This window comes from Pungitius pungitius, chromosome 11 (assembly GCF_949316345.1).
Source record: "Pungitius pungitius chromosome 11, fPunPun2.1, whole genome shotgun sequence".
In the NCBI taxonomy this organism is placed as follows: Eukaryota; Metazoa; Chordata; class Actinopteri; order Perciformes; family Gasterosteidae; genus Pungitius; species Pungitius pungitius.
The window spans coordinates 5,468,806-5,573,754 of record NC_084910.1 but is presented as its reverse complement, the minus strand read 5'-3'; the positions used below and the strand labels follow the sequence as shown (position 1 = coordinate 5,573,754).

The following is a 104,949-nucleotide window of genomic DNA, read 5'->3' as shown; positions in this document are numbered from 1 at the left end:
GCCAAATAGGATGCATCTGATTGACACAGAGAGAGCGACATACATGTGTAAGTTTGCCTCCTCTGGGAATATATTTGATGCACAGAGAAGGGCATGTCCTGCAATGTGGTAAATCACCTCTTTGTGTGAAGCTGCTCCATTTTTATTTCAATCCGGAGAGACTTGTTGAAGTTTGAAAACTGCTTTATTATAACATGCATGAATATTGATATTTCAATGCGTTTGGGGCTTGGACTCCATCCTGCCGTAGGATAGACCAGGGGCCGGGATGCTGAGCCGAGCTATATCCCCCCCCTTCGGGAGTCCAGACACTGGTGATGGTGGTAGAGAACAAGTTGCCCCAATTTCTTGATGTGCCAGTTACCGCTGTAGATTGGAGGTGTCAGGGGTGGTGGCGGGTCGCCACCGGTGCGCACTGAAATGACAACGGACTCTCTCTCTGATGCAATTGGTTTACGGTAACATCACCCACATCTGGTTGGCTGGTACTACCTGACCCCGCCCCTAATCAGCTGGCCATGTGCCCCCATGGAGAGAGGAAGCCTACTGGGAATGGCAACGCCTAAGCCTAAGCCTCATTTTGTGTATTGTACACACGTCTCGCTTACACAATAGCGCACCACTGTCACCATCAATTTAAACTGAAGCATCTCAGAGGAAACACATTAGCCTTCTTCCTGTTTGTACTTGCTTCCATTAGTGTTCATACATCTCCCAAACATGCTCAAAACACAATTTATTCTGTGTGTGAGTGTGTGTGTGTGTGTGTGTGTGTGTGTGTGTGTGTGTGTGTGTGTGTGTGTGTGTGTGTGTGTGTGTGTGTGTGTGTGTGACAGAGAGAGGGACAAACGCAGCGTTGTGAAGGTAAACTGCTGGTCACCCATTACTCATGATAGTGAAGGTCATTATGGGAGCGATAAAGATGGACCAGGCAGAGCCGTTGCTTCCTTGAGGCCCAAGACGTGGACGTGTGAGTCATAGTCCTGCTCTCTGGGGGAAGGAGGACAAACAGGAAACTAGAACATATTAGGGATTAATTAGATTTTAAATTAGCTAACCGCATGTAATAATGTTTTTGATACCTTAATTGATACCTACAACATATTTTAACCAGCCGCCACTGGTTGAGACCATGAACTGATGTTTACAATGTTTACTCAGGGATCAAGTCCAGAGAGAAATAGAGTACCGGATGGTGAGTAGAGAGGACGCATTGTCAAAACACACATTTTGTTTGGAGGCAAATGTTGTAATTCCATCATGTGCCACTACAGTTGCCAGGCTCCATCAGCCGGCTACCATGAGGTTACGAGAAAATGGGATTTTTTAAATCGAATGGGTAAAAAAAATCAGAGAAAGTGTACTCAGTATGTACAGTATGAAACTATTACGACAACCATGTAAAAGACGAGGTTGACTCGGCCCTCTTCTGCCTCATTGTCGCTGCAGGCTGCCAGCAATTACAAAAGTATTTACACATTTTCTGCTGATAATGATGTTTTCAAAGCAGTTGACAGCGGGCCACATATTAGGGAAGTGGATGCGAGACATCTCAAGGCCTCCAGCCTGCCCTGCTCATTTTTCTTCTGTTTTTTTTTAGACCCAGATTCCTGCTCCTCTTTTCTTCTCTCTTTTTGGCATTGTATATTTCAGGATTCAAAGGATTCGGGGGTTACATGCGTATTTAAATAATTATGCCTTGAAGCATTAATAATGTATCTTTTCTATTCAAGATTCAAGATATTTATTGTGCACTTTAGCAGGTTACGCTGTACAATGCTCTGCCCTTCCTCCACATAGCTGCAGATGTAAAAACACAAATAAAAAGAAAGGCAACTTTTCTTCCACTGGTTGGAACATTCTCTTTGTTCAGAGATGTCGACGGACTCAAGATAGATTGAACAGGTTGTCTCAGTAGTTAACATGTAGTCCACCATAACCCACTCGTAGCATCTGCTTCTTCGGTACTCAATTTTACAAAATAGGATCTGGTCAGCCTCCAACCAGGAGCCTCTAGGAACCGTGTGCACCGCATTACCAGCTGTAGCCTAAAAAATACTTGTGCTCATCCCTCTGTATAGTTTTTAAAATACAATACGTCGTGCCTTATTCTTTCATGCAGCCTGCGTTCACTCGGAAACAGCCGGATTTTGACTTGTGCTCCAACATGGATTCCTTCCCTCTCCCTGTAGCGCCCTGTCAGGTGGTGTCAGCTGAGCGATGGGACGGGGGCGGACACGTCAGACAGCCTGGACCCCAGAGATGCAGCAACAAGGCTCACAGAGTATCGGACCTCATCGCTTGCATAGGCTTCAAAACGAAGGGAATACTGTTCCAAGACTGGTGTTGGTGTGACATTAATGTTGTAGTCAAGGTCATTTAAGCTGTGTGACACTACATGACACATTTATGAACTATGGAACATGCCACCTAGAGGCTCTCCCTTAAACCCTGGTAGGGTCTTGGTCTGTACTTGTGTGTGTGTCTGTGTGTATAATGACAAATATCAGAGGTACATTTAATGTGTGGGACTTCCAGAAGGAATTACAGTAATATCATTCGCAGTCAAGTGTCAAGTCTCCAGGTCAAAGCATCTCTGCTACGAGGTCTGTGAAAGGTTCCTCGGCTCCTGCTATGAGATACTTTGGTGGAAAGAGATCACAGGCCTGCTGTGAATAATGAACGTTGTCTCTTCCATGTGGAAAGCAGACCAGTAGGTGACATGAGATCCCCCTTCGCTGGTCTGGTTCGGTTCCAGAGTTCTGGCTGTCGTTGCCTGAGGCTGATGCTCCCGACTCCTGCAAGGAGCCGGTTAGTAGGTGTGGATATGTTCAGCAAAGGACTCACCTGAGAAGATGAAAAAACAAATGAACCTGCAGAACACCTTTGAGCCACAGTAGCCTACTTCTAACATACAAGGATAGCTTAAATTCTGCTTGTGTAACTGATTACACAACACACAAACAATGAGATGAGCTTCATAGCTCTGCCTAAATGTTTTGATCCTCTTTATTTATCTCTTTTAGTGAGACATGCATGAAACAAAGTTATGATTCATTACAAGAGTATTGCTTTTAAAAGGCTAGTTTAGCTGTACAAGACAATACGTGTCACAAGGGGTGGGTGGAAGCTGGTTGCAGGAAGGAAGGGAGGGAGGACTCAAACGCAGGGGTTTCCGAAACGAAGTGCTCTTTATTCCAAAAACCAAAACCTCGACATGCTCCAACGACGAGTAACGTAAGACAATGACGCGACAAAGGACAACAGGCACACAGGGCTTAAATACACAAGGGAGGTGCAGGTGAATGGACACAGGTGGAAACAATCACGCAATCACAAGACAAGGCAGGAAGTGTAGTCACCCAGGAACACAAGAGACATGAAAACTACAAAATAAGACAGAGCAGACCCAAACCGTGACAATACGGTGATGAGGAAATATCAGTTAAATGATTCAGGCCGTCTGTGATTGGGTCCAACATTGTTTTTATTTCATCTTTTAAAGTTTGGCCTTGGAAATGAAGTTTGTAAAGACAAAACATTTCTGTGTATGATGAGGAAATGATCTCTGTACCGCTATTACTTACACGACTACATTGTAATACTAATGGACAGTGGTTATAAACAGGGCTAGCCTTGTCCTTGAAGGTTCAGCCAGTCTTAATTAAGGGTCACAAGCTTTGAAGGTGTTGGATGTGTAGATGTTTCACTCTCAAGGCACGTCTCCAAGTCCCCCATCCCAATTCATGCCATGTTCACTCTCACCTTTCTCAGGACTCCTTTACCACCTGCTCACCTGTCACGCTCTCCTCGTCAGTCACCCACATCCACCGTCCTGTCCTGTCCTGTCAGTAGGTCCGTGCTGCCTTGTAAGCCATCTTGTTGTGTGCTTTTGTGTTTGAAGGACGGCTATTTAAAGGCTACCTGGGACCTAATCACGAATATGAAATGCATGCCAGCATAAGTATTTATCCCTACTGAGAGAGTAATTAGTAGATGCACGTCTGAGTCCACGTGGACCTCTCTCTAATTAGCTTTGCACATCTGTGCTGCGTTTGTGTTTCCCCTCCGTCTTCTTAGCTTTCAGTCAGATGAAAGCTTTCTCCTCATGGGACCATTGCACCTTCTCCACTGCGATTCCTTTTGTTTCAAACCGACAGGTTTCCTCGTGGGGGATGCTATCCCATTGCTACAGTGTTTTGAATGCTAAGTTATAAATGGACAGTTTACAGACGAAAAAACCCACTGGAAACCAATTACTGTTTGGAGGTAAACATGTTTGCAGCGCTCGTTACGGCCCTAACTTCAAATATTTTCTCTGGCTGAAGACAAAGCGTGAGAGCGGTCGGCTGGGTCCCGACTCTCAGACGGACTGAGCAAAGCACCAATCTCAGTGCCTGACCTTTGTCTGCAGTCTCAGCATCCTTAATCTCCACCCACTTGTCCATCACGTGTCAGCTGACTGGGGCCGCACTCACACCTTCACACCTACGGGACGATAACCAAGGCCTGTGAGAGGAAACCAGAGAAACTAAAAGGAACCCTTCCTTATTTCAACGGCTTTGTTTCATATTGAGAAGGAAAATGAGGCAGTGAGACGTCTCCGCTTCTTTTATCTCGGGTCAAAACATCAAGCACGTCAGGGTGTTCGAGTTAGGCATTCCATCTTTCAGAGAGTTACAACAGAGAGTGGTTTAGATCCATTTTCGTTAAATATTCACACAGTTCAGGCCTTTCTCCTCCAGGCGTTCATTACGGTGAAATATTCATCGCTGCCTATTTATTCAAATATTAATACCGAGACACCTAATTTTCCTTTTCTCATTTATAGCCATGTGTTATAAAGGGGTAATAAAGATGTATCCACCATCTGCACGTTCTACTCACAACTGTGTCCATTCCGCTTTCAATTCATTCGCTGTCGTATCAATTGTTTTTCAGGGCTTCTTGGCGTCTTCCTCCTTTAAGGGAAACATGAACATCCTCCCCAGGGAACCGCTCCCCTGTACTCCTCTGTACTCCCCCCCCCCCCCTGAGCGTGGGGATGCCACTGGTGCGTGTATGTGTGTGTGTCTTTGGGTATGTGGTAATACTACACCGCCTCATACGTTATTTATGCTGATGTCTCTGCACTGGCTCCTCCGGGTCACGTAGGGATGGATGGAGATGGCTCAGACCGGATGGATGAGGCGAAAAATAGGCCAGAGAAGGGAATTACAGGGGAGGAAAAGCGGTGGCTCAATGACGTTTGGAAGAAACAACGGGAACCCAACGGACCGAGAGACTGCGGCAGCAGAAATAAAACAATGGGAAGAGGTGAAAAAGGATCAGCAGAGCGACCATCCGTTGCCATGGCGAGGGGATGGCGAAAAGCCGTCTTGTTAACCACACTGCACACACGTCCCCCCCCCCCCCCTGATTCGCACCGCTATAACAACCATGAGCAGTGCATCACTCTCCACATGATCGGTGTGTTCTCTAGTTCCCACGCAGGGGTTTGAGAGGAAATGACAAACCGTCTCCATCTGCCACGCGCCGACGTCACAAAGACAAGCCCACTTTACACTCCCACTCAAACTGAAAAGCCTCTACGTGTTGTTTCTCCACATTCAGCAAAGCAAGGGACGTTTGCCCGAAGCATCGGGGGGGCCACAGGCTTCCTGTTGAGTCCTCGTTGAGATGCTGTCAGGGCCTCCTCTGAAGAGGGGAAGCGCCATGAGACAACCGCTCATGACCAGGAGATGATGGGACTCCATGGCGGTGGCGTGACGCCCTGCCTCCGAGGCGCCGTGCTTCGCCTCCAGTTCCATTAGACGGGAACGCCAGAGAACCAACCACCTTCACCTTTGTGTGCTACGTGTGCACCATCATCATCCGAGGTGAAAACCTTGATGAAAAGTGAACTTCATGCAGTCTCCCTGCCCTGCCCAATCCCCCGCAGTCACCTTAACCTTTTAACACGGATCACAGAGGGGAAAAGAAAAAAAACCTGAGAGACGCAGAGAAAGCTTTAGTCACAGTTCAAAGCACCGACTCTGTGTGTGTGTGTGTGTGCAATAGAGACGGAGCCAAGGGAAGGTGAAGAATGTCAATGAGGCACAGACCTTACTTCAAACACATACAGATTAACCTCACGTTGTCTCTGAGAGAAGAAAACCCCAGAATCCCATTAGTGAGTCCAAACTCCTTTCATCAGAATACCAAGGTGCTGGAATGATCCACCTGGAAGCTCACCCCCTCCGACCTGCTGCGTGCAGTCTGCTGCTATCAGCTGGTCAGCTCAAAACGAGACCGTGGAGTAGGAGGCGAGGACTATGGGGGATAGGAACGAATGCACGTGCCGCAGGACATTTCAATTGTGCGTCCTGATTACCAGCAGCCTCTACTTTTTGCACACGGCTCTTTTTTGTATTCTCACTACCAGGGTCGATGAGAAAAGGACTCGTTCTCTTGGTCTATTCCCTCAGTAAACAATTGTATGAAACAATTTAAATTTGAATTGACATATTATTGGAAAACAGACAAGGTGGACACTCTTTTGCAATGTGTTGGCATAAGTGATGCTTTTCAATTTCATCACTTGGGTGAGCTAGTGCCTTTAGTTTAGCTGGAGGACTGTGTTTGTCTTTGACTATTCAAAGACACATGGAAGGGATAATAAGTAAAACTGTTTTCCTCCACTACAGTGAGTGACGATATGAATTCAATTGAATTCATTTTAATTTGTAAAGCCCAAAATCGCAAATTATAAACTTGCCACAGAGGGCTTTACAGTCTGTACACATGTGACATCCTCTGCCCCCCAAACCCCCACCTCGGCATGAAAAACCCTTCAATGGAGAAAAAGGGAAGAAACCTCAGGGAGGGAGCCCAGGTCAGCGGAGTTGCGGACCCCCCGCAACCCCGCTGACCCACTCCCACCCGCGGACCCCCCCCACACACACACACACACATGCCACTGTGTGCCAGGAGTTGCCACTCTCTTGCCATTGGTTGCCAGTGCCACCAGGCCCTGCTGGGACGTAGTGCAGTCAGTGAGATGTTTCCTCTTCTCACAAGTTACTGCCATCTTTTGGTTAACAGACAATCCTCTATTTGGGTAAAATACAATTAGCTGAGACGGTAGTAATTAAAGGTTTGAATGTGTTGTTCTTTGTTTTTAATCAGCTCCATAACAGAGAGCCAACTCTGGAAGCTGTGACTCAGATCAAATAAAATTGAATAATCTGATTTATGTTTTCTGTTTTTTTGGGGGTTATTTATATTTTGGTTATAAAAGAAACACTAGTCCTATTGCTGCCATTTGATGACAATTGCATGTACAGTATATTAAGTATATTTATTATTTCACAAGTTTCAAAAAATGCCCCAGATTTCTTATGAAATGCACCTGGTTTTCAGTCAGTGGGGGCAAAGATTCCCCTCTACATGATATGTAAATGTCCTACGCAGCACTGCAGGGACAACCACCATCAGATAGAATGAAGTAGTCCTGATCTGATGACAGGGAGGATGTTAGCATCGAGTCGCCTCCATATCAAAGGAGGAGAGGGGCTTAAGTGTGGCTTTAAATCTTCAGGTATTGTTGCACTCATCTCTTCGTTTTAAAGCGAAGCTAAACTTGTTGTTGCACAGTGTTTTTATTTTTTTTTTATTTGTTTCTCTCCTCTGGCCCATAGAAAGCCTGCAGGGTCAGAAGTGTCATGAAGGTCTGATGTGTGGAACCCAACTCACGCTCCATGAAAGCCCGATGAAAGGAGATTCCATCCAGGGATTCAGCAACCTCACTCGGAAAATGCACAGATATTCACAGAAAATCCTGCGGGATTGAAAGTGTCTCTCTGTGAATTACACACTATCCTCTATATTAAAATATCCCTTTTGCTGGCTCTGTTCGCCCCAGTGTGCACAAAAGACTGATTCGGTGTGTGTTATCTTTGTTATTGCCTCTGTTTGCGTGTAGAATCCACAGCCTGTCACGGCTCCTGCTGAGGTAACACTGAGGCAAATAAAACACTGATGGCTGATTTAATGTAATGATGATGAATCTACTCCGGGGAGTTATTCAGAAACTCAGTGTCCGCAATGGGAAAGGAGGGGCTTTCTCGTTCCGTGGGCTGGCGAGGAGGCGCCATCATTTCTTGTTTAGTGTCAGATGAGATGGATTTAACCTCTTCCTCACTGCGTGTGGCTATTTTATGACCCTCATCACACGCACGCAGTGCATTACACAGCAGTGCCTCTCCAGGGGGCTGCTGTGGGATCCCTCTCCTCCCGCTGTGGGGGGGGGGAAATCCACGGTCACTTAACGTTAGCCCATCTTCACCTGCCAGGTGCCGTCGCGCCTTTGCCCTTAAACCGGTGGGAAATAGCCCTGAGAACAGCGAGCACCATGGGAACCGAGGAGAGGAGCTAGTGATAATCACCGGCTGTGATTATTGGCTCTCTGACTAAACGCTGCCTCATCATTGGATGGGTTCGCTAGAAGCAGTACTTGTGCAGTACACTTCTAGCAGTTTAAACTCTTTAGTGGTTCTTATCACATTTCCATGTTGTAGAACTCTCACATCTTAGGACTCAAAACATTTGTGTGACAGCCTCAATACCTTGAGAGATTAGTTGTACTAAACCAGATATAAAAAATAAGTGAGATTCCTGCCTCATCGTTTGCATGTCATCCATGGGCCTGTGAGAGTCTACTGGGATTGGCTCCAGCCCAATATGTGGTTAGGCAGAGTGAATTATTAAAAGATTATGACTGTTTCCCTCTCACTCCAGTGGAAAATCTCTCTCCTCAAGTGTCATGTAGTAAGACAGCACTGTCCATATTTGGTCTTGGGTAAAGCATTGTTAAAATGAAAAGTGTTCATAAAGAAATCACTAAAAACAAAGCAGATACTGTAGGAAAAGAGCTTCTTTATTCAATCACAGTTACTGAACAAGAAACTTTTTGCTAAAGTAGAAAACAGGCTTGTACTCTCTCCTTTAACTTAGCAAACACAGTACAACATCTCCACACACTAATCTAAGTAACAATCTAATCCATCACATCCTGCTCACACAACAATGGCTTCAAATGATCTTCTAAAACATGCATTGGGAAACACAACTGCATTTGAGAACTTCAAAAAAATAAAAAGTAAGATGTCAGGTAGAGGCACACAGTCAAACATGACGAGAGGAAGTGTGAGGTAGACGATTGGTTCATAGCAACACGTTCTCACCCCCGACTCGTCCCTGTGTCCCTTTTGGGGTTTTAATAAGTACTTCACCCATAAAATAAGTTTAAATAAGCCAATGCTGATTTCACGCAGGACGAGAACAGGCGTCTCCTGGGTGGAGGTCGCTTATGGGTTTGACATAAGGTCACTGCCGTCTGACATGCGTCTTCATCCCGTATGTGGGACTTACTGGAGCACATGCTTCCGGACCAATCTACCCACCACAGTCTCACGATAACCCCCCACCCCCAATATTCACTGAGTTGGGAGTGAGAACACACTGGTTATATAGCAACCTCAGTAAAAACACAACACCTCTGTATCAATGGCATAATATCACACATCATGTTGGTGGCAGGGTTTTGTTTAACTTCACTTGCAGCCCCCCCCACCACCACTAACTAACACCTCCTATTCAAGTGTCATCACAAAGAGAAATCAGTCCAGCTACCAACAAGCAGCACTTCATTAGAACACATGACACCAAAAAACTACTTTGGATGTCTGTTGTTTAAATCTCAAAAGTTCAACTTTCTTCTCAGCAGCTACCAGAACCTTTTGAGGAGAGTGAAGCAAAACTGGGCTGGGAATTTCATTTGAATTCTTATGGAATGGAAGCAACACACTTTGTTATCTGAATGAAGCTGCCGTGCAATCCGAGTGTCCAGCAGCACACTGATGCTACACTAATTACAGCTGGCGTAATACGTTCACTACCCACACTAATTAGAATTACAACACTTGGAATTACTTCCAATTAGAGAAAAATAATTGATATATGAAGTATAATGGAGGTTAATTATTCGTGGCTGGGCCCTGTGGAAACAAACACTTGTGCTGTTATATTTACGAAAAGACGGCCCTTTTGAAAACAAGGTTTTTTACCAACTGCTCCATGAAATAAAACTGCCCATCGCTTTGCTTTCAGGGTCAATAACAAGGGTCATTGTCTTGAGTTGCGAAGCAACACAGAATTTTACTACTGTTTAAATTTTAGTAAACATTAGAAGTATAAGCAATCTACAACAAAGTAATGAAGGTCATGAATGACAGAAGAATGTAACTTTGGTTTGGGCTAGATTCTGCAAATAATGGAGAAGTGTGAGGTGAACTCAGCCACATGGGGTCACACACACACTATTCTAGAATCCTTCCTACTCTCCACAGGAACATTATATTGCATTGTGTAAAAAAAGACAAAGAAACAGTCTTTTGACCAATACTAAAAATCAAGTTATATAGAATTTGCACATAAATAAATCTGCAGATTTGTTTTTTTTTCCGGACGTGGTTAAGCACTTTCTTTCATGGGTACAATGTACTTTCCATTCATTAGGGGCCGAGGTCGGACCCGGTGGTCTAGGCCCTCGCCGCTGGTCTCTGCGTCGCCTGTCGTCGTCCGAGGAGCATTATTCCTGCAGAGTATGCCAGTATGTCCCAGCTTGATTGTCAACTGGTGTGGGGTTTGCATTAGGTCCTACACATGAGAACGTCTGCAAAGGGGCCCAGGAGGCTCTTGTTGAAGATACACCTGACCCACACCAGGTAGGTGGTGAAGGGCTTAATGTTTTCTGAGAAGGTGTAGTTCTGCTGGGGAAGGATATAAGGCATGTAGGTGTTCTCTCCCTGCTCCTGAATCCACACCTCGTACTTCACCTCTCTCACCTTTAAGTATTTCAGATTCCACGGGATCTGCCAGGAAACTGTGAGTTTAGCCTCGTTGGTGGTTTGTACCGAGGTCTGACACTGCGGCTCCCTCACCCGGCCCGGGTGGACTGTGCTGGCCGGCTTCGACTTCTTCCCGCTGGGCTTTGTCTTCATGCCCTCTCTAAGGGTCTCCAGGAAGGAGGGGATGTCCACCAAAGTGTCCTGGTAGATACGGAAGAGCCACTCTGGGTTGCGGCAGCACAGGTGCCTGGGGACATCTCCGCTTGCCAGTATGCGCTCTTGCTCCTCCTTCTCCAAGTGAGCGATGCCCCCCTGCTCCCAGGCTCTGTCTGGGTGGGTGATGGTGTTCTCCTCCTTAGTGTTCCTCCAGGAGATATAGTGAAGGTCCATTCCTGGAAGGGTGGCGAGGGTTTTATAGGGCGTGTACTGCTCTGGGTTCACAGCAAAGGGGAACAGCTCCACCACGGTCGCCCCTCTGGGGAGGAAGAGCGACGCGATGAGCTGAGCGCCGTGCATACTGACCAGCGCCGAGGCGCCGCTGATCACCTGCACGATAGCGGGGAAGGGCTGGTCCTCCAGGGACACCGTGACCACTCTCATCTGGAACTCCTGGGCCAGCGCCAGGATCAGCTCAGCTTCGTTCAGAATCAGCCTCGTTGCCGAGCGGCTGAACACGACGACGTAATCCTCCTTCCTCTCCTTCTCATCCTCGGCGCTCCCTCTGTCCTTCTCCACCTCCTCCACCCTCGTGATGTTCATTTTCTCCATCAGGGCCATCGCAAACTGTCGGATCTCATTTCCAGAGACCAGCATGTTGGCCTTGGGCCCCTGCGGTTGAACAAAACCGTACTGGTACCAGGTGGTCATCTTGGACAGACCCACGTAAGATTTGGTGAAACAAATGAGCTTCCCAAAGTTCCTCAGCTGCTCTTTGAGCAGTGGCTGCTTGCTGCTGAGAAGCCGGTAGAGGTCAAAGTGAGGGCCCTCGCTCCACCCCTCCATAAAAACCAACCGCGCTTCGTCGCCCAAGTCCGAGTACTGCTTCATAGTGTAGAAGGCCGGGATCAGGTCATCGTGGAACACGTGCATTAGGTTGTCTGGATTAAACCGGTTCAGGATCAGAGTCACATCCGGTACGAACACAGGCTTAGGCATGAACTTCAAAGCAGCGGCCGGGAGCTCTAAGAAGTTGAAGTACTGGGTGTTGTGATCCTCTACTGACGACAAGTCCAAAAGGGCCGGCTGGAAGCGCCTCGAGCCCAGGTTTGGCAACATGACCGAGGAGTTGGAGTGGAAGAACACAAACTCCTCCGCCTCGGAGCAGTAGCAGAGGTAGTCAAAGCGGCAGACGCGGTCGGTGTGCATCTTGCCCGTGCAGACCATGCGGGTGCCGTGTTCCTGCAGGGCCTGCAGGGCGACGTGGTAGTCGATGTGGGCCTGCGACAGCTCCTGGGTCTGCCGCGTCATGTGCAGCTCTTCCTCCAGCAGGGCGGCGTGCTCACTCAGCTTGGAATACTTCCAAAGCAGAGCGGCGACCACGGAGACCAGCAGCCCGTTGAGGAGCGCACCCACGCTCATCCTGCAGCCGGCCAGCGAAGCCCGCATCACTGCTGGCACCGACCCGACTCCCGTCTCCAGCTGGCCTCCAACCCGCGAGGGAGGCGCCGAGACATCCGCCGCCGCACAGCAACTTGGGAAAAAGGAAGCCAGAGGAGGCAAAAGAGGTGGGGGGGTAAAGACACACGGTTAAGAAGCAACCAATCTCAAAAAACACAACTAAAAACAATTGTGATTATGTAATTATCTGATAAAAAAGCAGAAGACAGCCGAGCGCACTGATATCAGTACCAACCCTACAATGCTCAAGTGCTCATGTCACGCCGGCGGAAACAATGCAGCGGTGCTTTCAGCCCTCACCGTTGGGGTGTAGTGGTTGTTTATTTTCCTAACCTTCTATCCACCTGTCAGCCTCCCTGGATGTGTCAAGTCGAATTACGCTGCAAGGATGCGCGGGGAAAAGAGCCGCGGCATTGCTTTCAACGCGGCGGCTCATTTGCATACGGAGGGAACAAATGAGTCATTGAGACTCTAAATGAAACCAACAGCTAACGGGCAGCAGCTGCCTGTGAGCGCGGGGCCAGTGGCATGCTAAGTACCCGTCTGAGCGCAGCGAGTCAATACTCTGCCATTTCCTCCCTCCGATCGGGGTTTTCTTTCCCAATACCAGACTTCCAACACTTACAGCTGGCTGATGAATGCCTCACTAATATCCAATTGATACTGCTGTGAAAACATTTCCTCATCAGGAACATTCACAAACCCCAACAAGGAAAAGGACGACCTACAGTCTGACATCCAATGAGTGACTGTCCCTCTGTGAACTACACCGGGTCACACTAAACCAGAGCATGCGACTAGACGTGAACAACGTGCTGACACAAGCCCAAAGCGCTCGGGTCAGTACTATTCCATAACTCCCTCAGCTGACCTTTTCCCAGTGCTCCCATTCATTGTGCACCACGACTGACTCCCCAGTTACTGCTCAGGGAGATTTACACGTTCTTTCCCCCTCTTTTACTCCTCCGGCTCTGGCATCCGAAAAAGTACAATATGTCGCGGTGCAACAGGGTCACCCGGGCCCAATACCCACAATTCATTCCGAAGGCCGATCCTCAAACGCAGCAGCCGCCGGCGGCGGTAAGTCCTCGTGCCCAACACGGGGCCGTGCAGCGACCTGCCGCGTGCGTCAGGCAGAAAAACATTACGCCGGTTCCTAAGGTCACGCGATCTGAAGAGAAGCGGCGTGTTATTGCCCATGACAAAATGTCACAGGGAGGCGACGCGAATGTGCCCGAGCTGAGGAAATGAAGTGTGAAGAAGAGGCAGACATCAGGCGGGCTTTTCCTGCGAGCTCCTTCAGCCCACAAGGACGAAAGGGCCGCAGGGGGCTCAGGGCGCCTGCCGTGCGTGCAGCGATGCCCTCTGCAGTGTGCCCCCCCCCCACGTGCCGAGGGACCAAAGCCCAGCGAGATGTCAAAGACGGCGCACTGCTCACATTTGCATTGGCTACAAGAAGATTAAAACGAGCCTGAGGAAGCTTACAGCGCTTCCCTGCATCTGCCCGCCGTGTAGCAATTTAAAAGTGACCTTGGATCCAAATGCATCTCGTCAGCAGCGTAAGGGAGCGAGCGAGGCCCTGCCCGGGAAGAAAAGATGAGCAAATTAGTGAAAGGTCGCAGCGGTTCCAAATACAATCAAATGTTAGATGAGAGCCATCTCCTGAGCGACACCCACACTGGGGACCGGTCTCATATCCATATTCTCCCTCAGTGTGTGTGTGTGTGTGTGTGTCATTAAGGAAGCCCCTGCTTGTGTGTCTACATCTCTCCAGTCTGCTCCTCCATCAGCACCCACAGCCGGCATCAGAGACTGCTGCTACCAGCTCATCTCCTCCTATTATCACCATCCGTTGCTTCAGAACCAAACCGATAATACCCAAATAGGTTTTGACTTTTTCACTGCAGAGCAATACAGTATGTTTGAACGCAGTAATCTGATATTTAGAGACGCAGCAACTGGAATCATCTCGTATTTCTGATGTTATTTTTAAAAGGTCTGACCCGACGGTACTTTCAGACTTGTGATTGAATTCCCGGCTCCGGGCTGAGTCTTAATGAACAGTTATTTTGGCCATTGTGAAGTCTGAACAATGGCCAAAAAAAAGGCTCCGTTTTATAACGAGTCAAACTTTTGTTAAAACTAAAAGAAGCTCCATAGAGCTGGATATAATCATTCGGAGTCCTTTAATTCAACATCACCAGGGTTTAAGAGCGACAATACTTAAAAGCACCAAAGTAAACGTGTCAAGTAAGGATCCAGATGTGCCATTTCTTCAGATACACAACCTAGTTGCATCAACATTTTCCATTGTCATCTTCCACAGGAAACTTGTTACATGTTGTTGTCAACATTTGTTGTTTTTTGTCATTTCTGAAGCAGAGCTGCAAGCCAGCGTGCTCACACACACACACACACACACACAGACAGATTTATGCTAGAGGTGTGGCAAATGACTCCTAGAAAAAAATGCAAACAGTTTGGCAAAGAGGCCAAAGTCCTTGGAATGAAAAGAAAAACTGAGTTACAGGCTGCCACAATTCCATTTTCGGACCAATTCGTTAGACTTCTGCTGCTGCATCCTGTAGGAGACCCGAGCAGCACCGCTGTCCTCACTCAGCAGCAGGCCGAGCACAAACACAGACCTCCAGCAGTCCCCATTTCTCTTCTGCGCTCATATAATCCTCCTCGGAGGTTAAGCCAACCGTAGAAGGTTGGCTCGGCAGAGGACACACTGCATGTCCTTGTGTCTATAAAAGCGCAGTGCACGCTGACCCTCGGAGCTGCTGTCAGATACAGAAGCGCGTGTTCTCCTTCCTCTTTGGAGTTGATTTTCCCTTTTCCTGCGTCTCTTTCCTTTTCCTTTTCACCTTGGTGAAAAGAGGCAAATAACCGCTTTTAATTATTCCCACAGACAAAAGTAGGAATTAGGGCTGAATGCAGAAGTACCTGCTGGCTGCCGTGAGAGCACGAGGTGTAAACAGTTCACGGTTGGTCTCTGAGGAAAGATGCAGCCGGGAGTAAAAGTTATTCCCAGGACACCTAAAACCCGACAAAGACTATTATAAACAGCCATAAAAATCAACCCGAGGGGAGTTCTCGAGTAGGTTATGAAACACGAACTGACACTTTCTTGACCGTGGCAGTCTGCCCCTTTGAAAATATTCCAAGGTTCTCGTGCAGCGATGTACGTGTGTTTCCAATTCCCAAACTGGATAAACACAATTACCACAAAATAACCATTGACATGTTTACAGGTAAATCAAAATAGATCGTTGTGTTCTTCTTCCTCGTGACGCCTCACGGCGACCAAACATGGAGCCAGTCATTCTTCAGACGCTGCCCAAAGGGTTGCAAACATTGTTATCCTTTTATAAAGAAAAATTGGTTTTGACTTTTCTTTCAGAACCAATACAAAAAGAGCCGTGGCTCGTTTTAAGGGTAGTCCGCCTGTTTGAAAGTCTTAAAACATTTCAGATGAAGAATAACATGCATTTTGTTGTCGCTTGTCCCAGTGCAGCATCTTCTTCGCTCTGTCCACCATCTTCTGGCTAAGGAGCCAGAAAGTAAGAACTATGCTCCATCAGAGTTTCTATGCAACATGTTTTAGCGTTCACAAGAAATGTGACTTGGGAAGAGGAGCCGGCATCCGGGTTGACCTGCTCCAGTCAAAGAGCAGAGCTCCTATGGGCACCACGCTGTGGATAAGACGGCTGAAAACGATGCCCTTCAATTTCAAAGGTGACAAACCCCACTGTGCAACAAAGAAACAAAGAAACGTGACGCACGGATGCACTCTTCCACATGGAGGTCATTTTGAAAGACTGCGATATATTTGTCAGACGTTCATGCTCACTTCTGCAATACGTGATCACTTTTTTTAAAAGGACTAATAAAGAGTGTGAGCGCATCGCTGTGACACGTTTAAAAATCCATGCAAGTGAGTTGTGAAAATAGGTGAATATCAGAGACGAGACTGCAACCACGTTTCCCCCCATGAAAACACAACCGTACTCAAATGGGGGATAAAACGCTTCACCTTGGTGAAAAGAGGCAAATAACCGCTTTTAATTATTCCCACAGACAAAAGTAGGAATTAGGGCTGACCAATTCATGAAAAATGCAACATGCCCAACATGTAATTTACAAACTGCAGGGGCGCATTATTTGTTAGAAAAGCAAATTGGGTGTCAGAATATATTGCTGTGGTGCTGCGGAGATGTCCTGGCCTAAATGTGATGCTGTGTAGATTTAAGAAAATTGTTCTATTTGAAACAATAACTGAACCAGTGCAGCCAATACACTGAATTCCATGCAGCAAAATGCAGATGCAATATGTAAAAAACAGCCCGTAAACTATCTTTGCATTTTAGTGAGCAGCTTTAAATAAACCCCAGCAGTTTGAAATTAAATATGATCAAGTTTTTTCATGTCTGGGAGGTGGTGCACCAGAATGATCACACAAGCAGCATTGTGCAACTCTTTACATTTTCACAGCACTGAAATTCTGGCATAAACAAGGAGAACTAAAGATAAACCTCTCAGCCAGTGACTGCTTCACCAAACGGTGCAGTTTCAGTTCGATATGTGCCCGTGAACCTCTCCATGACCATGACGAGTTGCTGCTGCGCACTGGGAACAGGTGCATCCACTGCAACGGTTACTCATCTCTTTAATTCCGTGTTGGAGTTTAAACGTTTAAAAGATCAAAGATCCACCAGCTACATGGGAGTCACAACTTTAGTAAATTAAAAGAAGGGGTTATCGCATTGGGAAATGTGGTTTGATGAAAATAGATTGCTTATTTTCTCCAAAAAAAATACTTTTTCCTTACATGATAACGACTAGAAGTCAACATCAACACCTGTGGCGCAAACGTACTGTATTGGTAAAGTATTGTTTGGTGGAAGGCACCCACCCAACCTGCTCAGTCCCAATACTAATATATATATATATATATATATATATATATATATATATATACGTATATATATATATATACATATATATATATATATATACGTATATATATATATATATATATATATATACATATATATATATACATATATATATATATATATATATATAAATAAGGCGTTAAAAACTAGAAAAGGGAAACAGACAATAATAACAACATTTCTATTAAGATGTTTTTTATAATTTACCTTCTCCCAATAGTAGCTCTTTGGAATTGTTGTTTGACTCCAAACCAAAATGTAACTATCAATTACAAAGATATATATTTCGTTTTATTCTTTCTTTGAAATAAAACAAAATTATACAACGGCAACGTGGTTAAAAAATGTCTTAAAAAGGAACAGGAATTATAACTGCATTGTAAATATAGAATTAAATTGAATAGATCGATCCCATTGGCTTGTGGGGTTATATCTGTATACATTATCCGGACGGAACTACAAATCAAATTAAAACAAGAACGTATTCGTATTCATTCAAAATGTGGGCACTGGACACAGGTTATTTCTGGCTACACTGACATCACTCCTATGATAAATTCCGTTCTAGATTAGAAGTGAATAAAGAGGACATGTGCCTGTAGTAACGTTAGATAACGTTACTTAATCGGGGATTTCTGTACACACGCACTTCTACGAGCGTATTTAAGTAGAGCTGCGGATCAGCTGGAGCTCAGCGGGACGATCAACACCTGCAAAGGGCAAAAGCCCGGTGACCGTCCGCCGAACCGCGTCGCGTGCCGACGAACACGGTGACACAGACACGAGCCGTTATCGGTCCGGCGAGTCTTACCTTCGGTCTCAGTGAAAAACGTTGCTTTCTGTCTTTGAAGTCAGTTGAGGGGCTAGCTCACTGCCCCCTCTCCCCCTCCCCCGTAGGGACGACTATGCGCGTGAACGCGAGGAGAACGGAGGCGGACACTCCGAGTCCAACGGAGCCGCGGCGCGTCCCGTCGCTTGCGTACCGAGACCCGGGCGGCGCTGTGAGGCGTAGCCGTCAGAGGGAGAGAGAGACACGGCACGCAGACACCTGGACACCGACTCCTCTCCGCTGTGACCAGTCTCCGCCCACCGACGGGAAATCCCGCACCCTTACATCTCGCGATGAAACGCGAGACTCGGTCACAGCCACATTATCGCCACTGAATAGTTTTTTGTTGCTGTGCATATTAATCTTCTACAAGCTGGACAAGATCATTTATTTGAGCAAAACCTAGTTTTTCATGCACTGATCATTTTTGAGATATTGAGATATTTTGTTACACCCACGTGTAAGAAAAAATAAAAACATGTTGTAGGTGTATAATGTCTATTTACTTTCTTGTTTTTTTTACTTAATTTGCATATTCAAACGTCAGAAGACATTTAATACAAATTCCCATGTTAATTTCATCATGAGATCTCTAAGTTTTCTATAGTGTTGGCCCATATTTCATGTAATAAAAAAAGAAAGTCTTTGGGTTAAGGAAAGCGAATATCTGGACGTAGGAGGAGGATGAGATGAAAGAGAAAGGAGCAGGGGATGTAAAATAATTAATAATTATTATTATTAATTATGAAGAAGAAGATTATTTTGTGAGATTTAAGGAAAAACGTACAATATTATATACTTTGTGATCAACATAAAGAGGCTGTCTTTAGAGAACTATGTAAACCTATAAGGCTGATATTCGTCCAGGTCAAACCCGACATCGAGAGCAAAACACTCGGCAAGATCACAACTCTTTGCTGTTCTGGCTCCTAAATGGTGGAACGAGCTTTCTGATGACATCAGGACTGCAGAGAGCCTTTATATACTTTCAAACTAGTGGATGTATAAAAACACAAATTCTAACATTTAAATTGTACTTGTAATGGTTCTTATCTATAGCAAGTTGTAAACTGGTCTATTTGATGAAATTGCACTTGTTTCTTGTTCTTTGAGTTTGTATCCCTATGGTTGAAATGTACTTATTGTAAGTCGCTTTGGATAAAAGCGTCAGCTAAATGACACGTAATGTAAATACCGGTCGACTAAGGACTTTTCAAGTTTACCAGAACCTTAGTGGCCGGTGTATGCTTGGAGCCAAGTAGGTGCATGAGCACGTGGCATCTCACTCTTTAAACATTACGGGGCCCTCACATTGTACCCGAGTGGCCTCAGAGGCCTCAGAGGCCTTGATGGTTGGCTCATGCTACAGGGACAACAAACTATGTGCACAGAGAGCCATGGCCTTGAACTTCAGCAAAATTGAATGTGGCAGACGCCTGAGGCTTGAAGGCCACCTGATAGTCTGAGGCCCTGGTGCTCTGGACCTGGTATCCCGGTCCATTATTCAGTCGTGCTCATGCACTCCGACCAAGGTTAAAGGTCAAACCACGTAACTAACAAAGCTGCAGCCCACCCTTACTTCTGTAACATGTGGTAAATGTGGGAGACATGAAAGCTATCAAGGCTGAGAAAGAACCATAGTGCCCCCTTTGCAAAGGGGGTCATGCAGCATGGGAGGCTAACTGTCAAAATAGAGAACGGAAAAATAAATAATCAGGAATGGATATAAGCAAAGAATCATGCATGACAAAATTCACAAGAACCTGTATGTATGTACAAGAAGCCAAGGAAACTAGTCAGGAAGCGGAAGGATTTTGCTTTTGTACGCGTAACGTTTTTGCCCTCTTGGCCATGGTAATTAGCTGTTCTCCTGGAGCAGAAGGAAAGTATCTGTGAAAACTGACTTAATAATAGATTCAGCAACGAGATTTATGGGTGTTTTCTGTTGGTTTGCTGCAGTAGCTGAGAGAAGGTTTCAGGCTGTCTCAAAAACCTGGGTAAACTTTAGAGCAGAGGGAAGTGGTTATTATTTTGTAATTCTGAAGGTTTATCTATTGTCGTTGTTTAACAGGGTTGGGCAATGAAATACGGTGTTGTTGTCTTAATTGGCTACATATGACAATGTGGGTATTGTCTTTTAATATCCTTCACTTGCTCCCCATCCACCCCGTGCGGCCCATGATCTCTGTAGAGCCAACGGGTGCAATGTAAAGGTATGGGTCCCAGAATGGAATGAGCCGTGCTGCATACATATATATATATATATATGTATGCAGCACGGCCTGCAGATATATTAAGCCGATATTTTTTCTATCATACGAAAACATTTCAAACATATTTATTCTATCCATCTCTTGTGAAATAAAAAAGGATTTGGGGAACCGTGTATCAGTGGCCACATTGCAGTGTGGGGATGAGTCAAATAAGAGAATACACTCCCATCTAGAGGCTAATTCCGGGAATGTTTTACGAAAATCATAACCAAATCATTTGCTTCTTTGAAAAGTTGCGAAGTAGATACATGGTTGTTTATAACCATATTATGATATAATATAATATTAAAAAGATACATGGCTTTGTATCCTTATGGTTGAAATGCACCTATTGTAAGTCGCTTTGGATAAAAACATCAGCTAAATGACATGTAATGTAATAAATAAAATAACACTTAAGACATGGCCTATTTGACTGACTGCTCATTTCACATTGTCTTTGACTTTCCCACTGCGTTTAAAACCCAAAGTAAAACAATGATATAAGGTAGGCCATGAGGTGTTACATTCTGCCTGCCTCAAGTCCACACACTGTAATAACACATCTGCCAGCTGACCTCTGACCGTAGAACTTCTTTTGGGACTAAAGCTCCATTGCTCAGCATTTTTAAGGTGTCAAAGAGATAGAATACGCCTTTTAAATGTCACTTCGCCAGTTGATTGTTTAGAATAAAGCAGTTCCAGTTTGTGGAAATGTTATGTTAACTAAAAAGATCAGGCATTATCCAGTGCAAACCTCAATAGGCAGAAGAAGTAAAAACAATGTTTTTGACTATATCGTCTCTTCTTTATTGCATCTTCAAATACAACACAATAAAAGCACCTACATCCTCATTGATTTTACTTTTAAACTGGAAAAGCACTAAGTCAATGACAACTTGTGGCTGCATTGCAATTATAAGAAAGTTGATGGATTCTGGTGTTCAAAGTAAACAAATTTTCCGCCACTAGATGGCCCTCCACGCCATTTATTGGAAATGCATATGTAATGTAATGTAATGGTAATGGATAAACGCAGGCCATTTACAACCATGTTGCCCACTATGATACACAAATATAGTGTGATCACAATTTCAAGTGTGGTTGCCTGGCATTAAATTATAACCTATTTGATTTTATATTGGACGTACTAATCATCTCAAAACAGACCGTCTAAAACCACTCTTTTCATTGGGGCAAAACTATCATGCATTTATCAATAATATCGCACCGACATTCATTGTTAAATACAACATTGCTTCAGAAACCTTTCCCATTCAAAAGACATCCTTTGACGTCAGAGTTGAATGCGGCTGGCGATGCTCTCGTGCTGCCTTTCCGTGGTCCTCGTACCAAACCCTGAGCGTGGAGTGGGTTCCTCAAATAGTGAATGACCGCCGAACGAACTTGACCAACGGGAAGACGAGCATTGATTATAACAATACTAAAAACGTAAAATGAAAACGGAGAAAGTTACATTTTCTTTAAAAATGGACATAATCGCCAAATAGGTGTGCAACGAGTCCCGATGGTTATCATGGCCAAATCGGATGGTTTTAAAAATATCGAAATTTCTATTCAGCACTTGAAGGCAACATCACAAACCCCACCGCCGCGGCTGGGAGGAAACAACGATACCGACTAGTGCAGCCGTTACCACCGATGCAATGCCTCGTTTCACAGATGAACCCAGGGCATAGGCACCCTCTGAGTGCCGTGGTCACCTCCCACTCTTCCGTGACAGTTTGCGATAAGCTTCGATAGAGGGCACCCGTAGGAGCCAATGCACCCGGTCGGCACCGGACCCGTGTGCTTTATGTTTACCGGAGCGAAGCTGGAGAGGTAAGCTGAGCGAGCCGTACAGTAACTTTAGCCTGCTACATGCTAACTACGGCTAACCGTGTGTTACGCGAAGCCCCCCCCCCCGCCAGCGTGCTGTTACACCGCTCAAATGTATTCTCGAGGAGATTACTCCTCAGCTCGGTCTGTGAATTAGCGGGTGACATTTTAACGCGGAAGAACGGAAGGGTTTCACGCCAGTCGGCTAGCAAGCTAACGTGTATTAATCAATGAACAACGAGCTAGCCCCCGGTAACGTTAGCCTGACGCTAAGTTGTCGGTGCGACCGCCGGGCCCTTTACGCAGCGGACTGTCAAACTCCGCCGCGGTAGCGAAACACCTGCAAATGCATGCGACTATAGAGAGGATATTATTACGATTTTGAAACTTTATTGGTTTATTGTTGCGGCGTGAGGCAGTACGTCAGGATACGTTAGCCTCCTTTAGGGCAGCAGCCGTCCTGTCAAAACAAGCCCCGCTGCTCTGTCTATGCAGGAGGTATGGAGCTTTGATGCGCTAACGTACATTTGAAAAAAATATTTCCAAGCACTATTCTGGGTGCATACATATTATTATTGTTCAAATATTGCATTGAGCTGAACCCATAGAAACGTTTGTTTTATTGGTATATATTTAGAAAGTTGTGTGAGTCAGTCAGTGTTTGTTGATCATAGTACGTGTTTCCCACATCATCTAGGAAGCTGGAACCATGGGATTCTCCCCCTGCCTTCGATGAACTGATCTAAGCTGGACCCACACGACTCAGCCAACCCGCCCCTGCCTGCAGTGGGGGCTCCCCTCTCCCTGTCGCCCTCTCCAGCCATGGCAGGCTTCAAGCGGGGCTACGACGGCAAGATCGCCGGCCTGTACGACCTGGACAAGACGCTGGGCCGCGGCCACTTCGCCGTGGTCAAGCTGGCGCGCCACGTCTTCACCGGCGAGAAAGTGGCAGTGAAGGTCATCGACAAGACCAAGCTTGACACCGTGGCCACAGGCCACCTGTTCCAGGAGGTCCGCTGCATGAAGCTGGTCCAGCACCCCAACATTGTGCGCCTGTATGAGGTGATCGACACCCAGACCAAGCTTTACCTCATCCTGGAGCTAGGCGACGGGGGGGATATGTTCGACTACATCATGAAACATGAGGAGGGTCTGAACGAGGAGCTCGCTAAGAAATACTTTGCTCAGATTGTCCACGCTATCTCCTACTGCCATCGGCTGCATGTGGTGCACAGGGACCTCAAGCCGGAGAACGTGGTGTTCTTTGAGAAGCAAGGGCTTGTCAAGCTCACTGACTTTGGATTCAGCAACAAGTTTCAGCCGGGGAAGAAGCTGACGACCAGTTGTGGATCTCTGGCGTACTCCGCACCGGAAATCCTGCTGGGCGATGAGTATGATGCTCCAGCCGTAGGTATGCAAAACATGTAGGCTGGTGAATGATGCTAAAGGATGCAATGAGTCACACTGTTAATTAGGACATGGCAGAGAGATGTAGCACATCAGCTCTTTGAATTCTTCCCCTTTCCGAAAGCCTGGTGCCTTCCCGCTTTGTGATCCATCGATTGTTTTAAGTTGGATACCCCGGGCTTGCTGTTTGTGGCACTAACTCGGTGTCCAGTCCACCCATTTAATTCTTCACCTCCTGAAAAAGCACATCCTTGTGTCAGACCACAGGCTTCTGGCATCAAACTACAGAGAACATATCCTATTAAAGCCCAGATTGTCTTTTTTAGCACTGGTATAATGAGGATGGCAGTGTGGCTAACACCTGTTTTTGTCGCACCTTGCTGTAACTCGAGGGCTGGGGCGGCGAACAGTGTGTTCCATTAGCATTATGCCGCTAACAGTACTTGACACTGATCATTTTTTGCAAGCCGCCGTGGGCCATGTGCTACAAGGTCAGCTCTTCTAGCACTGATGTCAGCGGGTGTCCCATTGCACTGAATTAACTGGCTCATTGATTTTCTGCGAGGCTTGACAGAGCGCAGACAAACAGATTGTGTGTCTGTCCACTAATATGATATCTCTCTCAGGTAGCTTAAATGACAGCAGGAACACGGGTCTAAGTCCAGCTCTCAAATTGGGTAACGAGATGTGCCCAGTTAAGCTTGTTTTTCAGCCGGTGTGGTTGCTCATGGGGCGTTAATGCTGAAGGGATTCTGAAATCAGTCTCATGATGTGTTTGTGTACAATGCTGTCTAATTCACTCAACCAAGCATTACTTTTTCTCCGGTTTCTGTCCCGGTTCCCACCAACTTAATAGGTGCGGCACACAGGCAATGAGGAAACTTTTCTCATTGACCTTTACACACACACACACCCACCTATCCTAAGTACCTTGCTATGCTATGTTAGGGCGTGGGAATTGGGTATATTGCCTCCACTCACCCCCGAGGAGTGAATGGAAGCAACTTGGAGCTCTTTGATGGATTAGTCGGGAAACAGGACAGCCTGAAAGAACAGCTGTCTAACAATACCATGTGGCGCGTAGGGACTCGAGGGTGAAGACATCCTGGTAGGATGAGATGTGATATGTAGAACTAGATGTTTCAGTGGTACCTTTCTTGACTGTTTAGGACTCAAGTCTATGCACTCTTTAGTTTGGTTGGGGAGAGTCTCGTACTGTGTTGATGGCTGAGACGCGTCTGTGTTTCTATGGTCACTACGTCTCTGACGACAGTGCTCTCCAATGCCTGCCTATTTGGGATGATTAGATATTGCGGTTAGGGTCAGAACCTGAATCCGACAAGGCTGCATGTGCGCTGGTTTTATTGTTGAGTAAAAAGTGTCCCTTTAACCTAAAAAAAAGATTTCATGAAACTGACGCAAATGCTGGGACCAACATTCCAAGCTGACTGCAAAGACAGTTTGCTGCTCTCTGGGGACCACGCCATGGGTTGGGCTAAAAGGCTACTTTGCCCTCGGCGCTACCCTGTGTTGTCGGCCCCTGCATGTATGCAGCTCCTGTTTGTGGGGGGCGACTGGCTGTGCTCTGGGCCGGGCAGTCGTTGTGCATGGAATGCACTCGGGAGAAAGGGGCTACTTTCTGGCTGTGCAGTTGTGGTGCTGAGAGGGCTTGAAGCCCCCGATGGCCGCTGTTGTCTGTGCTCCCACGGTACTGGACCATCTGGGTTCCATGCAGAGCCTCTAAAAAATAAATACAGATTTCTGATACCAAAGGAAAAAGTTGTGTGTGTGCTCTCCTATTTGAGTATTCTAGTGATCCCATTGAGTGATTGGATCACATACTTTTGCCTTAAATGGAACTGTGATTATTTGTCCAGATTAAAAGTGTATGTGGATTTTTCGGAGCAGCTCGTCTCTCCGTTGTACCGCTACTAAGCGTTTCACCTTGTGGTGGGTGTAGCATTTTTAGATACATTGATCTAGTGAACTTTGTCAGTAAAATGTATTAATAAAGATGTTTTGAAGAGCTGTCTGTTCTGGTAAACAATGTAATCACAAACAGGCTTGTCGACTGCTCTTTTGAAGCAATACATTTGGATGTTTTGCTAGATCTTATTTTTCTTACAACAAGTGAATGGATGTAACCACATTTGAGGAGTGACACAGAGCTGTGGTATTTTGCAGCCGTAGGACTTGTCAATTGCAGTAATCCCGCCTTAAAGCATACTGTGCTTCACTGGCTATTTTACTCTAAATGGACCATCATTTACTAAATAAACTTCATGCTGTTTTGATTTCACTTGATCTACATTAAATGTTATTTAGCTGATGCTTTTATCCAAAGCGACTTAGAATGGCTTACATTTTGCCTGGGGAGCAATTAGGGGTTACGTGTCTTGCTCAGGGACATCATCACACTACTCCAATGCCCCACCAACTTTTTTGCCTCAATGATTTGAACTGTAGCAGTTAACATTGCATTTGGTTAAAGTGTAGACTTTCAGCTTTAATTCAATGGTTCTAACAAAATTGCAGCCGTTTTTACATAGCTATCCCTCATCAGAATATTAATTTGACAAACTAATATGATATGACTAATACTTATAAGGATTATAAGAATATAAGAAATATTTTAAATACTTTGAGTGGAAATCTTTTGCAGTTAGTGGTGACACATTTTGTAAAATTGTGGTGCAGTCCTAATGAGGGCTGCAAAAACAAATAGATAAAATTTGATTATTAAAAGGGTTGGTAACAAATATCCTTATTGAGTCGAGTCGACTATTACGCCACTCAATAAGTCACTATGTTTGAGTATTAACTAATTGAGTTGAGTGCAAAGCAGAGCATCCGATTCATTTTAATTTTAAAAAATAATGGACAAATGAATTGATTATTAAAATAATCGTTTGTTGCAGCCCTAGTCCTAATAAATGCGCCTGACTAGATCCCAGTCATATGACGCTCTGGTCCTCTTGACTCCGATGTGTTGGATGGTCAGGCTCTCAGAAGGCTTTGTATGGCTCTGCTGGCTTCAGTGTCGCCAGCCAATGGAAACCAGAAGAGGCCGAGTATGACACCCGTGAGTGTTATCTGGCTGAGCCTCAAGGTTTATGCCTGTATATCTGGCCCGGTGGGTCTGCGTGATGTTGCATGTTCAAAGGGAACCCGGTGCACCTCAGTGCTTCTGCCCCTGTGAATGGAATGAATGGATGAATGGACCTGTACGCTGCAGTGGAATGAAGAGCTGCGTCCTCCTGCATGACTCTCTAGGTTGGGCTGTGGGTGCAGCACAAGGCCGCTCCCACACCTGCGGCTGCCTTTATTTATCGTTGAGTGCATTTTGCTTGGTGCCCGGGTTTTTTGGTTGTGAGTTTTCAGGATGAAAAGATGCGCGTGCACGTTTACATGCACCTTCTCGTTAAACAGCGTTCCACTATTTTCCATCCAAGTAAGCACGTGCGGCATAAATCAGCATGTCAGACTGACTGGAAGGTTTGTGGGAGAAGCGGGTTGAAACCTTTCGTCACTCAGGGCCTTTGTTTCAGTACACTGACTGCAGAAGAACCTATTGACAACATAAGATCTATAATCAAATGTTGGTCATGTATCTCCTTTCCCCGAGTCCAGTCCTGCTGCACGGTGATCCTCATCCTCGGTTCTCTCTCCTGTCACCTTCTTAGGGGCTGAGGACGTCTGCAACCACGGTTCCATAAATAGTTGTTGCAATTCCCTTCATTGGACACGATGGAAGTGCAGTGAAACTGTGATTAGAATTACTGAATAGTGTTCCAGTCTTAATTAAGTGGCTGAGAAACTGTGGGCCTGTAAAGTTGGTTAAGCTGCAGAGCGATGTAAAAGTGTGTGTCTCCTCAGGAGAAGAAGCCCTGTTGGATGTGGGAACGCCCGATCACATTCAAACCGACGTCATCAACAACCCACTTTGTACTGGCTCCTAGATGCAGCTCAAAGTCACACAACATTATGGTGCCAAATCCAACTGGTTTGACATTAGTAACTTAAACGGCTCTTATAGCAACCAAGGCGCCCCCCGATATAATGGGCTCTTCATAGATGCCTCTGACTGGATTTGATAAGAAAGAGTAAACGTACAAAGCAGACAGTTGGGGAGTCGCCCCTGGTATGTTTAAGGCAAGCCAAGTAAACGCTTATATCACGTGTGTTTCTGGTGACACATCCAGAGGCCCAACATGGCTAAACGTGTGTCCTGACGTGTTGTAACAAACGAAAGTGTGTGTGTGTGTGTGTGTGTGTGATTTCTAGGGCCGACGAAGGATGAGGCCTACTTAGGAGCGGTTGCTAAGAAGAGAGCAAATGGCCAGCTGTCAGTCAGTTTGCTGGGGATTAGACAAAGCTGAGCATGCTCTAGAGGGACAGACAGAGACACGGACGAGTGGGGTGACAGGTGGTGAATTTTGGAAACTCACTGCACTCGGTCTGGAGACATGAGGACTTTCTCTGTCCCAGCTGCTGGACCTCATTTCACATTCTCCTTGCAATATTTCCTGAATTGGAGTCAGAAGTGCTCTTTTTCATGTGTGTTTTAACTGTTTTTTTGTTTGTTCATAACACGTATTACATATTCGGCTGTAAATGAACTTCAAAGTCTGGGTGAATTAAAAAAAAATCCCAATATATATAAAATGCTATACAATTGAGACATTTTATTTAAAAACCTTATATATCTGAATGACTCGATTTGGCACTGCTACACTTACTGTTACATACTGTTGTGTTGCGACTGACACGGACTGACCCTACAGTCGGTATCCCGTGGACAGGTTGGACCCACCTGCTCAGCCAATCCCAGGCTCCCAATGAGCCGGTCTTTAGCTGTCGTAGTGCCATCCCTCAGAATCTTTGAAGCTCCGGTGCTACTTCAAAGTTGTAGACGCGTGCTGGTGAAAAAGGCCCTCAAGGCCGCGGCGGAGCTGTGCGTGGTTGTGAGGGGCAACATGTGTGCACCGCTGTGTGCTACAGTCAGGATTCACTTGAGGCCGGGCTGCGTCTCTGCTTTAAGGTTAGCCTCCCTGAGAATGCAGGTCAACCGGTTTAGAATCCAAACACTACAGCGTGTGAAAAGTTAGTGGAGGTACAACTTCAATGTTAATAAGATATGGCCGGATTGTTTCGCTTTCCGTTTGTTTTAACAGTTGTGACTATGGAACGCCTATTGTTGTGTCAGGATGTGTAGATAATGTTTATATCTGAGTATCTTTCTTTTCCTGAGAAAGGCGTATAGGGTATAAATGGGCCCTGCCTCTAGCTCACGACAAAACGGACTGGTGTCTTCATGGAAGACATTTTTTAGCCAGTGTTGCGCTTGCTGGGTTTCTGTTTTTGGGGACTTTATTGATGGCGTTGATGTGGCACTGTGTTGTTACAACAACCCCGGAGAGGTGCTGTCATAAGTACGACTTGGATGATAAATGCCAAGCTGCTTGTTCCTCCCTCTCTGAGAGAAAAGCACTCTTTGCTGTCCTGGATCCTCCTACTGAAACTGCTTATCTGATGAAAATTGTACTTTCTTGTTACTTGTATCTCTGCGATTGAAATGCACTTATTGTAAGTCGCTTTGGATAAAAGCATCAGCTAAAATCCATTTTTTTATGTTCTCAGTCTGAAAAAAATGCACTAGGGTGCTATTAATCTTTAATTAATCTTAAGTGTCATATTTGCATTCTTAATATCACCGCCTCTCATTTCTACTTTGTTGGGAACCACACAACGCATACGCAGGTCACTTGGCCCTGTCACAGGTACTTAGTGGATCAGCCTGAATGAGCCTGATCTGCAGCGTGCACCGAGCATTCGTCTCTCTGTGGCTTTCCGTTTCCTGTCCTCCCTCCCTGACAACGTTCTAGTTTTCCGCCCACTCAGTGCTTTCAACCCCCATTTCATCATTCACCCATCCAGACAAGGTTCTCCCTCCCCATCATGGCTGTAAACAGCATTCACACGGTAGCTACAGGAACCACATGAGGATTAAGTGACCCATCAACCTGCACTGGGGACATGGTGGATGAATGACTGCAGTGTCACTTTTCCACCAGGAGAACCGTAGAACCCAGGTGTCTCTCAGTGGTGTCCTGGAGCGGCCTGCTGGTTTATAAGAGCGGAGCGACCGCATGCAGAGCAGGAGGCCGGGTTTTCAACGTTCAAATGAATTGATTGAACGTATTTATCATGGAGCCGTAGCAGCAAGCAACGCTTTTGAGACAAATAAGTTGACGGCACAAATGACGAGCTGGATGCTACCCAGGAATCGTCCAGCTCGTCATGTGTGCATGCTGCAGGACACGGACGAGTCAAACATGTTGACGAGAGCAGGCCTAAAGCGCCAGTCTATGCAGCCGGAGCATAAGCTGTAAATCAGCTCTCTCGTAACCTGCAGCTTGTGGTACGTCTCGTCGGCTCGCTCTGCTGCATTGCTCGCCAGAACGCCCGTTGGTTTCTGGCTGTCGGACAGGACTCGAGGACGAACTTATGAGTAATTATGCGCTCATTGGTTAATTAGATGTGCAACGAAGAAATGATGACTGATCGGCTTGGAGTCATTTTCTTAATGGCGTGTCCTAGTTTACTGTTACCAGAGGGCTAATGGGAATAGCGTTTTCATCCAAACGTTAGCCAAGCTAAAAATAGATGTTGATGAGACACCACTTGGGTCTGTGAATAACTTGACTATTGGGTGAACAACCGCGATTTCCGTTGCTTCTTGACAAACTCTGTAACCCTGGTTACTGAACAGCCCGACAGCTTGAGATCATCAGCACATGAACATGTCAGCGGCACTTTAAAGCAAAGGCTGGGGGCTTTCATCAAACTACCTTTTGGTCATACAGCTTGATAGTGCTACATGACACAGGCCATTGGTAGGATTTCAGAGCCTAAAGGCAGGCAGCCAATCAGAGCGGGGGGAGTGTGTAACGCAGCTGTCAGTCACTGATCAGATATGGATCAAATGTCGTTACACTACTGCCCATTTCCTGATTTCACATGTTTTCAGAAACGCATATTTTGGTTTGTGTTTATTATTGTCTATGTAGGTATAAGCCGGTAAAGCCTGGCTCCACTTTTACAGAAGAAATGAACATGTTGACAACCTGGCCCAAGGCATCTAATAATGTCCCATTCACAGCAACGGACCGGGAGGGGAATTCCTGATACTTGTTTGATTATGTCAGGGCTTTAACGTTGAGCATAATTAAAAGCCGGTGCCATCTCTATACCAAGGGATCCAGCCTATGGCCCATTCACGGTGTTGGATATTTGGTTTGTGTTTAGGCTCTGGCCAGTGGGCGGGGCTTGTTTTCAGCTAAAGAGGAAAAAAGCTATTTTGCAATCGGCCAATAATTAGTTTGAAAATATAATAGTATTAGTCATATTCAAAACACATGTTTTTATGAGATCAATAGGGAAATACACTGCTAGTAATTATTTTTATGTTTGTGAAGGGTGGGGCGTTGAATCGGAATGCCATACTGTTGCTACATGCTGTTCGGAGATCAGTTCATGCCGTTCTGAAAAAGGAAGCTGCTACATTTCCGGTCTCAGCGCTACTGCACGTTTTCTGTAATTATTGGCTGCAAAATGGCTTTATCCTGCCTACTCGCAGCTTTAATTCAATTAGATGTCCAGATCCAATGGTGACAGGGTTTGCCCATTTATTTTTAGTCAAAAAGAGCGCAATAAAAACATTGTGAGGGACTTTAGCTTGCGATTGTTTGATTTGTGCACAGAGCTCCTTTGCGCTCTTGAATTTTGACATTGAACTTTCATAACAATGTCACATTAACTAAACCATTTGTACCTACACTCTGATTTGAGTTGGCCTGGGCTTCACCAGGTGTCCTTGGCAATCTCTGAGATGTCCACACGACCACTTTGGTCCCTGTTCTACCCATCTCTTCACGTGTCTTGTTTGGACTGCAAGAAGCAGCATAAGCAGCGCGTTGAATGAAGAGAAAGTGAGGCATTGAGTGAGAAAGAAGTGATTCTAACTGCAGAATGGAGGCTGAGAGATGGGCCCCTGCTGTCCTTTGAAAATCGGATTAAAGGCGGGGATTTTGTTCCCTCCGAATTCCTGGTGACGGTCACACGCCGACAAACGCAGGCTGTACTCCTGTTTACACGGGCTGTAGCACAGTTAGCACATTGAGATGCAACGTTTTGTCTCTTCCAAACACCCAGCTGCTCTCTGTCTTCTTGGGTTATTTGTTCCAGGTATTTGCTGCCATCACTAATTGAGGATGGGCAAAACCGTTTGTGTATAACCATGTTTTTGTTTAACCGTGTTCAGCTCCATGGTTTCCTCTGCTGCTTCTCAGACAGAAAAAGCGATCTTAGAATGCCAAATTGGATTTTGTCGTCACTGTGACAACAATTGGGGCGAGCAAGCAATTAGGAAAAAAACTGTCAACAGATTAATTGATAATGAAACTGATCTCGGCTGCAGAACCGGTAGACCACCATTCCACACACACACACACACACCACTGATGAGGACTGGGTGATACAATTGACTCATTGATGGTGACAGTGTGTGTGTGTGTGTGTGTGTGTAAACCTTCTGCGGCTCCATGTGCAGGAGACATAAAGCCGCAGCAGGTCTGTCAGTGACAGCACATCTACAGCTGTCCCCCTGAGGGCTCTCTGCACTCTCATCCACCTGCCAGTGACATTAGTGTGTGTGTGTGTGTGTGTGTTAATAAGTAATACTGGTAAGAAATGGCCAGTGGTTAATTAATTGTGCTGCTTTCCCAACTCACTGAAACATTTCATTCCACTCCTATGTAGAAGATAGCTGTAAATAGGTCTTTTAGTAACTTACTTTGTTCTGCAGAAGCAATCACCTGACTGTCGCAATGTAACCATGACAATACCTTAGTCTGGTGGATTTAATTCTGATGCACAGTCATGTGGAAAGTGCAAATGAGCTTTGACTTTATCATTGGGATGTGGGTTTTAAAAGGTCCCAGTTGTCTCTGTAGGTATAAGCCGGTAAACTCTGGTGTTGAGGTTGGCTCCACTTTTACAGAAGAAATGAACATGTTGACAACCTGGCCCAAGGCATCTAATAATGCCCCATTCACAGCAACGGACCGGGAGGGGAATTCCTGATACTTGTTTGATTATGTCAGGGCTTTAACGTTGAGCATAATTAAAGGCCGGTGCCATCTCTATACCAAGGGATACAGCCCACGGCCCATTCACGGAGTTGGGCTGCAGCCACTGCCGCTCCTCAGAGGCCCATCCGAGCCGACCTGTTCTAGAAGTCCCTAAGCTATGAACGGCTACTTTGCGTTTTAGTCTCTTTTTTTGGTCCCTTGTGCTTTTGTGCGAGCCACCATCTGCTGCTTTCTTCCTATTTCCACTTGTTTTCTGTTTTTGCCAGAAGCGCTGAAGTCTGTGTGGGAATACACTTCTTTGAGTTAGAACTGTGCCGTCGCAGAACAAAGACCTAGAGCACCTCTGAGTATTTTTCAATATTTTCAGTTTATTTAAAGACCAAAAAGGTAATAGCAACAACTTGATCAATCACAGCCCTTGATCTGAACTACAAGCACATCTATCAGCGCTTTTCAGGAGTATTTTTTTCAGGTTATGTTCATCATATTAAGGTATAACTTGTATTCTTTGCATGTGAGCACTGTGGTTTAGTCACATGGTAGCACATGCATCATTTCACAATGATGCTTTACCTTTGTCGTTGTGTCATTAATGGTTGAATGACCTTAAATCAGTCAGCAGGAGTTTTTTGGTTAAACGGTTGACGGCCCACCATTCAACTCCTGCCTAGAGCAAGGGTTTCAAATGTGTACTGGGCATTGTTGAGAGAGCAAGACAGCGAAACATCACCTCTATATTTATTTTTCTTTCTGTGAGGGCAGGAGGAGCACGCAGCAGCACGTTGCAGCAGTCTTCTGGGAACCCGTTCCTTTTTAGGTATGCATTTCTCTCCTGCCCTCCGTTCAGCGCAGCCCGACAGCCACGAACATCAGGAACAAAACGGATGTTCACGACAGGCAGATGAGAGTGGCCAATGAGAAGAGTATTCATTCAAAACCAAAAGAATTCAAACAGTTCATGACATTTACACTTAATTGGTTATCCGTGCTTAAGTTGGAATATTTACAGGCAGGGAAAACCAGAAAAAAAAACCTTTTGGTTAATTGAACTTTGTTGGAGAACAAGTGTTTGGAGCCTTCTTCTGAACTGGCTGTGTTTCTAATCAACCTGTCCCGCACATCATCCTGCTGAGCACGTGCACATCATTCCACAGTTTGGGTTTCAAGTCATGGTTGCCATGTCTGCACACTGGCTGACACTGTGAGGGTAATGGGACAGAAAGGCTGCCAAAATAAAGTGATCAAAGAGTTCTTAATGTATGTATCTCATTGTAGCACAACATGAATTGATTGCTTGACATGCTGGGAGAAATTATCATTGCATCTGTAGCTTGATTAACTTGTTGTTGTGAATACATATTATGTTTTTTGTTCATTGTAGCTTCATAAGCCAATTTGGAAGTGTCTCATCTGCTTTCTCTAAACTGACCAGTTGGAGGCGACTTCTCGGTTTGTACCATAGTAGTCAATGAAAAGATGGCTCTACTTCTCTCTGGGTTTCTTCCCTCAGTAAACATTGTTCCACAGGTGCTTGTGAGTGCTGTAGGTGACTGGTAGACTTGGGCCGGCCTGTTGGAGGGAACACAACAGGCGCGGCTCTCAATGTGAGAGTCGGTACTCAGCTGTCCAGCCATAACTTGTGTGCTGAGTGGTTTTATTGGCTGTGCCAAGACAAGCGATGCCATGCTGGTTTGAATGTGCCTGCTTGTTCTGAGTCAGGCCCGAGATGGACCAGCGACTGACCCGTCCCCCACATGGGTTGCACGGATGTTTGCCGACGCGTAGCGGCCATCGCTCTCCCCCTCACACTAAGGTGTGTTGTGAGACGCTAGGTGTGCTGTGAGGTGACTGTGGAGGGCAGACGAGGCACGGACGCTGTCACCTCTCAGTACCTTTTGTAGCTTCCATCTGAATCTGGTTTGAAGTTGGACTGGTTTCTTGCTTTCAGGTGTGAAGGAGTCACAGTAAATGTGATATTTCCCCAGGAGGTGCGTGCAGCTACAGTGGGTTATGCACTACAGCGTAGCTTTGACAGTCTGTTGTTGCTCGGAGGAGCTGAGCTAACCCATGCCTACACTGTCTCTATGGCAACAGGCAAGCCAGCGTCCGCACAGGTTGGAGGACAGCTGGTAGGGGTCTAAACATGTTGCACCGGTTGTTCCATCAACCTGCATTCAGAGGACTTTTGGGTCCATTAGCTTGAGTTTTATTTAAACGGATATATCTCTTGTCCTGTTCACATGGCCATTTGTGGAGCTTAGGCAGGGGCTCGCTGTGGCTAATGCCTTTTCTCCCATTATCCCCAATGCCAAGTGAGCGTCAAGCAGAGAACAGGAACTCTGTAAACACACAGCGCCTGCGTTTAGCTCACAGAGACAGCTGGACCACTTCCTGGTGCACTCTGCATCCAGTGCTTATACCGCCGCAAGAACACCGGTACATGGGATAAACGCGCCTCAGGGACAACTCCTCTCCCGGGGAGACCTCGCGCCTGGTGGCTGTGACAAAGCGCCATGGAGTGGTGGTCGCTCGTGATGGTGGCACAGAGGTGTGGAATCCAAACCAATCACAATTCGGTCAACACAGCGAGGCTTTTTGTTAGAAACAAATGCTCATTGCGCACCACTCTCACTTATTGGAATCAAATTTTGAGAGCTCTGACCCGCAGCGCTGAGGCCGGGCCTGAGGCCGGGCCAGCACAATTCAGAATGCGTTGGATAGCCAAGCCTGTGACTGAAAGCAGTTCACTCTCTGCAACTAAACGTTTAGTTTGTCACTTTTTGAGGGAGTTTGTGCTTCACCATTTCTGCCAACCCCATTGATTGGTTGAGGGTATTGTTTGCATGTGACCCGGGAGGTTTGTTTAGAAGTAGTACTCAAGTACATGCCTATGTGTCCACTGACACTACCTACTATAAGTAGTGACAAGAAGGTGTTTGCCGTCAGAGCTCCATGCCGGAGGCTCTTTCTCACCTTCCTGTCTGCTGGAACAAGGTGTGTGTGTGCGTGTGTGCAAGTCTCTATGCCCCAGTGCTTCTGCATGTTGACAGTTTGCTTTTTTAGGGTGCAACTGGCCCTGCGTATACGCACACTTGAATTAGGCTCAGATTTGCGCAGGAGAATCGATTTGACATTCATCACACTGTTGGCACACCCGCGTTAGCGTGACAGCGTCGCACATGAGAACTGACTTCCGATGAAATGTGAGCGCGAGGGTTTCTTTGTTCCAGTAGTGAGGGAACGGAATTTGTTTAAAGTGCCACGGGAGAATGCAAACGGGGAAGAACTGACATTTCCTTGTAGGACGCTCACACCTTACTGAATCGTCTCCGTCTTTTCCATCGAACGAAGGAGGAGAGGAGAGAGGTGGAGGAGAAACGCCACATTTGTTTGCGCAGCAGTCAGCTGCCGCCCGTCTGCAGCAGCAGTCTTTGCCTCGAGGTTTGCACTTGAACAGATGACATAATTCACAGCCCGAATAATAAGCGTGCACGCTGATACACACACCCACCAATCGGTGATCAGTCGGACTACACTGGCAGGAGCTACTCTACACAGGGCCAGCTGTGCATGAGGAACAAGCATGTTCACCACTCACAGGGGCAGGTCGGAGTGCAGTGTCTTACCAAGGACACCTCGCTCTGAATAATAGCAATGTGCGGTGAAAACTATAACTGTTCTGTCACATTATGCCGTTGGGCCCCGAAAAGACACAAAAATGGGAAACCCAATATTTCAGGAAGACCCCGGAGGGAATTGTTTTACACCTCATTTAAGCTCCGCCCACACCTGCATTGGACCAAAGCAGAGACAGACACCAGAGCGATTCCAGTGGCACTATCTTTTGTCTTTGCCTGCACAGTTTACATAATACATGCTCTGTGTACAGATACTTCCCACATGACTAGACGCTCACTCACAACAAACCCACATTTAGACTGTGAAGATTCAGAGGTGTGATTCATATGAATCAACTTTTTCACTTGATTTGTAGATTCCACAGGTACCGTCGTAATGTGTCTGAATTGATATTCCTATCTGCATGGCTTTGCATCTGTATTCATAGATTTAACTCATAATCCATATAATGTTGACATGGTTTTCTATTCTGTCCATCCACAAATGTTTGTTATACGTGTATATTGTTTGATTCAAAATGCTGCAATGATGAAACGGTCCGTTCACACCTGGACTCACACTGTGTTTGGTTCCCTGTGCCTCAGACATCTGGAGCCTCGGTGTGATCCTGTTCATGTTGGTGTGTGGCCAGCCGCCCTTCCAGGAAGCCAACGACAGCGAGACTCTCACCATGATCATGGACTGTAAATACACGGTGCCGGCCCACGTCTCCAGCGCCTGCAAAGAGTGAGTGACACACACACAGCATTCACACAAGGCTGTTTGTGATAGATACTCGATCTGGGTTGGTATGCCGGTTTCAAATGTCCTTATGGTATGTACTTTTCACCTTCTTTCCGGTGCATACCATAACTACAGGTATAACAACAGGTTTTGCTCATCGGAGCTACTTGTCTTACGTGTGTAGCAGCATCAACAGCTATCACGCTAACAAGCTAACTCACCTGCCAGTACTGAGCCAGTTGGCCACAGCTGTCCAGGTGGCCGGCGGACCTCTTTGGCAATGAATGGGTGTGTGTTTACTTGAAATAAAAAGACTGTGATATAGCGTGGTATCTGCTTGTTCTTCCCTCACGGAGAGCAAACCACTCTACAAGATCACAACTCTTTGCTGTCCTGGCTCCTAAATGGTGGAATGAGCTCTCTGATAGCAAGTTGCAATAGCAAATCGGCTTATTTTATGAATTTGCACTTTCTTGTTTCTTGTTCTTCTGGGTTTGTGTTCTTATGAAATCCACTTGTATAAGTCCATAATATAAGTATATAAGAGAAAATGAATGCACTCAACATTGACTTACTGGTCTTAATTTCTAGGTTCACGCCTTAATAGAGTGTGATGTTCATTTAGTAAATGGTGATTCCTATACAGGGCCGCGTGGATTGAGCGATTGGAGTTGTCTGGTCTATGAGATGTTACAGGATTTTAGTCTTTCACTCTGTTCAGTTTGTTTGGTCTCCAAAAAATGTCCTATCCGGCATTCTGTTCTATTTACAGTAGCTCCACCTTCTTATGTCACTATTGTTTGCAAAAAGGTCGTTTTCTGTCATAACTCTCCTATCACTGCAGCATTTAAAGTGATACCCCCACCTGTGGAGCCTGACCCATTTTGTTCCAGTAGCTGAGCAGTTGGAGGAGGCCAGCTGCAGAGCAGCACAGTGCAGCTGCACACAGTAAAAACACAAGGCCAATGTCCAGAGGGAGTGATGCAGTTGGGCAGATAAATCAGTGGTATCGTAATGTGCCATGTGAGTCAGTAAATCCCTAATTCATAATGCAGGTGTTGAAGCGGTGCAGCTTCAAACATGTGGCCAGAATAAATCAAAGTATTCTGGTCCCACACTCAAAAAGCAGACCCTTGTGTGGCCGCTCTTTATCTCTTCTGTGTCTCTATCAGGGTTGCTTGTTAAAAAAAAAAAAAAAAGAGTAAGAAAAAAGCAGAAAGAAAACGGTTGCACATATTCTGTATATGAATGTGCATGTGATCAGTTTTAGGAGAAGCTAGTGTACGCTTTGGGAGATCGATGCAATGGGGAAATGAGCAGTAGTCATGGCCAGTGGCATCAGAGCCGTATCAAGGCCAGTTATGTCTCCCACATTGTCAGTATTTATAGACACAGGAAATAAAGGCTCATTTCCGGCAGGTCCGAGTAGAGACGGGACTGGATTGAAGTGCTAAGCTGAAGCAGCTGTGATCAATCCAATAGGCAGTGTGTCGCCTGCTGTGTCGGCAGCGCCCCTCCCAGGGGGGTTATCTACACATGTCCCCGGGCTGGGGGAGTTTCACTGGTGTGGCTTCACCCGGCTCCCCATGTTGTCGATGAGAAAATAAGGCGAGCATGGCCTGGTTTCAGTTACTGAAGGGGGGTATGATGAATGACACGAGGTTGGCACTGCAGAGAACAGAGTAAAATAAAAAATAAAGGTGATACTAGTACTAACAATAAGTTAAGAAAATAATAAACATTTATTTTATTGTTCTTGTAATTAAAAAACCCATTAACTGTTAAATGTGTAAGATGAATGAGAACTAGATTATTCCATTTGTTTTAATGTCTACACCAGCATCATCAGCTGCCGGGATGGGTTTTTTCCCCTCGGCTTGATCGCTGATTAAGAGTTTCTTTGACAGTCTCCTCCCTCTGACACCAGCCCAGCCAATGAAACGGCGCTCGGTCATTCCATTACTCTGTATCAGGCATATTTTAGAGCAGTTGTAACATGAACATAAGATTGTTAAAGTGTTTTCTGGAACACGTCCTTTTCTGGACGATCGGGTTGATGAAGACTTCGCAGGGTGTTAAATGTCAGGAGAGAATATAGAGTCCACGATTAGATATATTGGCATTTCCAGATACAGACTTGTTAGAACGGTATCGTTTTTTTAATCAAATATGTACAAAACCTCACCTGTCCTCGTATGACTAACGTCCCCCATCGTGGACATGCTCCCACATCAGAGCACATTCTTTGTATAATATTACGTTTTTTTGTAAAGAGTAGTTTCCTTTACAACGTCGGTTATGCAGCGAACATTAATAAAGCTACTGTATGCAGAGCCGTGAGAAAAGTGTGAAACGTTGTGTTTGTTCTCTGGACACAAACCAGTGAGAGCCGATAAAGAGGAGGAGTAAAATACATTCAATACCATTGTACCCGTTTTTACCAGTGATATTATCCTTGTGTGTGTGTGTGTGTCCTCAATTCATTCATTATTCTCACCCAATCCCACCCTATCCTCCTTGGGTTTGGGTTTTTGTCTTCCTTGATTTTAATCACTGGGGATCAGACTCTATAAAAACAATGTTTGTTGTACACCCGCGGCACCCTTCTCCCCCACCACAACAATTCCAAACTATTTGTGCTCTTGTTTCCAAAACCGAACACTGTGTTCCTTCGCTTCCTGTCATCCCCGTACAAACCACACGGGACTGCACACAAACACTTGGCCCCCTCCTCTGCATTAGTCTCACACACTTCAGAGATTCAGTCACATTTCCAGCTCAAATCCCTCGTTCAGATAGCGTTCCCATTGTTCCACCACGTGGCTGCAAAGAAGCGCGCGGCGACACCAGTGGGCGGCGCGTTGCTTGTGAGGTGCGGTGCATGGCGGCGTGTCAGAGTCTGAGATGAGTGTCGCACTTTACACGAGTGCTAATTAAGATGGTTCTTTTCATAAAAAACCTGGGGGTAATGGAAGACGCCGTATCTGACTCCACAGGGACAGAAGGTGACTAACCCGCCTCAGATATCTACATATCTATAGATGCAGATGAATGGTCAAAACCTACCCACTAGACGTTGGAAACGAGTCGCGCTTGAAACGTTGCTTGTTGTTTACATTTTGAATCAGGAAGTGAGCAATTTGTCCTTCTTTTGAAATGATACTTTTTGTTTAGCCTGTTGCACAGCTTATATGCTTAAACAATAAGCTAAAGACCATCAGCATCCCTTATGCATACATACAGCAAACCTTACATGCTGTGTCATTCAGCCCCCCCCCCCCTCCCCCCCTCCCCTCTCTTCCTGCCGCTGGCTGTGGTCCTCAGGGAGCCCGGCTCGCTCTGACTAATCTCCAGCATGACTGACAGACAGCTGAGCTGTTATCCCCAGCCTCCATCCCGTGGTCCCAGCGTAGCACAAAATGCGCCCGAGGATTGGACCCAGTTGGCAGAAACAGAAAATGGATTCAGCAAAGCCCAAATTGAGAGGCCTCCTCAGCGTTAGTCTGTGGGCGGGTGGGTGGGTTAGTTCCACTTCTGTTGTGGGGCAAACTACCCACGTGTTGTACTGTGGGGTTCGGGTCACCCTGCGATACCAGTTAACAGACAGGTTGGTGCACATAAAATCCCCCCCCCCCCCCCCGTCTGTCCGTCATCTAGCTGTCTCATTATGATGAGGACAAAGATGGCTTACCTCTGGATGATGCCCCCTCCACAATAATATTAGTCTTCCCACTAGACTCCATATCCCATCTAATCCAATTAAATTGCAATCTCAGCTTTAAACTGTGTCATTTGTGTGGACCAGCTGTAGTTCCACATCCTCAGCTCAGCATTATGGCCTATGCCTTCATCTGCTCCATCTCCACATACCCTGCACCACACCAAGTCCTGGTCCAGCGCAAACGAGTCCCGTTTAATAGATTTAAGTGAACTAAAGCTCCTTTGTGGTGCGTGGTCAGGCCGCTGCTTGCCAGAGGATGACCTGGTCCCTCCTCGAGGTGCTTGGGTGTCACTAATGAGTGTGCTCTCCAGACGCGACTGTTAATCGTACCGTATCACAGACATGGTTTTAAAATCTGAAAATCTACATTTGAGGATATATTGTGCCGGACAAATCCAAGGTATTTATTTACAGTTATTATGCTTGTTTACGAGGAACCAGAAGCATCCCTCTGAAACACCATGGCGTGGGTTGCATTTCGGATCCTCGTGTTGAGCAGAGCGTGGTTTCCTGTAGTTTCCGCAACTGCAAAAGCAGTGATACCTCTGATCAGTCAGTTTCAGGAGTCTCATCCTTCCACTTCTCATTCAGATCATGTTGACAATTCAAGTGCATTCACAGCAGAGTTTTGCTTCATTTTACTTGCACAACATATCCTCTGAAAGAAAAATCTGATCAGACGGACTGCAGGAAGAGTTGAGCTCTGTTGAGGTGTTACCAGAGTGTGAAGCAGAGCGCCAGAGGGGCCCCGCAGTTAGCTGTCAGTCATGCTGACATCGTGGCCCTGATGGGTCCCTTCCTCCAGGCGCGGGAGACAGCCAGCGGAGCAGGTGGGGACCCTCAAGCACCCGGGAAGCAGTCGTTAAACACGAGTTCTTCCCCAGCATGCACCTGGGGGCCTCTATTTTTCCTCATTTGCCCTCGTGCCCCCCCCCCCCCCATAAACCAGAAGGGGTCTATGTGTGACAATTTGAGAAGATTTCTGTGTCTCTTGAATCCAGATGCATATTAAGTGTGCTCTCTCTCTCTCTCTCTCTCTCTCTCTCTCTCTCTCTCTCTCTCTCTCTCCTCATGCCTGTACTCCTGTCTCCTCCCGGCTCTAGTCTGATTGACAGCATGCTTCAGAGGGATCCCAAGCGACGGGCCTCCCTGGAGGAGATTGAGAACGACGCCTGGCTGCAGGGGGTCGACCCGTCCCCGGCCACCAAGTACAACACCCCCCTGGTGTCACACAAGAACCTGTCTGAGGAGGAGCACAACAGCATCATCCAGCGCATGGTGCTCGGGGACATCGCCGACCGAGAGGCCATAGTGGAGTAAGTGGGGGAGTGTCTGTCTCTCTAGTGCACAGGCAGCAGGATGCACATAGAGCCCAAAGGGCAATAGTGGGGATGGACATGGAAGTAATTACCCCTAACCCTAACCCTAGTTGAAATGCTGGTGGTAAACTGAGAGGTCTATCCAGATGGGACCTGTTATCATCTGTAGTGGCCGTGTGGATGTGTGTAGATCAAGCAGGAGCCATCACACAAGGTATCAGTAGAAATGTGCAGTCCACATTACGAAGCCAATCTACTTGGATTCATTTTACGTGTGTATGCGATTCACAGGTCACTGAGGGTCATCTGTAATCTGACACTGTCATCAGCATATAATCCCACAGCAGCATGATCAACAGATCAACAAATCACTGAATACCAGATTGACTGTTAATTCAGCTGTAAATGGTGTTCACACACACACACACAGTTCACACCACAGCCCGCTTACAGCCACATGCAATTACTTTGATATTTGGTGTTGCGCAATATACCGATACTAGCAACGTTCGACAGTTCATACAGGCTCACACTTGTATGAACAAACATAGAAAGTACAGATGCTTGGAATGTAAAAACAAATGAATAATTATGAAACACCACTTTGATGCAGTCACACGGTCCTCTATGTATTTCTCTAAAATGTGAGTTTTTGGTTTCACATTCCCTTTAAGACCCAGAGTCTCAAAAAACCGCATTTCTTTCATATGACGACTACTGTCTTTGGAGCCTCGCATCAGATATGGACAAATCCTTAGAGATAGATTTACCTCCGATCAGTCCACATTAAAGAGAGCACACATTTTATTTTGAAATGGTTCACTCCCTTTAGAAAATATTTATCTCAACTCGTGTGTTGAGTCGACGTGCTCCATTTGCACCCGTCTCCTCTCTCACCCTCAGAGCTGCAACTCTACCACTAACACACCGACATATATCTGTCTTCACACTAACAGGGAGTGTTCCAACCGCACTTCTACACCCCCCCCCCCCCCCCCCTCTGAGCATCACTCTTTGATGGATCTGTGTCAGTGTGTGGGTGTGGTGCTACATTGTCTCCTCCTGCACACAGTGTGTGGCACAAAGAGTCTTCTCAGAGGTTCTCATTCACCACAGTCGGTTTCAGAGAGGCACTATTAAGACACACAATGCCCCCGGCCTGTCACTCAAACAGCTGTGCCCCCACTCCATTGAAAGGAGGAACCACATTTGTTCATGAAAGAATCCTGAAAGGTGAAATTCCCTTTTTGTGAGTGTATGGCCCCTTGTGCTGCTCCAGGGCTTTCATCCACACGCATCAGCAGTAAATTGGAGATGATTTTTTTTAAAGATGTTTTTCATAAACATTAGCAGAACTTCTTAAGAAAACCTGTCCACGATAACCGCGTTAGAAGCAAAGGCCTGCTTCTCTCCAGTTATGGCATCTAAAGGCCATTAGTCTACAATTCACAGCATTTTGTCCATTATTGCTTTTATACATTTGACACTGGAGCAGTGTCAGCATATAATACTATATAAATATAATAAACCAAAAGCATCATGACCTGGCCACCACGTGGACGGTACTTTCTATGTTTGTTCAACAGAAATATGTCGAGTGGTTTATTAGACACATAACATGTAACGACAGCTATTGAGGTTGTCGAAGGCAGACTGGTAATAACAAACGTTGCATCACAGAACTTCCATAACTGTTCTCGCTCTTCCAGCGTGTACAGCTGTTGGCAGCAGGAGTTCCATTGATATGCAGAGGGGAAGCTTCCTGTGGAAATAGAAATATGCTTCTCTTTACACCACTGGGGTCTCAGAATGCTTCACTAGGATTTGTTCTGATGAATCGAGCTCTGTGGTGGAAACGTTTTGGAAAAGCTCATTTGGAACCTTGCATTCTCTCTGCTGGCCAGCAGGGGGCGATAACTGTGGTTGCAAAATTAATTTAAATTGTATAGAAGTTTGGGAAAATGACTCCTAGATCCATTCCCTCAGTAAACATCTTGTCTTAATCTCTATACTTCAAAGTCGTCTTCAATGTGGCATCATTCATTTAAAGCAGGGTGTGCTCTAGGGCGGAGCTACCTTGTGATTGACATGTAGATACCCTACCAGAGAGGTATACAATATTAATTCACCATCCAATGTTTGTCACCATGACGACGTCCATGCTTCATATACAGTCAAAAAGTTATACAGTGATATAGCCTGGGCTTTTAGAAGCTTTAGAATGTGTGATGTCGTTGTTTGTTGCTTCCATATAACACATAACGTGTGTCTTAAGACACAGAGTTAGTTTTCTGAATCGATTATAAAAATTGTCCTTGTAGCCCTGCTAGGATGTAAAAATCTTTTTAGTGCCATGGAGTTTGAGTTATGTGATATTTGAAAGTTTAAGCCCTGAAAATAGTTACTCTAATGAATCATCTTATCCAGCACTTGTGTGCTATCCTTATTATTATTATTATCATCATCATCATCATCATTAGTATCACCTTCCTCGACTGCTCGTCCCTCCACCCAGCTCATGTTTTCCATTTGTAATAGTTGTAATTGTGTTATTTCAGAGCCCTGGAGACCAACAAGTACAACCATATCACCGCCACGTACTACCTGCTGGCAGAGAGGATCCTGAGGGAGAAGCAGGAGAAGGAGGTGCAGACTCGCTCTTCCAGCCCCAGCAACATCAAAGCCGTGTTCAGGTGAAGCTTCCTCGTGCTCTTAGGACGTTTCCATCACTGCTCAGATTTATCCCCTCAGTAACCATTGTCGCCCTGCATGGTTGTGATGAGCGTCCCTTCATTCTTACTCCACTTACCCGGTACATGGAGGAGTGTTTTGTTGATTCATCACCGCTCTGAATGGTCTCTGGCCCAGGCTAAGGAAGGAAGGAAGGAAGGAAGGAAGGAAGGAAGGCTTCGGCTTTTCAAGTACTCCTCTCTCTGCTCTCTGCTTCCTTGCCAAACATTGTTCCTCTGCACAGGAAGCTGGTGGTGTACAGTTCTAAAAGGGACAGGAACAAACGAAGTGAGGAGGCTCCAGAGGCCCAGACGGTGCTTCTTTTCTGCTGGAATGGGCCCAGTGGTTTACAGTTGTGTAATCTACAACTTATTAATAACAAGTATTAAACGCATGAAATATCTCCCCCCCCCCCCGTTATAACCCGACAGGCAGTCGTGGCCCAGCCGAGTGGACATGCACCAGGACATCGAGGACAGCCTGGCTGCGTCCTCCATCTCCCACGCCGGCGGCCCCCAGTCCCCGGCCCGCAGCGCCGAGAACCTGCTCAACGGACACCGCGCCAAAGGCCTGACGGAGCTGGGCCGCCGCGGCGAGGAGTCCATGGTGACCGACTGCCCGGGTCAGCCGGCTCAGGTACTCGCGCCCCCCCCCCCCCCCCCCTTTGTTTCTACATCCTGTACTACGTCCTTTTCTCACTTTTAAACACCTCCCTCCAGGGAGCCTGTGCTGCTGCCTCAGGCCCCACTCCCGGGTCTGGATCCGGTCCCAGCAGGGCCCCCGCTCCATCCACCTCGGCGGGGGCCAAGCAGCGCCCCTTCCTGTTCAGGTGGGAATCAGTGGTGTTGTTATTGATGTTCATGAAGAGTAGACATCTATTCTAGAAATGACAGTTCTGAATTGTCTCGCCATCCTGTTCGCCTGTAAAGTGAAGTCTCGTCCATTCTCAGGGTCCTGGAGGATGAGGAGGAGGAAGATCGGAACCCGTCCCCCCTCCCGACCCAGGTGATCCTGAGGCGCAAGCCCGCCTCCATCACCAACCGCCTCACCTCCAGGAAGAGCGCCCCCGTGCTCAACCAGATCTTCGAGGAGGAGGGCGAGTCGGACGACGACTTCGACATGGACGTGGGCCTGCCGCCCAAGCTCAGCCGCCTCAAGATGAACATGGCGGCCTCCACGTCCCCGGGGCCCACGCAGAAGCGCTACCACCGCCGCAAGAGCCAAGGCCGGGGGTCGTCGTGCTCCAGCTCCGAGACGAGCGACGACGACTCTGAGAGCCACCGCCGGCGCCTGGACAAAGACTCGGGCTTCGGCTACGGCTGGAACCGGAGGGACAGCAGCGAGGGGCCGCCGGGCAGCTCGGGGGGCAACGGGGGAGGCAGCAGCGCCGGGCAGGGCAAACCCCCCGGAGAGGGAGGCGGAGCCTCTGCTCCGGACAGGGGGAGTCCCCCGGGAGGGGATGGTAACGGGGGCGGAGGAGGCGGAGGCGGGGGAGGTGGGGGCAGCAAAGGACAAGACAGCCCCTCCAGCTGTTGTAACAACAGCAGCACCAGCGCCCCCTCCCTCGGCTCCCTGCCGCGCCCGTCCCGCGCGGCGACCCGCGCCACCGAGCTGGTGGAAAGCTTGAAGCTGATGAGCCTGGTCCTCAGCTCCCAGCTGCAGCATCAGCGCGGGGGGCGGGCGGGGCGCGGGGGTGGGGGGGGGAAGTTCATCATAGACCCTCGCGCCCTCCCAGCGGGCAGCGTGAAAATCCAGGAGAAATCCGCCTGGCGGATGTGCGTCGGCTCCCCCGGGGGCCTGGACACCATCACCCTCCCCACCACCGTCGCCCTGCCGCGCACACACGCCGCGCACCATCACCACCACCACCACCCCCCCCACCACCACCACCACCACCGCAAAGCGGCGCCGCACGCCAGGGACGCTCACAGCCACCTGAGCGCTCTTAAGAACGGCGTTCTTCAACTACCTCTGTGTGAGAAGACCATCTCCGTCAACATCCAGCGGGGGGGGGGCTCCAGGGACGGCCTGCTCTGCAGCTCGGCCCCGCCCAGCTGCTGCCAGGTCATCTGACCCCCCCCCCACTGTGCATCTTGGGTGGTTCAGGTGGATGTGAGGAGGATACAAGTACACATCTCTTAGCAGCATCATGACTTTAAAGTTGTAGAGTTTGGAGAACAAGTCAATGTACTCATTTAAGAACAGTCCAAATGTCACAAAAGGTAAAATGTTAAATCATACCTTGGAGCAGAAAGTCACAACAATTAAGTCCGACAAGACTTTATTTGTATTTGTGACTTAATCCACAAATATGACTCCCGTTTGTCATATTTATTTATAATTATTACAACTTTATTATCATACTTGAGATTTGTATTGATGGAATGTGTCCCCTGCTATCAGCCTCTTCCTCTGTGGTACTTTATTGTGGTTCAAATGAACTATTTTCAGTGCTTTACTGTAGCAGGCAGCTGACTCTCCATCAGACCCCCCCCCCTCTTGAATGTTGGCTGGCAGATGGATTATAAAGTGGACTGTGGTTTTATTCTGAATCCATGCAGGAAAAGAGACGTTTTTAATTTTTAAATCCACGTTGCACTCCGACAATCCGTTCAATGTTGTTTTAAAGACGTCAAACCATTGTGGGCGGGGCTCTTTTCTTCGGGGGGGTTGTTGTGGTGCACTCCTGGTAGCGACATCATGCATCAACTACTGCTGACCACATGTCTAACACAAGCTCTTCCTGACCCCCCCCCCCCCAACCCCCCTATTTCTCAGCCCCACCTGCACCCACGTGCCCCCCAAAGCTTACTGTGCTTGTAGGCACAGCACTATGTGTATATATAAAGTATGTGGAAAAGTAAAGTTTATTTTTAAAAAAAACGTGTACATTTTTGTTCAGAGCAATCTGCTGTTTGAAAAGTGCGCGGAGGGGGGGGGGGGGACAAATCCAAAAAGAAAGGAGCTCATGACTTCAGTCTCTAAAGGAGCCGTCTGTACACAAACCTTTTTATTAGGTCCTGCTTTTTGCTTTTTTTTTTATTGCAGATGTGTGCAGAAAAAAGGAAATGTCTCTGTCTCTGTTCGTTGGTCGTGTCCGAGTCGTTCTTTTTAAAAACCAAATGTAAATGTTTGTAAATGAGGTGCAGAGGGCCCTTTGGTGCAGAGCTGTCATGTGACCTGGCCTTCTGATAGTACTACTGTAAAAAAAAAAAAGCCTACGCCTATTCATCCTGTCAGGTCGTCCTACTCCGCTGTATCCAGGGGAACGACGTGCATGTGTTTCAATGTTTGACATTCAGTGACACGGGGGGGGGGGGGGGGCGAATGTTACTGGACCAAAAAGCAGCAGGGAGAAAGAAGAAGGAAAAAGAGAAAGAAAAAAAAAGTTGAAACCGGCAGAAATATTCAGTGTATTATTCTGTAGTTGCTACCTGTCGTCAGAAGTTACATATAGCTATGGTAATATCAAAAATAAAATGTGGAATACTGTCTCACACGTCGTCTGGTCTTTGTTCTCAATGACGTCACACACATGAACAACAGGACAGAAAAAGATGAATGAATCATTCATTTCTATTATTTTGCTGTTATTGTGCTAAATTGTTTTCATGTATTGTCAAGAAACGTGATCCAAAAGTTCAGTTTAAAAGGCAGAGGGGGGTTTTTTACGTGTGTGTCAATGTCTCCATGACAGCACAGGAACATAAGGAACTAATCAAGTATTAAAGTTGTGGTTTTCACAATTGGATTTTTCATGGATTTTTAAACTCCCTAAACCCTAATTTATTTTGGATTATGATTTGAATCTTAACATGACATTCTGTCTGTCCAACAATGAGATTAACAGAGAGGAGAATGGAGCTGAGATAAGGGTTTAATAACCAATTATAAAGTCCCTGCACACATATCTCTTGGTAAAAGATAAGATTATTATATGTTGGATTTTTGGAATTACTTCACACCTGAATGAAGTGAAATGACCTTAAACCTGCAGGGAAGATGCAGTTCATTCATTTTCCTGAAATCAAGTACAGTATCATTTTTCATATTTTGACATGCAACACCAAGCATTTTTAGGACATACTGTGACTTTTTAAAATACTATATTATGGTCAAACAATGAGGTTGTTCTGGAAGAACTGGACATCCTCCTGTCCAACTTCACTGAAAATGGCCCCCAACTCATCCTGCTGGATGACTTTAACATCCAGACAGAAGTCATTGGACCTCTACTTACTTCCTCTTTCTTCCTTTGCACTCTTACTCAGTCCCTCTCCTCCTGCTCACAAAGCTGGCAATCACCTCAACCACATCTTCACTAGAGACTACTGTAACTCCACTTCAAGTCTCTGATCACTTCTACATCTCCTACTCCTCAGCTCTCTGTAACGACCCCCTGCCCCCTCAATCAACTAACTGTGTACCTGTTAGCCGCAATATTTTATATCTTAAATATTTTATATCCTCCGACCTCCTCGAACCGCCCGGTCCTCCTCCCCTCTCCACCCTTTTTTCCGGGAAACTGCCAACTATTTTACCCAAAAAATAGCTGACCTACGCTCCTCTTTCTCTGACCCACCTCCTTCCACCTGTATCCCACCGACTCCATATCGCCCTCGCTGCTTGCCTCTTTCACCCCCCTGTCTCCTAACCAAGTTGTTACCTTAGTAACCTCTGCCCGTCCCACCACCTGCCCTCTCAACCCCATTCCATCCCACATTCTACAGTCTATCGCTCCTCTCCTTCTTCCTTTCCTCACCCCGTCTCATTCATTTGTAAGTCGGCTCATTTGATGACATTGTTCTTCTGAGTTTGTATCTCTATGGTTGAAATGCACTCATTGTAAGTCGCTTTGTATAAAAGCTAAAAGACATAAGACGTAATGTAATCCAGGTCCTGCCTGCATACAACGTCAAAAAATATGATTTACAATTGAGGGAATTCATTTTTTATACTAGGATGAGATGTCATTTTAAATGATGTTTTCACTGTTATCTGTCAAAATAGTTCAAATGAGAAAATGATCTGAAATATCTGATATTGTGGGTTTTTTCCCCATTTAAATGTGTACATTTTAATATGACAGTCTGAACACACTTGTGCCATCCTCTCTGTTTTGATCATTTATATTATTTTGATGTTTAGGGGTATCAGGGCACTTTTAGCATGACTGAAAATAGGTGTAAAATGATTAACACTGAAATAACAGCAGCAGCAGGACACATTAAGCTCCTTTATACATTTGATTCTTTATTCTCCACATCACGCTCAATGCATTAGGTTGTGTAAATACCATAGCATAGAAAAAACGGATATTCAGATTGCAATTCAAGGCACTGTTGGAGGAGTGCAAGGTTTAGCTAAATAACTAGTGAGACCGTGTTGGCCATGCACGCAGACACAAGACAGAACACAGCAATACTTCATGATCTCTGGTCTATGGATGCTAAGCAACAAAACTTGAAATATTAATATAAATGTATTGCACTGAATATTTGATTGCTTCCTCTTGGTAGCCACACGTTAAAGCTTTAATTGTGGTTCACTCATTAGTCATTCTAAATGTAGGTGGACAAACTTTTACATAATCCCAAACGTCAGTAGTGATTCAACCCAACCCCAAAGAACAGAACGCATAAACAGAAATAAAAAGTCACTTTTATCAACCGTCATGGATATAAACTTAATACTTGCTACAGGATGTCATGACACAGCATTCGTTTGTGATTTAAACAGCTGCTTCTCCCACCGTTTATCCTCATACACCAACCCTCATTACACGTCCCCAGGTCCACAGCTAGTGACTTATACCCCCCCCCACCACCCAATCAGTCGCTGTGCTGTGGAGATATTGCAAAAAAGCAGCAGGACCCTGTGTAAGTACAACCCCCACCCCACCACCACCCCCGGTGGTGCTTTTCATTCATACATACATGCGAGTCTGCCTGTGTGAAGGTGTGAAGGCGGCCCATCAGCGTGCGTCGGCCCTCCTCCCCCCCTCCTCCTCCTCCTCCTCCTCTTCCTCACTGGGCGGCCTTGGTGAGCTCCGAGGCTTCCAGCATTTTCTGAAACACAGCGGCGGGTTCATGTGGATTGGTTTCACCGCAGAAACATGCCGGGGTCCTTTATTCAAAAGGGAAGCCCTGTGGGTAGTGTGTGAGTAGCCTGTGGTACCTACAGGGAATCTATATATACTCACCTGAAGGATTAATAGGAACACCACACTAATTCTGTGTTTGACCCCCTTTCGCCTTCAGAACTGCCTTAATTCTACGTGGCATTGATTCAACAAGGTGCTGAAAGCATTCTTTAGAAATGTTGGCCCATATTGATAGGAGAGCATCTTGCAGTGGATGGAGATTTGTGGGATGCACATCCAGGGCACGAAGCTCCCGTTCCACCGCATCCCAAAGATGCTCTATTGGGTTGAGATCTGGTGACTGTGGGGCCCATTTTAGTACAGTGAACTCATCGTCATGTTCAAGGAACCAATTTGAAATGATTGGAGTTTTGTGACATGGCGCTTTATCCTGCTGGAAGTAGCCATCAGAGGATGGGTACACGGTGGCCATAAAGGGATGGACATGGTCAGAAACAATGCTCAGGTAGGCCGTGGCATTCAAACGATACCCAAGTGGCACTAAGGCGCCCAAAGAGTGCCAAGAAAACATCCCCCACACCATTACACCACCAGCAGCCTGCACAGTGGTGGTGATGGATCCATGTTCTCATTCGATGAGTGGTACCCGGTGGGGTCTTGTCTGTTGTAGCCCATCAGCATCAAGGTTTTGCGTGTTGTGGCTTCACAAATGCTTTGCTGCATACCTCGGTTGTAACGAGTGGTTATTTCAGTCAAAGTTGCTCTTCTATCAGCTCCTCTGACCTCTAGCATCAACAAGGCATTTCGCCCACAGGACTGCCGCATACTGGATGTTTTTCCCTTTTCAAACCATTCTTTGTAAACTCTAGAAATGGTTCCCAGTAACTGAGCAGATTGTGAAATACTCAGACCGGCCCGTCTGGCACCAACAACCCTGCCACCATGCTCAACATTGCTTAAATCACCTTTCTTTAATTGCATTAATGATAAATAGGTGTTCCTAATAACCCTTTAGGTGAGTGTAGAGCTATATCTATTCATACAGGACGGGGGGGGTGATGGGTTCTGGACAGACGAGACGCGGTTACACTGTGAGCCAAAACCAAAAGAGTGGTCCTGCTTCCCGTAGTAACTCAGGGCCGGCGGCTTTGAAGGCGCGCTCCTTCCCCCCCGGAGGCCGACCTCGGCAGAGTTACTTTTTAATCAATGTATTCCTTGGTGCTTGTGGTGTTCTGTCCCACAGCCTGTGTGCTGAGGTAGCAGTTTGTCCTCGGAGCTGATCCTTCAAAGGGGGGGGGGGGGGTGGAGGCCTTTCAATAACAAGCCGTTTTAATGAACAGGATGTCGGCGTCCTTTCAGAGAAATATAATAACTGATCTAACTGGATATCTCTATGTTTGCACATCACAACGTGCCACAGATGGGTTCTTATTGGCATAAGGGGGGTGCTTCTTTTTTTCGGCTGGCTTTGTCATCCCAGGCAGCAGCGCTCGCTTGAAAATGACCCCCCCACCCCCCACCCCCCACCCTATGATTTCCCTGGGCTGCCTAACCTAAAACGACTTGGACTTGTGGGCGTGTGAGCGATATATAGGAAGGCTTTTAGGAAGTGCTGGCTCCATCCACTGAGGGATGACACCTCCTCGGCCTAACGACGTCCGGCTTGAGGCACAACGTGTCCTTTCTGCTGTGACTGATGGGCTCAGATGGAGGAGCAGAGGAAGGTGACTTGTAGTCGCAGTCCGAGGAAGCGTCGTCCGTGCGCTGCTGTGTGTGCGCTGCCATTAGGAGCTCAGCCTGCAGCAGGAGCTGTCAGCAACTACTGACCTGAGGATGTTGATGTACTGAATTCTCAAAGAAGTCCAACAAGCTCATCCAAGCTAATAGAACCATGCCATGGGGAACAGAATATTATTTTGAGTCATTTCTGTCCCCATGTTTCAATTCTGAATTCATTCAGAGTAAGAACTTTATAAAAGGTGCAAAAAAAGAATTCTCATCCCATATGAGATTATGGTCTCAATCTCTAAGTCTTCTTCAATAAAGCACGATGATCATTTAGTAAATGATGGTCTATTTAGAGTCAAATAGACCATGAAGCAGAGTTTGCTTCAGGGCGGGGCTACAACGTGATTGACAGGTTTTTGGGGTCTTCATCGATTAGCTTTAATTAAATCAGGAGAGACTTCTTGAATTTAACAATATTTTATATAACAGGGATCAATATGAATAGTCGTTGGAGTCTTTGGAGGTTAGACTCCATCCTGCCTCGGGATGCCAGTATCAGATAAGGTGTATATCTGCAAAAGATTAATTTTATTTGAATAAATAAGATAAATACTTTGCGGCCGGTGAGAAGTCCCTGCAGGAAAGTCATCATGAGCTGATGTTAACAGGGACAGAGCTCGTCAGCGTGTCATATTACCACGGAGGTCCAGTCTAACGAGCAAAGGACAGAGTAGGGTCCCAATCGACCCCCGACAAGGACACGGGGTCCAGAGAGGCCGCAGGCCATGATAGTGAGTGGTCTACCTCAACCACAGTAAGGCATTGTGGGAGTTCCACCCAAAGTGCAAGAGGGGGGTCTCGATAGACCGCAGACGAGGAGGGGTTCCTGCCACGGCCGCAGAAAACCTCTGTAGATGAAAAGTTGGGGTCAAGTAACTTTTTGTCAGCTTGACTGGTCACGTTAGACCATAAAGTTAAGGAGGTCAAAATGGCAGACATTAGTGCGGTGGCAGAGGTTTAAGAGGCCGTTCTTTCCTCTATTAGGAGTGACTCGAGTCATCTTTACCGGTCATAATAGGCCCCGAATAAGAAACGGCGTCACCTTGACTGGTCACGTTAGACCGTTGAATCTGAAATGTTATCAGCTACTTTTGGAAATGGGAAATGGTAACGTTAGAGGAGGTCTCGTTAGACCAGGAAACCGTCACGTTAAGACAGGGAACGTCAACCTGGGAAAAGAGAGCCGTCCTGTTAGACCTGAAGATTTAGCACGTCTGAATGAATGAATGAAAGGAAAAACGGGATCATGTGATCATGTGAGACCCAAAAGAATCACAGTCAAACAGAGCGGCGTGCAGTGGCCTTTTACTGTTATGAGAGGAGATCCACTTGAATATAATGCGTGAAGTAGCTAAGCGATGACAAAGAAGCATGAAATCACACTGTTATGGCATGCAACCAGGCAAATGAAATGCCAAAAAGGCAAGCCACCACATGAACATGACCCCACTACCTGTTGTATGCATGACTCACCAGACCTTCTAAGGCTTTCAGAGCACAACTTGCCATACTTGTAAAAGGTGAAGGCATCCCTACGTCCCATTGGTGGCCAGGACGCAGAGGAGATGCCTTGGTCTGTAGCTGAAGTAGCAGCCCATAAAAGAATACCCTGAGTCCTATTGAGGTGCTATGTTCCTTTAGTGAGGATGACCTCTAAAGGTTCCATCTAAGTAAGCCAGTTAAATCAACTGGTTAAACTCCTGGTTATGTCGGGGACGGGGGAGGGGTTCGCTAAATATCCAAACCGAGTCGTGTTATATCACAGATTCACAAACAAGCCGATGGAATTAGGATATTAGACGAGGATCCACACTCCAGTCGACAGAGGTAATTACTCACCCTGCACGGCACGCTCTCTGCAGAACCAAGAGACCACAGAGCAACACTGTTCAAACCAAACACAAGGACACAACCGGCCATGGCGAGCACGTCCCCACTGCTGCGCCCCCTCCAGAGGACTGGAAATACACCAGCATTCGACAGAATGATGCCAAAATGTCAATAGTGACCTTCCAGTGGCCTACAATGTGTGTGCAATCTGTACCCAAAGGAGCGTAGAACTAAACGTGGGAGAGTCCAACATGTTTGAATGTGGCCGTGGTGTGCAGCAGCAGGAGTCTGACCACCACCAATAAAGCACACCAGGGAGATGATGAACAACAGATCATCAGAAGCACTCAACCTTCTGTCAGCCCACATCAAACAAATGGCTGCAGAGCCCAGCGAGCTAATGCTGCGCCGTGGAGCCGTGTCAATACTATTAACATAGGGCACGCCATTTGTCTTCAGCAAAGTGCTCTGGGACAGGCATCGGGAGCAATGCAACGTAATGCCGAATGGGACGCTTTGGGCGAGCGTGTTGTAGTGGACGTACACGCATAATATCCCTCTGTGTGCAGCACCTCCATGACTAGGGGCTTATGTGTCTCCCAATACATGTTTGAGTAGTTACACCATTTGGACAATGGAATGTTATCAGTCAAATTCATCTCTTCACTTAGTTTATCGTGCTACACTTAGAACACGAGATTCAGGAGGCTGGAGAAGAAACAGGATCCAAGATGTGATCCCAGTTCTTCCTCTCACTTCCACCTCTACCTTGTAGTAAGAAACGGCAGCCACTTGCATTCAATTTCCCATTGTGTTGACTTTTATACTTGGTTTGTTCCATGAGAGTGGAAACTGGGAATACGTACCCCAGGGATCCAAAACGGGAGCATTGTGTTTTCTCCCAGCTGATTGAGTATGAAAGTCCCTTTAAACCCCCCCCCCCCCCCCCCATGTTCATCACCGTCTGTTTCCCGCATTGTGACCAGTCGCTTGGCGTTTCCAGCCTCTGGGAACACACTGAAGTTCACAGTGTTGGTGCCGTGAGAACAGAATGTTTTCTGCTTCCATCGTCCCACTGAGGAAGCCTCCTTGACTTTATATGAAGATCCAGTCTTTTAGTCATTCAGCATTTTAACTGCACACCAGTGCTGATAATACACACTCACACACGTGTTAGTAGTCAGGGCAATGTGTTAATGATGATCAATTCCCCTCTCTGGTTATGTGGAGATACTTGCCTGCCTCTTGATAGCCAATGTTGGTGATAAATAGACATTCTGACCTTTGAATACTAACAATATGCAATAGTTGTATTATATTGTGTCATTGGTTTTATTTCAATGTATTTGCTGCTTGAGAATACTGCTTTAGTTATACTTTATTACATTAAGTGGTGGGGTTGTAAAAAGGCCCAATGTTTGTTTCGTCATTAAAATACATGGAATAATGACAGGAGGCTAGGCCTTGTTCTCCCGTTGGTTATTGCTTGCTTCGCTGCTGCTGTTGAAGCGACTGTGTTGTCGGGCTTTACCTTTTTCTTGAGGGCCTCCAGGGATTCAAACTCCAGGCGGGCCAGATTGATCTGGATGTGTTTGGGAACATCTGGGATGAGGAAGGTCAGGATGAACTTGAAGGCCAGAAGCCCATGCTGAAAATCACAGACACACCGAGTAAAAATGACTTTAGACTTTTAGAGTTGATATGTAACTCCTTTCAAAACAAATGGAGTAAGGAGAGATTGATAGATGTTGTATGAGTTTTTATGGGATATTGTGCTGTATAATCCCAGAGGAAAGAAGCAGAACAGGAGGCCCTCGCTATTGATGCCAATGTGAGGCATTTTGCATTCAGACACATTGCTTATTATCTTGCCGAACTGGACTAGACTAGAAGCAATGCATCACATGTTCACTGTGCAGTTGGTATGGACACTAGAACTGCCACACATTGGCGTCGCAGTTTACATCTGTGTCTGTCCAAAATGCTTTCCTCCTCGTAGACCTTTGTGAGGTCACAGTCTCACATCGCTACACCCGACAACGCTGTGTCAGCATTAAATGAGGAGCTGAGCCGAGCCCTCGTCATCCGGTTATAGTGGTGTAGGGGTACAAAACGGTTATTTGGGTTCACTTGGGAAGCAAGCGTCTACATCTGGTGAGGGAGACGACCCAAAATGCATTTGATTACAACAGCAAACAGCTCTGAACTGTCACTGCACACACACACACACACACACACACACACACACACACCTGGAGGAATGTCAACTGGCATCAGCTCCTTTGAATCAGTACCTTTTTCCTCATCACAGTAATGGACTTGTCACGCTGCAGTAGACGGGGAGCAGAGCACAAATGGCTTTCTGGATTGTAAAACTAAGTGATTCGGGCCAGACCAACGTTTATGAGCTTCTAGCTTCCATAACTCTCCAATGTTTTTACAACGGTGTTGATACGGGCTTTAACCAACGTTGTTGACCTACATTTTGCAAAGCATTTCTTTGTGGACTTTTTAGTTTAACGGCTCTCAGGGGTCGTCGGATGTTTGGTTATTTGGTAAAATTGGGTAAAATTATTCAAACAACAATGTTGCCTCAATTCGTTTTTTAGAATGTTAATGAAGTTCTTGCTGTGTAGACTTTTTATTTCATTTCCGGCTCAACCTAGAAACTTTGCCATTCCAGTCAGCACCGCAGTTCTGCTAATTAACAAAGAAACCCTGACCCGGTCGACTTGTCACATTGATTGAAAGTGCACAATAAAAACGCCAGCTCTCACTTGATTGCTAAAGCTATTCGAGGCTAATTTGCATTTTTCTGAGTGATTCAGCGGCGCAAGGTGAAGCTGAGACCGAGAGGACACCGGGTCTGACCGGCGGAGAACATGACCTTTGAAATGTTGGTCTTTTCAAGAAATAACTCTAATTACTAGGGTAATGGAATTGATAGAACTTCAAGTGCCATTTGAGAGGGGCTTTAATTGTCATCGCTACTCTTTCTCGTCCTGCGAATCCTCAGCAGGCGACTCGTGTTCTGGTTAAATATCAGTGGGGGTCCAAATCCAGAGTGTGTATCTTTAACCATTAAGAGAGCACCACACAGCTTTTAATCATTTGGAGCGAATTACTGTTAGAACTGAGTTCTGGGAGGCCTCCCCATTCATGTCCCGTGTGACAGCAAAACCCAACGTTGACTTTCCGTCCACTAAGGGTTGGCCTTTGCTTTTACCCCAGTTAACCAGTTGCATTGTCCGTCTATACAAATGTGATGGCAGGTTGCTCCATATTTTGGTCCACATTCAACACACAAGAAATCTAGAATGCCAACATTTATTCAAGCGACTGGGATACAATGCTGCTTCTGAAACATGGCCTCTTGTGTTTGAAGTGCCTTCCGGGAGGAAACAATTCTTCACCCAACATGCCGTCAATCTCCTCATCCCAACAAAGTGGTTGAGGAGATACAAGAGACCAGAGACATGAACTGTTGTGATCTATCTATCTTTGTATTTGTTATTTCTAGCTACTTGTCGGATTTATTCAGCAACAGTCATAATTCTGCCCTGCTGGACAACAAAGGTTTTTCAAATTGTAGTTTCTAACTTTGAATGAGACATCTTGACAGAGAGTTATAAGAACCATTTTAAACCTGGCATACTTTACTGTGAAATGACTAGAGGCAACATTAAATGTAGCAAAGCAATAAAGCTAAAGGCGCTAAAACACCTCGAGCCCAAACTGCATAATGTGTTTTCTTCACTATGAGGACTCCCTTTGACATGAAATGAAGCTTCCACCACAAAAGCATTAGTGGTGCAGCTTAAAATGCCGTTCTAAAGTATGACCTGTGCACCCAACATTATTTGAGAGTACGAGGGAAATGTCATTTAAAGGAAATGATCCACTTTAAGGTTTCTCTGAGTGCTACCAGTCTCAAAACGTTGTTAATCCAGCCTCAGAGATTAAAAAAATGACATACATGCATGTTTTCTCTACAAATAAAGGGCATCCAATTAGTTAGGGACAGGTTGGAAGATTAAGTTGAAGTCCTCTCAGCAGGATGCTGTGCTAGGACAGATCACAGGCGAGTCCTGCTTTTATGTGATTATACTACTAAACACACAGGACGTCTGGTGGGCTGCTGAAAATAACCGTATAACCTGCATGGACGCTTTATTACCAAGCTACTATTACTCAGCTACTAAACACTGTTGAACCTGTCTGGACTTCATTAAACAGAAGGATGATTTGACTGTTACTAAAGCAAGTAAAACCCACCTGCTGAAAGCCTTACTGAGGATCCACTGGAATAGAACAGTTTTTACTCAAAACAGGGTTTAGCATCTTCAAGTGCGTGGTTAGCAGTGGTAGGAATTATTTTGGCCCACAAATTTACAGCAAAGACCAGTTGTATCTCTAGCTGGCACGCACAGTGAGGGAGTGGAGCAGCGTTTTCCTCATGGGTTGGTAGAGACCAAAAAAGAGCCAACCTGCATTCATCAGGAAACCATAACAAACATTCAGCCATTATTCTGATGCCCTCAATTAGCCAAATAATACTTGTCGTGTCCGTACAATACGTACATACAGCAGGTAAAATAAGAATGGAAGATTCCTGGCTTCATTCAAAACATTCCTCATGAACCCCGGTCCTACGTCCCTTTGAAAGGTGACAGAAATGCATGGAAGCCTTTGTTGGTAATGCCGGCCTCCTGTATGGAGGAACCAGTGGCCTGCATGGCTCGCCTGGGATCTGGCTTATCCTTCCACACAAACAAATGCTGCAGGTTCCTGGGCTCTCTTCTATGGTCTCAAGTCGGGTGAAAAGCAGCCCCACACCACGCGGTTCCCACCTCCAAACCTCACTGTTGGCCTGGCGCTCACGGGGGTGATGAGCAGTGCCACTTGACCTCCAAAGAGTTACATTCTGCTCCCTTCTGACCGGCTTGGATTTCCCAGTCCTGTCTAAAGTTTGTGCAGGTGCGGTTCAGGAGGTCAACAAATCACCTCCCCAGCCAACAACCACAAACGCTACTAATCTACTGATCCAGATGAAAAACGCTACTTAGACATGAAATCACTTGAATCAGTATCAGTGGATAACTGGCCCCCACTAGGCCCCCCCTTGGAGGCGTCATTGCTCGTGAGAAGAGTCTCTGTTTCCGTAGCCGGTAGCTGGCCGGTTGCCTGGTGACTGCTCACTGATGTGTGTAAGGCCCGTATAGTAATTACTCAGGTATCATGGCACCGCTGCTGGAAAGCGAAGAGGCGGCGCTCCCCCCTCTCCCCCCTCTCCCCCCATCCTAAAACCAAGATAAGCGGGGCTGGCTGGTTTGATTTGAACCCCTTCTTTAGAGAGACGGAAGTTCAAAGATACGAACAACTGACCTGACAAGTGCGAGCCGTTGGATGGACAACATAGACTCACAGTGCCCGCACCCTGCCACCCAGCTATGGTTGTTCATTTAACAGCCTGCTCGCTCTATTCTAGGAGATGTGCTGGATGGTGACAGGAAGGGACGTGCTTGGATGCACAATCAGTCTGTGAGTCGGGTTCATCAGAATCACACATGTGCTGCTTCTTCTTCCGCCTCTCTGCCGCTCTCATCTTCATATCTCATTTCTTTTCCCAACCCTCTCGCCGAGTAATAGCCCAGCACGCTCTCTTTTTCTTCTCGTGCTCACCGGAGCAGCGCCTGGCCTCCTCTCCGTCAGTCAAAGGGGGAACAAAGGCCGGGAGGTCGGCGTGCAGACCTGTGAAACGCCATGTACGGTGGATGGCGTGAAGGAGGCGGGGACGGATGAGAGCCCCGCAAGGCCTTCGTTTCTCCTAAAGCACTGCAAAAGTCAAAAGTGTTGAAGGGTGACGGGAACATCGGGAGGATGTCGGTGTTTGTTGTGTTGGAGACCAGAGAAGACCAAGAGGAGCTCAGTGTTATCTGGAATATCTTCATTTGCAATGCAGAATAATTAGATGACGTCTCCAATGTGGACACAACGGGACATTTCAGGACACATAACACACAGACTGGATCAGGTTGAATTCCTGATGGGTTCTTTCCATAATGTTGTTAAAACAAGCTCTTTTAGTGGACGTGCATTCACAGCGTTACCCTGAGCGACAACACTGCAGCCTGCTCAGCAGCTGCTGTCTGCACGGTTCTCCTTCAGGAGTGGACCAATCACAAAGAATCTTATCCTAGTTAGTCCCTTTGACACAGAAATACGGGGTGAAGAGGTTGAAAATAACTAAGGTAGCCTTCATGTTGGTCCTTAAAGGTTATGATAAAAAAACAAAAACATTGCTTGGTAGATTACTCTGTAAACCTGCCTTTTGTACAACTTGTGCACAGGCGGATGCAGTTCATCTTCTGTAAATGTACAATTAATGCAGGTTGATTGAAAAGCCCTGCTAAGTGGTGAGCATTCTGAGCTCTGCTGCTAGTCGGCCACGAGCACTTTCACACAGTCACCTGCACTCTGTAGTCACATCGTTGCTGTTATTTTACTTCATACAGATATAGATGATGTATTAAGTTAGACCGTGGGAGAATTTATCAAACCAAAAGGCCGGGTAGTCGGCTAACATTAGCATTTAGTGTAAAGCACCACTATCTGCACAGCACGCATGGTTACCATGATTCAATTCTCACGTGATATTTCTGTCTCTTCTTGTCATGCACACAAATGACATCAAGACAATTTCACTAAGACAGAAAATAAACTAAAACAGAAAGTAATTTCACAAAGCCGTCCTTCTATGGAGTTTATCTGGGTAACAATGAACCTTGTATGCATGTGTTAAACCCTTTTAAACACAGAGGTGTCTCACTTTGTAGGAACAGAATTGGTATTTTTGTCATTAGCTGGCAGTGGCAGGAGCCGGCCTTAAACACCCTGGGGGGGGGGGGCACGGGCCTGTCAGCAGCCAACACCCAAACAATAACAAGTCTGTTTATCATCGGCCACTCAGTCGATCAAACGTGCAGACAATCGATGTGACCCAGTTCCAGGGAGGCTGGAGCAGTCGCCCCCCTTCTGTACGCCATACAGATGTTCTCTGTGTGAATATCCTGATCCTGATCCCCCCCCCCATCCCGAATGGTCTTGCTATTTCCCAGTTTGTGTCATTTTTAGCTTTCTCTCTGGAGTCATAATGTGTGTGTGTGTGTACTGTTTGAATAAAAGGGGAGGAAACAATGCTGATGAGTGCAACACGCACACTTTTAATGCACATGGCATCTCTCTCCCTCTCCCTCTCCCAAGCTTTATGAACATAGTTTGGACTTTGGCTCCATCTAGTGAGGCGACGTTCACCTTGTTGAAGATATCTACAGTCTACAGAACCAGACTGTACCTCCCTGTTTCCCACAGACACACAGGGTGTTACATGCGTTTACGACATCACGCCCCTCAAACAGTCTCCTACCAGCTGCAGAGGGCTTCATCAACAGCTCAGGGACTCCATCGAGTCCCACTCTCATCGCACCACTACACATTAATGCCATACACACTAATGCCATACACACTGATGGCCTACACACTGATGCCATACACACTGATGGCCTACACACTAATGCCATACACACTGATGCCATACACACTAATGCCATACACACTGATGGCCTACACACTGATGGCCTACACACTGATGCCATACACACTAATGCCATACACACTGATGCCATACACACTAATGCCATACACACTGATGCCATACACACTAATGCCATACACACTGATGCCATACACACTGATGGCCTACACATTAATGCCATACACACTGATGGCCTACACACTAATGCCATACACACTAATGCCATACACACTAATGCCATACACACTGATGGCCTACACACTAATGCCATACACACTAATGCCATACACACTGATGCCATACACACTGATGGCCTACACATTAATGCCATACACACTGATGGCCTACACACTAATGCCATACACACTAATGCCATACACACTAATGCCATACACATTAATGCCATACACACTGATGGCCTACACACTAATGCCATACACACTAATGCCATACACACTAATGTCATACACACTGATGGCCTACACATTAATGCCATTCACATTAATGCATTACAGTATAATGCCATACACACTAATGATATACACACTAATGCCCAGTGTTGTGCCTGAACGCGTTCATTGATCGATTGTTCATGAACTCGTTCATATTTTGGGGCGAACGTGAAGTGAACGTACTGTATTAATGCCCCATGATCGTTACTGTGAACTCGTTCATTCTGGTGTCTGTGAACGGCGCGTTCTTTCAGGTTAACATCGTTCAATGGGGTGCCAGATTTCTATAGAAAACACACGGTAAACGTGCCTTAATAAGTAGCGGAAAAAACACCCAATCTGGCAACACCAGCCTCCAGTGTCGCACCGCGCATGCGTCATCAAAGAAAAAGAAATGCATGGAGGCGACAGAGAGACGGCGTATAATAATTTAAATGAGTTTTATGAAGTTACTGACAAATTCGGTGAAGATGGGAGAAATCGGACCTTTCTTTGCAAACATTTGCACCTTAATGATAACTGTCGTGTTTTTATTCCTTATTTAAAAAAGACCATTCAAGCAGCATGTGTTTGAGAATGTACTGTAGGGGTGAACGCTGCAGCTGCTGCTAGTGTGGAGTGAATGGACAGCAACATTAAAGCAACAATGTCCCCTCAATGCTAATGTAAACCCTGGTTGGATAAGGATTCAAAATTGGATATGAAGATTAAATCTGATGCATAGATTCAGTGTTAAAACTGATAAAATAATTGCTGTCTGTGGTTCTGGGCTGTGGCAATAATTTTGAAAAATAATAGCTTGCAGCAACATATGGAAAAAAAGAACTGAACTAGTTCATTTTTTAGAACTGTGAACTTAGTTCAAAAATGTTGAAGTTTGAACTATGAACTGAACTAGTTCATTTTAAAATTTGGGAACTAAACTTTGAACTAGTTCATGTAGAAAGTGAACTTTCCCAACACTGCTAACGCCATACACATTAATGCATTACACTATTATGCCATATACACTAATGCCATACACATTAATGCCATACACATTAATGCATTACACTATAATGCCATATACACTAATGCCATACACATTAATGCCATACACATTAATGCATTACACTATAATGCCATACACACTAATGCATTACACTATAATGCCATATACAATAATGCCATACACATTAATGCATTACACATTAATGCATTACACTATAATGCCATATACACTAATGCCATACACATTGATGCCATACACATTAATGCATTACACTATAATGCCATATACACTAATGCCATACACATTAATGCATTACACTATAATGCCATACACACTAATGCCATACACATTAATGCCATACACACTAATGCCATACACACTAATGCATTACACTATAATGCCATATACACTAATGCCATACACATTAACTTTTCCTGCATTTCCTGCTCAATTTAAGTGTACATACTGCAGAAAGTCTTCGAGTCAGCTTTTTATTTTAAAAGAGATATAATGTGCATATTATTACATCAATTGTATGGACTGTTCACTCTCTCAGTTTCCTGCAGAAACAACCCTGATGTAACACTTGTGTGCATAGAGGTACTGCCAAATGGTTAGATTTAAATAAAAAGAATAACTGGGTAATTTACATATACTAGTTACTATATATATATATATATATATACTGTATATATCATTAGTGCTGTTAGTTAAACGCGGTATTAACAAGTTAACGCAAAACATTTTAACGACGTCAATTTTTATATTGCGAGATTAACGTTTCTTTTTTTGGGGGGGTGACTGTTGTCTGAAAATGTAGCTGTTACGGTTCATTGTTTCTGAAATAAGAGGCCTGACTGAAAATATTAAGCCATGGTTTAACTGCACTTTGTCTGCATGAAATGTGCACTTCATAATTTCATCTTGTACCGCCCTGTATGGAAATGTTGTTTTTAAGTAAAATAAAACATTTGCATAAAGCAAGCCAATCCACTTTTCCATGTTGAAAGAAAAAGTTATGGAAAAAAAGTGTATAATAGATAAAAACTTAATGTGATTATTTGGGATTAATTTTTAGTTACCTATGACATAAATGTGTTTACTTGTGATTAAATATTTTAATTGGTTGACAGCACTAATATATATCCATGTACTGTATATTCGTTCAACAATTTCCATGGATTAAAAAAAGCATGAAATTACAATAAATGGGCAGAGCCTTTCAATATCAACAAGACAATCACGTTCCTCCTCCCCCATTTATTGGAACGTTGTTGTTGAGTTACTTGAGGAGCAGAGCCCCTGGTGAATAATATCTGTAGAGTGTAGCAATGGTCATACATCAACCTCCCGGACAGTCATGTTTGTCCTTTCGAGCTTTCATTTCTCTCTGCAACACACTGATTGAGCGTCTCTGTCAGGAGGACCGACACAGGAAGCCCTTCCTGCCCGAGGCAATAACACTCTACAACACTCCATCTCTCTCTCAGCCACACCCCACCCTCACTGCCCCCTCAACAGCCCCGAGCATGATTAAAAAAATATATATGCAACATATTCTCACACTACAACTCAAATGCCATACGTTTATGTTTTCCTTGTAATTAATTATTCAAATATATTCTGTTCATTAAGTGTTCAACAGAGAGGGATGTAAATATATATATATATACATATATATATACATATACATGTATATATATATATACATGTATATATATATCGTCTCTTCCAGTGTTGATATGGTTATTTGCTGTTGTGAATGGCCTAGATAAGCTGCATAAGATGTCCATCCTTTAGAATTGTGGAGGTGAGGTATAGACCTTTACTCATACAACAAATATGAATCACATATTTTAAAAAGTTGTGATTTTGAAAAACTAGACTTGACTAAAGCCTGTGCTTTTGCCGTTCAAACACGAGGCAAGTTGAGCATTGTTTGATAACGAGTCACATCAAAACAATTAGTCACACACTGAAAGAGGTCCCTGTGTGTGTGTGTGTGTGTGTGTGTGTGTGTGTGTGTGTGTGTGTGTGTGTGTGTGTGTGTGTGTGTGTGTGTGTGTGTGTGTGTGTGTGTGTGTGTGTGTGTGAGAGAATTTACCTCAATAGCCACCGTCCACAGTATGAGCTGCATGTCTGAGTCGGGGAAGTAGGCCTTGACTTGTGGAGACATGCCTATCAGCGAGCAGTTGGTGACGACGGCGATGACGCTCATGGCCTCGAAGGCGAGCTGGACACAGACAGAGACACGGACAGTGACACAGAGACACGGACAGTGACACAGACAGAGACACAGACACGGACAGAGACACGGACAGTGACACAGAGACACAGACAGTGACACAGACAGAGACACAGAGGCACAGACAGAGACACGGACAGAGACACATACAGAGACACAGACAGAGACACAGACAGAGACACATACAGAGACACAGACAGAGACACATAGACAGAGACACATACAGAGACACAGACAGAGACACATACAGAGACACAGACAGAGACACATAGACAGAGACACATAGACAGAGACACATACAGAGACACAGACAGAGACACATACAGAGACACAGACAGAGACACATACAGAGACACAGACAGAGACACATAGACAGAGACACATACAGAGACACATACAGAGACACAGACAGAGACACATACAGAGACACAGACAGAGACACAGACAGAGACACAGACAGAGACACATACAGAGACACATACAGAGACACATACAGAGACACGGCCGTGCCTTACTTCCAGAAATAGAAAGCTGTTTTTCCCCACAAGCTGGGCCTCAGAGCAGAGTACATAATATCTGGTTCCTAATCAACTTGGCACCGGCCGACACTATTTCATCCCCTGGAGGGCAGTGTAATATTCTCATGGACGGCGCTTTAAATAAAGAACGTCAGGTTATGTGTTTAGCTTTTCATTTCCTCAAAAATAATACCAACTGCCCTCTTCTGTGTCGGGCCACCGAGGAGCCGGCGGTCGCTGCGTCTCACCTGCCAGACTCCTATGTTCGCTGCCGGGTCCGAGAAGGGTCGCTTGAACACGCGACACATCTTGAAGGCATCGGAGTAAACCTCCGTGACGTTGTTCAACACCACCAGGACGGCGGCCAGGGGGTAGACGCAGGAGAACAGACTGACGTAGCCAAACAGCAGGAAGAGCTCCAGGTAGTCGTCAAAGGTTCCCTGAGGGGGGGGGGGGGGGGGGGGGCAGACTTCAGCATAAACCAGCATAACCTATTCACCGGCATTAATGGACTACGAGGGGCCCATCATGGGAAGGCTGGTCCACGTGCACCTACCAGGTAGGTGCTCATGTCGGCCTCCAGCCGGACTTGATCGGCCAGAGGAAGCTCGCGGTCCTCCAGGCTTTTCCCCTTGTGGATTTTGCGGACCATCTTCTTGTTGCGTCTCCTCTGGAGCCAGTAGGGCAGGAAGGCCTCCATGAACTGATTCAAGATCTGACTGGTGATCAACAACGTGGCCAGACTCTGGGTACGGACGTATGAAACCAGAAGATGGACAGATGAAATGAAGGTGAGACGCCAAAACGTTGTAGGCAAGAAAAACAAAGAAAAGGAAAGAGGGAAGAAAGGTCACAGGGAGGAAAAAAACGGAAGGAAGGAAACATTTTTAAAGGGAAGGGAGCAGAGGAAACAGAAAAGTATGACACAAACCAAAACAGGGCTAATAAAGAGATACATCAGGGATTAAAGGAGATGAAGAAAGAAAGGAGGGGAGGAAAGCGGGCCTACCTGTCGGAGCAGCACCATGTCCTGCATGACGAAGGCGATGTAGAACAGCGAGGCGAAACAGTTGAAGAAGTTGAACTGCGGGGAAAAGAGTCGGGGAGCCGTTGACCAGAAGAGCTGCACTCAGACCGATGATGTCATCAGTCAAATACGGGATTTATGCTCACCACTAATACTTTGAGAACCAGGTGATTCTGATATGAAGACTCCAGCCGGTGGTTTTCTTCAGACACACAGCGGGACGACACAAATGAGAGTGTGTCAGTAACACTTCCATTTCACCCACATGTGGAATATGTATGAAACACAACCCATCTATTCGTTTTAAACGAATGAAGCTCCTTGTGAGTGGTCTCTGTGGACCAGCATGGACTGAGGTCTGGAGGTGTGCAGGTTAGGTTAGAATTATTTATTTTTTTTAAATCAAGGAATATAACTATTATAATGTATTAATTTACTAATTTAAATTTATTAACATTTACTTTATTTTGAGATGTAAAAAATTCCAAGTGAAATCCATATTTTGTGCGTGCCAAACATTGAGAGCACTCACCCCACTCTGTGAGGAACTCAGCAGCATATCTGTAGATGAGGTTCATAACCTCTATGACCACGGCGTAGATAACGCTGGGGATGAAACACAGTATTCCCGTCCAGAAGGTGGGCTCCGCGTCGTGGATGGACAACGCCCATCCCTCCATCAGGAAGTAGATCATCATGACGTAGAGGGACAGGTAGAGGCAGAGCAGGACGAAGGGCAGCGACACCAGGTAGACGCGCAGCTGCCTCTTGGTGTTGGGGTAGAGCGGCTCCTGGCGGCCCGTCACGGGGTTGAACCCGAGGACGCCGTGGAAGCCGGGCCGGGGTTCCTCGAAGGCTTTCTTCCTGCTCAGCGTGCCCCAGCGGTAGGCTAGCGAGGAGCTGAAGCGCTTCCATAACTGGTTGGGGGGGGGTTTAGGGCTGTTCAGTTACTCGGCTTTCACTGAATTGTTATACTACGGTTGGTCCATCATTTGTCCCGACGTGTGAGCAGACGCAATCAGCGCACATACCTCCAGGATGACGGTGCACCAGACCAGGTTGAACGCAGCAAAGACGACATATTTGTCGTAGTCCTCCCAGTCAAACAGGTAGTAAGGCACCCCGATGAGAGCCATGGGCACCAGGGCAAAGGTGAAGTACTCCAGGAAGCCAAAGTAGAGCGCCTGACCCTCGCCGTAGTAGTGTCGGATGTCCTCTGGGGAAGAGAAGAAAGAAGAAGGACAGGACGATGAAGCAGAGAGAGACGAGAAGGGGGACAAAACCCGAGAGGAATGGTCTGCTGTCCACTCACCGAGAGGCTGAAAGGACAGCTTCAACTTTTTGTACCAAGCAAACGACAGCCTCTTGAGTTCCTCCTTTTCGTGCAGAGGAAACACTTGGATCAGGATCCCCTTGGACAGCAGTCTGCGTACTAGGATGCAAATGAGAGAACAATTGGTCACTTCCTGTTTTGTTGTTCTTTACCGTTCAATTTAGCTGAAACCGAATGACTTCAGCACCCGCGTTAGGCCTTGGGTTGAGGCGGAGCAACGTGGGGGCTGCCAGCAAGCTAATGCGATCTCTCTATTCAAAACGGTACCCAGCACATCCGTGCACTTTATCGAGATGAAAGCAGACAACGAAGCACGACGAACGCTGTTGGTCCAAAGTTCGGGGAACATTTTTTGTGGGAACTCAATACGACATATTTTGTTTCAACGAAGGTAGAATTTCTCGCTGGACGGTTGCTCAAGTTGGTAATTATTAGCTTATGTAAAACCAAGAACTGACCCCCACATGAAATAAACAAAGCGGTCAAATGATCCGTGTGCACCAATTCAGCGCTTTTCTGTCTAACCACTGAGAGCAGATTTTGACCTATTGATTCTCTATAGCCTCGTTTCAAGTGCCTGATATTTAAGTGCTTATTTTTCCTTTTTATCTTGTATTATTTAGAATATTTTTTTAATATTTTAAAGAATGAGAAGTGCTCTTTTAAAAAGGGTGAACTTATATTACCACGTTCATGTTATTGTTATAGCAGTGGTAAACTGATTTTATAATAATGATTGCAATTTTCCAACAAATAAGTTTTGTTGTAGTTTTAGTAGCTAGTACCATGCATCTGATTTAGCAACACAAGTCATAATGAATGAAAATATTATGTTTGTAGGTTGTTGGGTGAATCTTTCTGGGATATAAGTGGGATTTTGAAGTTTCACTGACTTCTGACCGTTGCATTTTCATCCCTGACTTGTTTGTCAGAAGTCACTTTCCCAACCACCTAAACATGCAACTTCATTTTCTAAAACAAGGACGGGCAAACAATAGCCACGAGCCCGCCCAGTGTGCACAATGCACTGCACATACCAATCATTTTCATTGTCTAATACGGAACGACTAAGTACCAGTACACGAAACCTCTATCGCGCCATCTGCCTCGTTTGTCTAGAATGATGATTACATTCTGCTTAACACCACTTGTGAAAACAGGGTGCTGACTGGAGGCACCCTATCTCCACTGCAAGTTCATTGCTTCCTTATCTCGCTCTGGGATGTTTCATTTGCATATTTATTGTTTCCGTACTGCAGACGCAAGGAGAGAGAGACAAAGACAGGGAGAGAGAGACAGAGGGGGAGAGAGAGAGAGAGAGAGAGACAAAGACAGGGAGAGAGAGACAGAGAGAGAGAGAGAGGGAGAGAGAGAGAGAGAGAGGGAGACCATGTTTGTTCTGCTCTTAAAAGAGAGGTGGACGCAAAGTGGTGCTGCGTTTTTTCACTGTTAATAAGTAACTTTACGTTATGTTGGAGGAATGATGGAGATGTGCTCGATAGCTGAATCTGAAGCAAAAAAAAAAACACCATCAAGGAAAAACACACTGTTTATGTCAAAAAATAGGATTCACATTCAGTGGCTATTGTTGTTAACGGGAACCATAATCGATATGTGGGTCATCTTGCCTTTTTAAATGACCTTTTGACCAGAGGCCCGGCTATTCAGAAGATCAATGGCTTTCCTCGGCATAATAACAATTTTTCAAAGGTTAAACTTAAAGATAGATAATAAATCCCAGCATGAGTCTTTGGATGAGGATATTAGATCACTTTCAATTCTATGCTTGGTTATTAATACTTAATATATCAAATTCATGAGACAATAATGAACAAAATAGACATAAAATACTTAAACCCTAGTGTGAATACTTCTACGCATCTACAATAATTTTTGATGAATTAATTGATGAACCGGGTTTTAAAATGAGAATGATAACGGAGGATTTACTTCCTCTAAGTGGGCGGGTGATAAGGATGAACTCTTATGTCGTGGGATGTCTATCATTCAGCCTATTTGCGTTTCAGTGGCTGTGTGGGAGGTGGATGGACACTCACTGACTGATTTCCCGGGGTACAGCTTGACCTGGCTGTGTCCTGGGACATGAGTCTCGTCTTTGGCCCGCAATGTGTCCAGCTCGTGTTTGATGATGTACTGACACTCCGCCGTGCTGAGGAAGGAGTCCCCGTCCCCTGGGGAGACACAGCAGCTCATATCACACACAACAAGCTGAAGCCTTGTTAAAAGAGCCCACAGGCGTTCACTTTACAGTTCTTCTGATTGTGCAAGACTTAAAGAGTTATGATGATTATAAATCAGCTACACGCTGGAATACCTGGAATATCAAACAGCCTTTCCCACCACTACTTTAGGGCTGAAAATACAAACAATCTGCATTATTGATCTATCTGCCGGTTATTAGCAATTCATCAGTTTTTGCGTACATAAGAAAGAAAAAGACAAGCAACGTTTTAAATGGAAAAAAAATCACCAAATTGTTATGTAAGAGATGCTGAAACGATGAAAAAAATGACTAAACAAATAATTGATTGCTAAAATAGCTGCTTGTTAGATCTTGTTAGATGTATTGCGAAAATAACCTTTTAACATGCCACTGAAACACATACTATACATACTTGAAAGTATTGTAGCCGCCATGTGGATCTGAAATCAGAAGCTCTAAATCCCTGTAACCCCACCGTGAGCACTCAGTCAGAGCAGCTGTTAAAGTGAGATTAAACTCTGTGGCAGAACGTGTGATATAGAGCTGTGATGTCAGTAAGTGATGCTACTTTACACTCCCTCAAGAAACGTTATATCAATTGTAACAATTCTACACTAACTTTTCCTTATTATGGTGTAATGACAGACTAAAACATTAAATAACTCGAGGGGTTTGCCAGGAAAAGATAGTGATTCTAGCACAATAATGACACATCATCACCTATTGAGAAATAGCGAAATATCAACTCGCCATCTAGAAGAGATTTGAAATTAAAATGTCCAGGTAAGGGTTCGCCACCACTGCTGCATCAGTCTTAGGCCCGCCCCCTAAATGCTCTCATTGGTTTAGAAGTGCAATGATGCCCATCCTTTGATTGTTATGATGAAAATATCCATTACACCTTCTTTACACCACCTTGTGGACTTTACCTTTAAAGTCTTTGAAGTTGTGTTTGTTGGCGCAGGTGAAGCTCCTCATGGATCCATCATTGAACTCCTTGAAGAGGCCCAAATCCTCAGCGCCAGACAGCAGCCTCTGCCACGTGGCCCCCACCAGGAACATGTTGGGGTTTTCCTTCTCCTGCGCGTCCAGCCCGGGGCCCAGCTGCTCCACCAGCAGCTCAGCTCCTGGTACAAATGGCAGGGTTACAGCGGAAGAGTGGAAAACTAATTCACCATCATAAACCCTATTGGTCATTCCATATGTTCACATCTCGCAAATACTGTGACAGGCCTACCTCCATTGTGCTGCGTGTCCCGTATCCGGCTGAGCAACCACGTGATGGCCTCCTCCTTGGTGTTGGAGGCCAGTTCCAACACCACCCGAGGAGCGAACCTGGGGGCCCCGCCGCCTGCTGACAGCATCTTCACCTGTCCCAGGACACCTAATACGTGAGCCGGACACAAAGTCCCATCAGAGAGCATGTAGGATTTTGTTCGTCCTAATTAAACATGATATAAAATAAAAACATTGCACAAGTTAAATTCAGAAAAATATAAATGGCTGCTTAAGATTATTACAAACTGGACAAACTAGCTCCATAAATGTCTGCCACGTGCACAGCAGACACTCTCGTTTCGACGTTTTTGGGGACAAGGGGGCGCTGTTATTGCTCTGTCCCCCAGAAAGACATAAAGGAAAAAAAAGAAGTGAGCAAAGTAAATCTCAGCCCCAGCTCACACGAGGTGAGCCAAGAGCTGCAGTAAGGCCATGAAGTGACTGAATGCAGCGCGCGCACACTGCGGGGGGGGGGCAACGAACACGAACAGCTGACGCTCGAGCAGGGAGGGGCTGGTGGGGACGACACGCCACGGGGGGTGGGAGTGGGTTTAGTGACACCGACACCTCGGTACTCACCCGGATCGGTGTTTCTCTGAAGGAAAGCGGCTCTGTTGCAGCCTCAGGGCTGATCTGTGAACAGGCAGATTTGATTTAGAAACAACAAACGCCTCTGTGTGTGTGTGTGTGTGTGTGTGTGTGTGTTTTCTTCTTCTTGCTGCGCCCAGTCGACCCGAGTCACTTAAAGCTCCACGTGACAGGAGGTGACATCAGCTTTCGGGTCGATGTGACCATAGACGTTAAAATCACAACGTACACTTGCTATTTATAGAGCGATGGTCCTTAAGTTATTAGCCTCATTTGTGTTGTGTTACCAACTTTTCTTTTCCGTTACACACATGGGAACCTTCATGCCAAGTTAAGCACAGCTGGACAGCCACTGGTCAGTGTAATGGACAACTGTGTATGCAATAGAGCCACAGTTACACTCGTGCTGCTTTATGCTGTGATTCGTCGAATCAACATGATTTACCTTGACTTTGAAAACTACGATACCATGTTAACTCATTATAATTATATTATAACCTCACTGAATGCACCTCGTCGCAGCCTGCAATAATTCTCTACAATTGAATAAACGTGTTTCTAGATAAATAGTCTGTCATTATATATTGTGTATGTTACTTTGGAACATATTAAAACGGGTGTAAACTCACTTTGTGAAGCTATTACTGACTTTGCCTTTGTTAATTGAACGTGTATTTGGGCTTTATTGAAGAATAATGAGTACAGATTTCCACATAACGTGTTGCTGAGCCGAAGACAGTCGGTGCAAACTAAACAACCTATGTTACGTTGAATGTGTTTTAATTGCATTTATCTCGCAACTTACCCGGCTCCTTTTCTCTACTGGGCAGCAGCAGTGTTTAGCAAATGTTTGGAAATGCCACTTCCGCAGTCCCTGCCACTTTGACACTGGGTGCGCTCGTTTAGTTGTTTGGACAGAAACGCAAAAGGCAACGTCCTCGTGGAATTGAGCAGCGTATAAGCCCCGCCTCGCGGAGCTACCTCGATGAACAAAGCAAACGTCTTGGATTACGTCGCGGGGACGTAGCAGTCGGACTCGCTCTTGACACGTGACCGGGAGAGTAACGCTATGGCCGAGGAAGCGGTGACAGCAGCGAACAGCGGGTGAGTGGTTTCCTCCGTCACAACCCGCGTCCCCGCTTCTAAAGCACACCGTGTACCGCGAGCCTTACTGAATGGACTCTTTCTTTAGTGTGCCCGTGTCACACCGTGAAATACCTGTGCGTCGCTGCCGTACACTTTAGAGTTGACCACTTGGTCAACAGTCCGTCACCCCACTGGAGTTCAGGTAAACACACGTGAAGTCACACTCTCCGTGACTTTATCGAAGAGAAATGGACCTTACCGAAGTAACGCCACACGTTTGTTTCCGCCACCAGTGACGTCACCGAAGAGATGGCTCGGTTTGACAGTCGTCCCTGAACGTCCCATACCCCCATGCCCCCCTCCCGAGCGCTGCCCTGTGGCTTGACCCCACACCTTTGGTTTCATTTCGTCCTGCAGGCTCGTCCGCAGAGCGCTCTCTGCTGTCGGTGTCCACGGGCTGGTGAGCAGCGCGTGGGGCTACGTGGACACCACAATAAAGTAAGTCGGATTTTGTTGTGTTTTTCTTTCTTTTTTTTACTCACGCAAATAAAGAAGCAGCCACGTGGTGTGATCCTGTTTAATCAGAAGACTGTTTAACATGCAGCATTTCATCAGAAATGTGACTTAGATTTTGTTGTTAAAGATGACAGACACAAATTATTATTCATATCATACATCACGTATATCATTTTTTTAAAAACTCTGTATGAGATCCTTGCTCCTCGCTTTTTCCTGTAATATAATATAGTTGAGTTAATAGCCAGTTAGCTAGCTAGTCACAGTCAGTAAATTATGCACCTTCTGGCAATTGGCAAATGTTCCTCTTACATACAGTTTAATGCATCATCATTGTGGGACCACCTTTATTGTGGGACTAATAAACTAATAAAGAAACATCTTATCTTAACATGACTTTCATAAAGGTTATAAAAAGTAAAGCCTTTGCAGAGAGAGTGTGTGTGTGTGTCCACAGCTTATCTTACACGCCGCTAGTCCGATCATCCTAATATTGTCTGTGCTCAAAATTGACAGTATGCTCGAGCATTTTTTTCTTGTTATGGCGATGAGGTTTTTAATGAATTGACTACCTAGGCCTCACCCCTCCTAACTGGCCTGGAGGGACAAGGCGTACTTAATCAACTTGGGGATTTTGTCACTTTAAAACTGAGCATCCGCAGGTTAATAAACAGGAGCCCAACTTTTGTAGTTGAAACTGCTCATTTTGGAGACTGGAGTTTGTCTGTCAGGTTCTATGGCATTAAACTGAGGTTGTTTTCAAATATTTCATCCAACCCAACATTTTAATGAGGGTGACAAAACCACTGGAAAAACCTCTCAACTAACAACTGTATTGGCCTTAGTGTAATGGCAAAAAGAACATTTGGTTTTATTTTTGCTTGATCCATGACATAGATAGTGATCAGCGTTCACAGGCTTGCTCTTTCTAATCCTCTGTCCCCTAAACCCTACTGCGTCACCACAGCCTGCCTGTGACCTTTGGGAAGTACCCTCGGCTTCACTCACCAAGCAACTGATGCGTGGACGATCTGTTGCAGCTGACCAGAGCAGATCGCTCCTAAACACAATAAATGCTAACATTCAGTCCTCATGGATGCTCTTTTTACCATTCATTTGATATACCTCTGCTTTGGTCTGAATCCCTTAAGTGTAATCAGCGGCTGCGGAGACTCCGTGAGGATTGAAGTGTTTTTTTGTCTCTCCCTGTAGGTGGTGGTGGTGGATCCCCAGCCGGCTGCCGTCATGGTGTCCCACCTCTCAGATCCAGCTGCAGACTGCAGAGGACATGATGCTGCGACGTAAGGCTCTGCTTCTCTGACTTTTACTTTCCACGTGTGCCAAAACCTGGGAGTTTCATTCAGTGAAAGAGTGTGCGTGGCACATCCAGCAGTTTTGTTAAAATACAAGATACGGTCTAGACAAATCTTTGTTATAATCACTTGGTTTGAGTAAACTATTCTTTTATTATAAATTTATGAGGGAAATCATTTTCGGTAGCCATTTTCAAAATGCAAAAAAAAATAAAGTGAGTCTTTGTTGTTTATCTAGAATCCAATAAATCTGTGTTTTGGTGAGTATTTGGGCCTGGAGAATCTGCAGACATGCTTGTTTGAAACGAGCCTCAAAAGAGGATCTTTGTATGAAGTAGGACTTACAGCCTTTGGGAACGAACCCTTTCGGGAACCCTGGTTCCTCTCATTGGCTTGAATGTAAGCCAATGCCCTGTGGTCTGGGATGGGCCTTCTGCGTAACCTTTGCGCATAAAACAGATGCTCCTTCAAAAAAACAATAAGAATTGGTCAATTTGACCAATTAGGACGAAAAAGCACTCTTTTGTGAGTGTTTAATTTCAGTTAGAAGAAGCGATCCCACCATTATTCTGGCAGTCCACTTTAGCCTAACCCTCCCTCCTTCCCTGCTATTTGCTTCCTTTTCAGGTATAGGAAGCTCTTTCTCAAAAAGGCATGTCCCTGTCTCCAACGGCAACCTGCTGTGGACTCTGATCTTCAGCAACGACCGCGTCAAAGACAAGACCCCCATGGTCCTGCTGCATGGTTTTGGAGGAGGCGTGGGCCTCTGGGCTCAGAACCTGGACGCGCTCTCCCAGCGGCGGCCCGTCTTTGCCGTGGACCTGCTGGGCTTCGGGCAGAGCAGCAGGCCCCCGTTCTCCGTGGACCCCTGCGCAGCCGAGAACCAGTTTGTGGAGTCTATAGAGCAGTGGAGGGCCGAAATGGGTCTGGAGTCTATGATTCTGCTGGGACACAACCTGGGAGGGTTCCTGGCTGTGTCGTACTCTATCAAATACCCTGGCAGGTCGGTCCAGATCGCTTTTTCATATCGTGACGTTGGGTTGTTTTTATTGAGGGGGGGGGATTCAGAATTTCGTAACGAGTGTCTGTCCGGCCCAAAGGTAACCCAGGTTTAACCTAAAGAGGGCTGTGTGAATCTGTCCAAAGATCCAGGTCTTGATACAGCAGAATTATCCTTTAATCAGGACTTAAAGAACAAAGAAGCAGACCCGGCCCAGAGGGAGAAACACAATTTGAATAACGGTTCTGGACTCTTAGTGTAAACATGACGATTGTAGTTGTGCACCTTGAGGTTCCGGCGGCCAGCGATAACAGCCGTGTCCTTTAAGGCCCCCCCCCCCTGCACTGTATCTCACAGGAATCATCTTAAGCTTCCAGCGGGCGCTCTGGCTGTCCTCTAGGGACAACAGATGAAGTGTCCTCAATCGCTTATCGTCCCCCTTCATCAGCAATGCTTTAATAAGAATCCCTCCTCCTGTCCTCTTCTTGTTATCTCGGTGTTCCGAATAGCTTTTCCTGTTAAACCAGGGACAGACTGTGTGTCACTATACTCGCTGTTTATGCTGTGGCCTAAAGTCAGAAGTTACTGTTTACTTAAAGGGTAGCTTACACATTGATGCCTCCCAGATAGCTGGTACTGTGGGCATTGCTAAAGCATGTGAATATAGGTGTGGGCCTATTGACTGTACAAATAAGTGGTGATATTCAACATGACGTCAACCATCGGTTCAAATTTCCCATTTTTTGAAAACCGCAGTGACGCAATATTTATCAGTAAAAACGAAGCACGGAAAAATACATTCCTTAAGGTGACCAAAAATGTTTCCAATTAACTTTCATCCACTCTCACTAAATCACGTAGCGATGGGAGATGCATGTTAGTGACGTCAGTCTGCAGCGGCGAAACTACCGTTTCCCTGAAGATGGACTACAAAGGTCCATGTGTTTTTACAGTGCAGTCATGCTCACGACATGAAACAACCACGTTCAAGGTATTACTTCATGTCGAATGAAATTGTGGGACGGAATCATCTCCTTCCTTTCGCAAAGGACAGTCCAGTGGTTCTTATGATAAAGGAGCTGAGTAAATAATTGGGTTAATAAGTACCCACAATTCCTTGCGGCAGCAACTTCTAAATGGCGACGTGGTATCATCCGGCTGTTGGTGCATCTCACGGTGTGTTTCTTTGTCTCCGCCCTACAGAGTGAAGCACATGGTGCTGGTTGAGCCCTGGGGTTTTCCTGAGAGCCCGGACCCAGCAGAAGCCGACCGTCCCATCCCAGTATGGATCAAAGCCCTCGGGGCCATGTTCAGTCCCTTCAACCCGCTGGCCGGCCTGAGACTGGTTGGACCACTAGGTAAATCAATGAGAGTGACTGGAACCCACAATGGGCTCCAGCACCAATAAACTCTATATAAGTATGATGGAATAATATGAATGAAGGGTTTAGAAAAGAGCATCACTAGCATAATATAGTGATATATGCATTCAATTAATGAATAATATACGATTGGATCGAGGTTCTGTAATGCCAACATGGCACGGTTATGATAGTCTGCTGATGTTATTGGAGCTTCCACTATATTAACTACTAATTGAAACTAGTCCCATGTAGGGATGGGTATCGTTTTTTTTTCCGATACTGGTGCCTAAACCTTTTTCTCTTTTTTTTCTTTTAAAGGGCGAAACCATATTGAAATGCCAAGGCAATTTTTTTTCAAATAGAAAAATAGATTAACTGTTTAAACAAAAATGTAAATATAAAGAAATAAAAAACACTTGGCTTCAAACTTTTTAACTCCAAACTATGAACAACATATTAACTATTTACGGTTTAGTAACTTGGTGTTTCCCTGCTATAAGAGCTTGAAGTGTATATATTTAGTTTTAGAATCATGCTCATTGTGCAGGAACAACAGATATGTAACATATTGAAAAGCATTGACGCTCCTTTTTTGTCTATTGACGTCATGAACCAGCAGCTGCAACACAGAAGAGCTGCATTAAGCACGAGAGCATATTGTTTATCTACCGCGTGATAGAATTTGTTATTATTTCTACATTTAGTTTAACGCTTTGCTGCGTAAAATAAAGACTAAATGAATCAAACAATCTGCCGTCATTTGCGTGAGGAAATGGAGTCACGTGTGTGCAGCTACATGCGGCTTAATGACGAACAACACCAGAGGAACGCTGCTACACCCTCGGGTTAATACTTCGATGGGGGGGGCCCGTCCGTCGGCTCAGGAACCAAAAGCAAGCACCAAAATCTGCGTTGCGCTTCGGTATGGTAGGTACCGGCCGTGTAGGAACCGGTACTATATTGGTACCGGCTCTCGGTACCCAACCCTAGTCCCATGATGAGATGAGTGAAAGCGTTGTTTCCTTTGTGCCCTCCGACCCCCCTCTATGGCGCCTGTCCACTGTCCCCCCTGCAGGGCCCACCCTAGTCCAGACTCTGAGGCCCGACTTCAAGAAGAAGTTCTCCTCCCTGTTCGCTGACAACACGGTGGCAGAGTACATCTACCACCTGAACGTGCAAACCCCCAGGTCTGTCCCCGTCACGGCTGCAGGCCAAAAAGGCAGCGAGTTCCTCACCCTTGGTGCAGCCACTGGTTAACGTCATGCCTGAGATAGTTAGTCCTTGTTCTTCGTTCTTACAGTGGGGAAACGGCCTTTAAGAATATGACCGTAAACCACGGCTGGGCCGCGAGGCCGATGCTGCACAGGATGGACCAGCTTCAGCACCCGATCCCCATCAACATTATCTATGGATCCCGGTCCAGCATAGACAGCAACTTGGGCAGCACCATCAAAGAGATGAGGCCTCAAGGCACCATGGAGAGCATAGTAAGTTCAGAGAGTGGGGGCGAGGAATGTTTGATCCTAACAATATCATTCGTAGTGAAACAAAGACATCTTCTGCAAATCTTACTCCATCTCCTATTTGTATTTTCATCTGTGTAATTCCTATTCTTAATACAGTTCATTGAATAGACTCCAAAAGAACAATTCTCCCAAATCAAACAAAAATTAGCATTGTAAAGTGTGGAACTGCTCCATAGACAATTCATTGAGAAAGAGTAGACAAGTTACCCCCAAACTAAATTTTCCTCTTGCCTGAAACAATGGTGAATAGTTCCTGTGTGAAACCACTCACAAGTTCTCTCCTATTTTGGGAAACTGGGTCATCATTTCTGGAAATGTATGTTTTTTGGGTGCCTGAAGCCGAGAATTTTGTTGTTGTGTTTCTTTAGACAAATGAATCCCATGAAAAGGGACTTTCTTGATTTTTCTGGGCCTTTTTGAGGTCAACATCATTTTGCTTATTACAAACATAATGTGTGGCTGAAACAAGGGTGGTACTTTCCTGCTTCACTCCAACTATGAAAGAAATGTATAAAAAGTACAAACAATAATAAATGAAGCAATGGAACATGGATCATTCTGGATATGAAATCGTGACTTGCCCTCTGGATAACATGGAGCTTTAGATGGTTCTGCATGTTATTGTATATAGTAGGTGCTCAATAAGAGCGAATGGATTTGCCAAGCTCAATGGAATCAGCTGGCACCTGCAGCGTAATGTGTAATGTGTAAAAGAAGTAACATTTGGTTATATGATAAACCCAGTAAGGGCCATGTGAATTAATAACAGTGAAGAACGCCCCACCGTAGCTTGGAGCTCCTGTTCTTCTAATCATCAGCAGTGACGCACCGTAACGCTGAGGGATCATCCGTGTCCAACGGCTGATCCCATCTAGGAAACCTTGAATTTAGATTATTTCTCCACATCGACAATTACCCACCCATCCCCTTCGCAGGATGAAATATACAATGTTTACAATCAAGAAGAGGCTAAAATATGTTTCTGTACGAGTGGTTTCCCCCACAAGCACCCTGTTTCCAGTCTGTTCATGGTGAGCTTATAACGCTCTGTAGTGTCTATTGTTGTGATGGAGAGCCGCATTCCTAAAACCCAGAAATGAGTCGGCTTAAACAGGACGGTCGCTAAAGCGTGAATAAATGAGCGGTTAGAACACGAGTGCTCATTAAAGCCTGGTGGGGACCTGAAACATGACTGTGGTGTCCCTCATTTCCATTTTCACTTCTGCTAATTGCAGCCGCACCTCTAAAATCCCCAAAGCGCTGTCTATACGAGAAGATTATCTTGCCAATCAAAACATGTAGCTATTATGAGCTTATTTCCTGCAATAATCCATATCTCCTTGTGTCTTCAATCAGACGATCCGTGGAGCCGGACACTATGTGTACGCTGACCAGCCCGAGGACTTTAACCACAGAGTCTTGCAAGCGTGTGACGGAGTGGTTTGAAGCAGAGACGAATCTTGGTTACTGAACCGGAGGAAAAAGGGGAGGACCAAGAACAGACTGAACTTCAGCAGGAAACACAGGATTCCTTTTCCTCAAAGCGGGAATATTTTATATCACATGAAAGCAATTCAAGTGTGGATAGTGAGGAAACGCAATGAGACTCAATATCTTAGCAGTCTTAAATATGGTATGAAGATCTCATGTTTTGTCGCACCTTAAAGCAAACTGAAACAGTTCTGGTGTCATGTGACGGGTGCTTCCTTTATGGAGCTCAAACTGCAGGTAGTGGTTTCTCCACACGAGTCTGATGCTGACAGGAAGAAGTCCTTCAGCTCGTCCTGTTTCATCACGGCTGTCCTTTGCATTTTTGTAGGCTTTTTGTGCTCTACTGCACAATATAATTCAACTGCATTAATTAGGAATGTGGCCCTGGCTGGATTTATTGAACAAGACTGTTAAAAAACATCTTAAACCATTTTAGTAAAACTTGCTTCTTATTGCTAAACTCAACTGGAGCTTTATACTGTATATCCATTTACACTGCAGCTTTCTACCTGCATTCTCTCTAATGGCCAGCAGGGGCGAATCCTCCAGGACTGTGGTCTTGTGGAAGTCTACAAGAAAGTGACTACTACTCTCTTCATTTATTAACTCAACATGAGTTTATGGTTTCAAACGTCTTCTTTAAGCTTTTCTGATGTTCATTCAGTAAATTATTGTTGCAAATCCAAGAGGTTTGAGATGCCTTGGATGGCTGTGATGTAATTTTCTAACGTTGGATATGATCCTCGCTGTCTGCCTTTACATACATCTTTCTATCATTTCATCCCCTTCTCGCCAGTGAGAGCGTCCGTGTTCCTTCCACTTCCCCCCGCGGCCAGTAGAGGGCACTCATGTAAATGGGGCGACGTGGAGCTTGTCGATATGTCACACGGTCTCTTTGTTAACAAAATATCCTCTCATCTTCAGAGAGGTCCGTCTGAAGCTAATACAAGGTTTCCACTTTGGCTTTGAGAAACGAGGAGGAGGACACAGAAGTAAGTGGACGTAGGGTACGTTTCCATCTCACCTCTTTTCAAACTATACAGGAGAAATATGCAAGCTGTAGATGTAAAAGTCACATGAGTGGAGAAGTTTCCTCTCTGTGGTTCACTAATAGTGTACTAGTAACCCTCAAAACTACAACGTGTGAATATGGTTCACTTCTTCAAGCCTGCAGTAAGCTCTTAAACACAACATGGCGGCAGGGGGGGGGGCAACGTGAGTCACTGCTGACTGAGAGCATCCCGCTGAAATGAATCACAGGATTGTTTTAGCTGCACTGTTCAAACCTTCCTTCAGTCACATCAGACGGGGAGGTGCCTCGTCATCGGACAATCCAGGTCCAAGTGGAGGGACGCGGAGGCACGGCACCGTGCTGCAGTTCCACTGCGGTTTTGCTGTGTCACGTCCGGAGAGCTTGCCGTCAAACCACTTCTACATCAAGTAGGCCTCCCAATGTTCCATATGTTGTTTGGAAAAGCGGTGGGACGATTCTACATCGTGGCAACAAACACAGACAGGATGCACAACTACGATAGCGCTTTGGCTTTTAATGGATCGTGGTTTTGTTGCCTAAACGTGTGTATGTTCAAATCACGGGGAAGCATATGAAGTTCTAATGATGCTCCCTTCTATTTCTCAAGAAGACGTAACGAATATGGAGGGACTTTAGAGTAAATGAACAGTCCTGTCACCTTACTAATGTAGAAGTACTGGCTACTTTTTACTCCATCTTTATATAAACTTGTCCTTATGAACGACGGGACACTGACTGTGTCCAGTGCTGATATGAGTGAGTGGAGGAGGAAGAGGAGGAAGAAGAGTAAAAAGGTAGACAGAGATTGGAAGAGGAGGCGGAGGAGAGAGACCTTTAGACGGACCCGGCCAGACCAGGCTCGTCTCGTCTGGGTTGCTAGGAAACCGCAGAGGCGCCTGATCTAATTTATTAAATTCCGCCTCTCGCCTCCTCTACAGCGCTCCCTTTTCTCTTCCTGTGTCTGTCTCGCTCTCGGCCTCTGTGCTGCTTTCCCCTATCTGCCGCTATCTTTCCCACCCTCCAAGGCGCTTATCTCCCTCTCCTCCCACCCCGCTCCTCTCTCGTTCTGTCTCCCCAGCTGTGTGTGTGTGTGTGGATATCTCTCTCTCTCTCTCCTTCTCCACCCTCCCTCCATCTCGGGCCTCAGACAGCGTATCCTCTGTGGCTGAGCGGCGGTGCCACCCCCGTATCTTTCACACCGAGCCATGAGTACCGCCCTCGGGCAGGCCAGACCTTCTGGGACTTACCAAGCACAGAAAACGCACACAAACACGTAAACACACACACACACACACACACTCACACACACAAACGGCATAACCATTTAGAATGTGTCGCTTAGCCGTTGGGATTCGAGATTCAGAAATGTTGATGTATTAGCCGCTCACTGCGAGGCACTCTGCTTCGCTGAATTATTCAACCATGTCGCCATGGCTTCTTCAACCTGATCAATGATCAATCACGTGCAGGATAATCAATAAAAGACGTGCTATATGTTTGGAGTGCTTTTGCAAAAGAACAAAAGTGTGGGTTGAAGCACAACCAAAATGTACAATATCTCTCTCTCTCTCTCTCTCTCTACCACCCACCTATTGGGACCTAGATTACAGGTTGCAGGAGTCTGGTGAAAACCTCCCTGATTTTGTCTTATCTTGCCAGAATAGGCAAGTATCTAACTACATACATATATATATATATATATACCAGCACTGGTATCACTAACTTTATACCAGCCATATTCCTTACTTACAGGAACAGTTCAGGGCTCTCCCTCTCTTCCAAAACAGTTACAAAAATGGATTTCAAATTAAGCATCAGTGGAATAATCTGAATCTCTGTCTCTCTCAACGACACACACACACACACACGTCTGACCCCTCAAACAGAGCCCCGCATGCACATTATAATTGGAACCTACAGTCATAAAAATGGAAAAAATGTACCAAGCATCCCACAGAAGACAGAAACCACAGTTAGCCTCTGCGTCCCGCTGCCAGAAAAGGAGGCAGCAGCCCCCTGGGACACGCGCTTCTTCTCATCATCAAGAGTGTAGTCAATCGTGACCTTAGCGGAATGAGATCACAGGCAACGCCACACGCGCGTGGGCCTCTTTCTTCATTTCGTCAGCCACAGTGACACAGCAAACTTTGTGCAGGACCAGATGTGACGCCTCGAAGCAGCAAATGCATCGGAATAAAAGGCCATTAAAAGGCTTCTTTTACTGTCCCTTTACCCGTTTCAGCTCCAGTCCCCAGGGGATCCAAAGGCTTGAACAACATTTAAATAACAGGATGTAGAAGCTTCTGTGGGTGTGTCATCAGCATAGCTATGGTGGGAGAAGCTGTGTGAGTGGAAGACAAAGCCAAGACAATTAGTGTACAGGGAGAAGAGGAGCGAGAGGACGAGGTTCAGAAACAGATCCTCTCTGAGCCAGCCGAAGGGTGCGGTCTTAAGGTAGGATGAGAGAAGGGAGGGAGCAGAACCTGAGACACCAAGGCAGGAAATAAGGATCTGGTGGTTCACTGTGTCAAATGCAGCCTGAAAGGTCCAGAAGGATCAGCACAGGAGAGAGAGAGGCTACTTTGGCAGAGTTACTCAAGGAGGGCAGTCTCTGTTAAGTGGCCTGCCTTGAAGGATGACTTGTGAGGGTCAAGAAGGCTGCTATGGTGGAGATAGGACGATAGTTGGTTAAAGATAGCTCGCTCGTTTTGGAGAAAAAGGGAGAAAGGAACAGGTCTAGAGAGGCAGGTCCGTTGTTTTTAGCTTCAGGTGGATTCAGGAGGGTTTTCTTCAGTAGACGGTTTACTCTTTTGTCCTTCAGGGCGTTTGCCAGTCGACCGGGCAGTGTGGATAAGATAAATGAGAAAAGGAAGAAGGTCAGGAGCAATAGACTGTAAATGCGAGACGGGATGGGGTCAAGGGGGTGGGGGGTCGGGCGGGGGGAGGTTACCAAGGGAAGAACTTTGTCGGGAGATAAGGGGATGATGGAGGAGAGTGAAAGGGGATGAAGTGGATGGAAATGTAGCTACAGAGGGAGGATTAGAAAATGATCGTGGCTCAGTCAAAGGGGGGAGGGAGGAGGGGGGACTGGGAGGGTCAGGAAGGGTTGGAAAAGATAGAGGAAAGTGTTTTGGGGGGGGGAGTAGCCTCCTTAAATTGTATCCTAAAGGTTGTTGGATCATTCATCAAAAGATGTTTCCAAAAATATAGTTGCCACCAAGGAAGCTCGGAGACTTTACTCCGTCACTGTGTGGGAGGGTGTAGATTGAGATGAAGCACACCGGGACAGCAGTGTGATAACAATCAGATAGGAGCAGACAACTACAGGTCAAAGGTGAGTAAACCAAACCAAAACGAGGCAACTTGCAACAGGAGACGATGAAAACAGGAGCTCAAGGGGAATTTCAGGAAGACTCTTTACTCTCCTTCTCTTAAAATCTCAGACCCCCCCCCACAATAAAAAATATGGTGCTCTGCTGCTGTCGTTTGTCATTTCAGCTCAAATCCGATGTGACGCTCCTGCACCTCACTCACCTCCATTCATGTGATCGCAGGCATGTTCGTCATTCGTCAGAGGACAGCAGCAGCTTTTAGCAACACCGCCAGCGTCTGGGCCCCAGGGGGATTAGGCCTTGTCTGACCTCAGCACCATCATGCCTATATCAGCCTACTCAAGGGTGGAGTCCATGAGACTTTGCACTATTCAAATTACTGCTGACCAGTTTGTTTTGTCCCTCAAAGGCTGCTAGAGAAACATTTTCCGTGCAGCATGGAGGCTTCTGTCAAGAGAAGCTTTTCTCCGTGATGAGCTACAGACACACGGGTGGAAACATAGCTATTCTTATTCCCTATATGCCAATGTTTCCTCCACACGGTCCCTTCAATGGAAAAAGTCGTCTTATTTTATATTTCAGAACAGACACGTTTTGTCTTTCTAGTTCTAATTGTTTGAATGAACATGTTCCTTCCTTCTCCATTGTTCCTGTCTCTGTGGCATTTTTGCCTCGCGGTGACAAGTTAGTCTTTCCCCGCTTCCTCCACAACACAATCTTTCCGTTCCAAAAGCCTTCCACGGTGCCGGAGATGTCAGCGGAGCATCACCGCTTCGCAGAACAACGCCCAGTTTGTCTCATTGTAATTCCTCACCACCGACAGCACTGCCGAGTTCACACAGAACTGTCAACCAGATTAATGAATTAGTTCACTGGCCTCACACACACACACACACACTTCCACAAAAACACAAACCCTCGTCTTGAGCTTTGACTTTGTGGAAAAGCTACTTTCAGTTGAGTTGGAAAGAATTTGAATTCACATCCAGGAGTTTGTCTGCCCTGACCTGCAGATGGAAACATCAGGACGGTTGTCACTTGCTATCAGGTTTCATCCACTTCATGCAGAGGATGTGGATGGTGTGTATCACTGCCTATTTGTCACAGAGCATCGCTTCTCTTACTGCTATGGAATAGCACCGTAGAAATTCTACATTTACTTTTTGACAGCATTGCATCAAGATCAGGAGGCTCGTGCTGAGATCATAGCATGAGAGGTGGACGTAAGTCATTGGTTTTTAGACTACTGTTTTGAAGCCTTGAGTTTGGCAGTTTAATATTTTAGTTCACTGTTTTTTTTAAACCCAGCAAAGTAAAACTCACTTAAGAAACCAAACGGGTGAAACTGAAAACCCACTTTGAAAGACAAAAACACAGACAACTCTCAGACCGCTTGAGGTAACAAACCCTAAAGCATACCCAGCTGTACAGTTTACCTCACTCTAAAAGGATCATCATTTACAAAATGAACATTGCGCTGTATTGAAGCTAGAGAGTGAGACCATAAACCTTTGTTTACAATGTTTACTGAGGAAATAAATCAAGAGAATTTTCCAATAGAATACTGTACAATTTGACTTATTTTAGCAACCAAAGGAGTTGCCTCATGATGGACATTAGCAAGAGTTCAAGTTTAAGGCTAATTATTCATTGGCCAACCCAGGGGTGTCTGGCTATAAAAGAGGCGACAGACTTTCAACAAACTCCAATGTTGTTCCCATGTAGTTCATTATTTGATGCTCAAAAGTCAGGTGACATAATATGAGGAGCAAGGATTTGTGTTGAATCGATTAAAAAAAAAAGATACTGCTGTGAACAGTCCACAAAGATTGATTTCAAATTAACTTTAACTTCACATCAAGTTACATAGCTAGCTTGCGTTAAATGCACACCATTATCTTTTACCAAACCTTTCAAATTAGTTTTGTAGTCTGTAGTCTTGACCAATTGCCCATAGATGGTGTGTTAGGAAGGACCACAAAATAAAAAAGGTACATTTCTAAAAAAGTCATTCTTTCTATCTTGTCTAACAGTTTATAAATCCATCCCTTCATGTCACTCCAACAGTTCTGTGGTCTAGACTTCTGCAGCATGACAAACAGACTGAATCATCCAGAGCCCTAAAAAGATACTGAGCACAAAGCAGCAACAGGAGTATTCAGAGAATTAATGGAAGCTTGTGAAACCAACATGTATTTTTGCTCCGCTCCTCGTGTTTACTTTTCACTTTCTCACTTCTCCCTGTGCCATCCATCTCCACCGCTCCTCCGTCCAACGGCGAAATGTTTCAGCACCGGTGCAGAAAGAAACACTGTTTGATGCCCTGCACATGTTGTTTGTGCCTCCCCATCCAACAGGACTGCTTGTGCTCACACACATACCCAGACACTCGCTGCCTCAGCTCGTGGCAGGGACTCTGCTCGTGGCAGGAACTCGGTTCGTGGCAGGGCCTCGGCTTGTGGCAGGGCCTCGGTTCGTGGCAGGGCCTCGGCTTGTGGCAGGGCCTCGGCTCGTGGCAGGGCCTCGGCTTGTGGCAGGGCCTCGGCTCGTGGCAGGGACTCGGTTCGTGGCAGGGCCTCGGCTCGTGGCAGGGCCTCGGCTCGTGGCAGGGCCTCGGCTCGTGGCAGGGACTCGGCTCGTGGCAGGGCCTCGGTTCGTGGCAGGGCCTCGGCTTGTGGCAGGGCCTCGGTTCGTGGCAGGGCCTCGGCTCGTGGCAGGGCCTCGGCTCGTGGCAGGGCCTCGGCTCGTGGCAGGGACTCGGCTCGTGGCAGGGACTCGGCTCGTGGCAGGGCCTCGGCTCGTGGCAGGGACTCGGCTCGTGGTAGGGCCCCGGCTCGTGGCAGGGACTCGGCTCGTGGCAGGGCCTCGGCTCGTGGCAGGGACTCGGCTCGTGGCAGGGACTCGGCTGCTGCTGTTGCGACGGAATATAAACGGCAGAGGAAGGAGCGACAAAAGGCGCAGATGAATAGAAGTGCCAGAAGCGGAGAGAATGAATGCCATGGACATTTTAGGAGGGAAGGGGGGGGGTGCAGATGGGAGGGAAATGTAAGGAGAAGATTTTGAGGGCGAGCACTGGAGAAGACAGAAGAGATCTTGCACACCGAAATCAATGCCGAGCTGCAGTTCTGGTTTTATGTGGAATTGCAGAGACCACCGGCCCTAAAAATACACTGCGTCGATCGTAATGAAGATTCAGCCAATGGGGGGGGGGGGGGGGGGGTTGGTGAGGGCGTTGGAGATCCATAATGGCAATCATATCATATCGATGAAGAGGGGTGTTGTCACCCACTACGGCAGCACGCCAAGCTCTCCATGGCGGTGTCAGAGAAAATGATGAAGGTGACGATGACACACTCCTTCCGTCCGTCTGCCTGTGTGTGTGTGTTTCAGTTAGTCTGAAAGATCTCAGGTGAGGTGTTCTGAAAACCCCCCCTATGGGGTTACCATAGCAGCCAGGGGGTTCCAAAGCCCAGTTTAAATGGGCAGGTAAAATGAAGGCATGCTCCTGATGGTTGACTATTACGCAGTAGTTGCTCAAATGCACCCGGCAACCATCGACCAGTGTTGTGCATGAATGAACACATTCATTGAGTGTGTTAATATTTTTGATGAACTGAACACCTAATGAAGGTGAACACAAGCAAACTGTTGTTCTGAGGCAGCACGCCACGTGCAGCGCCATCACAAGAGTGGACAAATCGGCCCCTGCCTCTGAAGTCTCACCAATCTACTCTAACTATCAACTTAAACTTGTTAACTTAAACAGGTACTTTTTACAGAGGTGATTTACACACTGTATAGTGAGTCAATGACAATAGCACTGGTACTTATTACATTTTGAGGAAACTAGTGCTAATTAACTTCTTTCCAGACCTCAGAGAAGAAGATAAGTACGTTAAAACACATATGAATGTGCATATGTTTCCATGGTGATGAAGTATTTGGGTCAATGGGGGACACGGACTTGGTTCAAGAGACTAACTGCTGATGGGTATCTGTGTGGCGAGAGCTCTTGGCCCTGATGGGCCGCAGCCTCCTGCCACAGGGAAGGGGCTCAAAGCGCCTGTGTCCGGGGTCCGAGGTCAGAGGTCAGAGGGGTCGGCTACAATCGTTCCTGCCCACTTCAGAGTCCTGGAAGGACGGCAGCATCACACAAGCATCTTTCCAAAGGGAAATAGTCCAACGCTGTTAAAAGTATTAACGCAAGGATTCAAATAATCCAAACTAAGTGAAAAACACAACCACAACAGCAGAGCTAATTGAGTGAGCAGGGGAATGGTTTCATAATCTGCTTTAAATGATGTTGATGTTGGAGCTCATCGGCTGCAATCTGGCCGTCAGTTCCTGCAGCCTCAACCATAAAAAAGAAAAAGAAACCATACAAACCTCAAACGAAGAGAAAGAGCTCACAAATGAGAAGCTCAGAACGCAGTAGACCTACACTGTATGAGGAAGCTCCATCTATCCTGTCCAAACGGACACCTCCTCCTTACCTGGTGTCTATATATCATTTTAAGGAATTCCATAAAGCCATGATGATCAATTTTAGGCTTTTCACGTTTCATTTTACACTCAATATTACCGTGTATTGCCACACACCGGTTGGGCTTAAAATAAGTACTGTGTTACAACTAGTAACACTAAAACAAGGTAACAAGTGCAGGAAAACATGTCATAAACACCACTAACACAACTGAGAACACAAACACAGAAGGAGTGAGCCTCCTGGAGCTCTCCAGAAAAGACAGACTTTCTCTCTGGCACACTGACTGAAAGAGCGCCATAGCAACAACAAACCAGAACGTCTGGTCACCAGGGCGGGAATTGAGACTAGTCCAGAAGGTGAGGCTACAGCGTCAAAGTTTGAAGTACAAAGCTTCTAGTTGTCAAAGGTCAAAGAGATCTTTGATGCCAGGATAGGAGCGATTGAAGCTGATGACATCCGCTGTAACTCCGGACTGCACAACAGAGCGTCCAGCGCTGTCTGGCTCCCCACTGACCCCACAGCAGGAGAACCGCGAGTGCGACAAGCACAGGTTGGTTCTCTACACCAGAATCCACAATAATGAGATGCTGTGGAGCGTTTACTGGGTTTTACCCACGGGGCCAGGCTTTACCCATTGCACCTTCAATTATTGAGATACAAACACATTCCATGTTTTTCAACAGCTGGCTGCCAACGAGACAAGATTTAATCAAGGTCACCACTGAGGGTCTGATTTCACAATATGTGTCTAATCATTAGAGAGTGCAGATGCAACACATACCCGCCTCCTTTGAACAGAAGGTTAATCGGCTAAAAAAGGAGAGTCTGTATGCTGTGAAGAATCACACACTATTCTTTCCTCTGGCCTGTGAAAGAGAGGAGCGACACAGTCACTGGCACTAACCCGTTGGAATGGTGCTCCCACTACGTGGTAAACAGCCTTCATTCCAACGCAAAAGCAGAAAACGAAATTGATCAAAACAAATACAAATACTATTATACTTATTACTGGGCTCCAGGCTTTAATCTTTGAAGCTTCACTCTCATCATCCAGAGCAGCTTTGCCTCTGAGACAGTAAAATTGCAGCGTGCTGGTTACGCTTCATCAGCAGGTGTGAAGGCTGGTGACCACTCATCAGTGAGAATGTGCATCCGCGATGAATCCTACCAGACAGACACAAGCGGTAACAGTGAACAGCAGACCTGCTGGTGGAGTTTATTTAAAGCTGAAACCTGGAAAAGAAAACATTCCAGACGCCAATGTCTGAGCCCCCTCAGCTGTGTGTGTGTGTGTGTCTGTGTTCTCGAGAGTTTTTTAATTTGCCGTGCCGGTGAGTCAGTGTCCATATTTAATGGGTGTGTGGTTTTGTACGATTGCAATACTGGCATCGAAAGTATTGAGCTGTGATTCAGACAAGGGATGAGGAACCACAGACAGAGACACACACACACACACACACACACTGGTTATGCACACCGACACATGAGTCACTCTTTAAACTGCAGGCAGCAGCTTGGTATCTGGGGAGATGCTTACTGGACTGTGAGATCTTCCAGTGAGAACAGAAAATGGGACGTGACCATGCTGCTCGACATCTGCACCGGCAGGTCGCCGACGGGCGGCCGGACCCCATGAAACGCCCCACCCCCAGTGTTTATTAGGCGGTCGGAGTCGCGTGTTGAGCTCAGCACACGCATCCCCCCACACGCAGCACCTGATGTGCAAGAGTTAATTGCCATGTGGGAGAATGCTTGCGTTAGCGCTGTTGTCTTTCATTGCTTCCTCCTTATATCACACAGACATGAAGCAACATTCCCCTTAAATCCTCATCAAAAGTCAAGTCCAGATGCAACAAACAGTTGAAAATCCAAATGTGGCCCTACCAGGTGGGCAGGATGATGAATCCCACCTCCTCCTAAATGAGAGGCACGTGGCTGATTGTTTATTATTAACAGAGTCAACGCCCCCTAAACACCACGTAGGGGCAGCTGTCGTGCCGTGTGCAAAAAATCCGGCAGAATTTGAGGGCAGCATCTAAAAACAATACTATCAGGGGCCAAGATCTTCATCAGTAATGATATTTTTGGAACTATGGAATAAATACTAGCTTATCAGGACCTCAATCCATAGGATATCATCCTAGTGATGTCTTTCTTATTGAAGAGAAAATAAGGAGCGTTCCACTCAGTGGTGGTGATGACACGGGCAGTGGACCGATGGCCTGTCAATGCTGTCCACTTATAAACAAACAATTACGTTCAATAACAGTGGGAAATATTTTTTTAAAATGGTCAAATATAAGCAGTGATACTGAATATTATTCAACAAGAAAAAGATTAAAGACATAATTTACTTACATCAAGTATTTAGAAGAAATACCTCTTTTAAAAAAAATTGTTGAAATGCAGAAAATTGTAATTTTCTTATGTTAATCCATGGGCACTAAAAGCAAAAATAACTATACACACAAAAGAGCAAATAGGCAAACAGAACGCAACAGAACACACGTTCACTCCCTGCAGTGAGCGTTGACCCTGCGGGTGTAGGTCCGGTCTGGTGCTCTGAGCTTTGGCCCAACTGTCTTATCTGCAGTTCACACACACACAGTATTGCACCACAAGAACAAGTATGAACATGTTGCAAGTACATTTGCGACCGTGATCCAAATCGCTTCAGCTCCCCTGCATCCTCAAATAATGTCAATGTGGGTGCATCACTGATAAGTGTGTGTGAGCGTATATGTGTTCCTGCCAGGCCTGCACTAATAGTCTTAATGCTTCCTGAGGAGTTGCCCAGAGCTGCATTAGCCTCTGGATGGGCCATTGATTCGACTCAAAGAGCCTCAGCCCTCACACACACACACACACACTCCTCGCATTCAGCCCCAGTTCTATATGGCCGAGGCTTCCTGTCTCGCGCCCACGGGGTTATCTCCCCAATGCAATTAAGGTGCTTTAAAAGTGCATTTTCAGGAAGAAGCAGCGCGGGGTAATGAGGGAGAGTGCTGGCTGGACAGCTTCACTGCTGAGTGCGATGGGAAGCCCCCGCTCCAAGCCAAGAGCCCTGGCCAGACGCTGAGATGGACGGACACACCCCGACTAAGATGAGAGTGAAGTGGGCGGGGGGGGATGATGGATACATTACTGAAGGGAGGAATCCAGCGTGCGTATGTAATATTAGAAGGACTGTGGGGGGCTTATAGTGCAATAAGACTAAAAGGTAAATAGGTTTTACTACAATTTTTTCCAAGCTCACTTTCATCGTTGTTAATGTGCCAATCGATTTTGAATTTAAAGTTGATTATATCATTTAACTAATAGGGTTTATTTCCACCCAAAGCCTGTCAATTTCTCCAAAAGGACATATATTTGTCAGCCAATAACCTTTGCAGAAAGCCGGAAGCTCTCAAGCGAGATTCCATTAATAAACTAAATGATGTTTAACCTCAAAATTAGTGCTGCAAATAGTGATTATTTTCATCATCAATCTATCAAAACATTTTTTTCAAAACAAGCATTAACTGGTTTATAAATGCCTGAGATTGATATCTAACCCTTTGAAAACAAAGCAAATCCTCAAATTTAATAAGTGGAAGCCAATTAATGCTAGTCATTTTTGATTGATTACTTTTTATTGTTTTGATACCATAGAGAAATATAAACTAAATGCATAAGCGTTGGATAATAAGGTATTCTCCATTTTAGACTGGGCTTGTTTTAAGATAAAGTACTGTAAATGGGAACTACAGAGCACAATTTTTGATAATCAGTTGCGTGATGTGTTAAGGTACTGGTGTTGTTTGAATCACGTAATGGGTCAACGCATATAATCCATTGTATTAAAGCTCCGAGCCACAGATCGAACCAGCACAATGCGAAAAGAGAGCAAACGCCTTTTAGAGATCACCTTTTTTTGCAGCTAATATCCACTCACGGATAATCCGTATTGGCAAAAACAAAATGTCGTTGTTGTTTTGATTTGTTATAGCAGCTGGTCTATGAGGCACCTGACATTTTTTTATGCTTTCCTAAAAATAATTTTTACCCCTCTGCAGTAGGTGTAACTCGTATAAAATGGTATAGTAGTACAAGTAGTGGTAAGTAAAACAAATTAAAAAAAAACAAATCAGATGCAAGTCTGTTACGGCTGTGGCGACAGGCGACGTGACCACAACAACAGTACAAACGGTTATATAATATATAACGAGGCATATCCGTCCCTGGGCTTAAGGTCGGCCAAGAAGAGAGATCCTAATGTGTGTAATGAGTGTCTATAGGCCTACTGGCTTACGTCTTTTGTCTCCACCAGCGAACTCGAGAACAATGGCTGCCTACAAGTATTTTAATTGATCAGTAAAGGTGTGAAAGTCAGTGGCCACGCCCCCTGGGAGTGGTCTCCTGGTGAGTTCAATGTACCTCGGATTTTGAATGTCTCTCAGTCAATATCAGTTGTGGTGCTATCGAGTATTACATGAATGCATTTTGAACCTGCTCGTCAATTTATTTGTTAATATCCTTATATCCTAATATCCACGGCAGCGTTCATACCTGCATCCTGTAGACCAGGGGTGTCAAACTAATTTCCAGTTTGGGCCAGATACTGCACACTTTGATTGACAGCAGGCCGGACCATTGAAGTCATGGGGAGGGGTGGCGCTGACGACCTGATCGGCGGACGAAACAGCCGACGGGGGCTGGATGACGTGGACAGTACGGCCGATGGGGTGGGGGTGGGGGATTTGTCATATGTTTTTATTAAATTATAGAATGTTAGGATGAAAAGGTTTATTTCAATTTAGTACCGGTTTGCAAAAATAGCCTCTGCAATGGATTCTGCATTGGAGAGTTTTGGGGTTCATTTTGTGTGTGAGCCTGCAGACGTGGTCCTACATTTGGCACAGATGGGTTTGTCTGTCTTGATGTAGGTCTTCAGGTTGAAGCCCAGTAAAGCGATGCGCCTGCTAAGGCACATTAGGGTTAATGGGCTAATTACTGCAGCTGCTTCTTGCTGCTTGTTGTGGAATATCTGGAAGAATATAGACAATTGGGTTTCAGCATCCGACACTGATGGAGACTGCCTTCCCTGCTGCCCGAAGCAGTCCTCCGGCACGCTGCGGAAAAACACCACACAGCGTGATTGGGTTGAAGTGTTCCAAAAAAAGACATGGGAGCAATAAACTTCACTGTTTGACTCGATGTGAGCGTCTTGAATTTGTGTGCTGCTTTGCAACGTAGCCGTCCTTTAAGGCCCGCTAGAAGAAAAGTGTGTTCCTGAAAAAAAGTGTCTGACTTTAATGAGGTAACCTCTTTGTACTGATGCACAAATTACAGCTTTTAAAGTTTCAAGTAAAAGAGGAGAGGGGAGAGGAGAAAGTGCAGCGAGAGGGAGAATTGAGACACATCTGATGGCCCCCGGGCTTAAGTGAAATATAATGGCTTTTCAGGGGATAAGAAAAAGAAGATTTTTTTAGCAAATGAAGGCAGAAAAAATACTAGTGTGAAACTTTAGGTGAGGTTGGGGAAAAAATTAGATGGAGAGTGGAGAGGAAACAAAAAAAATTGCCCCGAGAAAAGAGCAGAAAGGGCGGCTGTGGAAGATGAGGAGGAGGAGGAGGGAGTAGAGCTAACACACTGTAAGCTAATAAAGTGGGAGTACTCTCTTCTTCAGGGCTGCCTCTTGTCCTGCTCTGCTGCTCTCAGTAAAACTGCTCTCCCTCTGCAATCAATAGCCCCATAATTTCACCCAAATAGCCGCCCCGGCTGTTGTGAAATGGCGACAAATCGCGGGGAGCAGCGGCAACGACAGTGTCCGCATCGCGGGGCCCCACTGCTTCGACGAAGGGGCCAAATATTCTATTCATCTTCCCATTGTTTCACCAAATGAAAACTGCGGCTGAGATTTGTGGGAAGGAAAAAAAAGAAAAGAGAGAGAGAGAGAGAGAGAGAGAGGAGTCACATGAAGGCGATGAGGCATTTGATAGCAGCTGGCTTTGAAGCAAGCAATGGTGGTTTCGAGTGTGTTCTTAGAGCTTTGTTGTAGCCTTTATTTTAAGCTTTCGACAGTTGAAGACGCGTGTGCTTCAGGTCAAATCCCGCGCCACAGGGCGTTGCGCGTCGTGCGCAGCGACGAAACTGTACAAAGAGTCATGTTGAGGAGAGGATTTCTCTTCGTACACAGGCACATTGTCCGAGGCCAGTCGGCTCCGGGGTCTAAATGGGGCGCAGAAGAATCGATTTCTCCTCCTAAGTGGGGACTGAAACGTCACGTTTTTCCGCCTTTACCCGCGGGAATGCTTAACCCATCTTAATGGCATCAAAACCACATTTAGAGCTGTTACAGTGGCCATAACCATGAAAGCAGGGAACAGGCTAATATATCGGCCGTGGTGCGGCCACTTTAAAGAGGAGAGGAAGTGCTGTTCTTTAGAGTCACTATGGAGCATAAAGCCTTGAAAGTGGCTGCAACGTGGACACGCCTTGCAGGATCACACCCAAATGCAGACAAGTAACCAGCTAAAAAGATGCAAATTCATGAGAAATGAAAGGATTCACTTCGTATGACGGACGTGGTATTCTCTAAATTCTCTTACCCTGCAAGACGCTTTGCACACTCCCAGCCTGGCCCCACCCGGCACAGTGATGAGTACAGATACAGATATCTAACTAAAGACAAGCTAACTTAGACACCAACGCTGGGTCAGTGGCCCTCTGCATCCTGACACCGACACATCGAGACCCCCTTTTGACCCCCTGTTTACGCGGAAGGCTTTCTACTAACTCCAAACACATCTGTGTCATGATTGAATGGTCAGAGCAACAGATGCAGTACAATGGATGCCATGCCATCATTTAGAAACACAGAAAGTTAAAAAGAAAAGAAAACCCATTTCTTTTTTAATACGGACCCCCCCCCCCTCCAACAGGTAGAAACAACCCACATAATTATTCAGATCGTCATTATAAAAACTTTGCAAAGTCTCAAAATTCTTTGCTATTTCCTATCGTCGCAACGGGAGGACCCCTTCTTACCCAATCAAAAGAAAGTCTATATTAAGCAGGTGGATGGGTCAACAAAACATTTGACAGGATAGTATAATTAGTATAATTACTTTTATGCAACATCCATCCATCCATCTTCAACCGCTTATCCGGGGTCGGGTCGCGGGGGCAACAGCTCAGGCAGGGGAACCCAGACTTCCCTTTCCCGGGCCACATCTACCAGCTCTGACTGAGGGATCTCAAGGTGTTCCCAGTGCAGAGATATAATCTCTCCACCTAGTCCTGGGTCTCCCCCGGGGGCCTCTTCCCAGCTGGACGTGCCTGGAACACCTCCCAAGGGAGGTGTCCAGGGGGCATCCTTACCAGAGGCCCAAACCACCTCAACGGGCTCCTTTCAACGCAAAGGAGCAGCGGCTCTACTCAGAGCTCCTCATGAGTGGCTGAGCTTCTCACCCTATCTGTAAGGGAGACGCCAGCCACGCTCCTGGGGAAACCCATTTCAGCTGAGGAGCCGCTAGTCTCTGCCATCAACAGGCCACAGGAAGTACTTTTCTTTTACAATATTCCCATTTCTTTATTGATTACATATCTCCAGAATCATGGCTGTATTCTGGTGAACACTAAATGCATTTTTAATAGTTAATAAAGAACAAGTAGAGCAGGGACAACATCAGGATACGCTGGAGAACATGGCCTGGCAGAGTGTAAGCGAGAGGACCTAGATAGTGAGGGACTAATGACGGCTGCAGGTGAGAAGGGAGTGAAGACCAGGTGAAGGGAAGAGAGATGATCTGGTGTGGATGACAGTGAGTTAATTAAACAGGCAGACACGATGAAAACAACTAATAGTGACAAAATCCACTTCAAACGTTTCAGTTTTTACACAAAGCCTCATCTCCATCCACAGCATCCAAGTTCATTCCAGAGTGTCTCGCTGTTAAGGGGGAAGGTTTGTTTTTGTTACAGCTGCAGATGAGGAGAGAGTGATTGAAGGCTGCAGAGAGAAGGGGATGAGGGGGGTGAGGGGGAAGAGGGGAGACGAGGGACTGGAGGGCTGCAGGATAATGGATTCAACAAAGACACCGGCTTAGGTTATGATGAAGTGTCACAAGCGCACAATAAAGGGAGGATTATTCACTGTCGCCAGGATACACTGCGCTGCGTCTCTCGAGGAATTTGAGGTCATCAGTCTTCTCCTTCTCTTACTTATTTATTTATTTTTCCATTGCTAATGTAAAACAGAATCCGCTTAGAGTGCAGGCGTGTGGACATGGGACGACACAGACCACATATGACTGTACGTATCATTACGTGGAGTGTGTGCAGCATAGTACACAGGGGTTGTACCTGCTCTAAAAGTCAAAAGCCTATTATACTGAAAACACTTATGAATCATAAAGTAATAAAGAACCTATAACAAGTCGCCATTTGTCGGATTGTCAGTTGGCATGAAATCAGAGGGACGTGATATGAAACCATATGAACCCTATGATGTCTCCAGTTACAGTATCACTTGCTAATAAGATGGACGTCTGCACAGCAGACTAAGGGAAAGTCACAGTTTGACCACCCGGGCACACATGGAGCATTAACTTATTAAGCGCCCCAATCGTGCACCTGCCGGCTCTAATGTTGGAATCACAAAATGAAGGCGTTGGTGGAGGAGACGGAGGCAGCAGGAAGGTGTTAGGTCTGGTTTCTAGTATTGTCGTATAGTCTGTTATACATAAAGGTGCCCCAGCTGTCAAAGACAGGGACCTGCTTTATATTGCATATTAAGTTTGGTTGTGTGTAAGGTCTCCATCGGGCTGTGTCGATTGCACCATTTCTTTATACCAACGGTTCAGAAAAGCAGAAACGCAGCAAGGTAATATCTGAAAGGGAACCGTCCCTTGTACTGAACATCCTCAGCGTATGCCCACGAGACACGGTCATCACCTCGGTCCGGAGCTAATGAGATCCGCTGTGTGCATCTTGTGTCCGTCCACGGCTCATCTTGCATCCTGCCGATCCAAACTGCGCAGTATTTTGTCTGCATGCTCAAGGACCTCTTCTGATCGCCGTGACTCACATTATGGGAAAACAGTTTTTATTTCCGGTATGAAACTGCCACTGATTGACTGCCGACACCCTCACCCAATGCTTTTAGCCGCCCACGGGTGGTAGAGCCGCAGTTGATAACACAGCTAAGTGCATCACACTGCCATGGAGTGACGGGGGGGGGGGGGGGGGAGGGGGGGGACTTTGCTTACTTTTAGTCTTTTGGAAGAAGTGTTTGGTTAGCAGCTAACAGCAAATGAAACACCACAGGGACACCGCTTTGCAGCCAGAGACATTCTGTGCCTTTCTATCGTGCCTCAGGATGCAGTTACGCCAGCAGGGATTCAGATGAGGCAAATCAAATGTTGGATCATTACAGCAGTGAATGCACCTCTTCAGTAGCTGCCTGGGTTATGATCACATTTATCCCGTCCACTGAGTGCCACGTTCTTGTGGTGGTTAGACGGGGTCAGGACTCAGACAACCGGTGTTGTGTTGTGTCCTCTAAACATTTCCTCTTGGTATTGATTTTGTTTTTTATGTTTCAGGGAGCAGTAAAGCAGGAGTGAAAAGGAAAAATCAGACAATCCTTGTGATGTGAAAAACAACGACAGTTGCTGAAAGTACACAGCAGTTGTCACAATCTCTATAAATAGTTATTCGTACTATTTAAAAACTAGGACCCACATTAAAGGTAGAGATGGATGATGTACCAAATCATGTCTTTTCAAAGCAGTTTGGCATATTTACATTTTGGATACTTTTTTGAACACATTCTTTGGGTCGGGCACTGATATAAACTGCTGATAGATGGTCAGAGATGTGGATCATATTTGAAAAGCCCACAGGCTATATAATATGTTAAATGTCTGTAGCTTTTTGACTTTGTTTTGGACTGGCAGAGTATGGTTGGACATAAAAACATACGCCCAGATATTCAAACTCGACTAGATGATGGAAAGGGATCTGCGCCAGAGAGCCCCGTTCCATCATGGTGACGCCTCGACTAAAGCCTCCAGCAACCACCAGCTCGGATTAACATGCACAGGGCTGGGGGAGGAAGGGGGAGGGGGGAAGGAAGAGGATGATAGGGAAGGAAACCCGAGGCGGAGACAAGAGTCAGAGGGGGAGATAACTGCATGTGTGTGTGTGTGTGATGAGAGGCAGGAGACCTCGGGGAGCAGCAGAGGAAGCGACCGTGTGTTTGTTGCGCAACGGGTTCTCAGCTATCCTCCTCCATGCAACCCCCCACCCCGCCGCCAGCGGCAGCGGCCTGATGTCGTTTCCACACATCCGTGCATGTATGTGCATGCTGTGGCAACTTACGGGTGAGGGTGAAAGGATAGCACTCGGATGCACGACTGGCTGCACCAAAAAAAGGGTTCGGTTTATTTCAACCGGTGAAAGGACAAAACAGGTTCTTCCTCTTTTGAGGGCTCGGTTCAACAGGTCCGACCAGGCTGTTCGGCCTTCCGTCGCCTTACTGCGGAAAACAACAGGGATTAACACACGTGCCCAAACCGGTCCCTGCGTGAAGGCAGCTCCTATCACCTCTATCCCCCGGTGCTGTTGGAATGGTTGGTCCTTTATAGTGGGGCCAACCTTCATCAGCCTCATGAGCCGCACCTGGGCCGCTCGCTGTCTCCAGAGGAGGGGGGGGGGGGGGGGGCGTTTCCCTTGTCGGTGCCCCCGACCGTGGTGCTGATCTCTGGCTCCTGGACAGTCTCCTGAGGCGCTGTCCATGGTGCTGCGCCCGTGGATTGCCTCAATGCATGGAACGCCAAAAGCCCGGGCGAGTGGATACGAGCAGAAGGGTCGAACCCGAGTGTGTTGATGCTAGTGTGCGTGTGTGTGTGTGCGTGTGTGTGTGTCGTGGGACTGGCGGTGAGGAGGAGGAGAGGCTAACAGTAGAAGAGAAGGTGGGCAGAGAAACTACTGCCTATTTCGCGGCAATTAAACACTGCGCAGTGAGTCTTTAGCCCCTAATGTGTTGCACCTCCCCCATCTCTCTCTTTGTGGCTCCCTGTTTCTGTACCTCTGTCTTCTCTCTCTTTCTTCCTTCTCTGGATTGTCACCCTGTCCGTTGCCCTGTCATTAGTCTCACAGCTCTCTTGGCTTCCTCTTTCTTTATGTTTGTGCCTTGCAGCTTCATTCTCCACATCCGTCTCCCTCTTTATCTCCGTGTCTCCCACCTCTCCTGTCTCGGTTTCTTTCTGTCTGTCCTCCTGTTCTTTAACCTCCTCTGTCTCTCTCTCAACATTTTTGTGCTCCAACTCTGCCGTCCCTCTGTCTTCATTTTTCTCCCCATGAATACACATTTTCTCTCTCTGCAAACATCTCCCTGATCCTTCTCTCTCTGGCATTCGCCGATGATTACATTTGATTTCCTGCTTTATGATGATGGCAGGGGATGATTCTTTTTTTAAACGCGTTGCTATCGTAAACATCTGTCACATTTATGATTCGCACTGCATCTCTCCCTGGATCCATTACGGTTTATTTTTATAATTTATGTCAGGGAAAGAAATGTGGCTTTTGTTTGCTGTCATTAGTTTATTGACCTGTATATATTTATATAAGAAACATCTTTAAAAAGTAATGCCTTTTTTATTTTCAGTATTTAGTCTCCATGATCTTACTCAACAGAAAAGCTCTCATGTCAGAGCAATAATGCAATGCTGATGCCCCCAAAAAGACCCTGAATAAATATACATATACATTTGTGGTTCGCAATTCCGATTAGACTCTCTTCAATCTGACTTTGAAGCTGGGAAACAAGTCCCAAGTGTTTCTTCATGCACAAACTGTAACCTGACCTGTACATGCTGTGCAACCACTTCTGAGAAGTGACACCAATGCTATGAACAGTCATAAATAAATAGTCAAGTAAAGTAGTGTCCTAAGCTTATATTATTTCTAGTAGCTATTGGCGGATGACTCATCTGATACAGAAATACAGAAATACAAAAAATGCCTCTACTTCTCTCTCCCTCTTGATTCCATTAGTAAACACTGTAAACATGAGTTTATGGTCTCAATCTCAGGTTTCAAGTCTTGTTTATTGTTCATTTGATGATCGTCTATTCTAAGTCAAAAAGACCATATATTAGGGCGGGGCTACCTTGTGATTGACAGGTCTCTAGCACTACCAGAGCAATTAAGAGCGTATCTTTGTCCCTCCTCAACAGTCCAAAGAAGATTTGCCGATATTTGAGGCTTCCAGCCAGCTGTCCTCCACCAGATGAGTCTGCCATCGTAATGATTCATTTTGGATGCAAAATATTATTGAATAATACTCATAATACTCATTATTTAGTATTTTTTGGTTCGTTATTGGCCACGTCCACAGTGAGTAAAGGCCTTCATGCAACGAGATGTTAAAAAAAAAGATGACAGTTCGCTTTGGCTGTCTAAAACCGCTCAGGAACTGGTGTTTTAAGGAGTTGATAATAAAAATGTAAAGAGGATGGGGTGTGTATGTGTGTATGTGTGTGAGAGAGATGAGAGAGATGAGAGAGAGAGAGTTTGGCCCACCGAGATGCACCAGTGATTCAGCCCTTTCTCCATGGCAGCCAGTCAGACCTACGATGATCCAACGTTCCCGTCTCTCAAAAATCAAACCGAAGACGCATCGCAACTGCAAACAGACGAAGCACGGCGCCGAGGGAAATACCTAGATATCAATGTGCATGTCCCATTTCCTTCTCATACGGGTATATCATATTACAGGACCAGAGATATTTAATCTGTGCAGTGACTCTGAGGATGAGCTCGGTGCTCTCTGTCACTTCAGTTTCCTGTGCACTGTACGAACGAGGCGGTTCTCAACCAACAAGTTACTCAGTAAACGGATTACTTCAGTTTCTGGGTGTTAATATTGAAAGGAAAAATGAAAAGCAAAGTGCCTTGTAGTGCTGTCTAACAGACTAATTGGAGCACCAACACAAGCTCCAGTAAAATAAGCTAAAGTGATGCAAGCGGAGCCGGCAGTTTGGATCATGAGGAATATAGATGCAGTCAAAACACGGCATGCTGCACAGTGGGGTCATTTGCAGCCCTGCTGGTGCTAGACTTGATTGATTGTTTCCATGGTGTTTCTGCTGATGCGTCCTCCAGACCCAAAACAGTGAAATGCTAAATAAACCTCTCTGAATTGCATTGATTGCTGCGACTGTTTAATGCAACCGTTCAGACGAAAAACAAGTCATTTTGTGGACTCTTTAACTCAGGAAAAGCTACATTTTATTTTAGATACAACTATTTGATTTTATTGATTATGCAAATAAGCACTACAGCAACAATTCATGTAATTGCTGAGCACCTTCTCAGCCTTAAATATGTGTTCAGCATCTTACAGTGCACCACTAAAAGCCTTTGCTTTATTAAATTGATTTTCTTGGTAATGGCTAAATGTTCTGAAATTCATACAAACATTGTATATAGTTATCAGTGTTGTTTCATTTGCTTTTTGCTTTTTGCAGATGACTTTTCTTTCCATTGGGGTTCAATCATTGATTATTGAGAATTAATTGAGTTCAAATGAACATTGGGCAAAGGTAGACATATAGCAATGACATGATGTTCTCAAATGTAATCTAAATTGCAGTATTTGGCAGGAAATGCTTCTAAAGAGTTTTTGAAGGAAGCCATATTACTAGATAAACGTGTTGGTATCTTTGTAGGGGAAGCACTGGTTAACAGCTAGTCTGAAACTGTTGGCTGTTTTTCTGGATTTGGGATTATTTCCTCCTTCCTGTCCGACTCGTTTGCCTTGAGTTATTGCCTGTGTAGGACATCCTGCTGTCCAACAAATAAGTACTTGTCTGCTCCCAATGCCTGGTCTCTGCTGTCATTTTGCCCTGTGAGCTTGTGATTCCTTAAATTCTATTTTATGATGATCAGGCAAATAAAAGCACAGGAGATTAGAGTAGAGTGCAAAAAATCTAAAAGATCGTCAAACACCAAATCAAAAAATGAAAGTAGGCGTTAATCTGACAAAAAAACAAATATTTTAAGGTTCAACAAACAGGCAAAAAGAATACAACACTACAGACAAGAAGTCTGATACGACACGTGAGAAACTCGACAGAGATCCCAAAACAGGTAAATCACAGGGAAATATCAAACACTAGTATAACCATGGGTATTGATACACCAGACGATGACAATAGATTATTGTATATCATATTTCCACGTTTTCATCTTTCTTATTTTTCTTAAATCTTTAAACTTATGAAGAAGGTTGGATGTGAACGCCTTGCAAATGTTTTTCCAGGATAATGCCGTCATCATCCTGCAAATGTGATTAAGTCCTACATTTATTAAACAACCCACAGTTCATCATGATCATGCTCTATTCTCCAGCCTAGTTACACAGAAACCAAACTAGAGGATGATGTTTCTGTTGTTGATGATGATGATGATGATGATGATGGTGATGATGATGATGGTTGCGAGCGCCAGGATGAATGTATCACTTATAATAAAACATGCACACACTGAGGCTGGTGCGCTTAGGTCACAGACGGTGGGGGGATGAAAAGGCCGCAGCTGAGAGGATCGGCTGACTCACCGGTGGGTAAGCAGTGGACAGCTGGTGTCTGGTGGCTGTCATATTCATGACAACGGAGACTCAGAGACACAGGAAAGTCCCACCTGCAGTCTTCACGGAGGGGTGTTTGCAGGATGTTCTTTCTTCCGTTCGTCTTCGCTGG

The 104,949-nt window shown here is 45.9% G+C and overlaps 4 protein-coding genes across 5 annotated transcripts; 2 read left to right on the top strand and 2 right to left on the bottom strand.

The window, feature by feature from the left end:
• Positions 1-8,896: 8,896 nt before the first annotated feature.
• Positions 8,897-18,779, bottom strand: pomgnt2 (protein O-linked mannose N-acetylglucosaminyltransferase 2 (beta 1,4-)). The gene is made up of 2 exons (XM_037454196.2): positions 18,279-18,779; positions 8,897-12,579 (listed from the first exon to the last, which is right to left on the bottom strand). Exon 2 carries the CDS (start codon positions 12,492-12,494, stop codon positions 10,692-10,694), a length of 1,803 nt encoding a protein of 600 aa, XP_037310093.1. The 5' UTR covers positions 12,495-12,579; positions 18,279-18,779; the 3' UTR covers positions 8,897-10,691.
• A 3,242-nt stretch (positions 18,780-22,021) lies between these two features.
• Positions 22,022-48,575, top strand: snrka (SNF related kinase a). The gene is made up of 8 exons (XM_037454187.2): positions 22,022-22,390; positions 23,085-23,798; positions 37,170-37,311; positions 42,133-42,345; positions 44,907-45,041; positions 45,510-45,714; positions 45,798-45,907; positions 46,029-48,575. Exons 2-8 carry the CDS (start codon positions 23,210-23,212, stop codon positions 47,149-47,151), a joined length of 2,517 nt encoding a protein of 838 aa, XP_037310084.2. The 5' UTR covers positions 22,022-22,390; positions 23,085-23,209; the 3' UTR covers positions 47,152-48,575.
• Positions 48,576-50,311: 1,736 nt separating this feature from the next.
• Positions 50,312-73,947, bottom strand: ano10a (anoctamin 10a). Of its 2 annotated transcripts, none has more exons than XM_037454195.2 (15): positions 73,855-73,946; positions 73,041-73,094; positions 72,421-72,567; positions 72,113-72,310; positions 71,017-71,151; positions 68,939-69,058; positions 68,658-68,842; positions 68,159-68,543; positions 67,773-67,828; positions 67,609-67,683; positions 67,156-67,344; positions 66,848-67,039; positions 65,941-66,069; positions 56,331-56,447; positions 50,312-51,146 (listed from the first exon to the last, which is right to left on the bottom strand). In XM_037454195.2, the coding sequence occupies exons 3-15, from the start codon at positions 72,545-72,547 to the stop codon at positions 51,105-51,107; spliced, it is 1,950 nt and encodes a 649-aa protein (XP_037310092.2). In that variant the 5' UTR covers positions 72,548-72,567; positions 73,041-73,094; positions 73,855-73,946; the 3' UTR covers positions 50,312-51,104. The 2 variants fall into 2 exon arrangements, with proteins under 2 accessions (XP_037310092.2, XP_062421343.1); XM_062565359.1 differs by lacking the exon at positions 50,312-51,146 and adding an exon at positions 54,790-54,825 and having other exon boundaries at positions 73,855-73,947.
• Positions 73,948-74,044: 97 nt separating this feature from the next.
• Positions 74,045-82,052, top strand: abhd5a (abhydrolase domain containing 5a). Its single transcript, XM_037454214.2, has 8 exons — positions 74,045-74,153; positions 74,553-74,633; positions 75,864-75,952; positions 76,592-76,967; positions 78,168-78,322; positions 79,404-79,515; positions 79,629-79,815; positions 81,211-82,052. The coding sequence occupies exons 1-8, from the start codon at positions 74,119-74,121 to the stop codon at positions 81,298-81,300; spliced, it is 1,125 nt and encodes a 374-aa protein (XP_037310111.2). The 5' UTR covers positions 74,045-74,118; the 3' UTR covers positions 81,301-82,052.
• The last annotated feature ends 22,897 nt before the right edge of the window (positions 82,053-104,949 follow it).

Coding starts and splice junctions, on each gene's coding strand:
- snrka (XM_037454187.2), top strand. CDS start 23,210: ATGGCAGGCTTCAAGCGGGGCTACGACGGCAAGATCGCCGGCCTGTAC. Junction 23,799..37,169: donor GTATGATGCTCCAGCCGTAG/GTATGCAAAACA, acceptor CCTGTGCCTCAG/ACATCTGGAGCCTCGGTGTG. Junction 45,042..45,509: donor AACATCAAAGCCGTGTTCAG/GTGAAGCTTCCT, acceptor ATAACCCGACAG/GCAGTCGTGGCCCAGCCGAG.
- ano10a (XM_037454195.2), bottom strand. CDS start 72,547: ATGCTGTCAGCAGGCGGCGGGGCCCCCAGGTTCGCTCCTCGGGTGGTG. Junction 66,070..66,847: donor CGAACATAGGAGTCTGGCAG/GTGAGACGCAGC, acceptor GTCTGTGTCCAG/CTCGCCTTCGAGGCCATGAG. Junction 56,448..65,940: donor TGTGGACGGTGGCTATTGAG/GTAAATTCTCTC, acceptor TGTGATTTTCAG/CATGGGCTTCTGGCCTTCAA.
- abhd5a (XM_037454214.2), top strand. CDS start 74,119: ATGGCCGAGGAAGCGGTGACAGCAGCGAACAGCGG. Junction 76,968..78,167: donor TCTATCAAATACCCTGGCAG/GTCGGTCCAGAT, acceptor TCCGCCCTACAG/AGTGAAGCACATGGTGCTGG. Junction 79,516..79,628: donor CTGAACGTGCAAACCCCCAG/GTCTGTCCCCGT, acceptor TCGTTCTTACAG/TGGGGAAACGGCCTTTAAGA.
- pomgnt2 (XM_037454196.2), bottom strand. CDS start 12,494: ATGCGGGCTTCGCTGGCCGGCTGCAGGATGAGCGTGGGTGCGCTCCTC.